Source organism: Mirounga angustirostris, unplaced genomic scaffold (genome assembly GCF_029215605.1).
Source record: "Mirounga angustirostris isolate CCGP_5_RB_7025 unplaced genomic scaffold, mMirAng1.0.hap1 SCAF_10, whole genome shotgun sequence".
NCBI lineage: Eukaryota > Metazoa > Chordata > Mammalia > Carnivora > Phocidae > Mirounga > Mirounga angustirostris.
This window is the reverse complement of record NW_026991718.1, coordinates 20,463,044-20,598,962: the sequence shown is the minus strand read 5'-3', so window position 1 is coordinate 20,598,962 and position 135,919 is coordinate 20,463,044. Positions and strand designations below refer to the sequence as shown.

The window sequence follows — 135,919 nt, the reverse complement described above, 5'->3', positions numbered from 1 at the left end:
GCTGCGGCTGCCGGCCCCTCACAGACCCCTGGTGCCAGCTCTGTGGGGCCCCGCGGGCAGAGCGCGTCGCGCTGGCTCCCTGGACTACTCACGGTTGCTGCAAGGCCAGACCCTAAAACCAAGGCATCTGTGCATTGGGATTTTCAGATAACCAGTACAAAGTAGAGAACAGATCTCACCAGAGCCAGGAACGGGCTTCTAAATGGGGGCTCTGGGAGGGCCTCAGGCGGGCATTTGGTCAGTGCAGGAACTTAAACGTGGGCCCTGGCTGGTGATATGGAGCTTTCCACTCAGCAGCACTAGAAGGTAGGAATTAGGGTGAAACGGTGGTGGGAGCTGGAAGGTTCTTGTAGGGTAGGGACTGAGAAGGGGCTTTCAGAAGGGAACCCAGGAGTGGGCCACAGGCACACCCCATTCCAAAGTCCTCCCCTGCCCGGAGGCCTACACCTTGTACCTGTCGGGGCCCCGGCGCCCTCCAGAGGAAGAGAGCGTCGATGCCCAGAGTCGCACCCCCACTACTGTTGAGTGCTCTAGCATTTATTTCACGAGTCCTTGAGGATTCACAGAGTGATCGGCAAGGAAGCCCAATGCTTTAGCATCACAGTGTGTGTGCTCGACTTCTGACTCCCCCTCCCTGGAGCCGGAGGCGTCTGCTCGGGGCTCGAGCACCAGCATGGCTTCACTACGCTTAAGAGAAAAACGGAGGAAATAAATATCTAGGTAGGCTAGGTAAGGCAGAAGAGAAGGCTGGTCGGTCTGGGGCCTGCCGCCAGTGGCGTGAGGGGAGCTGGTGCGGCTCCGGGCGGACGGGCGGTTGGCCAAGTGGCCAGCCTGCTCCAGGTGCCAGCAGGTCTCCATGCCCACCAGCCAGGCCCCGGAGACCTGACGAGAGGCGACGAACACGCGCAGGAAGCCTGAGCTCCAGGAGCAGGGAGAAAGCCCGTCTTCCCAAACCACGGTGCTTTCTCTTTCCCACCCAACCCACCTGTGCGGTGGCAGAAAACCAGAGAAGGCCAGCATGTGTTTGCCACAGTCCAGTGAAGGGGGCAGGAGACGGGCGGAAGTGGGAGTGAGTGAAGGCCACTTGCCTCCAGAATCCAGCAGCTGACCGCAATCTACCTGCTCTTCCACCGAGTGAGAATCTTCTCAGACCGGACCCCACCCGGCAGGACGGGAGGCAGAAGCCGGGCACTGGCGACGGCAGGGGAACATCTGCCTCCCCAACTAGACGAGCAGGGCAGCAGCAGAGCTGGGCTCCCCCGGAGTCCTCACCCGCCCGTTGGCACCTGGCTCGTCCTTGAGCTGCCCGTGCTTGGGGCCAGGGCCCGAATTCATAGAAGCAGAAAGGAAGGGCCTCCCAGACATACAGGAACGGCCCCGGACTCTGGGGCAGCTAAGGCCAAAAGCCCACAGAGCACAAGAGGAGAGCGGGGGCACTTGGGGAATTTGTGCTTAAATTACGGACCATCTTCTTCCCTGGTCTCTAACCGGAACCTACAAGCTTGAGAAGTGCCAGATATCTGTGAAGCTCTGCATCAGGACAGGGGATGACAAACACCCCCTCCCCCACCGTGGGAATCACAGCAACGTGTCCCCAGGCCCAGGTGCGCACTGTGCCTTCAGCCCCCTCCCCACTCACTCGGCACAAAGGCCAGACGTCCCCACTTCCAAGTGTGTCTCCCCTGGATTCACTCGGAGGGGCTGCCTGGCTGCCTCAGTCTCGGCAGATTGTCCTGGCAGGAGGACCTGCTCGGGCGCGCTGCCCCCCCAACAGACGGGGGCTAACCCCCCGCGGCCTCCGCGCCAGCGTTCCAGCTGTGCGGCTACAAGCTGGGAACCTCAGATCTTGGGCCGCCAGCCTTTGATGAACTGCATGATCTTCTTGACCTGCAGCTTGGTGAGGTGGAAGTCATCTGCCAGGATGTCCTCACTGAGTTGCACAAAGATGCTGCCATCAATGCGTTCTCGGGCAAAGAAGCTCACCACATCCTCTGAGAGCCCGATGAAACGCAGACTTCGAGAGACTTCTTCCAGGGAGAGCGCAGACAGGTCAGCAGGAGGCTGCCAGGAGGAGGCATCCCGGCCTCCCCAGCCTGCAGCCCCCTCCCGGGGACTGGCAGGAGGCCCTTCCAAGCGCCCTTGGGTGAGAAGGAGCCGTCCTCCGCCTGCCTCGGGCCCCTGCAGGGCCACCAGTGACAGCGGGGTGGGGACCTGCCGCAGCACCAAACCTTCGGGTTCAAAGGCCTTGGGGGGTCCAAGTGGCGAGAGGCAGGGTGCCCCCACAGCTCTGGGCTCCTGACAGCGGAGCAGCTCGGGCTCTGGAGAACTGCCCTGGCCCAGCTCAAAGGGATCAAAGGGCTCCAGGGCTGGTTCCTGCCACTCAGAGGAGGAGGAGGAGGAGGTGGGACACGAGGTGGGAGCAGCTGAATAGGCCTGGCCTGGTGAGCCTGGGCCTGGGGGAAAAGCAGGGCTGGAGGTAGCCAGGGGACCCGAGCTGGTGGTGGGCCCAGAAGAGGAGGCCGCTGAAGGGCCGGAGGGGTAGGCAGGCCCCGAAAAGGGGTTGAGAGCTCCGAACGGAGCAAAGCGTTTCTGGGGGTGAGAGGGCTTGAACAGAGGCGGGCAGCTGTGGTAGGCCTTGACAGGGGTGTCCGCTCCCAAGAGGGAGGTGGCTCGACCGCTCAGGGGCTCTGCAAGGGCCCGGGCGGCCTGGCTGGGCTGCGTGGTCGAGGGCAGGGGTCCCGGGGGTGGGCGGCTGGAGGACTCGCCCGCCTTGCAGTCTCCCCAGGTGCATGGGTAGCAATAAAGGGAGTAGGCGTCCGGTGACGGAGAGCCACTGCCACTGCGAGACCCTGTCCTGTGGGCAGACACACACACACACGGAAGGGTCAGCCAGTGCAAGAGGGAAGCGCCACAGGCTCCCACGCAGGACACAGCAAACCGCTCTGCCAGGCCAGAGACGGCCACTGGGACCTCAGCACCACCCGCTCGCACCCCAGCCCCCGAGGCCCGAGACCCCCTGGGACTGCCCTGGTCTGTCTTCCAGCCTCTCCCACCCCAGGAAAAATTAAACTAAACTGCATTACATAAAAATTTTAATAGAGCAAGGAGCAGTCCATCCTGTGGCCGATCCCAGCCTGAGGGGACCCTGAGCAGTGTTCCCACCCAATCGTCAGCACTTAGGAACAAGCTGGAGCAGGAAGGTGGAAAGCAAAGCAGTGGGCCCCAGCCCCCGGCACCCTCGAGAACCTGCCCGCTCTGAACGGCAGGCCTGGACTCTTCCTCTCCCTCAGTACTGGCCCCCCTCTCCCCGCCCTTCCCCTCCTCAATCCCCCGCAGGAGGACCCAGCACCAAGAGCAGGCAGGGGCTCACCCGTCCTGGAGGCCAGACGAGTAGTAGGGGAGGCTGGAGCTAGGTGAGCGGCCGGGCTGCAGCTTGGGGAAGCGTGGGGGCACCGGGGGGCTGCCCGAGAGCCGGCCGCTGCCACTGCCACCCCGGGGAGGCACAGGGGGGGCATTGAGCAGGCGGCACTCCTCCTTCACCTGCAAGCAGAGCGCCATGACTCCACGCCCTGTCCCCAAGCAGTGGACACTCCTTACCTTCCCTTTCCCAAGCAGCTGGGCAAGGAGGGTGTCTGGGCCTGACACTTGGCCTTACCTCCAACTACTCACCCACCCCACCCCTTCTAGTCTCTCCAGCCTGTTTCACTCTGAGAGCCCACACACACCAACTCCCACGGCCCTGGAAATCCATCATGAAGGTAAGAGAATACAGAAGTAGATCCAAAGAGAAAGTCAACCTTTTCCTCCAGGAAAAGGAAAGTGGTGTGACAGGGAGAAGAAAGGGAAGGACAAGTATCTGCCATCTGATTCCCTTCTTTACAGGTCGAATACTCAAAGTGGACTCCCTGGGATATTAAAAGCTAGAGTCTATTTCTGTGGACAAGTATGGTTGGGAAATTCTGTGTTAGGTATAGATAGGGCTCCTTAATGCAGGACTTCTCAGAGCTTTTAATAAACCAAAGTTCTATGGCTCCAAAGTGAGGAGGGGGTGAGCTGGGAATCTTCCACTACATTTTTCTAAACTTATTCCATCATGGGACCTTCTTTTCACTGGACAATTTAAAGGACTCCTGGTTCTGTGGGACCTTCAGGGCTCATCCCAAATTCTCTCAAGCTGGAGACCTGCTAGCATCTTTGTCTCCAAAACTCCTAGCACCACTGTCTCTAGTATCCCTTACTACAAATACGCTCCTGTGTCTTTCCCCTTGTTCTCCCGTTCTTCCGCCCCCTCCTCCCAGGCCCCCCCCCCCGCCCCCCCGTCACACACTCCAGGGGCTGGAGCCCGGGGCTCAGGAGAACTGGCATCTGGCTGGCCACCTCCCTCCCTGGAGGAGAGCGAGCCCCCAGCTCGGCTCCCTGCCTCCCACCCTTCCCACCTCCATCGCAGCCACCCACCGCCTCGGACTTGGGGGGGACAGGAGGCGGCGGGGCCTCGGGCTCCAGGCGGGGCGGCCCAGCGGCCACGAAGGAGATGAGGTCGGGCCCGGGCTGCGGCCGAGCCCGGCCCTCGGCGAGGCCGTCGGCCGCCTGGTGCGTCCACAGCTCCTCGTAGGGGATCTCGGCGGGCGGCGCTGCGGGCTCGGGGGCGCCGGCCCAGTCCGGGCTCACGTACTCCTGGTCGCCGTCGCCGGGCGGGCCGGGGGCGCGGGCGGGGGCGCGCGGGGGCGCGGGCAGGCAGAGGCGCGCGCGGCGCGGGCTGGCGCAGTCGTCGGCCAGCTCGGCGGGGGCCTCGCGCACGGCCGTGGAGTACTCGTCGGGGTCGAAGCGCTCGCGGCAGTAGGAGGCGCTGTCGCGCACCAGGCGCTCCACGCGCGGGTCCCCGGCCAGGAGGCCCTGCGGCAGCGCGAAGCGCGGCGTGTCGGTGAGCAGCAGGAAGTGCAGCGGCGCCGGGCCCTCGCGGCGCAGCGCCAGCCCCAGCACCACGGTCTTGGAGATGATGCTGACCAGCTTGTAGCAGTGGCCCTCCCGCACCGGGTGCAGGTCGTAAGGGTTGCGCGGCGGCCGGCTGGGCACCAGCACGTTCACCGGGAGCCGCACGCGCTCGATGATGGCGCGCACCGTGTGCTCGCCCTCCTGCATCTGCAGCTCCAGCGGGCTGCGCGTGCTGAAGCGGCCCTGGCACTGGAAGGGCAGGCTCAGGCTCTCGTTGGTGCGGTGGTTCATGCAGATGAGGCAGGGCATCTTGCCCTTGATGGGCCTGGCGCCCCCGCCGCTCGCGGCCCCCGCGCCCCCGGGGCCGCCGCCGCCCACCCCGGCCAGCGCCCCGGCCCGGCCCAGCTTGCGCAGCAGCGTGGTGAAGCGCGAGCGCTCCTTGGTGGTCTTGGCGCACAGGATCTCCGCCTGGCCCATGAGAGTGAGCTCGTCGCCCGCGTGCAGCGTGAAGTTGTACACCTCGCTGTCCTCGCTGAATTCGCCCGACACCACCTGCGGAGACCAGGAACACGGCGAGGCCTTAGCCAGAGCCCCAGGGAAAGCCGCCCTTTGAGGCTCCCGGCGGGGGGGTGGGGTGGGGGGGCGCGTTCCCCGGGCTGACACCCGATCAAGACCACTGGACTGGGGGGTCGGGGACCCACCTTCCCTCCTGGAGAGGCCACATGGCAGCTGTGCAACCTTAAATGAGCTGGCTCTGGGGCCTAGTTGCCTCATGTAATAACTCTTAGTTGGAAGAATTGCTGTATGTACAGTGACCTACTTTGAAAATACCCAATAAATGACAATTTTATTATCGTTATCTTTACAATCTGGGCAGGAATAATGCTCCACCCACTCAACAAGGCTACTGTGAAGAGAAATGAATTGATGGATAAGGGTTTGTAAACAGTAAAGAGCGATCTGTACACAAATGGGGCCTATTGGTATTGTGAACCCCAACAACTACCCCTTACCAGTGGACACTAGGACAGGCTGCCCTGAAGGCCTCCAAGTCAGGGCCTGATGCTCCACACTTACTCCTGCCTCACCACCTTTCCAGAAAGGTCTGCAGGCCAGCGGGTCACACACCTAGCTCTTCTGATATGGCCAATCGTGCCAAATGCCGTCGGGGAGCTGCCAGGAGCCACACTGACCTTCTACCTAAGGGCAACCCTCCAACCAGCGATGGGGCATCCTGCCTGGTGTGGCAAGGACTGACCTTGACGCTGAAGGTGATGGCTTCCATCACAAAGATGCGGTCAGGGAAGACGCTGGCCACCTCCTCCACGCTGCTGAAGTACCTCACTGGCTCCCGCACATCCCGGGCCTGCTCCAGGAGCTTGAACTTCCCTACAAAGGAGGAACACAGGCTGCTAGGGCAGGCCTGTCTGCTAGTCCCTACTTCCTGCTACCCTCACCTCAGCCAGCCCCGCTGGAACTCCGGCGGGCAGAAAGGCAGGTTTGCACCCACAGGAGGTGGAAGGGGCTGGTCAGCTGGCTCAAGGGCAAAGGAGAGCACAGACCTAGCATCTGGAACCCCACGGAGAGCTTGTGGGTGGGTGAGGAGGTTAGCAGCTGCCTGCCCAGAGAAATCCGAGTGCAAAGAGGCAGCCGAACACTTGCACGCAGAGCTGGCCTCTAACCAAGCATCAATGTGGCACAGGAGATGCAGGCTCCTAGCTTTGTCCCAGCCCCACTCTGACTTGCTGTGACCCTAGACAAGCCCCTTCCCCTCTCTGGGTGCTCATGTGAGGGTGCTGGAGCAGGGGCTTTGGGGTCCTGTCTAGATCTGGCATCCAACGCGTCGACCTTGGGTGGCTGATCCATAGCGATGCACTGGGCAGGCCGGGGGCTCAGCCCGAGGCCTTGGAGGCCCCAGGAGAGCTGCTCAGACTCCAGCTCTGTTCCCAGACCCTGCCCTGGTCCAACATCCAGCCGCACCGTCCCAGAGACCTCTGACCAGAGCCCAGCAAAATCCCTCAGAGGCGGCCTTCCGAGCCTGCAGTCTAGGGCTGTTTTGGCTGGCTCGGCGGATGCCCCCAGCAGACACGGACTTCCAAAGAAGGAGGCTAATCCATGAAGCTGACACCCTTGTGTAAATGGTCTTACCTCACTGGCCACACACGTGTAATGTGCCCACCTTCAAGAGCACAAAGACAGGCTGCGAAAATCCTGGACATGTGGACGGATACCCTCTTCTCAGGCCTTCCACAGACAGAGGGGAATCTTAGGTGAGGGGACAACAGGCCAAGAGGAGGCAAGGTGGGTCTTTAGCTTCCATAGCCTTCCTGGAGGTGGTTGCTGCAGTCATGGTCCAAGCATTTATTCATTCCCCAGTTATGGAGCAGCCTCTGTGTGCCAGATGTTGGGCTAGACCTGACAGAGGGTGCAAACCCAGGGACTCGGACAGAGTGGGTGTGACAGTGAGCGCCCAGTACCGGCGGGTGGGGACCCGGGACTAGAGAGCCAGAGGACCGCGGAGTGAGTGGGAACCTGCCTGGCGGCCTGAGGGGATCCTGAGAATGAGAAGAGTTTTACGGAACAGACCGTCCCACATGGAAGAACTGGTGCAAACCAGAGTCAGGAGAGCAGACTGCCGGCCCTGGGCCCGACAGGGGAGTGCCTGTGCCCAGGCCTTGAGGAAGGGGACGACAGCCGGGGAAGTAGCATCCGGGTGATGAAAGGCTCTGAATGCCAGACTAAGGCGGAAGGATTCTACGCAGGAAGAAATGAGCTTTCGGCTTTTTAGCTTTTCTCCTAAATTCAATCCCAATGAGATCAAAGTCTTATACCTGAGGTGCACTGGTGGGAAAGCTGGGGCCATGTCTGCTGGGCCTCCAAGATTGGCCCCCTGGGTCTGTCTCCAAATAAGGTGAGTGAGGACATTGCCCGAACCAGTGGTGACTGCAAGGGTCTGAGGTGGACAGTGACGCTGACCATTCAAGACAGGCCCAGATTGAACTGGTACCTTCTGCCCTCTGCTCTGATCATCAAAGCCCTCAATGAACCACCAAGAGACAGAAAGAAGCAGAAAGACCTGAATCACAGTGGAAACATCACTTTTCAGGAGACTGTCAACACTGCCCCACGGAAGTGGCACGCATCATTAGCTAGAGAACTCTCTGGAACCATTCAAGAGATCCTGGGGACTGCCCAGTCTGTAGGCCGCAATGTTGATGGCCGTCACCTTCGTGACCTCATAGATGGCATCAACAGTGGTGCAGCAGAATGTCCCACTAGTTAAGAACCAAAAAGGAAAGTATTTCAATAAAGGGTCATCCGACCCCCCCGCCAAAAAAAAAGAAAGAGAAAATAAAAAGAAATGAAAGCAATTACAGTGTGTTTTGAGCAAGGAAATGCCAAGATCCAAGTTGAGCTCTGTAAAGAAAGTGTGGGCGGCCGGCCGGTCAAGTCAATCAGCCAGGGACTGTTCTGCAGCAGAGCCCAGACGGTGGCTGGGGGAAGAGCGAAATGGAACAAAGGGGTACGTGGAAGGAAGCCTGGGGTGGCAGATGAGGAGTAGGCAGGGGAGGAGAGGACTCGGGCCACCACGCCTAGCAGGAATAGAGCTGGCAAAACAGACTCTTAATGCTAGACAACAGGGCACCTGGGTGGCTCAGTTGGTTAAGCGACTGCCTTCGGCTCAGGTCATGATCCTGGAGTCCCTGGATCGAGTCCCGCATCGGGCTCCCTGCTCGGCAGGGAGTCTGCTTCTCCCTCTGACCCTCCCCCCTCTCATGTGCTCTCTCTCATTCTCTCTCAAATAAATAAATAAAATCTTAAAAAAAAAAATGCTAGACAACAAACTGAGCGTTGCTAGAGAGAGGTGGGCAGGGGGTGGGCCACATGGGTGATGGGGATTAAGGAAGGCACTTGTGATGAGCACCAGGGGGTGTATGTAAGTGATGAATCCCACACCTGAAATCAATATTACACCGTACGTTAACTGGAATTTAAATAAAAACTTGAAACTATGAGAAAGAAAAAAAGGAGACAAAAAAAGAAAGAAAAAATGGAGCTGGCAGAGCTGCTAAGCGAAACTGGGGACCCGGAAGTAACATGCTGTGGGGCTGGAGCCAGTCCTGAGGAGGCCAACTGAGGGGGTGGGAGGCCAGGAAGGGGTGCTCCTGGGGGGGTCGGGGGCAGGGCTTGGGGATGCCTGGTCAGAAGTTCAGACTGAAGGTCACCAGCCCACGGGTGGAGTCTTCCTAGGGCAGGGAAGACAGCTCAAGGAAAGAAGAACAGAAGATCTTAACGCTCTGGGAACCCTCTTCCCAGAAAAATGCCCACAGCGAACTCCTGGCATGAACACAAACACCATTTTGTATACAGTGTGGGGGGTCCTGGATTCCCCAAAACCCAGCCAGAATCCCAGACTGAGGACCCCCCACCGGGCCTCCCCAGTGCTGGGTAGGAAACACGAAGGGCCAAGGACAGACTCCATGAGCATCTAGAAGCAGGAAAGAAGTGAGAGCGGAGAAAGAGAAGAGCAAGTGCCCCGGAGAAAGCTGGGGAGGGAGTCCTGCCCCCACCACTCTGAGACCCTCGAATGAAGACGTGCCTCAGCCCTCGAGGGCAGCAGGGATGCCGGGGGAGGGGCCCAGCAGGGAACAGCCGTCTGGGGGTCGGGTGGCAGGACTTGCACCTCGGCTACCTTCCCACCGGGAGCGCTGCCCCTCCCTCACCCGGTGTCCCCCCCACCCCCCAAGCCCCCCCACCCCAAGCAGCCATGCGGGGCGAAATGCCCGCTGCCTCCTGTGGGGAGAGCCGGAGCCAAGTCAGGGCTGCAGCCGGGGGAGGATGTGGCCCGGGGATCGATGTAACCATGGTAGCCGGCACCACCCCCTCGGCCGCAGCCTGAGCCCGGCACCGGTCATTACTGCAGGAGGAAGGAAGGAAGGGAAGCCTCCCGGGAGTGAGGCGCTAGCCCCTGGAAGCCTTTACTCCCCCCTGCAGCTTCTTCTCCTGCCTTCCCCCGGCCCGAGGCCCCCGCAGGCCCAGGGAGCTGCCCCCCCCCCCGCCCCCCGCCTGCCCCTGCTCCCTGCCCTCCCCTCCTAGAACACATGTGTGCTGCCTGGCGTCCCGTCCAGCCCGAAGCAGCCCTGCTTATCTCCCCTCCTCCCAGCACCCGACCCCGGCAGCCGTTCCCTCAAGAATGATGGGTAAATGTGCACACTTGGGGGTGGACAGACCCGGCTGTAGCCCATCTCTGGCACCAACCAGTTGTGTGACCTTAGGCAACCTATTTACTCTCTGTAGGCTTCAGTTTTCCCATCTGTGAAATGGAAGCATACGGCCTAGCGCCCCGTGTGCCAGCCGCCGCTGACCAGAGCCACCTGGCCCCGCGCTCGGGGCGGTGGGGGCTGCCTCAGAGCAGCCAGGTTCCCCCGGACTCCCCGGGTGCGGGGCTGCACTCCCCACCCCCGCGGCCCTCCGGTCCGCAGCCACTGCCCCCGCCCACCCTATTATTAATTCATTAGGAGGAACTGGGCTGTGCTCTCAGCTTCCTCCTTACCCCGCCCCTCCTACTCCTAAGGGGCCTGGCCTCCCCTCCCCCACCGAGCCACCCACTGGAAAGATGCTGATGGGGATGCTCCTCTCCTACAGGCCAGCTGTCACCTCATGACCACAGGGTCCACATGCACTCAGGGGCACCAAAAGACATAGGGGAAGGGCTAGAAGCCTCCTGCTCTCACTCTTCCCTAGGAGGTTCTGTGCCTTGGTTTCCCGGATTCTTAATCACACAACTGAAATAGGAAAGTAAAGTCACACTTCTGTCAGTGAGGGCTTTTTCCAATTTTTGCTTTTTTATCCCAAGAAGAACTGGGACCTCTGCCTGGACGAACACCAGATAGATACCCAGCCTGGGAAGTTTCTAGCTTCTAAGCAGGCCTTCTCAAGGGCTCAGGGCTCAGGACAGAACCCCAGGTCAGAAAGAACCTGAGAGAGTTTTCTCATCTTTTAAATGCGCTGTGAGGGCTATGGGGGCACCAACTTCGCAGTGTTGTTGTAAAGAGCAGAAGCCTTTGTCTTAGTCCTGTCCCCCCTGGTTGAGGAAGGGCTGGGGGTGGGGGGCAAGCTACTGGAGTTCCTGGAGCCTCACTTTGTGAGTTAAATGGAATTAATAAGACTTTCTCACAGGGTGGCCGTGGGGATAAAATGATGAAATGCTCAGCTCAGTGTCTGGAAGGCAGCCATGGATGGGTTTAACACACAGGAGCTGTGTGGTCGTGGGCTCACATGGGGGCTTCGCTGGGATGGAGCCACCAGATTCCCATCCTTCCCACCCAGGTGACGACAGCCCTGCATTGCTGGTGTGGTGCAAGCAAGCACCAGCCCAGGAGTCAGGTTACTGGGGTTCTAGCCCATGCTCTGCTTCTTACTAGCCGTGTGACCCTGGGCAAGTCCCTTCCCTCTTAAACCCTCTGTTTTATCATGCGTAAAATACAAGGGCTGTATTTTCCCTCTCCAGCAGCAGGATCCTTTCTTCAAACAAAATCTGATGTAGATCAACATCATATGTATAAAAGATAAAAGTAGTTCATTAGCGTAATCTTATTTAAAAGTCTAAAACATTAACATTCACTTATAAAGTCAATCAATGAAAACAACGAATTTAACACAAAAATTGGGAAGAACAGGGCGCCTGGGTGGCTCAGTCGTTAAGCGTCTGCCTTCGGCTCGGGTCATGATCCCAGGGTCCTGGGATGGAGTCCCACATCGGGCTCCCTGCTCTGCGGGAAGCCTGCTTCTCCCTCTCCCACTCCCCCTGCTTGTGTTCCTGCTCTCGCTGTCTCTCTCTCTGTCAAATAAATAAATAAAATCTTTAAAAAAAAAAAAAATTGGGAAGAACAGGATTACAGTGGGCAGGGGCAGCCAGATACTCAGCCCAAGCATCCCTTTGCTTCTGAAGGGCTTTGGTTGCACGCCACTGAGAAGATCCTGGCCGTGTTCTCCTTGAGGGTCTGTACCAAGCAGGCTTAATGAGGCAGCTCACGGAACACAGCCCAGGTCTCTCGCTGGGCTTAAGGTTTGACTCCTAGCAATCTGAGAGTGTGGGTATTTTTTTTAATCAGTTGTTCAAAATCTATTTTAAAATAAAATGTGAATCAAAGGTTTTCAACAAGAAAACCAGGACTTCCCAGAGCAGTATGAAAACCACTGGACCCTAACCCTAACCGCCCCCTGCCCGCCAGGCCCTGGCTCAGCCCTGTGGCTCCGGGGAAAGGGTGGTCACCAACAGCTTCTCCCAAGCCCCACCTCCTACCCTCCTGCCTCCACCCCCCAGCGGCTCTATGTCATCTGTCCCTGGCTGGGCACACCTGGGTACTGCAGGGGGATGTCAATCTTGGGTCCGATGACGTAGTGGCCCTCCTCCAGGGTATGGGCTGTCACTGTTGTCCACTGGCGGCAGGAGTGAATGAGCAGGATGTCTCTCTCACTGACACCCTCGGCATACTCCCCTGGGAGGCGAAGGACGGAAGAGGAGGGAAAGGTAAAGCGAACATCAGGAGGGGCAGAGAGAGTAGGGAGGCTGACTACTCTAAGACCCTGCCTAGGGGCAGCTCCCCATGAGCCTGTCCCGGTCAGCAAGGCTCAGGGGATAAGCAGTTTGCCGGCTGTGGCCTCAGGGCTGTGAGTCATGCCCCGTCTCCCAGGGCCAATTCCCGCCCCTGACAGGGCCCCAGCAACCAGCCCAGCCATAGTCCTGAGTCTTTCACCTGCTGTCCCAGGCCCAGTGCTGCTTGGGGCCCTGGGGCTGGGGGGGGCGGGCGCGGGGAGGAGCACCTCCCAGCAGATTTGCCAGCCCTGTCCTCCAGGAGCACTTAGACCCATGGGGAGGTGGAAGAAATGTGAACGGAGAAAACAGACCACCTTTGACGTTGAGTGGAGGTTGTCTGGGCACTCCCAGAGGGGAGCAGCCAACTAGCCGGGGGTGGGGTGAGCAGCAGACCCTAGAGCTGGCCCGCAGGACCACCAGCGGGGTTCTCAGCCCCCAAGTCAGTGCCTGAGCCAGGCAAGGAGGCCTGTCCCAGCCCTATCTGTGTTGGAGGCACAGACAGGGCTGAGACAGGGCTGTCCGTTGTGAGTCCCAGCTGAGGGCTCCCCCCAGCACCATACATCCCTCGAGTCAGAAGAAGAACAGGGCTTGGAGGAGCTGATTCCTGCCTCTCTCATGGGCAGCCCTTTTACACGCATTGCCCCAGGAAATTCCTACATTCAGGGGATCGCAAAGGAGAGGGAGGAAAGTCTCAGATACCCCCTAGCCCCTCGCAGAGAGGCTGTTTCTTGGCCCGCCCTTTGTCAGCCCTTCACCCTCCCAGTCTCTGGAACACTGTGATGAGGTTGGGGGGGGTGGCTTTCAGGGGGGGCCTAGTTCTGGGGGAAGCTGCACTGGGGCAGAGGTGTTGGGAGGGGCCTGGGCCCAGGAGTTTCCAATCCCAGCAACGGTTTCCAGGGGAGCCGGAGCGGCCTCCTGGCTGCAGCTGGTGGGCAGGGGTGGGGGGGGACGCCTCCTTCCCAGCCCTCTCAGACACAACTGACTAAATTGCTGCCACCCAACCGAATGGGAAGTGGTTTATCCTGATGCCTGAGGGCCCCATGAAGTGTGTGGGGAGGATGTGTTCAGGTGCTTGGGGGAGGGCCTGGCTCCCACTGTGTTGGAGGGGGTCTGAACCTTCCTCCTGGGGCCCTCCCCTCCGGGGGCAGAGAAAGCTCTCCTAAACCCCGGCCCACCCTTCCACAGGGACACGGGTCACGGTCCCAACAGTCGAGGCAGCACAGCCACCTGGCCCAGTGACAGACAGGAGCTGGTCACCCCACTGACACAACTCAGTCCCACAGCCCCACTAAGGGGCCTCTCCCAAACGCAGAGGCATACAAGGACCTTTAAGACTTCAAGACATACTTTGTTCGCATAGCCACGCTCATGGTGACCACAGCCACAGCCCCCACGGTCACAGCTAGACCATCACCAGTTGTCCATGCATTCATCCATTGGGTCAGTAAGTCCATAATCTTTATTAAGCAGGATGTCTCCCTTCAAGGAGGATGCAGCCCAGCGTTAAGACAATAAGCTATTACAATGGGTGCACAGGACTCAAGTCAGGGGTGCCAGAGGGGTCCTGGGAGTCCAAAAGAGGCCTGCCCAGACCGGGGAGCTTAGAAAGGACCCCCAGGAGGGAGAGATGCCCAAGAGGATGTGTGGGGGGAAGTGGCCAGGCAGAACCCAGGGCCCGCTCAGCCCATTCACAGGCAGACACATACAGCCTTGAGGCTGACACGGACGGTCTCGGGATCACACGCCGACGACCCGGAGAACAAGACGCTGCGCGGCTGAGCCCCTCTGTCCGACGGCCCGGGCACGGACGCCGCCACGCAGTGCGCTCGCGAAACGCGCGGAGGCTCACGGTGCCCACTCGTCGCCGCGGTCGGAGGAGGGGCCGCGGGCCCCAAGGAGAGGAGAGGAGCCTGTGGCCGCGGACCCCATTAGCATTCAGGGAAGCGAGTGTGCCAACGCGGGCCAAACCCCTATTCTTCTCACACACAAAACCCCCGGCCTGGCTGCCAGCCCCGGCTCCCGCCCCTCCTCCAGCCGAGCAGCTCCCCTTCCTCCAAACGGTCCCCTCACTCCGTGCAGCCTCCAGGCGTCCCCTTTCGGGCCCCCATGCAGAGTCCCATCGGCAGAGCACCCGCGCCCCTGGGAAGTGGGGCAAGATGTGGGGGAGGGCCGGGGACTTGGGGGCACGCCCGGCGGGAGGGCCAATCATTCGGGTCTCTCCCCGAGGTGGCCTGCCCGCCTGGGGCCGCAGACTGCTCCCCAGGACGCGAAAGGAAGGTGCAAGAAGGGTCCCAAGAGGGGCCAAGCAGGGCTGGGGGGCGGCGGCGGTGGGAAGACAGAGTCGGAGGCCCAAGGGATGCGGGAGGATCGAGGTGAGAGGCGGGAGACAAAGGGACGGAGGGGGCGCGGCCCGGGCGGGGGTCTGAGCGCGGCAGGGAAAGGGATGCACGACGGGGCGGGCGCGGGGCCTCCGCCGCGCTCCGGGTTCTAGCTGGCCCGGAAAACTCTGTCCCGGCCGGGCCTCAGTGCCTGTCCCGGATTTCTGTCCCGGTGCCCGTGCGCAGGGCCCAGGAGGCGGCGGACCCTCGGCTCTCGGGCCCCGGGTCTCCAGGGAAGGCGCACCGGGAGCTGCGCGGGACCGGCGCCGGGAGCGGGAGGGCAGAGGCCACATCCTCACGCCCCCCCATCCCCCAGCACCTGCCCCGAGAGTCCCCGATTTCCCCGCGGACCCCCAGCCGCCCTCCCCCGCACCCCGGTACCTGGCCCGAGGCAGGCGAGCGTGGGCAGGCGGCAGCGGCTGACGATGAGGTCGAGCGGGAAGGCGCCCATGCTCCAGCGCAGGCCGGCCAGCCCGGCCGCCAGCTTCTCCATGGCATGGGCGCCCCCGACGGCCAGCCCCGCGTGGCCCGGGCTCCCGCGCCCGCCGCCACCTCCTGGGGCCGCCGCGGCGCTCCCCGCCTGGCAGCCCGGCCGGGGCTGCGGGCGTCACGTGGCCGGCCTCCCCGCGGGGCGCCGGCCCCCGCCCCCGGCCCTCGCCCCACCCCCCGGCCCGCGCCCGCAGCCGCCGCCAAGTCCCGCCTCCCCGCCCCGCGGGGCGCGCCGGCCCCCCTCCCCGGGCGTGCAGGTGACAGCCCAGGACCGAGGACCCCGGGCGGGCGCCTGGAACGAAAAGGAAGATGCGCGGCGGCATCTCCGGGTCGGGGCAGAGGGCAGCTTCCTCGACCCCGCCGAGTGCGTCTGGAACCCCTTTCTCCGCCGGGAGCGGCGCCTCTCCTCGGCCCCTTGTGCCACCGCCCACCCCGGGTCCGCTCCGCTTCCCGAAGCTCCTGCGCAGAATTCGGCAGCTGCGGTCGCGGCGGCCATGGCATCTATCACCTCCAGCTTCACAAAGCCCGGCGAGGCCGCCTCATTAACCCCATTTTACCGATGAGCAAACTGAGGCTCAGAGAGGTCAAGTGGCAGCTCGGCTTGTGTCCTGGTTTGACTTCAAAACCCTACTGCCTTCCCCGATACTCGCCGCACCCCCCCCCACCCCGAGCCCCCACTAAAGAGCACTTGCCAAGCTCCCAGTGCCCTGGAACCGATTTTCACGGGTCCTGCGGCCGGATAGCTCCAGCACACACACAGCACGCCACGCACAACCGCTCCGACTGAGGCCCAAGCAGGTGACTGGTGGTGGAGTCTCCTCTCTCAGGCGGATTGTCCCGTCTCTCCTTCCCTTAAGTTGCTCTTCCTTTTCTGCTGCCCACACCTCCTCCTTCCAATCCCTTGTGGCTCCAGTGCGGGACCTCCTCTTGGGGAGCCCTTCCAGAAGGTGCGGTGGCTTCGGCGGGGGACGCGCTGCCAAAGGACCCCCGTGGCCCTCGATGTGTCTGCGGTGCCTTCTGCAGGTGAGCAGGGGCGGGTGCAGGCCTGCGGAGGGGCCTGGGCCGCCAAAAGTAGGCCTTAGCCCCAGCTGGTCCTTAAAGGGCTCCATGGACTCTAGTCCTCAGCCTCCCAACCCAGGGAGACCCCCACACAGGTGCATGCAAACCCTCTCTTCGAGGGGACTGACCTCCCACATCGTGTGACCTGAGCCCCATGAGCAGTGGCACCAGAGAAGGTGAACACAACTTCACAGTGGGAAGACATTTCTGATCACTTGTCCCATCTCCATCTTTTGCAGAGGAAGCAAGGGCAACTCCAAGAGCAGGAATGCCTGGCTCCCAAGATAACAGAACAGGAAAGCAGAGGAGGCCGGCCTCCGCCAGTGCTGACTCCATAACCAGGCCCACGGGCCCGCAGCCCAGCGGAGGCCGCCTCCCTCCATGTCCACTGCCCCGAGGCTGAGCGGCTGGCCCTCGGGCTCGCTCTTCCTTCAGCCACCACAGCTGTGACTTGGGCTAACCCGGATGGTCTGTGGGGTGGGGAGGAGCACGCTCCTGGGGAAGTGGGCAAGAAGAAGGTAGAGCAAGGGGAAAATGCAGGCGTCTAAGGCAGGCATGGAGGGTCAGAGGTAGGAGGAGGATGAGGAGGCCAAGAGAAGCAAGTGGGTGAAAGGAGCCTGACTTAGTCACTTTTCTTTCCCTGCCCTGCAGGCTCTCTTGAGTAGGGTGACCACAGCATTTGTCATCCAGACGAGGACACTTCTGAGTGAAGGAGGTGCCAGGTGGAACAATAGGCATTAACCAGACTCTAGGACAGCGGGTGTAAACCAGGACTGGGCCATGTGGTCGGTCACCCTGTCTCTGAAGGATGCCTCTGAGCCGTGCCTACCGCGGCTTCTCACGCTCTGGCAGAGGCTCACCCCGACTCACCCCGGCGCTAGGCCTCAGTTTCCAGCTCTGCACCTCCACCCCGGAAGCAGCATCCACAGGCCTTCCGTTTCAACAATCACGCTTGTGTTTGCTCCTCTTTTACCTTCTATCCCAGCTAAGGAATCACCTTTCACCTGGTGCCCCAACCTGGAAATCTCCTTAACCCTTACTTACATCCACCTGGTCACCAAGTCCTGGTGATTCTGCTTCTAGCATGTGTCCTGTGGAGCCCTTCCTCCTCTCCAGGCCTGCTTGTCCCAGCCTGACTTCTGTTCCTCCCCCAGCCTTCTCTCCCTGAGGCCACCCTTCGTAGTTCATGCCAAAAGCCCTGCATACAGCTCTGAATGGGGACTGAGTCAGGGACTACACACGTGTGAGACATCAGGCAGAACCACGTAACTGGCTGGACCCACTTCCTAACTGTTGTAGAGTTCCAGAACCTCTCCAGGACTTTTTAATGCTTGGCAAAGCTCAGGGACCAGACACACAAGTGCCCCAATACAGAGATCCCTGGATTTGCTTGGGGCTCAGGCGCCGTTTGGGAAGGAACTCAGTGCCACTTAGAGTCCGAACTTCTTAGAGCTTAGGCGGAGGTTTCTGGAAGATGGTTGGCAAGTCGGAGAGCCAGGAAGCGAGGTGAGGTAGGAAGATGGGTCAGTAGAAAAGCCAGTCTGAGCAGCTGGATCTGGAAGTGAGAGAGCCAGGGGGCCTGCGTGGTGTATGAGGCTGTGCCTGAGCTTTCCAGCCCTGGGAGAGTGTGGGTCTGGCTGAGAGGCAGAGGCCTGGGCTGGGTCACTGGGATCCCAGCTGCTCTGCTGACAGGGTTGATGGTGACAGGTAGAAGGTGGCTTCCTACTGGGTGGAGGGGAGGACACGTGAGAGGTCAGTGGAGGGGCCGGGGAGGGGGTCGGAGCCCTGGCAGAGGCCCACTTTTGGCCCAGTGGCCAGGGGTTAGCCGAGCAGCCCGTGAGTGGGGCAGAAGCGTCAGTGGAGTAAAAAGATGGCAAAAGGGGCCAGCCCTGGCCGGGGTTGTGTGTGAAACGGCCCCACCCCACCCCATCTAGGGGACAGGTAGCCTTCTCTGAGTCCATGAACTATAGGAGGCCAGAGAACATTTGGGTCAGCACCTCTGAGAATTCTAGGAAATACTGTATCCAACTTTTTATTCTAGAAAATTCGAAATGTACAGAAAAGTAGAGGTAATAGTCTTATGAATCCTCCATGTGTTTCTGTGCACTTGTTTACTCCTCTTAATTTTTTTTAAAAGTTTATTGAGATATCATTCACATACTATGCAATTCATCCATTTAAAGTTATACAATGTTTTTAGCATATTCACCATATTGTGCCACCATCACCATGATTTTGCCATAAATATTATTTGTATCTGGACCGGGCAGCTGTACCGTCATTAGGCGTTTCTAAGACTACCACACACCCATTAGAAATAATGCTTACAAAAGAATCGTAATGATTGGGGGAAATCCTCATTGTAAAAGGTTAATGTAAAAAAGTCAGGATAGCATTTCATGAATAAATGAACTATAAAAAAAGAAACAAAGGGAACATGCGCTCATTTTTTTTTAAAGATTTTATTTATTTATTTTTGAGAAAGAGAGAGCGACCCTGCCCATGATCGGAGGGGAGGGGCAGACGGAGAAGCTGACTCCCCAGTGAGCAGGGAACCCAATGAGGGCTGGGCTCAGTGAGGGGCTGGATGCAGGGCTCATTTCGGGTCTCGATTCAGGGCTGGAGGCGGGGGCTGGATGCGGGGCTCAATGTGGCCCTTGATCCCAGGGATCATGACCTGAGCTGAAGGCAGATGCTTCACCGACTGAGCCACCCAGGCGCCCTGCTCTAATGTTGAAAGTGTGTCTGGGTCATGGAATAAGTGATACTGTTTCTCTAATTTTAAAATATTATCCAAAGTTTTATATAGTGAAGAGGCATTTATTTGGTAATTAGAAGCCAGTTTAAACTTTACAAATGAGGGTGTAGGACCTGATGGTATCTGAGGCCCTGCCTGCCTCAAAGTTTTTTGTGTTTGAATATTCTCCCCACAGGCATCCCGCTGCCCACCAGAGGGAGGAGCGGGGGGGCCCCCCAGCCAGGCCCCTCCGGGTGGGGGTGGGTGAAGGCCTGCCCGCTGGGAGAGAGGGTTCTGGGCCCAGCAGGTCTTCCACAGCTGGAGACAGCCAGCTTGCCCCCTCATAGGCACCCAGGGAGATCACCATCCTGTGCCTCATTCAACATCAATTTTCTTTGATAAAAGAAATTCTTTCCAAAAAAAAAAAAAAGACATTCTTTCATTACCACTTTATTACAAATTTAGGCATTTATTACTTGCAGTAAACACACATAACTTTTCGACAATTTATTTGGAATTGTCTTTCATTTCATGCACAATCACTAAGTAATTTCCATGGACATATAGTTCCAACATTTTGTTCAACCTCTGCTTACTGTTCTCCTTCAGATTGTCTTTTGCAATATTAAGAATCAGACAACTTATGTGTAAACTAATTAGAATTTAAATAAAAACTTGAAACAAAAAAGCAAAGAATATATGGGGCTCTTGGCTGGCTCGGTTGGTAGGGCACACGGTTCTTGATCTTGGGGTATTGAGTTCGAGCCCCACAATGGGTATAGAGATTACTTAAAAAGAAAAAAAAAATCTTAAAAAAAAATAATAATATAGCTGTCCCGTGAGCAACTTCAACTATGCCATCATAGAGATTCCAAATTGTGACTGTCCTCAGATGTCTGTCAGCTGACAATTTTTCCAATTGTTCATTGCAACTGTATAGAAATACAGTTGATTTATATATATATTGTCCTTCAAACTTCTTAAATTCACTTACCAGTTTTCATATCTATTTTTGTAGATTCCTGGGAATTTTCTATGTCCATGATCGTTTGTCTATAGAAACAAAGACTGTTTTATTTGACTGTCTTCAATCTGTATGCCTTTTATTTTGTACAGTGGTGAGGACCTCCAGTTCTGTGTTGAATCGGAGAGGTGAAAGCAGACATCTTTGCCTTGTTCCTGATTTTCTAGAGGGAAAATCTTTCATCTTTTACCATTGAGTAGGATGTTAATTGTGGGGGTTTTGTCGGTGACTTTTATCAGGATGAGGAAGTTCCTTCCTATTCCTACCATTTTATTGTTTTCTTTTTGTCTTGATTTTTTGTTCCTCTGGTTCTTCCTTTCCTGCCTCTTTTTTTTTTCTTTTTAATCTATTTTATTATTTCTATTGGCTTTTTAGCTATACTTCTTTCCACTGTGCGTGTGTGTGTGGTTGTTCTAGGGATTCCATTATTCACTCATGTTTTCCCAGTACTGCTTCATACTAAATGTAGAAAACTTGCAACATATAAATCCATCTGTCCCCTCTCCAATATACTATAGCGTGAAATGGATTCCATCTACATATATCTTATTAACCCCACAAGACAGTATTGTCACTTTTTTTTAAAGATTTTATTTATTTAGGGCGCCTGGGTGGCTCAGTTGGTTAAGCGACTGCCTTCGGCTCAGGTCGTGATCCTGGAGTCCCGGGATCGAGTCCCGCATCGGGCTCCCTGCTTGGCAGGGAGTCTACTTCTCTCTCTGACCCTCCTCCCTCTCATGCTCTCTGTCTCTCATTCTCTCTCTCTCTCAAATAAATAAATAAAATCTAAAAAAAAAGATTTTATTTATTTATTTGAGAGAGAGAGCGCGCACAAGCAGGGAGAGTGGCAGAGGGAGAGGGAGAAGCAGGCTCCCTGCTGAGCAGGGAGCCCAATGTGGGGCTCAATCCCAGGACCCTGGGATCATGACCTGAGCCAAAGGCAGACACTTAACGACTGAGCCACCAGGGCGCCCCGACAGTGTCGTCACTTTTAAAGAGTCTTAAAAAGAAATAAAAAATAAAAATAAAGAGTCATACATAAAATAATGAAATTAAGAGGAAAATAACAGACCCTTTACATTTACCCACTGATGGTCTTTATTCCTCTCTGAGGACCTAAGTTTCCATCTGGTATTATATCCCTTCAGCCTATAGGACTTTCTTCAGCAATTATTGTAGTGAGAATCTGCTGGTGGTGAATTTTCTTTTATCTGAGAATCCCTATTTTACTTTTATTCTTGAAGGAGGTTTTCAGTGGATATAGAATTCTTAGTTGATACCTTTTTTTTTTCCAGCCTTTAAAGAGATCCTTTTACTTTTTTTTTAAAGATTTTATTTATTTATTTGACAGAGAGAGACACAGTGAGAGAGGGAACACAAGCAGGGGGAGTGGGAGAGGGAGAAGCAGGCTTCCCGCTGAGCAGGAAGCCCAATGCGGGGCTCGATCCCAGGACCCCGGGATCATGACCTGAGCCGAAGGCAGACTCTTAACCAACTGAGCCACCCAGGCGCCCGAGATCCTTTTACTTTTATTTGCTATTTATAGTCCACTCTCTGGGGGCTTCCTTTAGCTGTTTTTATGTGTGTGTGTTAAATCCAGAGGGGTTTTTTTGTTTGTTTTTTTTCTGTGTAAAATTGCTCTGGCAGGATCTTACTCAACTATTACCAGAAGCAGATGTGTCACAACTTTATTTTCCAACTAGGCTTTTTCTTTTGAAAAAAGTGAAACCTATAGGAAAGTTGCAAGAATATTACAACAAACTCCCATATGTCCTTTACCTAGATTCACAATATAATACCTATTATTCTTTTTTTTCTGAACCATTTGAAAGCTAGTTCCAGACATCAAGCCCCTTTGCCCATAAATCCTTCATTGTGTGTTTCCTAAGAACTAGGACATTCTCTTACACAGCTAGAATTCAATTCTTAAATTCAGGAAATTTAATATTAATACTAATATTCAGTTCATATTTAATTTTTATTATCCCAATATTGTCCTTTATAGTTTATAGAGTTGTTGTTGTTGTTTTTTTCTCCAAGATTAATCTAGGATCTAGGATCATGCATTGCGTTTAGTTGTTATGTCTGTGGTCGAATCTCGAACAGTTTCTCAGCCTTTGTTGAACTTTTAAGAAATTGATAGTTTTGAAGATACAGACCATTTGCTCTGTAGAATGATCAGTTCTGGCTGATGCATCACTGTCAGGAAGACTCAACACATCACATCAGGAGACAGGTGATGCCCGTTTGTCCCATTTTTTGTGATGTCAACTTGGATCACTTGGTTAAGGTGGTGTCTGCCAGTGTCCCCACTGTAATGGCACTTTTTTCCCCCTTTGGGATTAAGAAAGAATTGGTGGGAAGATGTTTGGCTGGGTAAGCATCCTGTTCCCAACACACTTGCATCCCAGGATAGCATCCAATTCTGATTCCTGCCTGAGTCAATTATTACTGTGATGGTTGCCAAATAATTTTTCTACCTCTGTCATTTCCACACGTATCAGTCAGCATTCCACTGTAAAGAGGCACTTGCCCTCCCCCTCCCTTTATTGATTAACAATTCGCAAGTTCTTCTAAGTTTTTCATTCATTGTGACACTCACATTGTCCTGTATTTGACCAATGGGAGCACCTTTCAGCTAGTTCCTCTGTTCCATTGTCGGGATTCCATAGTTCTTTGGAAGTTTCTGGAACAATAGGATGTTCCAGGGTCATTCTGCACAGTCCCTGCCCAGCCCAAGAATGGAATCAGCCATTTCTTCAAGGACTACTGTTTCCTTATAGTGTTTTGTCAGCTGTACTCCAGGCAGCTTTATCTGTTGGGTCCAGGGGAGAGATGCTCATTAGAGTTAAGGACAAGTAAGAAGCTCGTGTTGTCATCTGAGGGAAATGTGTCCACAATCCGGTCCACCTGCTGCATATCTCTGTGGATGGAACACCATAGTCACTGCCCTCTCTGCTGGCAGGCTGCATAGACCAAAGAACAGTCTGGAAGTCTTTCTTATTGCTGATAGTTGGAGCGCCATATGGGTCCATGTGTTCTTATAAAAAGAAAAATACAAAAAAAAGAAAAATATAAAAAAAACCCACGTCACCATGTATTCTTATAAAAAGCTGAGCCATGTTGAAGGAGCAGGGGACTCTTGATCTCAGGGTCATGAGTTTGAGCCCCATGTTGGGTATAGAGATTACTTAAATAAATAAAACTTTTTTAAAAAAAATTTTAAAAACTGAGCCGTTCATAATGACATTTAAAAACTGAGTTTAATTTGTTGACTCTTAGCCCTCATTCAAGTCAGGGTGTAACACTGTGGTAGTTTCATTTTTATATGTCCTCTACAGTTAAGAGTAGTTCACTTAAGATTTTCCTTCTTATCTCTGTGGTGTGAATTATGGAATCACTTAGAACGCAGCAAGATGTAAAAGAACCACAATTTGATTGGCTTTTGCAATTTACCGAATGTAGCTTGTTATTGCAAAAGAAAATGTGGAGGGGCACCTGGCTGGCTCAGTTGGTAGAGCATGTGACTCTTGATCCCAGGGTCATGAGTTCAAGCCCCACGGTGGACATAGAGCTCACTAAAAAAATAAATAAATAAAAAGGAAAAAGAAGAGAAAATGTGGAAAGGAGTCTATTCAAGGGAATTTCTTGGCATGTTTCTATTTTATCATAAAAAAGAGAGTACTGTAAGGATAAAGAGGAATGGAGGCCTAATCCTCATCTATAGCTTATTCCTGAAATGCTCCTTCCTAAAAATAAATAACTCATGAAATATTTACTTCAGGAAGCTAGAACTTTAAGTTTTGGTCAACAGCGCTGAACACAGTAAATCAAACTATACCTCTTATAAATTGTGTATTTTTTTTTAAGATTTTATTTATTTATTTGACAGAGAGAGACATAGTGAGAGCAGGAACACAAGCAGGGGGAGTGGGAGAAGCAGGCTTCCCGCGGAGCAGGGAGCCCGATGTGGGGCTCGATGTGGGGCTCGATCCCAGGACCCTGGGATCATGACCTGAGCCGAAGGCAGACGCTTAACGACTGAGCCACCCAGGCGCCCTGTGTATTTTTTTAAAAAAAGATATTATTTATTTATTTGTCGGAGAGAAAGAGTGTGTACAAGCAGGGGAGTGGCAGGCAGAGGGAGAAGCAGGCTCCCCACTGAGCAAGGAGTCCTTAGTGGGACTTGATCCCAGGACCCTGGGATCATGACCTGAGCCGAAGGCAGACACTTAACTAACTGAGCCACCCAGGCGTCCCAAACTGTATATTTTTTAAATGAATATGTTTTATTTTTAACTAAATAATACATGTTTATCCAAAACAAAATGTTTTGACTCTAAATAGTATTTTAAGCTTAAAAAGGTAAAAAATGATCAACATGTTTCATTATTTTCCTTATCCCCTATTTTTTATTTTGTAAAATTTCTTCTAGTTAAGCTTCACCCTCACTAAGACTTTTTCTTCTTTTAAGTAAGCTCTTCACCCAGCATGGGGTTTGAACTCACAACCCTGGGTCCGCCCTCTACCAACTGAGCCAGCCAAGTGCCCCACAGTAAGGCGTTCTTAAATTTGAAGTTGCATTATCCTTTTCATCTCTTGCTTTTAAATGTTTTCACTTTCACAACATGACAAGTTTCAGAATCCTTTAAAAATGACTTTATTCAAATTGCTTTCTAAAAGTGAGATTTTGTATTATTTGTCTTTCATACCATCCAGAACCACATTTGCCTGAATAGACATTTTGGATGGACTCAGTGTCATTTGGGCCCAAGTGACAGCAAATGATGAAGCAAAACTGTAGAAATTGTCCAACATCTTTTGTGTGAATCAAGTTGATGATCTGCTGAGGATCTAACAGCTTTGCCTTTGTCTGCTGAGACAGATTGTCCAATAATTCTACTGAAATTCCCATCTGAGCAATAAGACAACTAGATCGATGGAAGAGAACAGAGAGCCAGAAATAGGCATATACAAATAGAGTCAGCTGATCTTTGACAAAAGAGCAAAGGCAATTCAATGGTGAAAGAAAGAATAGTCTTTGCAACAAATGGTGCTGGAAAACAGGACATCCACATGCAAAAAAAGAAAGGAATCTAGGGGCACCTGGCTGGCTCAGTCAGTAGAGCATGTGACTCTTGATCTTGGGGTTGTAGGTTCGAGCCCCACGTTAGGTATAGAGATTGCTTTAAAAAAATAAAATCTTTTTAAAAAAAGAATCTAGACATAGACCTTACATCCTCACAAAAATTAATTCAAAATGGATTATAAATCTAAATGTAAAATATAAAACTATAGAATTCATAGAAGTTAACATAGGAGAAAACATAAATGACCTTGGGTTGGGTGATGATTTTTAGATACAACACCAAAGGCATCATTCATGAAAGAAAAATCGGACTTCGATAAAATTACAAACTTCTGCTCTACCAATCTGAGTAGCAGACAGAGCCTGGACAATATTCATGGCTACCAGGAAGTGTCAGCTTCCTTCCTTCCTCCCTCCCTCTCTCCCTCCCTTCCTTCCTTTTCCTTCCATCCTTCCTTCCTTTTCCTTCTTTTTCCTTCCTTCCTTCCTTTTCCTTTCTCCATTCCTTTTCCTTCCTTCCTTCCCTCCTTCCCTCCTTCCCTCCTTCCTTCCATTTTGAAGAAGGCAACAAATTCTAGGAGATAATATATTGGCTTATATCTGAATCAGGACAGGAAAAGGAGAGCTTCCCCATTTTTGTAGGAAATGAAATTATTCCCATCACAAAAAGAGCACAACATGGCTGTTGTTTTATAATCAGGAAAGCCAGGGCGCCTGGGTGGCTCAGTTGGTTAAGCAACTGCCTTCGGCTCAGGTCATGATCCTGGAGTCCCTGGATCGAGTCCCGCATCGAGTCCCGCATCGAGTCCCGCATCGGGCTCCCTGCTCGGCAGGGAGTCTGCTTCTCCCTCTGACCCTCCCCCCTCTCACGTGCTCTCTCTCATTCTCTCTTAAATAAATAAATAAAATCTTTAAAAAAAAAATAATAATCAGGAAAGCCAACCACAAATCTACCCTTACCCCTGCTTTGCCCCTGTTTGCACCAGGCTTCTGGTCACCTGGCAGCAGGGAGGGAAGGCAGCAACTGAGAGCCCTGAGCTTACTGATCTAGTCAAGCCAAGAAGTTTCCAGAACTTGTGGGACAGCTCCCACCCAGTCACCTACATAGTGAATGAACAGCCCTCTTGGTAAGTTGAACTGATCCTTTATGTCATGCTCCTGGCCTCACAAGTAGATTCAATGCAGAAACCCAAAACTCACTGTGAAACCATTGGCTGTTACATGGAACATGAGAATTTCGAAGTTTTTAGCAAATTACATATTTCAACTTATTTATAAGTGGACTTCCGAAGAAAGCATTTAATTTACTACTAAACTACTGATAAAATTAAATATGATATAATGCTATCGTTAAAAACTATGGTCACAAAAATTGTAATATATAATTTACCATTTTAAAGACTTTTACCATTTTGTTTTTGGGGCACCTGTGTGGCTCAGTCTATTAAGCATCTGTCTTCAGCTCAGGTCATGATCCCAGGGTCCTGGGATCAGGGTCTGCATCGGGCTCCCTGCTCAGCGGGGAGCCCGCTTCTCCCCCTCCCTCTGCCCCTCACCCCCACCCCCCAGCCCCACTCCCATTCTCACTCCCACTTGTGCTCTCTCTCACTATCTCTTTCTCTCTCAAATAAGTAAATACAATCTTTTAAAAAAAAATTGTTTTTAAGTAATCTCTCTACCCAATGTGGGGCTTAAACTGACAACCCCAAGATCAAGAGTCACACACTCCACTGAGTCAGCCAGGCGCCCCTAAAATTTATCATTTTAAAGTGTGCAATTTGGTAGTATTAGGACATTCACAACATTGTGCAACCATCACCATTATCTAGCTCCAGAACATTTTCATCACCCCAAGAGGAAACTCCACACCCTTTAAGCAGTCACTCCCCAGGCCTTCTAGTCCCCAGCCCTGGCAACGACCAATCTACTTTCTGTCTCTGCGATTTTTCTGTTCTGAACATATCCTATAAATGAATCATACACTATGTGATCTTTTGTGTCTGGCTTCATTCACTTACCACAGTGTTTTCTAGGTTCATCCCTTTTATAGCATGTGTCAACACTTCATTTTTAAGGCTGAACAATATTCCAATGTATAGACATAGCACATTTTGTTTATCTGTTCTTCAGTTGATGGACATGTGGGTTGTTTCTACTTTTTGGCTATTGTGAGCAGGGCTGCTTTGGCCATTCCGGTACACATTTTTTGTTTGAACACCTGTTTTCAATTAGTTTGGTTACATACTTAGGAGTGGATTTGCTGGGTCATATGGTAATTCTGTGTTCAGCAACCACCAAACTGGTTTCCACAGTGGCTGCACCATTTGACATTCCCACCAGCAGTGAACGTGGGTTCCAGTCTCTCCACTTAACCGACACTTGACTTGTGGTGGAGTTTTTTGTGGTTTTTTTGATTGTTTTTGTTAAAATCATTCTAACGCGTGTGAAGTGGTATCTCATTGTAATTTTTAAAAGAGAAGATGCTTTTGATTTTTTTAAGATTTTATTTACTTATTTGAGAGAGGGTGAGCGAGAGAGAGAGTACAAGTGGGGGACGGGGGAGGCAGAGGGAGAAGCAGACTCCCCACTAAGGAGGGATCCCGATGCAGGGCTCGATCCCAGGACCCTGAGATCATGACCTGAGCCAAAGGCAGACCCTTAACCGACTGAGCCACCCAGGCACCCCCAGAAGATGCTTTTTATGATTTCAATCTTTTTAAATTTATTGAGACTTGTTAAATATATATAATGCTGTTTTATAAATAACACGAGTCTATTCTATTTGCTTTTTTATTTGAATACTTATTACACTATTATGGGAAATTAAATATTAATAAAAATCAGTTTTGAAAAAAGGAATTATAAACTAATCAATTGTATAAATTTACCTCTGTGTGATGCAAACTCCCATTTTTATAATATCATAGTATATACACTTCTTATATTATTTCCTAAGGTACTGCTTTATTTTCATTACAAATATCAAGGAGTGAAAATAGCCCTTCATTAGGGCGTGGACATCAGAGGGAGGTAAACACCCGGGTCTGGGAGTCAGACCCACCCGGGATTGAACCAGTTTTTCTCCCTGCTAGCTGTGTGATCAGGGCGAGTTACATAACTTTGCTGAGCTTGCATTTATTCATGTGCCAAATGGGGATGAGAACACGTAAGTCAAGGAGTATGTCTCCTAAGTCAGGATTAGTTGAAGTCAGATAATAAAAAGGTGGGTTGCTGAACAGGGAATTCTGCATTTGGAGGGGGGAGACAAGCATTTTGGGGGGCGCCAATCCCTCCATGACCCTGAGAAAATGCCTCCAGAATGTCTGCTTTGCTTTTCCCTTTCCTGAGAAGTTCCCAGCTGGAAGTAAGGGCAAGAGATGGGATTCATTCATTCAACAGGCACTTACTGAGCCCGCTCTGTGTGCCAGGGGCCACTCTAGGTGCCCGGAGACACAGCAGCAAACAGGAGAGACAGAGCCCCTGTCTACATGGAGCTTCTATCCCAGTGGGAGACAGGCAGTCACCTACTAAACCGGGAGATTTTAATATGGCAGATGGTGGGAAGAACTGGATGAAAAAAGAAAGCAAGGGGAAAGGATAGGGCCTCCAGGGCAGGGGTGGCATGGCTCCTATCCTATGTGGAGCATCCGGGGAGGGCCTGAGTGATCAGGGGACATCTGGGCAGAGACCAGAAGGAAGCAGCAGTGTGAGTGGTTCTGATATAGGGAGGATGCGGATTTCCAACAGAAGGAACAGCGAATGCAAAAGTCCTAAGGCACAGCGTGGGTTGTTAGGGGTCAGAATGGGAAGGGGGGCAATGGGTGACATTTTAAGGACTTCTGAGTGAGGTGGGAAGCCTCTGAAGTGTTTTCGGAAGAACCATGCATGACCCGATCTAAACGTTCTCGGAGGTCGCTCTGTGTGCTGGGTTGAGAAGAGCCCATGGGCAAGGGAGGAAGGGGACCCGTTGGGGCTTTCCCATTCTCGCTTGCTGGGACTAGACAGAGCTGTCCTGGTGAGATGCAGTGGGGTCTGCGGATATTTTGGAGGTAAATTTACTGACATATTGCTGTGAACTCAGAGAGAAAGAGGGACTCAGGGATGCTTAGAGCCACCGTGAGGACGGTGCTACCTATTTTCTCAGGGGAGGGGGGGAGCCTGGTGGAAGCGCCGGGCAAGGGAATCGGTGTGTCTTAGGGCAGTTACCCCGAGGGTGGCTGAGCAGGCAGGGCCTGAGCCTGGAGTTGCGGGGATGCTCCCCTGGGAGCCTTCAGGGCATATGTGGTGTCTAAAGCCAGGCACTTGCAGGACGTTCCCTGGGGCCATGGGTGTAGATGAAGACAAGTGCTCTGAGCACTGAGTTCTGAGCCACTCTGACACTTAGAGGTCAGGAAGATGAAGAGACACCAGCAAGACTGAGGAGGAGGAGAAGGAGGGAGGGAGGGGGCAAGAGGTGTCCTGGACGCCTGGAGAAGGAAGTGTTTCAGGAAGGAAGGAGATGGAGTCAACATCTCAAGAATTAGTGGCCACTCCGACCTTGGCAAGAGCACTCCTGATGGAGGTGGAGGGGATGAGGCCCCGAGGGAATGCTCTAGAAGGGCTGGAGACCAGTACACACAGCTCTTTCAGGGAGTTCTGCATAAACTGGAGCAGGGAGATGGCGCGGAGCTGGAGGGGGGCTGTGGAGCCTGGCATCAAGGGAGAGTGCTTTTATTTTGGCCAAGTATTAGAGAGATTTCGGCATGTTTCAAGTTGTGTCCCTACTCGTGTGTGAAACAGTGTGGCAGGAGAGATCTCCCCTGTGCTAAATGGTTTGGAGACACTTCTCTGGAAAACATTTGCTTTCTGAGTTCTCCAGTCAGTTTTCTCAACACTGAACATTTGCCCCAAGTAACAGCTCCTCCTTTAATTATGGCAGCCAGCTGCAAAAGGGAAACTCCAGGGGCTGGGAATGTTGCCCCTCTGCTTTCTGCCTCTTACCGAGTGTGAGGACTAATCACCACCCTGATGGGAAGGTTTAAGGTCACCACACACGTGCATTTAATTCTGCTAGTTCTCAAGTAAGAGCAGAGGCGCCAGGAGAAAGTGGAAAGGGCCCTGGTGGGGAAGAGACAGCGATCTGCCCCCCACCCTCCCTTCAGTGACCATCAGCTGTGTGACCACAGCATGTCATGGGGCATCTCCGGGCATCTTTAGTGAAAGCACTGCAAGCAGGTCTCTAAGTGACCTATTTGTCCCTCAGACTGTCCTTGCTTTGAGAATTTAGCTATGCATTTACAATTATATTTATCCTCTATTTCTAGGTGTCTGCAGTGGGAAGGGGAGCAGGTCTGCTTTCTTGCCTGGCTAAAGTGGGCATAGATAGAACTCGCAACCCCGGGATAGAACTCGCAACCCCAAGATCAAGAAGCTGGATCAAGTCACTTCCATGCATTCACTCGCTCGCTCATTTAACAGTATTGACTGAGCACCAACCCTGTGCCAGGAACAGGTAGGCCCTGGGGACCCAGGGGTACACGAGGCATATTGTATCCCTGCCCTCAGAGAGCCTGCTGCCTAGCTTCCCTAGGTCTTTCACACGGTCCTTTAGCTGTGTGACACACCCACCACTTAGATTTCTCCCTTGTTCTCTGGGAGACCACATCCTCTGGGTCTGCTGGAGGTTGCTTGCTTCCTGGGCCAGCTGCACAGCCCTCAGGGGCTGGCTTCCTGGGACTCAGGGCTCCCTTTCTTGGGGTACTTTTTCATTTTGCTCAAGAATGTCCTCTAATAGGGACGCCTGGGGGGCTCAGTCGGTTAAGCGTCTGCCTTCGGCTCAGGTCATGATCTCAGGGTCCTGGGATCGAGCCCCACGCCGGGCTCCTGCTCAGCTTGAAGGCTGCTTCTCCCCCTGTTTATGCTCTCTCTCTCTCTCTCTCTGACAAATAAATAAAATCTTCAAAAAAAAAAAAAAAGAAAGAAAGAAAGAAAATGTCCTCTAATAGATTCCTGAGAAGGTGAGCAAGGGAAGAAAAAAATTACCTCTTTGTATATCTGAAGACATCATTTCCTATTTGCCGGAAAGTTGAATAAGTAGAGAACTTTACCTAGAACATCCATTCAAAATTTAGACACTATTGCCCCGTTGTTTCCTAAGTCTCCACATTACTTTAGGAAAATTTCTATCATTCAGGTTCTCAATTCTTTGTGGGTGACCTCTCTCTCACCCTTGGATGCTTTTCCTTTTTTTCTCTTAATCTTTTCTTTTATCCTTGGGGTTCTGAAATGCCATGATAACATTCCTTGGTGCAGTAATTTTTCATTCTTTTGGGCTAGGCCCTTCCGATCTGGAGACTAATAACCCTCAGTTCTGGGCAGTTTTCTTGTCTTCTCTCTCCCGACAATCACCTTCGTTTTCCTCTTTTTTTTTTCCCCAAAGATTTTATTTATTTATTTGAGAGAGAGGGAATACAAGCAGGGGGAGAGGGAGAAGCAGGCCTCCCGCAGAGCAGGGAGCCCGATGAGGGGTTCGATCCCAGGACCCTGGGATCATGACCTGAGCCGAAGGCAGATGCTTAACGACTGAGCCACCCAGGCGCCCCCGTTTTCCTCTTCCTTTTCTTTTTCTGGACCTCCAATTAATCAGATTTTGGCTTTTGGATTGGCCCTCTGAATTCCTTATCATTCCTCTTTTCCATGTCCCTCTCCTTCCCTCTCTCTCTCTGCTGGTTTGTGTGTTTTATTTCTGGGAGATTTCCCTCACTTTCACCTTCTAATTCTTCTCTTGAATCTTTTATTTCAGTTGACTGTTTTTATTTTAATGAATTCTATCTCGTTTTTTTAATAGCATCCTATTTTTTTAATTCTTTTTTAAAAATATTTATTTATTTGAGAGAGAGAGAGCATGAGCTGAGGGAAGGGCAGAAGGAGAGGGATAAGCAGACTCCCCCCTGAGCAGGAGCCTGATGCGGGACTCAATCCCAGGACCCCAGGATCATGACCTGAGCCGAAGGCAGATGCTTAACCGACTGAGCCACCCAGGTGTCCGGCCCCCTTTTATTTAAGTAGCTTCTACACCCACCACCGGGATAGAACTCGCAACCCCAAGATCAAGAGTTGCGTACTCTACTGATGTAGCCAGTCAGCTGCCCCAGCATCCTATTCTTGCTTTATGAATTCAATATCATGTCGTATCCAAGGATATTCATTAAAGTGTGTTTGAGGTTTCTCTTCGGTTTTTGCAGTTTTTTTATTTCCTTTGTTTTTTTATTCTCTTTTATGTCACCATGCAGAACTGAATATCTGATTGAATGCAAATATCTGTTCAGTCTGGGTATCAGGTATGTGGATTTTTATTGTCTATGCTTTTTATATGTTTGAATGATTTCATATATGTTTTAGGTAGATTAGAAACTTTACATATGTTCGTCTGCCTTGGTGACTGGAACGGTTCAGCTCAGCACAATCCGCAGGGAGCTGACCTTTTAGTTGGTGTACCTCCAAGTGACACTATTTGTCAGTCTTTTCTCTTGAGCCAGGTTTTCCAGAGACCTTCCTAATCTGCCTGGGTACCTACGTCTGGCTGCCAAAGCTGGGGGAAAGGAGGGGAGAAGGCAGGAAAGAGTCTGAGAAGCCCATCATTTAAGATGCAGCTGTTGGGGCGCCTGGAGGGCTCAGATGGTTAAGCCTCTGCCTTTGGCTCAGGTCATGATCCCGGGGTCCTGGGATCGAGCCCCGCGTCGGGCTCCCTGCTCAGCAGAGAGCCTGCTTCTCCCTCTGCTTCTGCCTCTCCCCCTGCTCATGCGCTCTCTCTCTCTCTCTATCGCTGTGTCTCAAATGAATAAATAAAATCTTAAAAAAAGAGAGAGATGCAGTTGTTCACTGAACCTGCTGCTTTCGATCCTGTGCCTCATCCCCACCTTTCCCTCCATCCTCCTGGTGCCCTCGAGTCTGGAGCCTCTCTTGTTCCATTTCTGCAGATCATAAACCTTCAGAAGGGGTGGCAGCCACTCCTGGCTGCGAGGGGTGATCAGGGACACCCAGGGCTCCCATTATTTTTTTTTTTTTTAAGATTTTATTTATTTATTTGAGAGAGAGCATGAGAGGGAAGAGGGTCAGAGGAAGAAGCAGACTCCTCGCTGAGCAGGGAGCCCGATGCGGGACTCGATCCCGGGACTCCAGGATCATGACCTGAGCCGAAGGCAGTCGCTTAACCAACTGAGCCACCCAGGCGCCCGCTCCCATTATTTCTTAAAGAGACTTCCTACCGGCCCCATGTTCATCTACTGTCTCATGCCTGACATCTCAGTGGTACCCGGCGCTCCTAAATCCTGGAACTCTTGGATTCAGGGCGAACCTGCTCACTTTTTATCGGCGTTCCTCTCGGAAAACAGGGAGGTTGTAACTTCTTCTCTAGGACACTTAGCTCTAGCTGTTCCCCATCTCCCGTTTTTAAAAGATTTAAGTTCAATATTTGCATAAATAAACCTTTTAATTCTCACAGATTGCTTGCCTTTTAACTTTTTTTTTTAGTATAGTTGACACAAAATGTTACATTAGTTTCAGATGGACAACATGGTGATTGGGTGTTATGTTGTGCTCCCCACAGGTGGGCAGCTACGTCCGGTACCAGGAACGCTGTTACGGCATCTCTGACTATGTTCCCTACGCTGTGTCTTTTATTCCCGTCCATTCCGTAGCTGGAAGCCTGGCTCTCCCACTTAATTTTGTATGGCTATGTTTACCAAACTCCTACAGGATGGGACCTCAGACTGAAGGGCTCTAGGGGAGTTTCTTGTGACACAATGAAGACATGCAGTTCTCAGAAATGGTCACAAGGTGGCTCAGTGACTCTATATTTAATTTAAAGTTACTTTCTCCCGACTCCTGGGCCAACCCACGAGAGTTAAAAGTCTTGAATCTTGGTTAATCCAGCATAGGGTATTTATGCTGGGCGGAGGTTCGGCGTGCTTTCTAGTCCACCTGCTTCTAGAGACAAGGGAATGGAGAGCCATTCGGAGTCACCCAGTCTGTCTTCTATCTGGAGGGGCTCCGTGGGAACAGGCCCTAGGCTTGAATTTTAAAATTCTTTTAAAGTCATATTCAAAGCTGCCTTCAAACTGTAATACTGGGTGAGTGCATGAAGGTGGCAGGGGGCACGAGGAGGCCAGCGCAGCCCCTGCTGCATGAGGAACGCGAAAGAAACAGAAGAGGAGTCCCTGGGTCACTTACCACATGTCCTGAACTCTTGCCTCGTGCCACTAAGCACTGTGAAGACACAAAGGGGTCAAGACAGGGTCCCTGCCCTCCAGAGTTTACAACCTGGTAAGGAGATGAGCCCACAGAAGACACGTGACTGCAACCAAGGAAGTCTGCCATAAATGCCCGGCGGAGGAACCGGAGATCACAAGTGCTCTTCTCGGTGTGGGGATGCGGGAGTCACTCCCCTGCTCCGGAGTGGAATGCCCTTGCTGGGGGATGGGGCTGGCCTTGGAAGAACGGTCTAAGTCAACCCTTCTCAAACTGGAATACGTGCCGTAGGCATCGCCTAGGGCTTTGGTTTAACGGTAGATTCAAATTCAGCAGGACTGTGCATGCGTGCAGAGTCTCACCCGAAACATACTGTGTTAATTGGGCTGGGTGCAACCTCGGCGTTCGGTATTTTTAAAAGCGCTTCCCAGGTGATTCTAACGCACGGGAAGGTTCGAACATCACTGACCTGGGGAACATGCATTACTCCACCCAGCATCTGAACCCCCCAGCTAGAGTGAGAGCCCACCCCACACTATGGAAGCTGCACGCGAGACCCTCTTTCCCCCACTTCCCTAGCGTCTGGGGCTCGAGCATGCACTTCGGGCTTCACCAACCAACTTGACCATCTCAGACTTCGCTCGCAGCAAAAGCTACTGAAAGAAGCTGAAGCTGCTCAGTACCGACCTTAGCAAGGATTTTGGCCTTGGTGGCAGCTCTACTGTTCTCAGAGGCGGCGGTGACCATTCCAGGGGCATGATGCTCAGCCGCAGTCAGGCCTCGGCAGACCAATTCTGCTAAGCCTGACTTTGAGCAGTGGTCTTGGCCGCACAGCCTCTGAAACTGGTCCTATGGTCCTGGAGATTGTGAGCTACCCCAATATATTAAACCCACCCAGAGTCCTTTATGATTAAATATAATACACCCTTTAAAACCCCGTAACACAAATGTGTAGATTAATGAATTGGTTTTTGTTGTTGTTGTTGTTTGTTTGTTTTTTAAGATTTTATTTATTCGACAGAGAGAGACACAGCGAGAGAGGGAACACAAGCAGGGGGAGGGGGAGAGGGAGAAGCAGGCTTCCCGCTGAGCAGGGAGCCCGATGCGGGGCTCGATCCCAGGACCCTGGGATCATGACCTGAGCCGAAGGCAGATGCTTAACGACTGAGCCACCCGGGCGCCCCAGATTAATGAATTGTTATAAGGCAAACACCCTTGTAAACATCCCTGCAAGAAGAGTTTGCTATCCCTGAAATCCTCCATGTGCCCCCTAGCATTTTTTAAAAGATTTATTTATTTATTTTGGGGGCAGGGAAGGGCAGAGAGAGAGGGAGAGACAGAATCTTTTTTTTTTTTTTAAGATTTTATTTATTTGTCAGAGAGCACAAGCTGGGGGAGCGGCAGGCAGAGGGAGAAACAGGCTCCCTGCTGAGCAAGGGCTTGATCCCAGGGCCCTGGGATCATGACTGGAGCCAAAAGCAGATGCTTATCTGACTGAGCCACCCAGGTATCCCAAGAGACAGAATCTTGAAGAGGACTCCGTGCTGAGCCTGGAGCCAGACACAGGCTCTCGACCCCATGACCAGGAGATCGTGACCTGAGCAGAAACCAAGAGACAGACGCCTAACCGACTGAGCCACCCAGGCGTCCCAACCCCTTACCATTTATAACTCCTCCCTCCCTGCTAAGAATATCCCTACCCTGACTTTTAGAGTAATCATTTCCTTCATTTTCTTTATATTACCTCTGTAGTTCCCTAAATACACTATAGTTTTACCTTTTTTTTTTTTCTTTCAGTCTTTGATTCATTTATAAGCTCTCACTCTCCCTCCATTGAAATTTCATTGTTGAAGAGACTGGATCAGTTGTCCTGTAACATTTACCAATCTGGATTTTGTTGATTGATGTAGTTCATTTTGTTCCTCTGTCCTCAGATTTCCTGTAAATTGGTAGTTGGATCTAGACCAAAACTTTGATCTGACTGATGTTTGAGACTTTGTTTGGCATGGCCTCGTCGTAGGAAGTATTGTGTTAGTGGTCAGAGGTACATAGGTGTTTGGCTCTATTTCGTTGGATCTCCCTTTGTGATGTCAGCCTTTGATCATTCCTAGATCCATTAATTCATTAGCAGTTACAAAACAGTTATATTCTATCATTTCTTCTTTCTTCCTCTGGTGGAATACTTCTCCATAGACCCCCTTCACCTTACTATTTATTGGGAAGAAAAACTTTCTCTATCCTCCTAGGTGCAGTGTTTGGAAGCTTGCAAATTAAACTGACAAAAGACAGATTAGTAAGAGAAAAGCAGATTTTTATCCACTATGTATCTGTGCGTTCACAGAAGAATGTGTCTCTTCTAATTTGGGGCTTATATGCCACCTTAATAGGGGGTAGGGAAGGGCAGAGAGGCACTTCTTACACGGGGAGGGGGAGAAAGGGCACTTACGTGACTTTTTGGAGAGATAAACAGACCCTTAGGAGGACGGGAGGTCAAACAGTCCATGTTTGTGACCGTGTTTGGGTGTGTACAAATCTCTCCAAGAGCTTTGAGTTGCTCCTTAGTGACCAGTGGGTTCTTTTGGGAAAAGCTATGCTTTTAAGCAGATAAGGGATTTCAGAAATTTAGAAACCTTCAGTTCAAAATCATTTTTATGCCCCAGTGGCTTATTCTGGCCCCCTTCGCTGTTCAGTCACCCAGTGATATAGTCTGTAGAGGGAAGTCAAGGTAAGTTCTTGATTCTTTTATTTACCAGGGAGGGTGTGGTGGGGAAGAGAGCTGTTTCCCAAGCACCTCCCGAGAGTGACCGGTTAGGGGGGCGTGTGCCTGCATGGGTGTATCCCATCATTGTGGAGCCACAGATTTATAAGTATTTGATGTGTTCAAAGTGCCCTCTCTCTAGCCAGAGCAGGTTGGCTCCCAAGCCCTATTGACACACCCTTAGATTTTCAGTACTTCTCTGTCTGATGTGACAAACATGGACTCTGCTATTTCTTCACGAAGCTCTGGTTTCTTCTAGTGGGAAAAAGGAACTTCTTAGGGCAAGGAACTCGCTTGCCGTTGGAACGCGCAAACCCCTCTGAATATCCGCCGCAGCTCTAATGTTGGCTTGCGGTGTGTTTTCAAGTACTTGCAGGTTATTTTGGAGTTCTTCAGTCCACCAGATGGCCCGTTTCCTCCCTACGCTTTCTTCCTCACAGACACTATTATGCAGTTCCTGTTTCTATCAGAAGTTTGCCCCAACCTGCTTGTGTTTGGGAGTGTGTGGGGGTACCCTGTCAACTGCTTTGGCTGCATACACTGCTCATGGGTTTTCCTATCCTACTTGCTGCGTTTTTATGGAGGGATTTGCGGAAAATGAAAAATCAGGCCACCGCCACCACCTTCATATAAAAATGCAACTTTAGGGGCGCCTGGGTGGCTCAGTCGGTTAAGTGTCTGACTCTTGATTTCGGCTCAGGTCAGGATCTCAGCGTTGTGAGATCGAGCCCCGCACTGGGTTCCACCCTCCGCAGGGAGTCTGCTGGAGATTCTTTCTCTCCTTCGCCCTCTTCTCCTCCTCCCCACCCCCGCTCGCACACACTCTCACTCTAAAAATAAATAAATCTTTTTTAAAAATGCAACTTTGGGCGCCTGGGTGGCTGGGTTGGTTAAGCGACTGCCTTCGGCGCAGGTCGTGATCCTGGAGTCCTGGGATCGAGTCCCGCATCGGGCTCCCTGCTCGGCAGGGAGCCTGCTTCTCCCTCTGACCTTCCCCCCTCTCATGTGCTCTCTGTCTCTCTCATTCTCTCTGTCTCACATAAATAAATAAAATCTTTAAAAAAAATAAAAATAAAAATGCAACTTTAACACCCTTTTACGAAATGTCTTCCACTGTTTAAATGAAGCAAATTTGGTTTTTACTATTTGCCGCTAAGAACTGCACAGAGGGATATTAAGCCAAGGGATGGAAGATGCAATTTTTTGCCCGACCTGTTTTGAGGCCTACAGAGAGCTAAGGAAATTTGTGTAGCACTGTGGGTGGACCATTAAGGCTGTAACGTGGATTGGGGCCTGGAACGTCCTCAACTGTTGGACCAGGTCAACTCACTGTTTTATTTCCCTGGAAGCTTGGATGATGACAAACTATGGTCAAAGCATGACACATCTTTGCTGTAGGCGACAGAGCCACCGTAGATTCTCGAGCAGGACAGTGGGGTGCTCAGAAGACAAACCTTCTGAGTGTGCAAGAGGGACAAGGGGAGTGAGCGGGAGAGCAATACTAGGTGGCGAGTTAGGCAAGTAACGCCTTGGTCTACAAAGAGAGGACGACGTATTGAAACAAGAGCGGTGGGAATGTCAAGGGGAAGACAGGTGACAATGGAGGAAAACTGAACGGTACTAGGTGACCATGAGGGGAAGAGTCATCACTGGGTGAGGTCTCAAAGTTGGGTGACTAGAAACAAGAATAGTAATGTCACCTCCCACATGAGTGACCTAGAGTTGAAACTGGAAAAGTGATCCCTATCCTAGGAATTTATTCTTCACACAATTCTCTTCAAGCATTTATTTCCAAGGTGACACGTAAGTGGCCTGTGTTGATTAAGAGGGGTGGGACGAGTGCCTCGCCCGTGCTCGGGGGTTCTCCCGGCCGCAGGGATGTGGGAGGTGCCCCAGTGAAGGGCACAGCGTAGAGGGACTTCAGAGCCGGCTGGCTCATCCCAGCGTGCTGTCCACTGCAGCATCTGCCTTCAGAACCTGCCAGACCCGTGGCTTCTGTAATTGCCCACGTGACACCGAGGAGGCTTTAAGCACTTCAGAAGGGGCCCAGGTGAACGGCCTCTCCTATGAGTCCGATCATTTCCAAGGCCACATCCACTCTGACCCCTGCACATCTGGTCTAAAGTAAATAGACCTTTTCCACTTACCACTAAAACCCTGCACTTCAAGCACTCACGGGAAAGCTCAATCTTGGACTGACTACACTCAAGCTCCAGTCAAGATGACTGCGATCATTTCAGAATCAAATGAGAATGGTAATTGCCCTTTCTTGAAGAAGCAAATGAACTCTGTCTGTAGCAAGTTATATCACCAGAAAGCTACAAGTCTACACTCATTGCTTCAGCTCCCTGCAGAAATGCCACCACGGGTTTTCAATGTACTTTTCTGTTTTACAGAAATTAGCAAAAATGATAGAGCAAAATGACAAGCAAATTTATGCATTTTATGAACTTGCATTGGAGACATTTTCACTTTGATAGCCAATAAGCCTTAATGGTAGAAATTTCTGAATTTTGTACTGGAGATTTTTTCTTAGCAACCGTTCTAAGGTGCAACAGGATGACACCTCTCTTTATCTTGGTGCTGGAAATCTCAGATCTAAATTGTGTCCCAGAAAAGCTTGAAGTCCTCAATTCCCCTACAGGACCCTTCATCTTGCATCAAGTTATACTGTACTAGTCATTTATTACAACCTATCTCAAACCTAAGAATTTGGCATAAACTATATCCAACTGCCTACTTTCCCCTCTCCTGTATTTTGAGTTTTTTCACCATTACTTGTGGTAGTGATTAATAGACAACACAGGTGCTCCTCGAAGTCTAGCTTTAGAAAGCCAATTAAGAGAAATGTGAAAAGCAACTACCTTACTGTTTACTTTCAGCCAAAAGATGGTTTGGAGTAGGGGCGCCTGGGTGGCTCAGTCGTTAAGCGTCTGCCTTCGGCTCAGGTCATGATCTCAGGGTCCTGGGATTGAGCCCCACATCGGGCTCCCTGCACCGTGGGAAGCCTGCTTCTCCCTCTCCCACTCCCCCTGCTTGTGTTCCCTCTCGCTGTGTCTCTGTCAAATAAGCAAAATCTTAAAAAAAAAAAAAAAAAAAAAGATGGTTTGGAGTAGGAGGAAACAAAATTGTCAGGGTGCGGGGGTGGGGGTGGAATATGGGTTTAAACTAAAACTGTTAACTGGGCTAAGTACTTTCAAGGGCATGACTGTTGGAAGGGGCCAATGTTAAGCTCAATGGTTACATTAACTAGGTAAGACTACATTCTAGAATTCTTTGTTAGCTCTGGCACAGAGCCCATATTACCTCCATTAAAATCATAACCAAACCTTAAGACCTTATCCTGAGAAACCGTGAGATGGTGAAGGTGAAAACAATGAGCACTGGCGTCAGGCTTGGTTTCAAAATCCAACTCCAGCACCAATGGGATGTGCAACCTTAGGCAAAATACTTAATCTGAGACCGTTTTTTTGTAAATAAACGGTATTTTGGATACCATCTCACCAGGTCGTTGGGGACATAAAGAACACAGAACAGTGTCACAAGTAACTAGTAGGATCCCTAGGAGGCAAAAAATATTCTTTCCCGGGGCACCTGGGTGGCTCAGTTGGTTAAGCGACTGCCTTCAGCTCAGGTCATGATCCTGGAGTCCCTGGATGGAGTCCCGCATCGGGCTCCCTGCTCAGCAGGGAGTCTGCTTCTCCCTCTGACCCTCCTCCCTCTCATGCTGTCTCTCATTCTCTCTCAAATAAATAAATCTTTAAAAAATATATATATTCTTTCCCTTACACATATTTGAGCTTAAAACCCTGGGTTGCCCTCTGCCATCATTTTAGCCTGGTCCTATTCAAATTTCAATTAACCTACTAACTTCCTATGTGATCAATCTCCAGAACCTTCCAGCTTCTCCCTCTTCCAACACATCTAGACTTGTTTTTCCTCACACACACACTGCGCTCACCACTCTTGAGGGCTCACCAGGATTCCCCATTGCCTATCGTTGTCCAGCTGGACTTCTGGTTTCTTACATAAGCAAAGCCTGTTTCGAATTTACCTGTGGTCCCTTCTTACCCTCCCCCTTAGCCAATCAGTCTACTTACCTAAGAACCAATTCATGTCCCTATTCCCTCAAAAAGCCAACTATTCCCATCAACTGAACTTGCTCTTAACTATTAATACAGTACTTAAAATCTGAAACACATCTAGTTGGATCTTTTTTAAGAGTAAGCTCTACGCCCAATGCATGGCTTAAACTACTCACCACCCTGAGATCAAGAGTTTGCATGTTCTATTGACTAAGCTAGCCAGGCACCCCTTGTTGGCTCTTATATACACTTAGCTAATGATCGCTTTTGCTTTCTAAACTAGATCTCAAATTTAAGGGCAGAGACCATGTTCTATTTTCCTATACCAGGTCTCAGAAAATCATGGGACTCACCTTAGACACACGAAACAAAAAGTTGGAGAGTGATGGGGAAACCCCTCTGCCAAATCAATCAATCTTTAAAAAAACAAAAAACACTCCAGGTGATTCCTATCAACACTGCAGGACCTTGTCCTTCTACACATTATCCTTCCCGCAGAGATAATCTTGTCAACAAATACTTATTTCTGTTGACTAATAATGCCCTAATAGGGGATTAACCTTTTCTTTATATAAAACAAATTTGTCAGGGCACCTGGGTGGCTCAGTCGGTTAATTATCTGTCTTCGTCGCAGGTCATGATCCTGGGGTCCTGGGATCGAGCCCCGTATCACATAAGCTGCCGCTTATGGTTCACAAAAAAAGTAAGAAATACTTTTTTCAGATAAGAGGATAGTCACTGCTAAAACAAGCATTCACTCTCCAGGCTGGGAGCCTACCTTGGAGCCCCTGGGTAATCAGCTGTGTTCAGCTGCAGTTGGCCTTGGCACATTCTAGTGTTGTTGGCTGGGGAGTGACTGACTGGTGTCTCTTTTGACACCAGGATGATTTTGCTGAGATTTCCATTTTTTATGTAGTTTCTTACCAAAGATAGTTCTTGAAATTGCTTTCTGGTTTCCCTAGGCTGAGAAAGTTATTTCCCTTCTATTTCTGCTCCTCTAATATTCAGTTGGCTATTTTGTATTGTCTTCAGAAGTAATCCTCCATCTTCAACTCCATAAATAAATGAAAACCAAGTCACACAGTTGGAAATCAAGTTTTGTTTTTATATGAACAGAAGTAGACCATCTAGAAATATTTCAGTTTATTTAAATTGTTAAGTAGAATATGAAACCGAATTTGTAGCTAGTACCAGAGAATGGACTTAACTGTTTGGTGTTTAATGAGAACAGCTTCTACACAGGATCCCAAGAGACTTACAGAAAAAGGGGCAAAGCCCTAATATTAAGCAAATAAAACTCATGTTTCAAACAGGTTATACAAAAATTGATTTATACTCCATTTCCCTTTTTTTTTTGATATTTAGAAAGTGCAGATTTAACAAAAGGTAGCCATATCCTTTCTATGTACAATGCCGATTATAATTATGCAAACAAAACTGTCAGTCTTTTACCCAAAAATCCCAGTGTTTAGCTCTCAAACCTTAAGTCACTGAATTGAATAAGGATTAAAGAGGGTTAAAAATAAAAAAGCTATTGCCACATTCCAGATGAAGGAAAGCAACACATACATTAAAATTAATCTAACAATAGTAGGTTTAACCTATAACTTTTCGAGAAGCTTAACATCATTTCATTATTATTTTTAGTGGAAAATTAGGGATTATTTGGCAATGCTGCTTTTACTAGTAAACAATGATAAAGTCAAGTGAAGGAAAAACCTAAGAACAACCAGTGAGGCATATAAAACTGTTTTTAGGGCACTATCTGAAAAATTCATGGATGTTTACAGCAGATACGTCCCTATGCTGTGGACGTGAGCCAAGAGGGCATTAAAATGCTATCCACGACACAAGAGAGACTTTTCAATGGAAGCTGCTGTCCTAAACTCAGCCTCTGCTAGAAATGAATCATGCTATTCACAATTATTTCAACAAAGGTATCATCTTAGGATGCTAGCAGCATAGCAAACTTAACTTACCCTATCCTGATGATAAGCAATGAAGCAAAACTAGAAAAATGACGTGAAAAAAGGACAGGGTTAGAGATAGCTGGAGATCTTATCTGTACATGAAAAGCCTTTTGTTGTCCTTTTCCCAAATCCATGGTAATACACATTTTCCAAAGGGATGTGAAGACAGCACTTAAAATTAATAATATTCTAAAGTATTTCTAATCTTAAGGTAAAGACAACTTAACACTGAAAAAGTGTTCTTCAAAGGCCAAATCTCAGGATATTTGGCAAACATGTTAATCAATTTCACTCCTCCTTCCCACCATTTAAAACAAAACCAAAACCAAAAACAACCAAACCTTTACTGGGCTACCAAACTGCGAGAGGAGTTGCCAGAATGGAGACTCAAACTTCGGTTACAAGATTTATTCTAGGAAAGTGAATAGGCTATACACCTAATTAGAAAGACAAACCACAACACCCTCCAAACACTAGTGCATGCAATTAACTCTTCCATTTCATAAACTCAGTGGATAGAAAGGGAACAAAGAGAGAAGGAGAAGAGGAGCATGAAGTAAGAGAGCGAATGGAGGAATCCGGGGCAGAAGTTTTAGGAGAGAGAAAATGAGGGGGAAGACATTTGATAGTAGTAGGCAGTTAGAATTTATCTTTCAGTTTACTTATCAAGGTAAATCAGTACTTTATGTTAAACTTGAAAAACCTACTAGTTTGCCCCTTTCATTTTTAAATAACTCATACCATTGGGTGGTGGGGGAAGGAGAAGCAAATAAAGCAGCATGCAGGAAGACAGACACAAGGAAAAAGTGGCCAAAGAGAAGAACTGGTGGCAGGAATAGTTTTAAATATCAAGGCCACTTAAAATAAGACTCAGCAAACCAAAGCTATCATTTCTGCATTACCCTTTGTCCTCAATTAACTACTTTGAAAATTACAGCCAAGCAAACCACAAACATTTTAATGGTTTATGTTTGGATGATATGTATGTCTCCTGCACATGCTTCCACCAAAACAAACAAACAAAAGGAAAAACCAAAAAAGTTCCTTTCCACATAAGGCACAGGACAAAATTAATCGCATTTACATATTCAAGGCGAAATGAGTGTTTTCCTGGCTTTTGTTTCTTTTGCTATCACATGTCTATAGATTATAGGGACTCAAGCACATTATCCATGACAGAAAATTCCACTGTTGTACAAAATAAAATTGTTAATTCTAACTTTTATTCTCATACAATTTGCAGAATAGAGTTGAAATGATTGCTATAGGTTTTAATGTTGATAAGAACTGGACTATAATACAACTGAAATGCAGTGGTGAGCTGAGCAAGTACATTTAAAAATGAAGTCACAGACATGATTTTTCTATACATTTTCTTGTTTGAAGAAAATTATAAAGTCAGCAAGCAGTCACGGATGAAAGAACAAATAAAACAGGTGGACTGGATAGTTAAGATGAGGAACAAAAATATCTGTTTAGAGTTAAAAATGGACAGAGTGGTTTATTTTGCAGCAAGAGGAGAAAACAGGGTGGTGGATGGCAACTGACGGAACATGAGGACGCTCAGCAACATTTGCTCTTCCAGCCTGTCACGCCGCCTCCACTGCTGATATCTACATTTTCACTGTTGGGCTCTTTTACAGGGGTCTGGAACAAACACACAAGGAAAGTAACCCATGAAAAACATTGCTATGGAGAAATCACGATTCAACAGAAATATTCTCATAAAGGTAACAAAATGTAACTCAAGTCACACGAGATAAGGATTTCTCTCCCATGCACAGTAAAGATTTGGCAGCTTTGTTTTCGATCTACATTTTACCTGCTTACGCCAAGCTGTGAAATGTCTGGAGGCCTCTAGGCATCCCTTTAATAAAGCTTCCAATATCTTTTCTGCTCTCGTTTGCACAGAGGTTTGCTAATAACTCTTAGCTCCGACCTCTGAGTATCTAGTATTTAAGAAGCATTATTGAGCATCTGTATAAAACCAATGTTGGGTCAAGTCTAACCTCAGAGAAGTGAAACAGCCCTTTCTGTATAGTTACTTGCTTTTTGAGACTGAAGTTTGTAATGCTCTACCATAGATTTAAAAAGGCAAGCTCAACAATGATATGCTAACATTAAGTGGAAGAAAAAGGGTAGGGCAGAATGCCAAGTTGTGTAATTCATGTTAAAAATGGATATAGAAAAAAATCAAAAGGAGAGACACCAAATGTTAACAGTAGAAAACCCTTAGGTGGTGGGTTTATGAGTGATTTTATTTTCTTCTATGAATAATCCTGTATTTCCCCAATAACCTAAATATTACTTTTAAAATCAAAAGAATATATTTTCAATGGATAGCCTATACGGTATGTATGAAAGGAACATTTTTTTTTTTTTGAAATTGCTTACATATAGTAAAGTATACAAATCTTAATTGTGCTTGATGGATTTTTAGTATATAAAGCTATCAGATCAAAACATAGACTATAATACCCCCAGAAGGCTCCCATGTCCCTTTCCAGCCAGTACTATCCTCCTAAAGGTAACCATTACTCTCATTTCTGTCACCAGAAATTAATTTTTTTTCTGTTCTTGACATTCAAATACCTGGAACCACGTTTTATATATTCTTTTATGTATGATACCCTTTACTTAGTATCAGTCTGTGAAATTTATCCAGGCTATTGTGTTAACAGTAGGTCATCACGAATGAAATTTTAAAAGCTAGGATGTAACTGGGAACATATTCTCGCATGGAAACAAGAAAAAGTCACGTAGCCCAAGAGAAGCCCTACTTAACTCATACGGAGGTGAAATTTTGACTTGCACTTTGAGCTCACCTACCTACTCTCCACTGCCTTATGGGATTCTTCTCCTCATTGTATGTTAAAGCTACAAGTTTTGCATTAACAAAATCTTTGCGTTTTCCTGAACAACCAACTTTATTCCTATTGCAGATCTTGAGAAAAATGACAGAAGAAGAGAAAGAGCCCTTCAAGTACCTATCTCACAGCAAAAGAATATGGTTACACAGGAAATATTCTTTCTCTGGTAACTTCCAGGTGGTCAGTTAAAAGTACATGGATGTTTAAAAAAAAAACCCAGGGATGTCACTATATTCATTCACTTTAACACCTCACTCACAGTCTATCCTCTTACAATTTAACTTAGATCCTTGAAAGAGACTCTCTGAGGGCGCCTGGGTGGACTCAGTTGGTTAAGCAACTGCCTTCAGCTCAGGTCATGATCCTGGAGTCCCGGGATCGAGTCCCACATCGGGCTCCCGGCTCAGCTGGGGGTCTGCTTCTCCCTCTGGCCCTCTTCCCTCTCGTGCTCTCTGTCTCTCATTCTCTCTCTCTCAAATAAATAAATAAAATCTTAAAAAAAAAAAGAAAGAAAGAAAGAGACTCTCTGAAAAAAGGAATTATCCCATGCAGAGTAAAACATTTTAAAGCCAGAAGTATTAATTAAGTTTATTAAATACAACTTTAAGCTATTCCTAGCCAAGAATAAGAAAAGGGCCAATAACTAAAAAAGTGAGCAAAGGAGTAAAACAAGTTTACAGAAAAGGAAATATAAAAGTGATTCTTAGACCTATCTTTAAAAATGCCACCATACTCATAAGAGAGCTGCAAATTCAACCTACTTTTTTTTTTTTTTTTAACCTGTCAGGTTGGGAAAGATCTGAAAGTCTTACAATCCATTATGTGGGCCAGAGTGTGAGGAAACAGGCTAGTAGGAGTGGGTACAACCCTCATGCCAGCACGTGGCAACATGTACCAGAATTATAAAAATGTACATATATGCTCTTTGGCCACTTCTAGGAATCTGTCCTTTATATACTTGCACATAATCATATGCTTGCAAAATGATTTAAATATAAGATTATTCACTGCAATACAATTTATGAGATCATAAGGCTGAAAATCACCTGCATGTCCCTCACTGAGAAAACCTGTTTAATTATGACATATCCAAAGGAGTAGCATTCAATTATTTAAAGAGTGGAATTATTTTACTTATTTTAAGTGCCAAACAGAGTACAGCATGTTGCCTTATCTGTTTTAAAAAGGGGGGAGGAATAAAAATATATATTCGTATTTACTCATATATTAATAATTAAGAGGTTAATTACATTGGTTACCTGTGGGGGAGGAATGAGGAGTTGGGAGAATGTGGTGGGAAACTTCTCTGCACTTGCACTCTCCTTATTTTAAATGTTTGAACCATGAGAATGAATTACCTATTCAAATAATTAAGTTAAAAATGTTTTAAATTGCTTTCATTCTGAAGTTAATTTTTCTTTTACTAACTCTGGAGAGAAATCATGGCACAGAGAGCTGCTAGTTAGGAAGCACTCCTGTATTTCCCATACGTCAATGTAAAGTAAGTTTATGTTTGATGTTTTAACTCCTAACTTTACCACATCAAAAAGCATATGTATGTGTATGAGAAAAAAATGGGACCTCACATTGGGGCGTGCCTACATGGGGAAGACTCCAGACTGAGATCTTTATTGGTGTACCCATAATTTTTAACCTTTACTATAACAAGGAAGATCTATCATACTGGGACACAGGTTATAAGACTACATAAGCATTATATTTTTTAAAAAAATGCCAAGATTAGTGAGAAAATCAAGGGATACAGTATGGACAGAAAAAAATCAAAAACAATGGAGAAAACCAAAAAATCCAGAAAGAGAAAGAACACAAGAGACAAGAGTATTTCAACAAGTGTTATGGTAAATTCTGTGGGTAATGAATAATTTTTCACTGTGACCTACGAAACTCTGAAATGCAAAGTATTCCACTAATTAAAAGAGGATTTTTCTATTCCTGTTATTTCCTTCATTTAAAAATATGAACATTTTTCCTTGTCCCTCTAGTACTTTATTTTTCTATTCTTCTATTTTTATTTCTCACAGGAATATTTTCAAATATAAAAATTCCTCAAGGAATTCACGGGGTTTTACCTTTACATACTGTGAAAGAATATTTAAAAAATTTTTAAGTTGTTTTTATAACTTTAAAAAGATACATTAAATTTTCTAAACAAAACTATATAAACGTAAGAGTCATTGTGTAATTCTGTTCTGTGTCTCCTTCCCCTTACCACCGTCACCCACTTGGAATACTCACTATTTAAGTTTGGTATAGACCCTTCCAGATCTTTATTTGCTAAACATAACCAAACATATGTGTGCACATGCATATGCATGTGTTTGGTATCATACATAATTTTTAAAAATAAGATCGTACTACATGTATTATATCCTAACATGCTTTTTATTACTCGATATATTATAGATACCAGGCAGAGGTGGAAGGACACAACTTTTATAGTCACTGTGAATAGCAATATAACTGACCGACTTTTTTCTGGTTTGAACACACAATTATAGTTAACGGATAACATTTCACTATAAAAAATTAAGTTGTTTGATTTCTCCCAAATTTCACTCAATTTATATTTGAGATGCCATCTCTATTACAGCTTATGTTTTATAGATATATATACTTTTTAATTTGGGGATTGGTTTTTGAAAAAATACTGTCATTTCAATCATAAACATAGAAAGGTTACCAGAAGCAATTACATTTTCTCCTATACAATGCCTGCTTCTCCTTTAGGAGTTGTATCAGATTTTTTCTGTTTTTATGTGCATTTAAATGTATCATACAGATTGAACGGACAACTCAGGATTCATAACCAAATCTGCATACTATAGTCATTTGAGGAATCCTATGAGAATCAGATTTCCCAATTTTGCTACAAGTTATTCATTGGTAAGTATGGGGATTCACAAATTAAACCCAGAAAACTAACCCTGAAGTAAAATGAATTCCCTGGGATCATATTTCAGCAATTTTTAAAATACTACAGATTGAAATGACTGGCTAAATGAAATATAGGGATGGATTTATTCACTATATCATATATACACGCTCTTTACTGGCACACCTTAGAAATGACTATATAGTTGGAAGAAAGTGATTCTGTAGCAGTAACTATTACCTTAAATTTTAAAAAACTATCTATGGAAATGCAAAGAATGTGTAAGAGAAGTGAGTCCAAAAGTAAACAGAAGAACCATAAGACCATAGACCAGACAAAAAGCTGAAAAAAGGAGCATGACACTGGGGACTTGAGAGTCAGTGAGGGAGCTCAGAAGAGTGTTACCGTGACCAGACGCTACAGATTTCTAATGGCTCACTGTTCCCCCCAGTTCCTACTTCACTTTAGAGGGTTAGATACTGGTGATAGGTAAACATTTAGGAACAATACCACCAAAATCTAATTTCTGTATGTTAATCCAGTACTTCAAAAAAGAACTGTGACACTGGGCACCTTGGGAAGTAAAAATAGGATCTTACCTTTCGAAGGATATCTTCAGCTAATGTGAGGAAAGCCTTTTCGATGTTTATATTTGCTTTTGCACTAGTCTCAAAAAATCTAATACCATGCTCCCTTGCAATCTAAAATAGAAGCAAAATGTCATCACAAAATTATCAAGCATAGAGTGCCAACTGTTGACTTTAGCACCCTGTAGGAAATAATAATATTCTAAAGGAAGCAGTCCCTACTGGGTTATATAAAGCAGAGTACTTCAATGGGTCACGATTCAAATGGTCAAGTTCTTTCAAAAATAAATAAGTAAACAAAAATAATAATAAAAGAATCCGCTCCTCACTTCATGAGTTTACTTCAAATACTCTGAGGTACTTAAAGTCTTAAGTTAAAAAACTGAGGATCACTGATTTGTATTTTTCCCTCTTTGTAGTTTAAATACAGTTGAAAATACTACTACCAAAGGTTTGATTCTCCCACACCTGTTAGATATACACTGAAAAAATTCATTCAAATGATAAACTGTTTCCCACAGCATTTATAAAACAATGTGAATAGTTCAGCACAGTCCATTACCACTACCAAATGCGATACCATCTTCACAAAGAAAGGGCAGCATATTAGTTTCATTCATAGCTTTTTACCTGTTCTCCTTTTCCTTTAGGTACAACTCTTTTATCATCCATATCACATTTGTTTCCTAGTAACATCCTTTCCACATCTTCATTGGCATGCTACAATGGAATGAAGATTTAATTTACATCATATACCATGACTTATAGCTTAATATTCTCTAAAGATGACTTTATTTTTCTCAATTTTCAGTGTCATTTTAATAATCTGGAAGTTTTAAAGCAATCACCCTGAAATCACCCCATGCTAAAAAGCCTACACAAATTCGTAAATTACTTAGAAAAGGAAACATAATTCCTAAGACATGACGCTGTCAAATATTATTTTACCCCAATAGGAGGCTGTCTAGTTTCTAGATGTATTCTCACCAAAACTGAAGATACAGGCAAAAGATCTGAAATGAAATCTCTTATGCATAATCTCAATCCAAGCTGGATCATGATTTTAGATAATGAGTATTACCCTGTAGAAGCCTTAATTAAAAATTCTACAGAGCTCTTAAAATCTCAAAAAGCTACACTGCTAGGGCACAAGAAGATCCCATGCAGAAAAATCAGTTAAAAACAAATGTTTGCTCTACTGAAATCCTAACAATATCATTTGCACAAATAGAAAAATCCATCCCTGAAATTCATATGCAACCTTGAGGGACTCTGAACAGCCAAAATGATCTTGAAAAAGAAGTACAAAGCTGGAAGATTCATACTTACTCCCTGATTACAAAACTTACTACAAAGCTACAATAATCACGAGTGTGCTACTGGCATAAAGATATGTACATGAATAAACAGGACAGAGAGCCAAGAAATAATCCCTTGCATGCAGGATTTTCAACAAGAGTGCCAAGCCCATTCAATGGAATAGTCTTTTCAAAAAATGGTCTTGGGCATACCAGATCTCAATATGTGGAAGAATGAAGTTGGACCCTTAACTTACACCATATACAAAAATGAACTCAGAGTGGATCAAAGGCCTAAATGTAAGACCTAAAACTATAAAATTCAGGGGACGCCTGGATGGCTCAGTCATTGAGCGTCTGCCTTCGGCCCAGGTCATGGCCCCCGCATCGGGCTCCCTGCTCGGCAGGAAGCCTGCTTCTCCCTCTCCCTCTCCCCCTGCTTATGTTCCCTCTCTCGCTGTGTCTCTCTCTGTCAAATAAATAAATAAAATCTAAAAAAAAAAACAACTATAAAATTCAGAAAGAAAATATAGGAGAAAAATTTTATGACACTGGATTTGGCAATGGTGTCTTGGATATGACACCAAAAGTATAGGCAACAAAAGAAAAAATAGGCAAATTATACTTCATCAAAATTAAAAACTTTGGTGTGTCAAAGGTCACTATCAGAGTGAAAAGACAACCATCCCCTGGAGTAAGAAAAATATTTGCAAATCATCTATCTTTGGCCCAACACTCCTTTCCCTGAATGTATCTACAGTCAAGGTAGTTAAGTTCTCTAGATAACGAAAGTACTTTGAGATTTGTCTTAAATTTGAATCGATCACATTCTTTCCACCAACCCTATCCTTTTCTTTCTTTTTTTTTTTTTTTAAGATTTTATTTATTTATATGACAGAGAGAGACAGCGAGAACAGGAACACAAGCAGGGGGAGTGGGAGAGGGAGAAGCAGGCTTCCCGCCGAGCAGGGAGCCCGATGCGGGGCTCGATCCCAGGACTCTGGGATCACGACCTGAGCCGAAGTCAGACGCTTAACAACTGAGCCACCCAGGCGCCCACCCTATCCTTTTCTGGGTAACTTTTACTCATTTCTTCAGATCTCAGCTTAAATGTCATTCCTCATATCAAAGCCTGTTTGACTATTCTGGGTCCTATGCCTGCACACCATATGAATTTTAAGATCAGCCTGTCAACCCCCCACCCTACCCCCCAAGATAGCAGCTGGGATTTTGATAGGATTACACTGAGTCTGCACATCCCTTTGGCTAGTGCTGCCATCTTAACAGTGTGAAATCTTCCAATTCATAAACATGGGTGTCTTTCCAATTACATGGATCTTTAATTTCTTTTAACATTTTATGGTTATCAGTATGTAAGTTTGTACATCTATGGTTAAATTTTTCCTAACTAGTTTTTCTTCTTTTTGATGCTACTGTAAATGGAATTATATTCTTAATTTCATTTTTGGATTATTCACTGCTAGGGTATAGAAATACAATTGACTTTTGTATACTGATCTTGTATCCTCCAAGCTTACTGAACTTGCTCATCCATTCTAACAGTTTTATTTTTTGGTGTATATTCCTTGGGATTTTTTCTCTTTCTTTCTTTCTTCCTTTCTTTCCCTTCCTTCCTTCCTTTCCTTTTTTTTTTTAAGATCTATTTATTTGATGGGGTGCCTGGATGGCTCAGTCGGTTAAGCATCTGCCTTCGGCTCAGGTCATAATCCCAGGGTCCTCGGATCAAGCCCCACATTGGAGTCCCTGATCAGTAGGGAACCTGCTTCTCCCTCTCTCTCTGCCTGCTACTCCCCCTGCTTATGCTCTGTCTTCAAAAAAAAAAAAGATTTTATTTGAGTGAGAGAGGGAGAGAGGGAGCACACAAGCAGAGGGAGGGATGGGGGGCGGGGGAAAGCCAGATCCCCACGGAGCAGGAAGCCCAATGTGGGGCTCGATCCCAGGACCCTGTGATCATGACCTGAACCATAGGCAGAGGCTTAACTGACTGAGCCACCCAGGCACCCCTCCTTAGGATTTTCTATATACAAAATCTCATTATTTACATATACAGTTTTCCCTCCCAATATGGATTTCCCCCTTTTCTTCTCTCCCTAACTGCCCTGGCTAGAACCTCCACTACAATTCTGAACAGTACTGGCATACTTCTCATTTTCTTGATTGTAAGGACAGGTACGCTGTTAGCTGTGGGATTTTCACAGATGTCCTTTACTAGGCTAAGGATGTTCTATTTCTAGTTTTCTGAGTGTTTTTATCATGAAAGGATGTTGGATTTTGTCAATTTTTTTTCTGTGTCTGTTGGCATAATAATATGGTTTTTGTCTTTTATCAATATGGTGTATTACACGGGGCACTTGGGTGGCTCAGTCGGTTAAGTGTCTGCCTTCAGTTCAGGTCATGATCCCAGGGTTCTGGGATCAAGCCCCGTGTTGGGCTCCCTGCTCAGCGGGGAACCTGCTTCTCTCACCTTCTCTGTCTGCTGCTCTGCCTGCTTGTGCTCGTGCACGCTCTCGGTCAGATAAATAAATAAATAAAATCTTTAATTAAAAAAAAAAAAGATGGTGTATTACAAGGACACCTGGGTGGCTCAGTCAGTTAAGTGTCTGCCTTTGGCTTAGGTTGTGATCTTGGCGTCCTGGGATCGAACCCCAAGTCGGGCTCCCTGCTCAGCAAGGAGTCTGCTTCTCCCTCTCCCTCTGCCCCTCCCCACTGCTCATTCCCTCTCTCTCTCTCTCTCTCAAATAAATAAAATCTTAAAAAATAAAATAAAATAAAAAGACAGTGTATCAGACTGATTTGACTTCTTATATTGAACCACCCTTGCATTCCTAGGTAAATTCCTCTTGACCATGATATATAATCCTTTTAAAATGTTGCTGGATCAATTCAGCTTTTTTTCAGTTAAAGCTTTAATTTCTACAACAAAGTGAAAATTAGGCAACACCAATCTCTTATATGTCAGAAAAACAGATTTTCTTTTTAATGGCTGAGTTTTCTGTATCTTAATTCTCATGTTGGGAAACTGAAGCCATCCGGCCTACGAAGTGCATAAGGCTATAATATAAATAAAAAAACGTATTTGGCCTTGGTGCCCTGGCACAGAACTCCTAATTTCCTGAGTGACAGAGTGTCTTCTGTTGTTCTTAACAGGGCCCTTTCTACCTACCTAAGTTTATGGTAATGAAGAACTAGGGCAGAGGGGTGGCCTACAGAGCTTCACAATGGAAGCTGGTCACTAGAGGAACCAAACATGATTAAAGAATTGGAACTTTCAAGGGGCACCTGGGTGGCTCAGTCTATTAAGGGTCTAAAGGGGTCTGCCTTCAGCTCAGGTCATGATCTCCAGGTCCTAGGATCAAGCCCAGCATCAGGCTCCTTGCTCAGTGGGGAGTCTGCTTCTCCCTCTCCCTGCTCATGCTCTCTCTCTCTCTCCCTCCTCGCAAATAAAAAATAAAAATAAAAAAAAGATTTGGAACTTTCAGCCACTCCCCTACGTCCCATGAGGTGAAGGGGGCTAGAGATTAAGTTTAATCACCAGAGGCCAATGATTTAACTAACCATACCTATGCAGTAAAACCTGAATCAAAATTCTGAAACAATGAAGTGAGGGGACCTCTTCCAGGTTGGTGGTGAACACATCAAAATGCCCAGAGGGTGGCATGTCCAGAGATGGCATGGGCGCTCTCTGTTCCCTAACTCCCACACCTTGCCTGTTCATCTCTTCCATTTAGCTGTTCCTGCACTGTATCCTTTATAATAAAATTATAAATGTAAATAAAAACACTTTCCTGAATTCTAGGAGTCATTCTAGCCAACTATTGAACCCGAAAGTGGGTCCTGGGAACCCCCAAATGTGTAGCCAAGTCAGACAGAAGTATGGGTGGCTGAGGGGACCTAGGACTTAACATTTGAAGGAAGGGTAGTCCTTAAACTTGGGGAATCTGACACTAAGGCTAGGCAGTTAGCGTCAGAATAGGACTGAATTGTAGGATATCCAGTTCACGTCACAGATTCTGGAAAGCTGTTGGAAAAACAATGCACAGTCTCTTTATCAATTGCTCCTACTATACGTGCTACTTGGCTAAATCATAAAATAAAGGCTAAGAAAATCCAAAATGGAGCCTTTTTTGTTTAAAAAATCTGTGTATTGTTGGGGCGCCTGGATGGCTCAGTCATTAAGTGCCTGCCTTCGGCTCAGGTCGTGATCCTGGGGCCCTGGGATCGAGCCCTGCATTAGGATCCCTGCTCAGCGGGAAGCCTGTTTCTCCCTCTCCCACTCCCTCTGCTTGTGTTCCCTCTCTGTGTCTCTAATAAATAAATAAAATCTTAAAAAAAAAAAATCTGTGTATCATTAACTGATTATTAAATACTAACAGGCATCTCTTTGAAGATTTTTTTTAAAAGATTTTATTTATTTGACAGAGAGAGGGAGTAAAAGCAGGCAGAGCGAGAGGGAGAAGCAGGCTTCCCACTGAGCAGGGAGCCCGATGCGGGGCTCGGTCCCAGGACCCTGGGATCATGACCTGAGCCGAAGGCAGACACTTAACCAACTGAGCCACCCAGGCACGCCTCTCTTTGAAGATTTATTGCAGCGATGGAAAAGTTAGTAATGAGTTGTCAGGATTGCTACCAATGAGATATCATTATCATGAGTCTAATACTGGCTTAACACTTGGTCTTCTAGCCAAAAGTGCTTTAAGGTGTTAGCCTTAAGGAAATCCAAAGCCCAGCAGGCTGCAATAAGACATGAAAAATAATTTCAACAAGAAGCTACCTATATTGCAGAACAGAAACAAACTGGCTTTGACACATATTTTACCTTATAAAAACTGACATCTTCACATGCAATATGGCACTATTTTCTTGGTTAGGTTTTTACCGCATTACTACTCTGTATCTTTCAAAATGTCTAGAAATGATCTGACGTTTCTGTTGTTTTAAATTACTACTGAAAAATTTAGTTAATTCATTCATTCAATAAAAATTCACTGAGAAAGAATTCATTTAGGGGCGCCTGGGTGGCTCAGTCGTTAAGTGTCTGCCTTCGGCTCAGGTCATGATCCCAGGGTCCTGGGATCAAGTCCCACATCGGGCCCTTGCTCCGTGGGAAGTCTGCTTCTTCCTCTCCCACTCCCCCTGCTTGTGTTTAGAGAGAGGTGTGTAAAACCACTGGTAGCTTCTACATGGGACCATCTTATAAGATGGCTGTATATAAAGTTTTTTGGGTAAGTTAGTAATTGCCTTGGATGGGGTTCTAGATAGACTTACCCAAATATTTAAGGGAAAGGTAGATAAAATATAACATTAACCTTTAAGAAGTAGAAATAACTCAATAATAATAACAGTACATTATATCCTAAACATCATTTAGAATTATTCTTAACTAAACACAAAAAATGGTCTTTATAAAGGGTTTATACAATTTCTAGGTCTTACCTCATCTATGTTTCTAAGCCATTTGCTGATGTTTTCAAAACTTTTACCATTGGTGATGTCATATACTAGCATGATACCCATTGCCCCTCTGTAGTAGGAGGTTGTGATGGTGTGAAATCGTTCCTGGCCTGCCGTATCCCTGAAATAAACAGCAATAATCTGTATTGAGCATTTTGATATTATGACATTCGAGATAAAGGGCAAAACAGTAGAATGGTTTGGTAAGATTAACATTAAATCCACTATATGCTACAAAGCAAAACAGTACCACCACTCACTTAATTCTTAAATGGAAAATAATTATGGTTTATTCATACAAATATATATATGTGTGTGTGTGTGTGTGTGTGTGTGTAACTTTTTTTAGTCAAAGGAAATTCATGACCTACCTATAGTGGATGAAAATCTGGGAGGGAAACCCACAGAAAAATGACACATAAAACTCTTTTAAGTTATTTTAAAATGAACACCAGCAAGTGTGATAAAAACTCCTGAAATTCCATTTTATTCAGTGATCTAGTTCCATAACATAACACAAAAGCACGTGGAATGTTTAGAACATTAAAGCGTTAAACCATAGCACAGCCACATTTACCTTTAGTATCATTTACAAAATGCTGTAAAGATAACCTCATTTTTAAGTAACAAGATGGAAATATGTAAATAGTATTTTTCAATTCCTTCATGCCAAAGATCCGAGACATGTATTTTGCTCCTGTAATTTCCCCCTCTTGTTTGCATCACCAATTTCTTCCTTTTATGGATCATTCTCATCAGCATACATACATGTTTCAGTATCCCCTTTTCTAAAAAAGCAAAATTAAAACAAAAAACCCCACTCTCAGCCCTATACCCCTCCAACTAACATCACATTTCTCTGTTCCCCTCCCCAGCAAACTTTTTTTTTAACTTTTATTTTAAAATAATTATAGTCTCACAGGAAGTTACAAAAATAGGACAAAGAAGTCTTGCGTATCCTTTACCCAGTTCTCCCCAATGGTAATATCTTACACCATAGTACAAAAGCAAAACGAGGAAATTTACATTGGTACAATCAAAAGACCTTATTTAAAGTCTACTTTTCTTTTTTAACATACACTCGTATGTGTGTGTGGGCACACATGCATGCATGTATGTAGTTCTCTGCAATTTTATCAGATGTATAGATTTGTGTTGTCACCACCACAAACACTGACAGAAAACTGCTGCATCACCCCTCTATCTCCTTTAGTCCCTACATCCTAGCCAATAATGTGTTGTCCATATCTATGATTTTGTCATTTCCAGAATGCTATATAAATGGAATCATGCTATATACAACCTTTCGAAATGGTCATCTTCCACTTTTTTCACCATGATCTCCTTGAGATCCATCCAAGTTGTTGCATGTAACACTAGTCTGTTCCATTTTACTGCTGAATAGTATTCCATTGTATGGACATACCACAATTTGTTTAATTACTCACCCGTGGAAGGACATTGGGTTGTTTCCAGTCTTTGGCCCATTACAAATAAAGCTGCTATGAATAATTATGTACAAGTTCCTGTGTGTACATAAGTTTTCATTTCTTTGGGATGAATACCCAGGAATGTTACTGCTAAGTCATATGATATGTTTACATTTATAAGAAACTACGAAACTTTTCTAGAATGGCTGTACCACCTTACATTCCAACTAGCAAGGTAACAGATCCAGTTTCCCCGCATCCATTAGCATTTGGTGTTGTCACTATTTTTTATTTTAATCTAATAAATAAGGCATGTAGTGATATCATCATTTAAATTTGTATTTCTCTATGGCTAATGATGGTGAACATTTTTTCATGTAATTATTTGCCATCCATATATCCTCTCTGGTGAAATGGCTGTTCTTTTCTGTCCATTTTCTAATTGGATTGTTTGCCGTCTTTTTTTTGGTTTTTTTTTTAAACACTGCTACATGTTGAGAGTTTTGTACCTAGTTTTTTAATTTCTTGACAGGGTCTTCTGGGAGTGAAAGTTTTAAATACTGAAATCCAAATTACTGATTTTTAAAAAATCTTTTATGGATCATGGTTTTAGTGTTATACCTAAGAACTCTTCACCTAGTCTTAGGTCCCAAAGATTTTCTATGTTTTCTTCTAAAAGTCTATGGTTTTATATTTTATATTTAAACTGATGATACAGGGGCACCTGGGTGGCTCAGTCGGTTAAACATCTGCCTTCGGCTCAGGTCATGATCCCAGGGTCTTGGGATCGAGCCCCACGTCGGGCGCCCTGCTCAGTGCGAAGCCCGCTTCTCCCTCTCCCTCTGCCCGCCGCTCCCCCTGCTTGTGCTTTCTCTGTCTGTCTAGATAGATAGATAGATAGATAGATAGATAGATAGATGATACATTTTGAGTTAATTTTTGTACATGTGTGAATTTTAAGTAGAGGTTCATGTTTTTACTTATGGATGTCCAACTACTCTAGCACCATTTGTTCAAAATGTTGAGGAAATAGCCTTTCTTCATTGAATTGCTTTTGCACCTGTGACAAAAAATCAATCAACCATAACCCAGTCTATTTCTGGGTTTTTCTTTTTGTTCCAATGACCTATGTGTCTATGCGGCCCCAAATGCCATACTGTCTTGATTACTGTAGCTAAATAAAGTCTTAAAACCAGATAGATTCCTCCCACTTATTTTTGCCAGAGTTGTTTTAGCTGATCTAGCATTTGCATATAAGTTGTTGTTGTTTTTATGTGGGCTCCATGCCTGGTGTGCAGCCCAGTGTGAGGCTTGAACTCACAATCCTCATATCAAGACCCAGCTGAGATCAAGAGTCAGATGCCTAACTGAGACACCCAGGCAACCCTCCATATAAATTTTAAAACCAGTTTGTCTATATCTACAAAAAAATCTCCCCAACAAACTTCTTTAAAGAGTTCTCTAATTTCTGTCTTCCCAAGTTCATTTCTCAACCAATTCTAATATGACTACTGCTACTACTACTCTACCAAACTGCTCTTCTTCAAAGGGTCTCCAAAAACCTCTGCTAGCTAAATCCAGGATTTAGTTCCTTTTTATATATTTTATTTTATTTTATTTTTTTAAAGATTTTATTTATTTATTTGAGAGAGCGAGAATGAGAGAGAGTACATGAGAGGGGGGAGGGTCAGAGGGAGAAGCAGGCTCCCCGCCGAGCAGGGAGCCCGATGCGGGACTCAATCCCGAGACTCCAGGATCATGACCTGAGCCGAAGGCAGTCGCTCAACCAACTGAGCCACCCAGGCACCCTCCTTTTTATATATTTTAATCATTCATCAGGATGCCATAAAATTGACCACATTCTCTTCTCGAAACATTTTATTCTCATGCTTTTCTGACACCACATGTTTCTGCTCTTAGTTCTACGGCACTAACTGCTCATTCTCAGTAGCTTTTGCTGGCATTCTAACATTCAGAGATATAGGGGCTGACATTCTCTATATAGTAGCCAGAGTGATCTTCTTTAAATATGTGTCTGAGCATACCATTTTTGCTTAAAACTTCCAATAGCTTCAATGAGGAAAGAGTTAGCTTTTCAACAAATGGTGCTAAAACAACTGGTTATCTCCATGCAAAAGAATGAAGTTGGACCCCTACCTCATACCATATATAAAAATTAATTCGGGGCACCTGGGTGGCTCGGTTGTTAAGCATATGCCTTCGGCTCAGGTCATGAAGGATCGAGCCCCACACCGGGCTCCCTGCTCAGTGGGAAGCCTGCTTCTCACTTTCCCATTCCCCCTGTTTGTGTTCCCTCTCTCACTGAGTCTCTCTCTGTCAAAGAAATAAATAAAATCTTAAAAATTCATTCAAAACAGATCTAAGACCCGAATATAAGAGCTAAAACTATAAAACTCTTAGAAGAAAATATGAGAAGGATGTTCAACATCATTAGTCATTAGGGAACTGTTAATCAAAATCACTTCATACACCCTAGGATGGCTATAATCAAAAAAGCAAACAATAAAGGATATAGAGAAATTGGAACCCTCATACCTTGTTGGTATAAATGTAAACTGATGCTGCCACTGTGGAAAATAGTCTGGCAGTTCCTCAAAATGTTAAACATACAGCTACCATATGATCCTGCAATTCTACTTCTTGGTATATAACCAAGAGAAATGAAAACATATGCCCACACAAAGACTCACATATGAATGTTCATAACAACATTATTCATAATAGCCAAAAAGTATAAACAACCTAAATGTCCATCAACTGATGAATGGATAAATAAAATGTGGTATAGTCATATAATGGAATATTATTCAGTGATAAAACGGACTGAAGTACTGATATCTGCTACAACATGGGTGAGCCTTGATAACATTAAGTGAGAGAAATCAGACAGAAAAGATCAAATAATGTATGATTCCATTTATATGAAATGTCCAGAATAGGAAAATCTACATAGGCAGAAAGTATATTAGTGGCTGCCCTGGCTAAGGGGTTCGGTCAGGATGGGGAGCGGCTGCTAAAGAGGACAGTTTCAAAAAAAGAGTATGGAGTTTCTTTTGGGGAATATAAGCATGTTCTAAAATTGTGATAATGGTGAATATATATACCTTGTAAATACACTAAAAAATTAGTTTTATACTTAAATGGGTGAATTATGGTATATGAGTTATGTCTCATCTCAATAAAGTCATCACAAAACAAACACCAAGGATTACTAGGCTTAAAAAACACAATTTCCGGGGAGGAGGATGGGGGCATGGGTTAGCCTGGTGATGGGTATTAAAGAGGGCATGTTCTGCATGGAGCACTGGGTGTTATGCACAAACAATGAATCATGGAACACTACATCAAAAACCAATGATGTAATGTATGGTGATTAACATAACATAAAAAAAAATTTCCAATTCATTATAACCAGAACCAATTCCAAAATCCTTATGTTGAGGTTTACAAGTGTTACAGGACTTGTTCTTTTCTCCAGCCCCCCAAATTTTGAGGCATTCCTTTCCCTGACAACTAGAGTCATGTGTTGTTGTTGTTGTTGTTTTTTTAAAGATTTTATTTATTTATTTGAGACAGAGAGAATGAGAGAGAGAAAGAGAAAGAGAGCACATGAGAGGGGGGAGGGTCAGAGGCAGAAGCAGGCTCCCCGCCGAGTGGGGAGCCCGATGCGGGACTCAATCCAGGGACCCCAGGATCATGACCTGAGCTGAAGGCAGTCGCTTAACCAACTGAGCCACCCAGGCGCCCCTGTTGTTGTTTTTTTAATGTCCCCAAATTCACAAGCTTGTTTTCACTTGACAGCCTCTACACCAGCTGTTCCTACAGTCTGCCTATACATGATTGGCTCCTCATGTTCACATTTTAACCATCACCTTAACACTGAAGCCTTCTCTGACCACCCAATTTAAATAGTCATCCAGTCTCTCTTCATTCTATATCCCTGCTTAACTTCTCTGTATAACACTTATTACAGATTTATTTACTGTTTGTCTCCCACGCTCTCTAAAATTAAAGTTCCATCAGAGATCTGTCTTATTCATTGCAGAATCCATTCTATCTACAAGACGAATAAGCATTCAAATGTTAATGAGTCAGTATTTCAGAATATTACCTTGCAGATTCTGTATTATTTTACATATCAATCTGCCCCAATTCAGTTACATGACCCTTAAAAATGTATTTTAAAAATAATGCTTATATGCCTAAAAATATATGTAGCCAGAAATAAGAGAACTACCAGTACATCAATATTCCTTACATTCAATCCTGGTGTACAATTACCATGTTCATACATCTGCCCTCTATCCATCTAACCATCAATTCAAATAGTGTGCTAGGCATATACAAGAACACACACAGAACATGGGTTTGGAGTCAGATCCAAGTTTATCCTCAGATTCCAATCCTTCCAGGTGGGTGACCTTAAAGGTATGTAATCTCTCTGAATCTTTGTTTTTTCATTCACAGCTAGAAGAAATAACTAAAGTAAAATTCCATAATTTATTTGTGTGTGTTATAAATAAGCCAAAAGCAATCTGTAGTATAAAAATATGCAAAGATGCAATAACGTCATTTTGAGATTCAAAATTTGTTTTCAATTTGTCCTAAGTCAAAACCATCTCTGCAGATGCTCTTTCAAGTTGGTACCTGTCTGTGTTTAAGCTGTACTCAAAGCTGCTGTTTCACAAGGAAATCCCTGGCTTTGCCTAAAGCCTATTTCAGAATAAATGTAAAATAAAATGATTTTTTATTTAGCCAAGATGATCTGGCTGGATTTTTCAACTTTTGTAAGAGAATTTCAGCCCTGTCACTTGCCCATCTCATCTCAAAGTATATGGATCTGCCCTTTAAAATAATGTAAAATCCCATTTATTCATTCTGCAAGTATTTACTGAACAAATAGTACATGCCAGACACTATTCTAGGCACCGGAGAGAAAGCTGTAAACAGAAAAAAACTCCTGCCTTAATCAAGTTTTATATCCTACTGGGGGTAGACGACAACCAAATAAATCATAATTTCTAAACTATACACCTTCAGAGGGTGAAAAGTACCAAGAACACAAGAAGTTAAAGAAACTAGGGGCTGATGTTGGGGATGGTGCAAGCAAGGAAAATTTTAAACAGGGAGGTGAGGGAAGGCCTCAATGAGAAGAGAAAGGGAGTAAGGAAGTATCTGGGGGTAACAATGTTCCAAGAATAGGGACGTATAAAGTATAAAAGTATAAAGTATAAAAACAAGTATAAAGGTCCTGACCCATGGTTGAGGAATAATAAGGTGGTCAGTAGGATTTCAGCTTTTCCTCTGAGTGAAATGAGAAGTCTGTTGCAGGGTTTTACAAAAAGAAGTAACTTAGCCTGGGTTTAAAAAGCATCATTCTATTTACTGTGTTGAAAATGGGTGTGTGTGGAGAAGCAGTTAGGAGGTAATGCAATACCAAAAACTGCCAACAGAACTGTCATTTAAGAAAAACCATCAAAAAGGGCGCCTGGGTGGCTCAGTTGGTTAAGCATCTGCCTTCGGCTCAGGTCATGATCCCAGGGACCTAGGATCGAGTCCCAAATCGGACTCCCTGCTCAGCAGGAGTCTGCTTCTCCCTCTGACCCTCCCCCCCTTCTCAAGCTCTCTCTTAAAATAAATAAATCTTTAAAAAAAAAAACAAAAAAAAAACCGTGTAAGAGACAGGCTATCAGTTCTTCCAGATTGTATCCTTAAATCAAGTTAGATCAGTAAAGGCTACACACACAGGCACACATACATATTTCTATCTGTATATTTATTTACATTCTTAGACCACAATTTTTATATCATTACCTTTAGTATGTTAATTTATTAAAAATCACAAGGAGGAGCTTTATGAAAATGTATTCTGTATTTGTGATGATCTGTTTTCTCCCCCATTCTTTACATTATTTTTGAAAAGAGTAATGTAATCTACTGTGCGTAGCCCTCCTTCTTGGTTCTTTTTTACCTTGGCCCCCAAAGAAATTTCTAGGTAAGTTTTACAAATTAAGCATAGCAAATAAGTTGTCCTTCAGAAATAGTGTATTTACATCTTCCATTTTCCTCAATTCCAAATTCTTGTTCTATCTTGTATTAATCTTCTCTATTTAGTCACAAGGTACCTATAATTACATGTAATTTATGATTTCATGAAAGAACAACAAAAATTTTGTCTCATCACAGTTGAAATAGTTTAGTTCTTTTTTTTTTTTTTTAAAGATTTTATTTATTTATTTGAGAGAGAGAGAATGAGAGAGAGCACATGAGAGGGGGGAGGGTCAGAGGGAGAAGCAGACTCCCCGCCGAGCAGGGAGCCCGATGTGGGACTCAATCCAGGGACTCCAGGATCATGACCTGAGCCGAAGGCAGTAGCTTAACCAAATGCGCCACCCAGGCACCCTAGTTTAGTTCTTTTCTAAATAGGTAAAAAGTATAAATCAACTAATAATTCTATACCCTTAGAGAGGGGTTAAAGTTTCCTAGCTAAAATCCAGGATGGAAATGTACTTACTCAGGACAGAGTATATAGCACCTGGGCTTCCAGAAGTGCCTACTGGTTAGAGTGCAGGAGGCATAAAACTTGTACTTTATTTTTTGTCATTAGTAAAAACAATTTAAAGAGATCTTCCACAGCACTTACCTATGAACAACCACCCCCAACACTGTCTAGCTATGATATGCTTTCTTCTTTCCCATTCATTCACATTACAAAATTAGCAAATTATATGCCCATTTCGATGTCAAATCTATGACTAAATTCTCTACCAACAAAGAATACACTGCAAAAGAAACTACTTAGTTAAATCTAAATCAACAGCACTTAGGAGGTTTTATAATACTGGTTATATATGAAATGTCAATATAAAAGATACTGAACTATTAAGGGCCCCTCTGAAAGGAAAGTAATCACTATTTAGTTAAGTTTCTGTTTTGATTCATGACATTCTACTCCATCTTTTAGTCTCTTCCACTTCCAAAATCTCTTACACCCAACTACCTTCCTTCTTCTTATATGCTTTCCCTGCTAAGTTTTTTAAAGGCTTTCTACATCCCATTTTCATTTACACATGTCATACATTTATACCTTCCAACATGACTGTATCCACCCCACAAGATGATCTGGCTCCTTGACTCCTTGATCTCAAATTACCCTTTTCCTGAGTCCTGTGTAGATACTTAAATCAGCCCCTACCAATTGTTTTTTTTTTTTTAAAGATAGTTTTGTTTTTTTCTTTTTTAAAGATTTTTATTTATTTATTCATGAGAGACAGAGAGAGAGAGGCAGAGGGAGAAGCAGGCTCCCAAGGAGCAGAGAGCCCGATGCGGGACTCGATCCCAGGACCCTGGGATCATGACCTGAGCCGAAGGCAGACGCTTAACCATCTGAGCCACCCAGGCGCCCAGCCCCTACCAATTGTTAAGGCAATCAACCATTTATTTCGAACCAGAAACAGAGTTCTTGCTCAATACCTCTAAGCTAATTGATGATCCTTTGCCCAGGGCTAAAAATAGCCACAGCTGCTTATTCATTGCCCAAATTATTTTTAGGTTTGCATGCACATATATACCCAAGATTAAAGACAGTGGGTTGACCCCAATAAGCAAACCAGGTATTAAATATTTGAAGAGCAATTAAACACTGTATGTACTCACAATATATTTCTATGTACCATAATACAGGTTTTAAGCCTGTTTCAAAATCACTCAACTTGGTTTTCCTTTCTTACAATTTTTTTCTTCTCAGCCTATGTTTAAGGTTTCTGAAATTACAACCCAGTGAACAGAACTTTCCTTACATAAAGTAATAGACACACAGCTAAGAGAATGTTGTGAAATCCTATTTTTTTCCCCACTGACATATTATAAAAGGAGTGATATGTTCCTAGGAACTAAAATAGCTTATTTCCTTACTTGTTAGTCCCACATGCAGGGTCAAGGAAGCTGTGTGCCCTGGCTGCTATTATGACAGCTATTTTTAGTCTGGGCACTGACAGCACCAGAACAGTTAAGAGACAACATCAATCTGCTCTACAAAGCAGAGACCCCAAATTTCGTAACTCTGTGTTTTTGGTAACATAATGAAGTTATTTCTTACTTTATAAATTAGGATGTCAAATTTTGCCCTGAGGTGGGTTTTTTTTTTTTAAGATTTTATTTTATTTTTTTTTTTTTTTTTAAGATTTTATTTATTTATTTGACAGAGAGATAGTGAGAGCAGGAACACAAGCAGGGGGAGTGGGAGAGGGAGAAGCAGGCTTCCTGCCGAGCAAGGAGCCCGATGTGGGACTCGATCCCAGGACCCTGGGATCATGACCTGAGCCGAAGGCAGACGCTTAACGACTGAGCCACTCAGGCGCCCTTTATTTTTTTTTTTTAAAGATTTTATTTATTTATTTGAGAGAGAGAGAATGAGAGAGAACACATGAGAGGGAGGAGGGTCAGAGGGAGAAGCAGACTCCCTGCCGAGTAGGGAGCCCGATGTGGGACTCGATCCAGGGACTCCAGGATCATGACCTGAGCCAAAGGCAGTCGCTTAACCAACTGAGCCACCCAGGCGCCCTTAAGATTTTATTTTTAAGTAATCTCTACACCCAACGTGGGGCTCGAACTTATAACATGGAGATCAAGAGTTACACACTCCACTGAACTGAGCCAGTCAGGGGCCCCACACTGAGTTTTATTTTATTTTTATTTTTTTTAACAGTTGTAGCTCTATGGTTTTTTGCTTTGTTTTGTTTTTATTTTATTATGTTAATCACCATACATTACATCATTAGTTTTTGATGCAGTGTTCCATGCTTTATTGTTTGCATATAACACCCAGTGCTCCATTCAGTACGTGCCCTCTTTAATACCCATGACCAGGCTAACCCATCCCCCTCCCCCCTCCCCTCTAGAACCCTCAGTTTGTTTCTCAGAGTCCATAGTCTCTCATGGTTTGTCTCCCCCTCCAATTCCCCCCCTTCATTTTTCCCTTCCTGCTATCTTTTTTTTTTTAAACATATAATGTATTACTTGTTTCGGAGGTACAGGTCTGTGATTCAACAGTCTCACACAATTCACAGCGCTCACCACAGCACATACCCTCCCCAATGTCTATCACCCAGCCACCCCATCCCTCCCACCCCCCACCACTCCAGCAGCCCTCAGTTTGTTTCCTGAGATTAAGAATTCCTCATCAGGGGCGCCTGAGTGGCTCAGATGGTTAAGCGTCTGCCTTCGGCTCAGGTCATGATCCCGGGGTCCTGGGATCGAGCCCCGCATTGAGCTCCCTGCTTGGTGGGGAGCCTGCTTCTCCCTCTCCCTCTACTGTTCCCCCTGCTTGTGCTCTATCACTCTATCAAATAAGTAAATAAAATCTTTAAAAAAAAAAAAAGAATTCTTCATCAGTGAACTGAGTTTTATTTTAACAAGACCTTGATTTCCTCATAGATATGCAATTTCGCTACTTCAAAATATCATTTAACTCCGCTTATCTTAAAAAAAAGAAAAAAGGCAGTCTGAAACCCACTCTTGCAAAGCTTATACTCCAGTGGGGAAAGGAACAAGCAAATAAATAAATAAATATATAATCCCAAACTGTGTAACAGGATGGAGTGATGAAGAATGGGGTAAGGGGAAGGAAAAACATAATCTAGATAGGATGATCAGGGAGGTCCCTGATACTTTTGGTGAGAAGTATAAACAGAAATCAAACAAGGTCATTTAGGCAACAAATATTTACTGAGCATCTGTATTTGCCAAGTTCTGTTCTAGGTGGTCATTATAATAACCACATATCAGACAGATAGGATCCCCAGCCTAGGAAGGGGAGGAATAATGGACACTTTTAAAAAAATATGGTAACTTTATTTTTTTTAAGTGTATTTATTTAATAGAGATAGAAAGAGCACATGTGTGAACAGGGGGAGGGGCAGAGGGAGAGACAAGGGAGCCTGATGTGGGGCTCAATCCCTCAACCCTGAGATCACAACCTGAGCAGAAATCAAGAGTCGGACACTCAACCAACTGAGCCACCCAGGAGCCCCCAAAATATGGTAACTTTAGATACAAAAAAAATATTATGATAAAGATCAACTAGAATAAATGTGACAGTGCCTGAAGGACTGGGCTGCTTTAGCTTGAAATCATGCAAGGCCTCCCTCAGAGGATAATGTGGAATTAAGATCTGAATGAAAAGGCAGCAGGACAAAGATGTGATGAGAAGCATTCCAAGCAGAGTAACAGTTGAAGTACAAAGGCCCTGAGATAGGAACATGCTTGGCATGCTCAAGGGAGAGAAAATGGTCACAACAACTGGAGCAAAACTGGTGAGAGAGGAGGTCAGAAGGGGCAGTAGCCACAACCTGACATTTTCAAATTTTATTTCTGATGAAATGGGAAGCTTCTGGAATGAAGTGGTACTTCAGAATGTTCAGTCTAGCCACAGTTGGGGTTGAGGGGAATGGGGGTGCCTGAGGAAGGTCTATGGAGCACGTACAGAGGTCCCAAATTGGAAAAGAGCTTGCCATGTTCATGTTCATCAGCTGCACGAGACCACAAAATGAGGTTGAGGCCACTCTGTTAACTGGGGTAAGGAATTTGGATGTGAAATTTGGACTTTCATTTGAAATGCAATGGAACTCAAATGGTTATAAATGGGGAAGGAATGACAACATGATCTATACTTGATTTATATTTGAAAAAAGATTACTCTGTTATGTGGGAAAAGGCAGAAAGGAAGAAGGCAAAGGGAAAATAAGGACCTGTTAGGATATTAAGAGCCTACCTACTGGCTCAAAGAAGCAGTACTGGTGGCTTGGACTGGGGGGGTAACAAAGGAGACGGCAAATTGTATATGGATTCTCGAAATATAAGACTGAATCAACAGGGCTTACCAAAGAGGATGTTGGGATTAAGGGAATGGGAAGAATCAAAGATGACTCCCCAAGAATCTGGCACCTTATGTAGATAAATGGTTAATTCCTCTACAATGTGACACTATTGATTCCTGGTTGACTGTGCTGATGTTAAATTTGCTGCTGGCTGAGGCACTTGGGTAGCACAGTTGGTTAAGCGGCTGTCTTTGGCTCAGGCAGGTCATGAGCCCAGGGTCCTGGGATCTAGCCCCATGTCAGGCTCCCTGCTCAGTGGGGAGTCTCCTCCTCCTGCTGCTTGTGCTCTCTTGCTCATGCTCTCTCTCTAATAAATAAATAAAATCTCAAAAAAAAAAAATTGCTGCTGGTACAAGATACAGATGCCAACAGTAACAAACATTTCTGACCACCATCCCTTAAAAAAAAAACAAAAAACAAGAAAAGGCAAACTTGAAGTAACTCACTATGGCTTTTTTCCTGGCAGGACCCACAACACTATAGAAAATGTAGATAGATACTGTGATGGAAACTTCTAGAGATCTGGGATTTAAAAAGCCACAGCTGCTTCTCTATCAGCCAAACAAGCTAATTTTAGGCCTACACACATTTGCCTTGGCCAGGGTGAGACCCATTGCCACCCTTATGCAACAGATAGCCTACAAGACCCCTGGAAAAAAGATAAGAAGTGAAGATCATTCAAGTAAAGAAAAATGACACAAATCTTTAGCACAGACTTTAGAAAAGTTTCCCAAACCAATATGCAATCACAGAACAGAGTTTTTCATGCTGAAACAGGAATCTGAATATATTCATTCAAACTAGAGACAGATAAAAAAAAAAAATCACTGTGCTTTTTTTAGTAGCAATTGGAAGCAAAACAATGTTGAGTAAGGATAGCATTTTGAATTTATGAGTAACGGGTTTTTCATGCTAAAAGCCTTCTTCAATTATTGTGGCATATTCCAGATCTCTTAACTTGGATCTGCATGGTTTCCTTCTCCCTGGATTGTTAGCATGCGAACCTTCAAAAGCGAAGAAAGAAAATCAGCTAGCACAATGCTAACCTCTTAAAAACTATCAATCACAAATTTTTACCACTCATTCCTAACAACCTTTATAGGAAAATGGATATTTCAAATTAAAAGCAGTTTTATATATGAAAACCTACACTAAAAAATTTCTTTCTAAAGAGTTTTTACCCAAAAGAGGTAAAAATCAAACAATTCTAAATTAGAGATGTTACCATTTCTATGCTATACTTGAGATTTAGAAGTACAGTAGAAATCTTTTCTATTAATCTTGAAGGCCACACTGGAGGACTTACTGTTACAAAAGAACATCTTTTGGGAAGGCTCTCTTTTTCAAAAACAAGTGTTAGTTGTTACTGTTTACTTCTAGAAGCTACAGAAACTAAAGTGAGAGGGAGAAAAAAATACTTAAAGCCATAGGACAAGAAACAAAAGGGGAAGTTTGCGGGGCGCCTGGGTGGCTCAGTGGGTTAAGTGTCCGACTCTTGATTTTGGCTCAGGTCATGATCTCAGGATTGTGAGATCAGGTCCCAGGTCCAGCTCACGTACTGGGCATGGAGCCTGCTTAAGATTTTCTCTCTCCCTCTCCCTCTGTCCCTCTACCCATCTCTAAAAAAAAAAAAAAGGTGGGGGAAGTCTGTGGAAGAACAGGACAAATTTAGTAGGGCAAAGGTTTTATGTGTCATATAAATAAAAATATGTCTTAAAGTTTTTTGCACTTTTGTTTCTGTTGTATACACTCACATATAAATGTACGTATATATTGAGTCACAGAGTTACAATGTAGAATGTGACTCTCACCATCAAAAAAGCTTGAACATTGCTAGTGTAAAGTGCGCACAGAGGGGATGCAGTTGAGAGGAAAGAATCAGTGTGGCAGAGCCTAAGAGAGACTTGGAACACAGACTAACCGGTAGGGCCAACGCTGGGATAAGGCGTGGGGCTAAAAAAGGGCAGAGGGGAGAGCTGGCTGAAGTTCAGAATAAAGAGTTGACGTCCATTCCCTTGAGATCAGCTTTAATTATAATGAAACAGAATTTAGGCACAGGTCACTTGCTGAGTTCTCTCCCAGTTAAAGCAAGGAAAACTCAATGGTCATCGAGTGGACTGTGCTTCAAGAGGAATCATTAAATTTAGGAAATACTTTAAAATGTCTACATTTCAAGTGTGTATTGCATTTTAAAGATGTTACAAAGATTATACCTCTCGTTACATGGTCAGGTAATGACACTCTGGTTAAACATACCCTACTCTTCCAATTACTAGCTCCCTTTGGCCCCTGGGTGGCTCAGTCAGTGAAGCGCCCAACTCTTAGCTTCAGCTCAGTCATGATCTCAGGGTTGTGAGACTGAGCCCCAATCTGGGCACAGAGCCTGCTTCAGATTCCCTCTCTCGGAGCGCCTGGGGGGCTCAGTCGGTTAAGCGTCTGCCTTCGGCTCAGGTCATGATCCCGGGGTGCTGGAGATCAGGTGGGGAGTCTGCATCTCCCTCTCCCTCTGACCCTCCTTCCTGCTTATGCTCGCTCTCTCAAGTAAATAAATAAAATCTTTTTTTTAAGATTTTTTTTTTTTAATTTGACAGAGAGAGACACAGCGAGAGAAGAACACAAGCAGGGGGAGTGGGAGAAGGAGAAGCAGGCTCCCCGCAGAGCAGGGAGCCCAATGTGGGGCTCGATCCCAGGACCCCAGGACCATGACCTGAGCCGAAGGCAGACGCTTAATGACTGAGCCACCCAGGCGCCCATAAATAAATAAAATCTTAAAAAAAATTATCTCTCCCTCTGCCCCTCCCCAACCCCCTGCTCACTTGCATTCTCTCTAATAATATAAATATTAAATAGTATAAATAATAATAATTATTATTATTATTTGCAGCTCTCTTTCAAAGGGAATACCTAACTTTTTGAAACTGTCTTTGGATTCTGGGACACTGTTCTCCCCTAATTCTCTAAATCTCCTCTGCAATCTCCTTTGCTAACTTCCGCCTCTGCTCATATCCTAAAATAAAATGTTCTTATTCTTAGGGTTCTAGCCTCTTAATGGGAGATAGCCAAATAATAATAGCTATGATTTATTAAACATTAATTACGTATCAGACACTGCTCTTAGTGCTTTACATGTACAACTCATTCTCATAACCATTCTATGACAGGTCCTTTTATAGTGAAACCCAAGGTAACAATGAATTCAAAATCAGCACAATTACTGATTGGTAATAAAGAAATGACAGCACTGGAAAGAGCAGGAAAATCAACTATCAAACTGCACTATTTATAGGAAGCAGTAGAGTAATGAACAGTTTTACTCTCAACTCTACAATCTGAGCATGTAATGCATCCCTGCTCTACCACTTACATGCCAAAGACCTTAGTTATTTCAAAATGCATCCATTTCATTATCTATAAAACAGGGATAATCCAAGAGAAAGGAAAGTATATACCTACACAAAGATTTATAGCAGCTTTATGGTGAAAAACCAAGTTGTGATGTATCTTAACAATAGAATACTACTCAGCAATAAAAAGTAATGAACTTATTGATACACACAAAAAGCAGTGATAATTTTCAAAATAATTACACTGAAAGAAGCCAGACCCTGCCCCCCAAAAAAGACCAAAAAAAAAAAAGAAGACACTATATGATTGTATTTATATACAGTACTAGAAAATGGAAACTAGTCTACAGTGACAGAAAGCAGAAGAATGGTTGCTTGGGGACCAGGAATAGGAAGGAGGGAAGGAAGGAGAGATTACAAAGAGGCTTCAAGGATGAATACGTTCATTATCTTGACTGTGGTGATGGTTTCACAGGTTTATATATGTGTGTAAACTCACCAAATTGTATACTTTAAATACATACAGTTATTGTATGTCAGTTATACCTCAACAAGGCTGTTAACATATCCCATGGGGTCATTTTGAGTATTTAATAGGTTAATATATATATATATGTAAAACAGTATTTACTATAAAATACTGCTATTCTAATTTTAAAGTCTATGATTCATACTTGAATACAAATTTAAAGAATTTCATTTTACTTCTATGTGGCAAATCCTATACACACTAATAAAAATAATGCCTATAAAAAGTTATAAACACATTAAAGGAAACAAGTATTTTAGCTTAAGACTCTCAAAGCAATGAACTTTTTATACTGAGTGTTTGTAAAGTATGGTGCTAACGGTTCTACATAGATTATCTCAGGTAATCCTTAGAACGATCTTTTGAGATAAGTGGTATTATCTCTATTTTACATATGAAGATACAGCCTCACAGTGTTACGCAGCTTGCTCAAGTTCATAGAGTAAGTAGAAAAGGTAAAACACTCAGCCAGATCTCATGGACTGAAAATAAATAAAGCCCATGTCAATATTTATTTATTTATTTTTAAAGTAATCTCTCCACCCAACATGGGGCTTGAGCTCACAACCCCGAGACCAAGAGTCACATGTTCTACCAACTGAACCATCAGGTGCTCTATGTCCATAATTTTTTCTTCACTGTAAGAAGGTGACTTGACTGCTGGCTTTACAAAGGAAAGTCTCACAGAATCTAAACTTGTGACAAGGAAGGATTTCACTGCCAAATCTTCAAGAGCTTGGCAATCTACTATATAAAGTAGGTAAATCAGCATCACTTACCATATCTGTAGTTTGATCTTCTTCCCTTGCAATTCAACTGTTTTGATCTTAAAGTCTATTCCTACAACACAGAAAAAAAAAAAAAAAAAAGGTAAATTGTATCTATGGCTCTGAACTTAGCTCTCCTAAAATTAACTGGAGTAAAAATAAAAACACCCTTTTAAAATCTGTGTTTGTTTGGCTCGACAGTCACTAGGTATGCAAATTCCGAGCAAATTATTCAATTTTAAACTCAAGTAATAGATCCAACATGGCAGAAGAAACAGCTATATAGAAAGAGTTTTTACAATTAGGAAACGAAAAGGTAAACTTTAAAATGTCTAAATTTTTTTTAAAGTAAGCTCCACACCCAATGTGGAGCTTGAACTCATGAACCCAAGATCAGGAGTCGCATGCTCTACCAACTGAGCCAGCGAGGTGCCCCTAAAATATCTAATATTTTAATGCAGAAGAATAAAAATGTTTCCTAGTAGGAAAAAAATATAGCCTTTACTAGCTTGCAAAGTAAAAAGACTCCAGGGATAAAGAGGGTTATTTCTTTTTTTTTTTTTAAGATTTTATTTATTTGAGATCGAGAGCGAGAGAGCAAGAGAGCAAGAGAGAGCCTGCACGCACGCACTCGCAAGGCGGGGGAGGAGGAGAGGGAGAAGCAAACTCCCTGCTGAGCAGGGAGCTCAACACGGAACTAGATCCCAGGACCTGAGCCGAAGACAGATGTTTAATGACTGAGCCACCCAGGCGCCCAAGAGGGTCACTTCATAATGATAAAAGGGTGAATTAAGAAGGCATAAAAATACTAAATGTTTATTCATCTAATAACACAGAGCTTCGAAAGACATGAAGTGAAAGTACTGTAACCAACCAAAATCTTCAGCTTGGGTTGAGTTTCCCATACCCAAATAAAAAGAAGAAAAAGGCGATGTGCCTGGCATTTATAAACCTCAGACTACCCACAGCCCATATTTTTGTTTCTCTAGGAATTACTGAGAAAATCATCCTACAGTGACTTAGCTGTCAAGACCAATTCTGAACAAGACTAACAATTCCAATTAGGCATACAATTTGTTAATTAATCTTAATGACAAACCTGACAACCAATACTATTTCAGAAAACTTCCCTGAAGGGAGGTGAAATTAGGACACGGTCTGAAAGTTCCATACCTTTTGAGATAGAAACCAGGTACAAATGGAAAATAAGATTTTAGGCTGTTTTAAGCTAACTACCACCATCCCAGACTCCTTGAGTTTCTCTCTCAATCAATGTTGTCTATCCTCAAACTAATTAGCAGTGGTTAAAGCAGTTCTTCATTCTTTTCTGCACAAAAACTCTCCTTGTCTACCTCGGCCATTCATTCTTCAACCTTCATTACTGGTTTCTCCTTATCTCTCTGAACTTTTCCAAAGCTTGGAGTGAACTTTTCTAACTTCACTCATTCCCTTGGTGATTTTCCCTAATTTCATGGCTTTAAATTCCACAAACACACTGATAACTCTCAAATTTATATCAAAGCCCAGACCACTCTCTTGAACTCCAAACTTGAGATAACCATTTATTGTCTATCTACAAATCCCATGTTTCACAAAGACAGAAGCAAAAGTTCTTAAAATGGTTCATAAGGCCCTACCCATTCTGCCCACCTCCCCATTTTCCACCCTGTCCTCATAATTCTCTGTATCTTTTTCTGATCTAGCTAAGTGTATCAGCCTGTTTACTATTCCACACACAGGTCAGGAAGATTCCCACCTCAAGGCCTTTGCATATAACTGTTCTCCCAACTTGGAATATCTCTTCTCCATCCATTATGGCTCCCTCCCCTCACTATCCTTTCCTAAGTAACAACATTTCCCCATGTCCCCCACCCCATGTCCATTTTCTGTTAATAATCCCTACCCCTCTTCCTTACTCTTCATCTTTAACATCCCTCAAATATACTGTATACATTTACTTGTTCCTGTTATTGTCTGTCTCCCTAAGCCAAAATATAAGGTCCAAGGGAAGGAATTTTTATCTTTTTAATTCAGTTAAATTCCCAGCACCTAGAGCTATGCCTGACATAAAAGCAGACATTCAAAAAGTATTTGAATAAACAGATAAATGATGTTTTCTAGAGAAAGTGAAATGGTACCTAAGAAAAGATATATAGATATTTCACCCTTAGGGTGAATATCACCACTTGACAAGCTCCACACTTGTCCACGCAGCATCCACAATCATATTTTTAGAGCCTCAGGCCAAAATATGAACAACAAAAGTTCCAATGAGATACCAGAACCAAAACAAACCAAAAAAGAGAACCTGAAGGAAAAAGGGGCAATGCAGAGAAAGAGAAAAGACAGCTCCTTTTATCTTCTAAAAACAAGATGGGGAAAAAAAGAGAGAGAGAAAGGAAGGAAAATCAACCTGAACCAGAAAACTCTTGGAAATTAAAAAAGGGGGGGGGATTAATATATTCAACAGAAAGACTAAGAGAAAATTGAGATCTCCCAGAAAATATAACAAAATGACAAAGAATGGAATTTATGTGATATTTGACACATCAGAAGATCAACCTGGGAAGTCCGACATCTAACTAACAGAAGTTAAAGAAAGAACAGAAAAAACGACATGTAGAAAATAATAATTTATAAACTGTACAAGAAATCTGCACAGCAAGGGAAACAATCAATAAGGAAACCTACAGAAAAGGAGACGATATTTGCAAATGACATATCTGATAAAGGGTTAGTATCCTAAATAAAGAACTTATAAAATTCAACCCCCCAAAAACTAATAATCCCATTAAAAGATGGGCAGAAGACATGAATACACATTTTTCCAAAGAAGAAATACAGATGGCCAACAGACACATGAAAAGATGCTCAACATCACCTATCATCAGGGAAACACAAATCAAAACTACAATGAGATTATCACCGTACACATGTCAGAATGGCTAAAATCAACAACACAAGAAACAACAGGTGTTGGCTAGGATGTGGAGAAGGGGGAACCCTCTTGCACTGCAGGTGGGAATATAAACTGGTGCACCCACTCTGGAAAACAATTTGGAGGTTCCTCAAAAAGTTACAGAACTACCCTACGATCTAGCAATTGCACTACTAGGTATTTACCCAAAAATACAAAAATACTAATTTACAGGGATACTGCACCCCGATGTTTATAGCAGCATTATCTACAATAGCCAAATTATGGAAACAGCCCAAGTGCCCACTGATTCATGAATGGATAAAGACGATAAGGGAGCCTGAGTGGCTCAGTCGGTTAAGCGTCTGCCTTTGGCTCAGGTCATGATCCCAGGGTCCTGGGATCGAGCCCCACATAGGGCTCCCTGCTCAGCCACAAGCCAGCTTTTCCCTCTCCCACTCCCCCTGCTTGTGTTCCCTCTCTCTCTATCAAATAAATAAGATCTTTGGGGAAAAAAAAAAAAAGAAGAAGATGATAAAGACAGTGCCTGGATGGCTCAGTCAGTTAAACGTCTGCCTTCGGCTCAGGTCCTGATCCCCCAGTCCCAGGATCGAGCCCCATGCTCCCTCTCCCTCTGACCTTCAACCCCACTCACACTCTTGCACTCTCTTATAAATAAATAAAATCTAAAAAAAAAGAAGACACCCACACACTGGAATATTTCTCAGCCATAAAAAAGAATGAAATCTTGCAACAACACAGATGGAGTTAGAGAGTATTATTAAGTGAAAGAAGTTGGTCAAAGATAAATACCATACGATTTCACTCATATGTGGAATTTAAGAAACAAAGCAAATGAGCAAAGGGGGAAAAAATTAAAGGAGAGAGAGAGGCAAACCAAGAAACAAAGCTCTTAACTATAGAGAACAAACCAATGGTTACCAGAATGGAGGTGGGTGGGGAGGGATGGGTTAAATAGGTGATGGGGATTAAAGAGTGCACTTGCTGTGATGAGCACCTGGGGTATGAAGTGTTGAATCACTATATTGTACACCTGAAACTAGTATTATGCCGTATGTTAACCGGAATTTAAATTAAAACTTTAAAAAAATTGTGCAAGAAAACAGAACCAAAGGAATCTATTTTAGACTGACTCACCAAATGCCTAGCATAATGAATAAAATAAGGTCTATACATTATAGTAGTAGCACCATGAAATTTCAAGACAGCAGGAATAAAGATATTACAAAAGCTTGCAGAAACAAACTAGGCTCCATATTAAAAATCAAAAGTGACCACTCTGAACTTGTACTTTTCAACAGCAAAACTAGAATACAGTAAGATAATGTTTTGGGTTTTTTTTTTTTTTTTAAGATTTTATTTATTTGACAGACAGCTCGAAAGAGCACAAGCAGGGGAAGCGGGGGGGGGGGGGGGGAGACAGGGCTGACACAGGGCTCGATCCCAGGACTCTGGGATCATGACCCAAGCTGAAGGCAGACACTTAACTGATTGAGCCACCCAGGTGCCCCAATAAGATAATGTCTTTAAAAAATACTTTCAACCTGGGGCACCTGGCTGGCTCAGCCAGTAGAGAGCATGCAACTCAATCTCACGGACATGAGTTTAAGCCCCACATTGAGTGTAGTGTGCTTACTTTAAAAATATATATATTTTCAACCCATATCCAGCCCCAAATCAAATGAAGGTAAAATAAATGCATTTCTAGACATGAAAAAATCTCAAAATAGTTAGTTCCCATGCATCTTTTCTAAGACAACTACCAGGAGGTTGCTTTGCCAAAAACAAGAAGAAATCGAGCCAAGAGTGAGGTAAATGGCAGCTCAAACTGGCTAGAGAGCAACCAGTTCAGAAGCGAATGAGGACAGAAAAGGACAGAACAAAATGAGAGGAAAGTTCCAAGAAGTATGCCTACTAAGAGAGGGAGGGGAAGAAATGGTATTAATGTAATCTGTATAAAAAACAGAAATTCAGGGGCGCCTGGGTGGCTCAGTCAGTTAAGTATCTGCCTTTGGCTCAGGTCACGATCCCAGGATCCTGGGATGGAGTCCCGCATCGGGGTCCTAGGATGGAGTCCCGCATCGGGCTCCCTGCCTGCTTCTCCCTCTGCCTGCCTCTCATGAATAAACAAAATCTTAAAAAAAAAAAAAGAAAAGAAAAACAGAAATTCAGAGAATTTGGCAATTCTGTTGCAGAGTTTGGGATAAAGTATGAATAGTGTCTTGAAATCTAAGGGAATGTAACAATGAAGGAACTGTAAATTACAATAAAAAGAGAAAGTCATCCAAGAAAAGAAAAGTGATTATAGTATACTACTTGGTTTAACAGCTAATAAAAACGTGTTATAACTATTTGAGAAGATGAAGAGAAAGGCACCAGGAGTGTCCAGTGTTATCAGAGTAATCGATTCTTATTTCCCATAACAACAAGAGAGAATTTCTAAAGTTAAGTTTTTGGGGTTTATTTTAAGTTAAAAGCTATGACTAAGGAATATGGTGTTGAGGAACAGAGAAAAAGGCCAAAAAGTGTTTGGCAAAGGAAACACACAGGTAGGCACAGGGCAAAGATTTGTTGTTGCTGCTGTCCTCACAGGCCTTGAAATACTACGTGACTTCTGAAATTCTGGTCTATTTCATTAACAGAAATAAAAATCGGTTAACAAAGGAAGAGTTATGTTTACAAATATGTTCTCTCCACTATTTAAAGACTTCAATTTGATCATATTTTAGCATGGCCCTAAGCCACCCCTGCAGTCTCATTCCCCCTCCAGTCTTCCTCTTGTAACTTCAAACACAACTTCTGTAGCTGTGTGCTTTTTCCAAGTAAATACCTTTGTCACTCCAGCATGTACTTTCTACATTCCCCAAAACACCTAAGTATGGGAAAACTTATACTTAGGATACAGTAGAAAAGGGGTGGGGGGATGGGTTAGCCTGGTGGTGGGTATTAAAGAGGGCACGTATTGAATGGAGCACTGGGTTATATGCAAACAATGAATCATGGAACACTACAGCAAAAACTAATGATGTAATGTATGGCGATTAACATAATAAAATAAAATTTAAAAAAAGAGTAGAAAAGCTTTTGATAAAATTTAGGAATTAGAGCAAAATCAATAGCTCAACTGCCAAGAGAAGCTAGGAAAATCTATCACCCTTTAAGATTCTGCCAGGAGAAATAATGAGATTCTCCTGCAACACTATCATTTCCTAAATTACCACAGACTACAGCAATCATAGGGTTTGCTCCAACCAGTGATTCTCTTTTAGGTTTTGCTTATTTAAAAACACTCTAAAGGAAATCTCTGTTTTTTTACAGATTCCTGGGACTCAGCTCACATGAATATTTCAATTTACTGCAATCTAACTTTTACCAATTTTCAGCTGCTCAGGAAAGTAAGAAACAGTATCAGCCAAAATACCTGCCTTAATAATACTGCAGAAGCACCACCCAGCGGCAAGAGGAGTAACTGCAACTTCTAGCCACTATAAATATCAGTTTAGCTTCTGATGACACAACACATAGGCAGAAATATAATAAACTCCAGACAGCCAAAGTTTAACAACTCATAGGTAAATAATACCTGCGATTTTTAACAAGTGAAAATAAAGTATTTTTACTACATCAGGAAAGGAAATAAAAATCCTATACCCACAATCCTTTGACTGCAGCTTTGTCTGGAATTTAAGAAACATTCTAATCCTAGCTCTAGCTCTGTCATAATAGCACAAATTTTGAAAAGACCACTTTTCAATACAGACATTCAGTTTCTTTATCTAGATGCAGATGTGAAAATGCAGAATGCAAAAGCTTCCTGTGAAGATTCTTTCATGCACAATGTGCTTGGCACTGTTTTAAGCAGATTAATGCATTAAATCCTCAGAACAATCCTAACCCATACTTTTATTTCCATTCTACAAATGAAAAATAAAAACCAATAGCAGGAGGAAAAAAAAAGCAGTAACACCAATAATATTTACTGGATAACTACTAAGTGTTCTAAGCATTCCACATATACTATCTCATTTAATATCCAAAAATATCCTCCGCAAAAGTACTAATATGCCTATTTACAGAAGAGGAAATTTTATTTTTTTTAACTTAAATTTTAGTTACCATACAGTGCAATATTGGTTTCAGGAGTAGAATTCGGTGGTTCATCACTTACATACAACACCCAGTGATCATCACAAGTGCCCTCTTTAATACCCATCACCCATCTGGCCGATCCCCCACCTCCCTCCCTGCATCGACTCTCAGTTTGTTCTCTCTTATGGTTTGTTTCTCTCTCCTTTTCTTCTTTTCCCCCTTCTCATACGTTCATCTGTTTTCTTTCTTAAATTCCCCATGAGTGAGATCATATGGTATTTGTCTTTCTCTGACTTATTTCACTTAGCATAATACATTCTAGCTCTATCTACATGGTTGCAAATGGCAAGATTTCATTCTTTTTGATGGCTGAGTAATATCCCACTGTGTGTGTGTGTGTGTGTGTATACACACATACCACATCTTCTTTATCCATTCATCAGTTGATGGACATTTGGACTCTCTCCATAGTTTGGCTATTGTTAATAATGCTGCTATAAACACTGGAGTGCAGGTACCCCTTCAAATCTGTATTTTTGTATCCTTTGGGTAAATACCTAGTAATGCAAATGCTGGATCATAGTGTAGTTCTATTTTTAATGTTCTGAGAAACCTCCATACTGTTCTACAGAGTGGCTGCGCCAGTTTGCATTCCCACCAACAGGGCAAGAGGGTTCCCCTTTCCAGAAGAGGAAACTTTAATTTACCCAAGGTCAGAGAACTAACAGGTAGCAGAACCAGAAATCAATTCCATGTGTTTTTTCAGACCATACAAGCTCTTAACTTACATTAAGTTCCCAACTCCATTTTTAAAATTTATTTTTATTATTTTTGAGAGAGAGAACACATAGGCGTGCAGGGGTGGGGCGAGGGGAGAAGGAGAGAGATAATCTTAAATTAAGCAGGCTCCACATCCAGCGTGGAGCCCAATGCGAGGCTCGATCTCACAACCCAGAGATCACGACCTAGGCCAAAATCAAGAGTTGGACGCTTAACTGAGTCACCCAGGTGCCCCCATAACTCCATTTTTTTATTTACCTATTTTCTATTGAGGTAAAATTCACATAAGATGCACCATTTTAAGGGCGCCTGGGTGGCTCAGTTGGTTAAGCGACTGCCTTCGGCTCAGGTCATGATCCTGGAGTCCCGGGATCGAGTCCCGCATCGGGCTCCCTGCTCGGCAGGGAGTCTGCTTCTCCCTCTGACCCTCCCCCCTCTCATGTACTCACTCTCTCTCATTCTCTCTCTCTCAAATAAATAAATAAAATCTTTAAAAAAAAAAAAAGATGCACCATTTTAAAATGAACAATTTAGTACATTCAAATGTTGTGCTACCAGCACCTCTATCTAGTTCCAAAATGTTTTCATCACCTCAAAAGGAAATTCCATACCCACGAAGCGGCTGCTTTCCATTATCTCCTCCCATGACTCCCTGGAAACCATGTCTGCATTCTGTCTCTATAGATTTACCTATTCTGGATATTTTATATAAATAGAAGCACACAACATGTGACCTTTTGTCTCTAGCTTCTTTTACTTAGCATAATGTTTTCAAGGCCTATCCACATTGTAGCATTTATCATACTTCATTCTTTTATGAATGAAAATTCCCTTATATGTATATACACCATAACTTGTTTATCCACTTATTTTTTTAAGATTTTATTTATTTTCACGCATGAGAGAGAGAGAACAAGCAGGAGTGGGGTGGGGAGCAGCAGAGGAAGAAGCAGACTCCCCGATGAACAGGGAGCCCCATGCAGCACTCGATCCCAGGACCCTGGAGTCATGACCTGGCTAAAGGAAGCTGCCCAACCGACTGAGCAACCCAGGCGCCCCATTCACTTCTTTCTTGATGAAAATCTGGGAGGTTTCCAACTTTTGGCTTTTGTGAATAGCACTGCTATGAACACACACATACATGTATTTACGTGAGCACGTGTTTTTCAATTCTTTGGGGAATACGAAGAATAGAATTGCTGGGTCATATGGTCAAATTAAACATAATTTTATGTTTAACTGCTTGAGGAACCACTGTTTTCCACATCAGCTACACCATTTTACATTCCCACTAGCAACATATGAGGGTTCAATTTTCTACATCCTTGCCAATGTTTATTATTTTCCTTTTTAAATTTTAAGTCATCCTAGTGGTTGCATATGAAGTAGTACCTCATTGTGGTTTGTTGTTTTTTTTTTAAGATTTTATTTATTTATTTGACAGAGAGAGACACAGCAAGAGAGGGAACACAAGCAGGGGGAGTGGGAGAGGGAGAAGCAGGCTTCCCGCGGAGCAGGGAGCCCGATGCGGGGCTCGATCCCAGGACCCTGAGATCATGACCTGAGCCGAAGGCAGACGTTTAATGACTGAGCCACCCAGGCGCCCCACTCATTGTGGTTTTGATTTGTGTTTCCCAAAGGACTAATGATGTTGAGCATCAATTCATCTGCTTCTTGGCCATCTGTATATCTTCTTTGAAGAAATGTGTATTCAAGTCCTTTGCCTATTTTTTAATCAAGGTTTTGTTGTTGAGTTGTAGGATTCTTTTTACATTTTGGGTACCAGACCCTTATCAGATATATGATTTGCAAATATTTCCTACATTCTGTAGGCTGTCTTTTCACTTTAATTTCCACTGACACTATAAAAGCTTTTAATTTTAATGAAGTCCAATTAAATTATCTATTTTTTTATTTTGTTGCATGCTATATAACTTCATTGATTTTAATTTTTGAAATGCATGAGATAGGAGAAGTTCCTGGGAATTAAAAAATTACTGATGGGGCGCCTGGGGGGCTCAGCCGTTAAGCATCTATCTGTCTTCAGCTCAGGTCATGATCCCAGAGTCCTGGGATCAAGCCCCGCATCGGGCTCCTTGCTCGGCGGGAGGTCTGCTTCTCCCTCTCCCGCTCCCCCGGCTTGTGTTCCCTCTCTTACGGTCTCTGTCAAATAAATAAATAAAATCTTAAAAAAAAAAAAATTACTGACAGGAAATTTACAGTCCAGAGAGAGGAAACAGTAAAATTTTAAAAATTGTTTTCAAGATTTATTTATTTGTGGGGCTCCTGGGTGGCTCAGTTGGTGGCTCAGTTGGCTCAGCAGGGAGCCTGCTTCTCCCTCTCCCACTCCCCCTGCTTGTGTTTCCTCTCTCACTGTCTCTGTCAAAAAAAAAAAAAAAAAAGATTTTATTTATTTATTTGGCAGAGAGAGATAGAGGGAGAGAGCACAAGCAGGGGGAGCTGCAAGCAGAAGGAGAGGGAGAGAAGCAGGTTCCCCTAGGAGCAGGGAGCCGGATGTGGGGCTCGATCCCAGGACCCCCCCGGATCATGACCTGAGCCCAAGGCAGCCGCTTCACCGACTGAGCTACCAACGTGCCCCTCAAATAAATAAAATCTTTAAAAAAAATTTTTTTTAAAGATTTATTTGAGAGAGAGCGTGCGCACACAAGGTGGGGAGAGGGAGAGAAGGAGAGTCTTAAGCAGACCCTGCACTGAGCACACAGCCCGACCTGGGCCTTGATCTCAAGACCCTGAGAGATCACGACCTGAGCCAAAACCAAGAGCCAGATGCTTAACTGACCATGCCACCCAGGCACCACAATGAAACAAGATTTTTAATGTTAGTAATCACAAATGCTATGAACAGGAATGGGGAGAGAGCTATTTTATACAAGAAAATCAGGGAATGCTTTACTGAAAGACCTTTGAGCAAAGACCTCAAGGAGGTCTGGAAACAAAGCCATGTGAATATCTAAGGAGAGTGTTGCAGGCAGAAACACTAAGAGCAAAGGATCTGAAGTAAAAATATGCCTGGCGTGTTCAAGAAACATAGACAGGGGTTTGAATATAGTGATATAAGCCTTCTAAACCATGAACACGGTAAAGTTCTCCATTTATTTGGATCTTCTTTAAGTTCTCTCAACAGTATTTTGTAGTCTTCAGTGCCTATGTCTTACACTTATTTTGTTAGTTATTCCTATTTCCTTTTTAGGATGCTATTATCAATAATACTTTTAAAGGTTTCATTTTCCAATTGTTTGTTGCTAAATGCAGAATACAACTTATTTTTGTATATGGACCTTATCCTGCAACTTTACTACAGTCACTTCTTAATTCTAGCTGCTCTTTTTTGGGGGGTGGTGCTTAGGGTTTTCTAAGAATGTAATCATAATCAGATAGTCTACAAAAAGGCACTTTTTTATCATCTTCCTTTTGAACCTCTGATTTCTTTCTCTTGCCTTATTGTTGCCAGCTAGGACCTCTAATAAAATGTTGTTTTGTACTTGATCCTTAAGAGAAAGCTTAGACTGAAAGCTTCACCATTAAAGTATCATGTTAACTGTACATCATTTAGTAGGTTGAAGAAATGTCCTTCTACTCCTAGTTTGCTCTGGTATCATGTGCAAATAAGGCTGCATTTTGTCAAATGCTTTTTCTATACCTATTAAAATGATCATGACTTCTCTTCTTTATCCCATCAAGTCAGCTAATTAAAATTGATTTTAAATGTGAAATCAACATTGGATTCTGGAAATAAAGCCTACTTGGTCACGATGTATTATTCTTTTTGTAAGTTCCCAGAATTGCTTTGCAATTATTTAGATAAGGATTCTTATGTACATGTTCATGAAGGACATGTCAATGTTCATTAGAGATATCTTTGGTTTTAGTATCTAGGATAAGGCTGGTCAAATAAATGATTTGAAAAGTGTGCCCTCCTCTGCCATCTACTAAAATAAAATTTTCTTCCTTAAATTAAATCTGATAAAACTCACCAGTGAAGCCATCTGGGCCTTAAAGTTTCTTTCAGAAAAACTTAAATTAAGATTCTATTTCTTGGGGCGCCTGGGTGGCTCAGTTGGTTAAGCGACTGCCTTCAGCTCAGGTCATGATCCTGGAGTCCCAGGTTTGAGTCCCGCATCGGGCTCCCGCCTCGGCAGGGAGTCTGCTTCTCCCTCTGACCCTCCTCCCTCTCATGCTCTCGGTCTCTCATTCTCTGTCTCAAATAAATAAATAAAATCTTTAAAAAAAAAAAAAAGATTCTATTTCTTTAATATAGGTCTCTTTACTCTATCAATCACTACAGAGGAATGGTGAATATACAATTATAAGTGTATATTTCTATTTCTCCTTCCAATTCTGTTGATTTTTGCTTCAAGTATTTTGAAACCTTGTTATTAGGCATACAAATATGATAAACTGACACCTTTATCATTACAAAAAAAAAATTCTCTTTATTCCTGGAAGGATATTTGCTCTGAAATCTACTTTGTCTAATGTTAATATAGCTACCTGAGCTTTTTTTTTTATACTTAGTAGCTTATTAGATAGTCGTAATATATTTTTAGTGGTTGCACTAGAGTTTATAATATACGTTCTTAACTAAGCACAATTCACCTGCAAACAGCATTATACCATTTCTCCTATTAATACCTTATAGCAGTAAACTCCCACTTTCTTCCTCCCATTATTGGACTATTATTTTTTTCACTTTTTACTTCTACTTGTACTTCTGAATTTTACTTGTAAATTGTCTTTGAAATAAATTTAAATCTGAGAAAAAAGTATTTTATATTTCCCCACATTTCTTATCTTCTCCATTCCTCTGTGTATATCTGGGTTTCCACCTAGAATGACTTTCTTCAGCCTCAAAAACTTCCTTTAGCATTTTTAATAGTGCAAGATGGTCGACAAGAAATTCTCTCAGCTTTTGTCTGGAAAATGTCTTTATTTTGCCTTCATTTTTGAAAGTTGTTTTTTTTTTTTTAAGATTTTATTTATTTGACAGAGAGAGAGAAAGAGAGGAGTACAAGCAGGCAGAGTGAGAGGGAGAAGCAGGCTCCCCGCTGTGCAGGGAGCCCAATGTGGGGCTCAATCCCAGAACCCTGGGATCTTGACCTGAGCCGAAGGCAGACGTTTAACTGACTGAGCCACCCAGGCGCCCCTGAAAGTTATTTTTGTTAGGATTAAATTCTAACTTGATAGTATTCTGCCTTCGAACTGTTTTTTAATATTTTATTTTTAAATAATCTCTACAACCAAAGTGAGGCTTGAACTTACAACCCTGAGATCAATAGTCGCATGCCCTACTGACTGAGCCAGCTAGGCGCCCCTCCCTTCAGAACTTTAAAAGTGTTACTCCATTGTCTTCTGGCTTGCACTGCCTCACACACACCCCTTTTGGTAGAAATGTGTATTTAAGAAATTTATTATTATTACATGATATTAAAGAAAAGTTGCAAAAACAGAGTCCACATATACCTCTCATTCAGCTTCTTCTAATGTTAACACTTACATAACCATTTATCAGAAACAAGAAAGTAACAATGGTACAATGTGATTAACTATAGATGTAATCTACCAGTTTTTTCACTAATGTCTTTTTCTGTTTCAGGATCCAATCTAATTCCCACACTGCATTTAGTTGACAAGCCTCCTGAAATCTGTAACAGTTACTCAGTATGTTCTTGTCTTGCATGACCTTGATAATTCTGAAGAATACTAGTCAGGTATTTTGTAGAATCTCCCTCCATTTGGGTTTGTCTGAGGTCTTCTCATAATTAGAGCAAAGCTTCACATTTTTTGGTAAGAACACCACAGATACAGTATTTTGCCTTTCTTAGCTCATTATCAGGGAGTATATATTGCAAATATCTTACTGCTGTGATATTAACCTTGATAACTTGGTTATGGTGGTATCTACTATATACATACATATATATATATTATCTCCACTATAAATTCACTGTTTTTCCCTTTGTAACTAGTAAGATTTTTGGAGAAAATACTCTAAGACTATGCAAATATCATGCTTCTCATCATACCTTCACCCACTGATTTTACCTTCCATCATTAATTTGTTCCTGTGACAACTGTTACTGTAAAATTTGCCTAATGGTGATGTTATGTTTCAGTCACTGCTTTACACTTAATAACTGGAATTCCATTATTTATTATTGCCAATACGGACTCATAGAAATCTTATTCTACTGCTTATAATGCAATACTATAATTATTTGATTCCAGCTTTGGTCATTAGAAGCTCTTTCAGGTTGGCTCCTATGTCCTTTTGATATGTCCCACCCTTTTCTAGCACTTCTTTGTTTTCTGGCACCAAAGATGTCCCAGGATCATCTTCTACTGCCCCTATCCCAGCTTTTTGCTCAAAGAGCACTGGTTCCTCTTATTGAAGAATTGTAGAGTCCAAGATCTGGGCACAAGGTATGCTCATTGCTACTGGGATGTAACTGCTTGTAGACGTTCCCAAAGGACAGAGTGAGGAAATACATTTATGTAAAATAACCCATGCATATACATATATCTATATTTCTTTAACTACCTATCTGTATGTATAAGATATATAAAACCGTAAGTTAATATTGAGACCTCTGACACCTCCAATTCAACACCAGAAAGTTCATTCTAGTCTTTTTCCTTTCCTTACTTGTAACCTCTTCATTTAACAATTAGATACCTGGCTGTCATTACCTAAAATATATTTACTTATATATTCAATCCCAGTATATACATAAAGTAGTTTATACACAAAGCAGTTTCAGACTTACTAACCCATATCCTTATAAGAAAGAGTAGATTTACTAACTAGAATACTTGTATATAGTTCTTTTTATCTTTAGTCTTACAGTATATCTAGTCAACATACTGTGGTTTTTTTGTTTTGTTTTGAGAGACAGAGCAGGGGAGAGGGGTACAGGAAGAGGGGGAGAGAGAGAATCTTAAGCAGGCTCCACACTGAGCGCAGAGGCCGAGGAGCTCTATCTCACAACCCTGAGATAACGACCTGAGCCAAAATCAAGAGCTGGACAAAACCGACTAAGCCACCCAGACACACCACAAAATACTGTTTTCTAAAGTTACTCTGATTATCCTCTTCGTCCCCCTCAGTGTGGTTATGTTATTCAATTGTAATAAAGTGAGGTTCATTTGTTGGCTTACATTATTTTCCTGAAAAGTCAACAGCTGTTACCCTGTGTATATATAATGTGGTCTGTCTTTCCTCTAGCTTCTCTTAAGACTTCTCTTTATAACTGGTTTTCAGAAACTGGATTAGGCTGTGCCTTGGTGTGACTCTTTTTATCCTATCTGGTTTCATTAAGTCTAAGGGATTATAGCTTTCATCATATGTGGAAATTTTTCAGCTATTATTTCTTCAAATACTTGGGCAACTGCAGCCCCTCCCCTGAATTCCAAATGCAAATGTATTACACTATCTGATAATGTCCCATACATCACTGAGGCTCTTTTTTTTCCCCCAGCCTTTTTTCCCTTGTGCTTCATTTTGGACAGTTTCTATTACCCATGATATTTTCTTCCATATATCTAATCTGTTGTTAAGCCCCATCGACTGGATTTATCATTTCAGATACTGTATTTTTCAGTTCTAGAAGTTCCAGTGGGTCTTTTTTACATCTTATATTTCTTTCATCTTCATGCTTTCCTTTAACTGCTTCAATATATCTCTGTTTTCTAAAACTATCATCTCTGTCATTTCCGGGTCTGTTTCCATCAACTGATTTTTCTCCTGGTTAAGGATTACATTTTCTTATTTCTTCATATGTCTAATAATTTCAGATTAGGTGCATCTTACGTATTTTTATTATATATCTTATATAATCTTATATATTTTGTTATATATATTTTGCATCTTATCTATTTTGTTAATGTATAGATTTTTTTTTTTTAATATTTATTTGTCAGAGAAAGAGGGAGCACAAGCAGGGGGAGCAGCAAGCAGGAGAAGCAGGCTCCCCGCTGAGCAGGGCTCAATCCCAGGACCCTGGGATCATGACCTGAGCCGAAGGCAGACGCTTTACTGACTGAGCCACCCAGGCATCCCTAATGAATAGATTTTTTAAATATTGAGTTTTGTTCAGATGAGCAGCTAAATTAGTTGAAAATCAGCTTAATCCTTTAGAGATGTTTTTGAGCAGGTTTTTTTTTTTTTTTTTAAGATTTTATTTATTTGAGTGTGAGAGAGAGAGCATGCACACAAGTAGGGGGAAGGGCAGAGGGAGAAGCCGACTCACCGCTGAGCAAGGAGTTGGATGTGGAACTCGATCCCAGGTCTCCAGGATCATGACTTGAGCTGAAGGAAGACGCTTAACCAACTGAGCCACCCAGGCGCCCATTTCAGCACAGTTTTAAGGTAGGGTGAGAGCGGCCTTTTGTCCAGAATTACTTTAGCCCTACTCCTAATGAGTACCATTTCTGGGGTCTCCCCCAAATGGCCCTGATTGTCAGTGAGTTCTCTCTATTCAGGGTGGTCAGAACTAGAATGTATCCCAACCCATTTTAAGTCTCAATACTTCTACCAGCTATCTGGTAGTTGTTCTTCCCCTAATAGTTGTTTTCTGCCCAGCCGTGGAGTCCCACACATCTTACTATACAGGCAAAGATTCAAAGGGACTCCTTTCTGGATCTGTCTATAGAACCCCATCTTCTTTATTATTATTATTTTTTTTTTACAAGAAAAGTTTTAAAATAGGCTCCACGCCCAAAGTGGGGCTTGAACTCATAACCCTGAGATCAAGAGTCGCATGCTCTACCAACTGAGCCAGCCAGGCGCCCCCATAACTCCATCGTCTATGATAAACAATCCTGCAAATTCCAGCCTCCCTGGTCTCTCTCTACTCTGATTTCTATCACCTTGGCCCAACAAGATTGCCTTGCCCTGCTTAGATCCTGCACTGGAATCCAGTTTCAGACAGAAAGCCAGGGTGATCAGGTTGGGTTCAATTTCTTTGTTTTCCTTCTCTCAAGGATTGCATTTCTGCCCCAGCTGTTACCAAATATTTAAAAACAGTTGTTTCATGTTTTGTCCGGTTTTCTAGCAGTTTATAGCCAGAAGGCTATTCTGGTACCTGTTACTCTGTAATGTCCAGAAGTTCTCAACAAGCTTTATTGTCTTTTAAAGATTAAGTAATCCTTGATCTTTGTTGGAATATGTTTCAAATCATTTGAGAACCTAATGAAAATCATGGATCCTTTGCCCATACCCTTACACCAAACTGCACATATACAAAATTTGGAGTACAATTTCAAGGAGTTTATAGCCTCTCCCAAGTCCCCCACCTTCTATTGTACCAGAGGGTTGTGGTCTACAGTATTAGCGCACTATCATTCCTTCAAAGCTTTAGAGGCAATTTTTATTCACTGAAAACTTGCTGGGCTACAATTTAAGTATTTGAATGACAGAAGTTTGTTGTTTTTTTTTTTAATCAAAGAAGACACTTTAAAACAAGTATAATTCAAAGTTCAGAAATAATACAGCTATTATTGTTTCTTCATGTGTGACAGATAGTATTTCTCACATATCTTCATGATGATACACTGGCAGTTTGATATTACAGACTGAAGAAACAAAGCTGAAGTAACCTGGATTTTGTACCTAATTAGCTTTCTTTTGTTATATAATTATTAAAAAGCAAATTATTTTTTTACTATGCTGATCCAGCCACCAACAAGAGTAACACTGATACTGAATTATAAATATATGCACTTCATATACATATTCATTCTTCATTAACTGCTATTAAAAACTGGATTCTCTTAGGTTACTAGTCCTACAGTAGCACAAGCCAGCTCTGTCAGGCCAGATGGATGTGAATAAATAACATCTCAGAATTCACCCTAATCCTTTATGTTCAGCAATAAAGACTTGTTGATTTAAGTAATGGAAGGAAGTTGAGAAAGTAAAGACAGAAAGGTAAATGAAAGGATAGCATATAAGAATGCTTAATATTTAATTATCAAAACTCAGTTGATCAGAATGTAAGGGTTTATTTCTGGACTCTCAATTCTATTCCACTGATCTGTAATGTTTATCTTTACGCTAGAACCACACGGTCTTCATTACTGTAGCTTTGCTTTAACTTTTGAAATCAGGTAGTGTGTCTCCCAACATTGTGCTTTGTTTTCAAGATTATTTTGGCTATTCTGGATCCTCTGCATTTCTCTATTAATCTTAGCCACCTGTCAATTTCTGCAAACAAGACTGCTAGTATTTTGACAGGAAATGCATTGAATCTGTAGACCAATTTGGTTAGTACTGCCACCTTACTATTGTCTTCTGATCCATGAACAATGGGTATCTTTCCATTTATTTAGATCTTTAGTCTCTTTCAACAGTTTTCATGTACAAGTCCTGTACTTCTTTTGTTAAATTTGTTCCTAAATGATTCTTTTTGATGACAGTATAAATAAAATGAATGTCTTAATTTCATTTTTAGATGTTTCATTACCACAGAGATACATTCAATTTCTGTATATTGATCTTGTATTCTATTTAGACTTTTAAAAAGCAAAGTAGCTATTTTAAAGTACCTGTACATTATATTACATTAAAATTATATTACAGGGGCGCCTGGGTGGCTCAGATGGTTAAGCATCTGCCTTCGGCTCAGGTCGTGATCCCAGGGTCCTGGGATCAAGCCCCGCATCGGGCTCCCTGCTTGGCAGGGAGCCTGCTTCTCCCCCTCCCTGTGCTGTTCCCCCTGCTTGTGCTCTCTCGCTCTGTCAAATAAATAAAATCTTTAAAAATAAAATATATTACAAATAACAAAAGTCATTCTAACAAAAAATAACTTCATCCAACAAAAGCAGCTGATGTTACAAAGTAGTATATAATAAGGCCCAAGAACTGGGCACCTGGGTGGCTCGGTCGTTAAGCGTCTGCCTTCGGCTCAGGTCATGATCCTGGGGTCCTGGGATGGAGTCCCACATTGGCTCCCTGCTGAGCTGGGAAGCCTGCTTCTCCCTCTCCCACTCCCCCTGCTTCTGTTCTTGCTCTCACTATCTCTGTCTCTGTCAAATAAATAAGTAAAATCTTAAAAAAAAAAAAGCCCAAGAATTGCCAAGTCTATAGGTGTTAACTCAGGATGAAGAAAGTCTTATTTGTTATGCACTAATTTTAGAGACACTCCCCTAGTTCATTAAGATTCTCAGAAGTAATATAGTTAAGAAAAGACAACTGGGAAATCTAATAAATTCCATAATACCAGTTAATAGAGCATAAAATAAAAGAGAAGCAACACCTCAAAAACAGAAAATTAACATATTTGTCTATGCACAAAAGATGTATTATCTTTATTCACTCTGCTAGAATAAGTTACATTTTCTTATTTGAAAATTTAAAATATAATATATATATACACATATACACACACACACACACACATATATATGTATTTTTTTTTAAAGATTTTATTTTTAAGTAATCTCTACACCCAATGTGGGGCTCAACCTCACAACCCGGAGATCAAGAGTCACATGGTCTACTGAGAGCCAGTCAGACACCCCTAATACCTATTTTGTAATACCCATGTAGCATTTTAAGTATTATCTGGCATTTTGCCTTTTACCACCTACCCAATTTGGCAAAAATGAAAAACAATAACCAATTTACACTTGTACCTTAACAAGATTTCTGAAAAATCAAAAGCTCTGAAAAAGTAAAACACAACCACACTTACTGTTTCTTAATTATTTTGAATTCAAAATTAGTATAGCAGAAGTTAATGAGCTTTCTGCTTTCACATAATCCATAAGATTTATTTCACTGGAGTCATATATTTCTAAAAGTAGTTTTAAATTTGGCATGTGTAGTTAATTCCTCAAGTCCCTAATGAATTTCCTTCATTTCCTTTATTCCTAAGCTCTTTATAAGCTCCTTTGACACTTTTCTAAAAAAGGAAGGAGAGACTTTTTCATGTCAAAGAACTGAGCAAGTAAATTCTGTGATGAAACACTATTTTGCTGCTTTTGCTGTCACTTCCACTACCCAAAACTTTGGAGGCACCTTCCAGAAGTTGTTCTCCAGAACATGGCAGTATCTTATTTTCTTATACAGGTACCACAGCATCAAGAGTAACGCTGCCTCAAAAATCTATCTTGATCCTTATACAAAGCTACTCCAATCATATTTTTATGATCTATTAGGTTATAAACTACACCTCAACAAGCAAATACAAGTATGGTGTTGACAGTGAATTAAGAAAGGCTGTATGTAGCATAATGATTAAGAGTATGCAGATAAACATGGTCTCCTGGCTCTGCCACATATTAGCTATGTCGCATTGGGTGAAACTTTAACCTTTCTAGACCTTTTCTTGTTGCCTCTCCATCTACAGTAGGAATTATAATTTCCATCTCCAAGATGTTGAAAGGATTAGATAAGATCATGTGCAGAAAGTCTAGGAGGGTACATAACAAGCTTTCAGTTAAGCTATTCTTAAGGCGGTCCTGACTATTCTAACTACTTAATTTCAGGCTTCTCCCAGTCTAATGTTTTGCCACTTGTGAGTCGAACTGTCTATCCTCTTTTTGGCCTGCCCTTATCTTACTCTTCTGACACAGCTCCTTGATCCAGCCCCAACTGTATCCCATGCAGCAGCATAACTGTTAGGTTAGTAACTCTTCTCAACTTCCCCAGCACTTGCTCACTTATCTCCTAACCCTTTGCTTAAATTTCTACCTTCAATCCTTTTCTGTGGCTCTTTAAAACTTTTCACATATGAAAGGTTTTCTTAGATCATTATGAGTTCATATATGATCTCCAAAGGCCACCAAATCTTCAGAATCTAGGACTTAATTAACTGTTTCAAATTTATTAATGAATAATGCTGATCTCCACATAGTATGACAACTTGTCATTTGGCCATTATACTCTCACATCAGAATAATACTTTGCAATGCCATTTGTTTATTCTGTATTAGATAAAACATTACCACTTTAAAAGATTTTATTTATCTATTTGACAGAGACAGAGATAGCGACAGCAGGAACACAAGCAGGGGGAGTGGGAGAGGGAGAAGCAGGCTTCCCGCGAAGCAGGGAGCCTGATGCGGGGCTCGATCCCAGGACCCTGGGATCATGACCTGAGCCGAAGGCAGACGCTTAACGACTGAGCCACCCAGGCGCCCCTAAACATTACCACTTTAAATTCCTAATTTACTTGACTCCTCCTCTCTTCCCCTCTTACTTTCAGCTCAGGTTTTAATGTTTTCTTTTTTTTTGGTCTTAAAAAAGAAAGAAGAAAAAAAAAACCTGAGGTGCCTGGATGGCACAATAGGTTAGGCATCCGACTGTTTCGGGTAAGGTCAAGATCTCAGGGTCAAGAGATCGAGCCCCGTGTCAGGCTCTGTGCTCAGTGGGAAGTCTGTTTAAGTTTCTCTCTCTCCTTCTTCCTCTGCCCCTCCCCCGCCCACACTCCCACACATGTGTGCGTGCACTGTCTCTCTCTCTCAAATAAACAAATCTTTAAAAAAAAAAGCCTTTTAAAAGCCTCTTCCCAAGCTTATTTATGAGAGAGACAAAACATCTGCTTAAACAAGTTAAATCTGCACTGATCCATTTAGGACACCAGCCAAAGCACAAAACCATTCTATTCCATAGAGAAGTGGGAGGAGGTGATGGGGAGGATCTTCAAATGGGATCAGGCAATAAATGACTTAATGGAGGAAATGAGGACCATTTTCCCTACTGGAAAACGAAGGACAGTTCTTTTGGCACTAAAGAATTTAGAAGGCACTGGCTTGTTAAGAATGTTTGATGTGGGAGGAAAAAAGGAGATACTAATAAAATTTGAGCATAATATTCTCTAATTTCTTACCAATATTCCAATCTTCAATTATTTCATCTCGACATTTTCTTCAATTCTCCAGGAAGACTGTACTCTCATACTGTTTAAACTAGCTGCTCTAAAATTGAGAACCAGGCGGCTCTCCTCAAGACCTCCAAATTAAGTTCAGTCTCTACTCTCAACAAATGAAAAAAGAACACCACTTCCTTTTCCCCCAAACTTCTTATCCCTCTCTGAGGTCCCTGGCTTTTGTTACTGTTTTTGTTTTAACAAACATTTATATAGTGCTTACTATGTGCCGGACATGTTCCAAGCATTTTACAAACATTAACCAGGGTTTTGGGGATGAGAAAATCAAAGGCACATGGAGGATAAGTAATTTACCCAAAGGTACATGGCTACTAAGTGGCAGGACTGGCATTTCAACTCCATCAGTTTGACTCCAAAGTCCATGGCTCTTAACTATGAATGCTATCTTTTCTAAGCTTAAAAAAAAAAACCCGTAACTTACAAAATGTCCGTGTAAGAAATCAGAGCAAGCAAGAGTTCTCCCTTCCTTTATAATCCAAGCTTAGGTTTTATCCACAGATGCCGGATGAGAAAGAAAAAGGTGGAAAGATTTAAAGGAAGAGGCAAGGAGTCCTCAGGACCCAAAATAACACTACCAATGTTACCACAGTAGTATGTTATTTTGCACATCATTTAAGTCACTTTTCTTCCAAATGTCTCAATGTAATGTTGCTTCATTTTCTGCCAAAGGCCTTACTGCTGGTACACTGCTATTTCCCCATACATAGGAAACCATCTCTTCAACTGTGCTAGTAACTACAAATACAATCCATATAAACCACTTAGTACAGTTCCTGGCATATAGTTAGCCTAAGAGTTAGATCATATTACTTTTATTATAAACAGAAAACTAAGGCCAAGAGATGAAATCATTTGCCTATTTAAAAAAAATTATTGTTGACAAAGCTAGTTTTCGGTCTCCAATAAAAGGTTCCATCTACTACCTACACTACCAAAAGATTACTACAGAACAGAACAAAGAAAGTATTCCAGTATTCCAGTTTATAGCCTCTGGAACTTGTTTAAAAATCCAATGATTCGGGGTATCTGGGTGGCTAAATCTGTTAAGTGTCTGACTTTGGCTCAGGTCATGATCTCAGGATCAGCAGGGAGTCTGCTTCTCCCTCTCCCTCTGCTCCTCCCCCTGTTCATGCTCGCTAGCACGCTCTCCCTCTCTAAAATAAAATCTTAAAAAAAAAAAAAAAAAACACTAAAATTCCAGTGATTCATTCAATTATTCAATGCTCAATCTCCCACCCATAACTTTCACCAAGTGCTCTTCTTCTACTCTGTGCTACAAAATGATGACGGAAGGCACAAATCTAAGAAGTTCAAACCCATTTCTAACTCCCATTGGTTTACATCAACCTCCCATTAGGGGTGCCTGGCTGGCTCAGTCAGTAGAGCATACAACTCTTGATCTCCGGGTTGTAAGTTTGAGCCCCGCGGTGGATTTAGAGATAACCTTTTTTTTTTTTAAAGATTTTATTTATTTATTTGACAGAGAGAGATAGCTAAAGCAGGAACACAAGCAGGGGGAGTGGGAGAGGGAGAAGCAGGCTTCCTGCCGAGCAGGGAGCCCAATGTGGGACTCGATCCCAGGACCCTGGGATCATGACCTGAGCCGACGGCAGATGCTTAACAACTGAGCCACCCAGGCGCCCTAGAGATTACTTAAAAATAAAATCTTGGGGTGCCTGGGTGGCTCAGTTAGTTAAACGGCTGCCTTCGGTTCAGGTCCTGTCCTGGGATCCAGCCCTGCATCCGGCTCCTTGCTCAGCAGAGAGCCTGCTTCTCCCTCTCCCTCTGCCTGCCTGCCGCTCCCTCTGCCTGCCTGCCGCTCCCTCTGCTTGTGCTCTCTCTCTCACTCTCTCTCTCTGTCAAATAAATAAAATCTTTAAAAAAAAATAGATAAAAATAAAATAAAATCTTAAAACAAAACAAAACCTCCCATTAACTGGTTATGCACATTATCTTTCCACTGCAAACCTAGAACAAATAAAGAATTGTTTTTCCAGTTGAGGGGTCCTAGACTGCTAAAAACAAAGCATTCTACTTATAAACGTTTAAAATTAATTCTATTCCTAAATCAAAGAGAAATTAAAAATTGCTTTAGCGATATAGAAAGCATTAATTCCAGATAGCCTCAAAGGGTATTTGCCCTTTATAGTTCCTGAAACACCCCATCTGCAATCTACACAACCTGCTGCACTAAATGCTTCTACTTAGTGATTCCACAGCCCCCCTACAGAAGTCTTCCTTATCTATACTCCCAAGTCACAAGTTTGCAAAAAAAGTAGAAGTTATAACAACATGAAAATACTAATAAACAGACACCAGCATCTATCCCTCACCTGTCACATGGACATTGTTAGAATGTCTCTTACCAGACGGTCCAATAACACAGTGTAAAACTTAATTACAAAGAGACTGTGAATGCAGTGAAAAATGTTAGACTAGAACTGTTAAGCCATTGACAAATGAGGAACAGAGTTAACAGATGAACAGAAATAGTTAAGGATGACAGCACAAGTGGGTTTAAAATTTAAATTATATGAAAAGGACTAAAAGAGTCACTTAAGGAAACAGGTAAGACTTTTAAATATATTTTTAATAACTTTTATGTTCATAATATAAAAGTCAAAAGATTAAAGATGTTACCTACACAATTCTGTCCGAAAAGGTATGCCAATCCTTCCAACATAACAACTTTTATGTTCATAATATAAAAGTCAAAAGTAAGATTAAAAATCTTACCTACACAATTTGTCCGAAAAGGTATGCGAACCCCCCTCTCAGCAGTAAATAGTAACCAATAATTAAAATTATAATCCAATTTTGCCAAATACAAGATAAAACAAACTTGCTTTCATAAGTTTTAATTTCATTTCTGAAGTTCCCAATATTTTTGTTTTCCATTATTTGCTAGGAAAATTTGTTTACTGTTTTGAATGGACTCCTTTTGAAGTAACTTTTCTCAGTACCATTGTTTCATACATTATTTTATCATTTCACTTTTCATTTTATGTCAGTTTCCTGTATTAGATTATAAACAGAATTAGGAGGGACTGTAGAAGCAATGAAAGAGGTACACCACCAGTTCTCAAACTTTTTGTTCTGAGGACTCGTTTATGCTCCTAAAATTACTGAGGATCCCAAAAGTCTTTAGTTTATGTAGGTTATGTCAATTTATATTTACCATACTAGAAATTAAAACTAAGAAAACTTTTAACTATTAATGTATTTTTTTTTTTTAATTTGAGAGAGAGAGCATGAGAGGGGGGAGGGTCAGAGGAAGAAGCAGACTCCCTGCCGAGCAGGGAGCCCGATGCGGGACTCGATCCCGGGACTCCAGGATCATGACCTGAGCCGAAGGCAGTCGCTTAACCAACTGAGCCACCCACGCGCCCACTATTAATGTATTTTAAAATAATAAACCCAGGGACGCCTGGGTGGCCCAGTCAGTTAAATGTCTGCCTTTGGCTCGGGTCATGATCCTGGAGTCCTGGGATCAAGTATCGAGTCAGGCTCCTTGCTCAGCGGGGAGCCTGCTTCTCTCTCTCCCTCTGCCTGCTGCTCCCCTGCTTGTGCTCTCTCGCTCTCTCTCTCTGGCAAATAAATAAGTAAAATCTTTAAAAAATAATAATAAACCCATAAATAAAATTTTTATGAAAATAACTATTTTCTAAAAACGAAAGTAAACTTGGTGAGAAGAGTGGCATGATTTTATAGTTTTGTAACTGTAACGTCCAGCTTAATAGACAGCAAATGGATTTTCAATCTGCTTCTGCATTCAATCTGTTATAATATGCTGTTAGGCTTTCATATGAAGACTATGAAGTATATGAAGTCTAGTTGCATACAAATATACAGCTGAAAAAGGAATGTGTATTTTAAGAACATATTCAGATAATTCTAAATATTCTTCTTTGACGCTACATAACTCAACAAGTGGTACTTTCTCAAAAATTTGTTGCAATGTGGAATCTGAAACCATATGAACGAACTGTTCATATTCAACTGCATTAAATCCGTTACTTTTATATTTTTAGTGGATTTTTTTATACATGCATGATTTTATAACATCACATATGGGGTCATTTGGAAAATTCGGGTTCACTAAGCTACACAGTTCTTCCAGATGTTTGACACATCTCAGCACACAATATGAAAAAAAAAAATCATGTTTGTTAACATCACCGTGGACCTCAGCAGGACAATCTCTAAGTACTGGAAAACTGTCAAGCTCATTAAGGGAGACACAAGTTTTCCAAAATTCTAATTTTCAGGGGTGCCTGGGTGGCTCAGTCAGTTAAGCATCTGTCTTCGGCTTAGATCATGATCCCACGGTCCTGGGATGGAGCCCCACATGGAGCCTGCTTCTCTCTCTCTCTCTCTGTTGCTCCCCTTGCTTGTATTCTCTCTGTCAAAAAAATAAAATCTTTTTAAAAAATAAATAAATAGGGGCGCCTGGGTGGCTCAGTTGGTTAAGCGACTGCCTTCGGCTCAGGTCATGATCCTGGAGTCCCGGGATCGAGTCCCACATCGGGCTACCTGCTCAGCAGGGAGTCTGCTTCTCCCTCTCCCGCTCCCCCCTCTTGTGCTCTCTCTCTCTCTCTCACTCTCTCTAATAAATAAAATCTTTAAAAAAAAAATAAAAAATAAAAAATAAATAAATAAACAAATAAATAAAACTGCCACAATGGTCTGCTGATTCCATCTAGAAAAATTACAGGTGTAATCATAAAAAAAAAAAAACCACAAAATTCTAATTTTCATTTAAAAGCATGAATTTTATCATCGGCAACAAATACTATCATTTCATTGAGAGAGCGTCTGCCAAATACTCAAGGTGGAATAACCATAGTGTGCCAGTTATTCTTTCAAGGATAAACGGTGTTCCATGAAAAAGGTGGCTAATTTGAACAATTTCACTGGTGCTTTTCCTTGAGACAACCATCACTGCTTCAGAATAAGGCAGAAGTATTTTACAGTTACTTCCCATTTTGTCACACAGAAAAAAAGATGGGTGCTGAGGGTCAAGTTTTAGTAAAAATAAAAATTACTTCTGCTTCTTCGAGGAAATTAAGCTTTGTTTTTCTCCTGTTGAGTCCTTGGTGGTGAAGAAAACAATGACTAATTAGTCCAGCTTGATGCCACTGTCTTGGTTAATGGTAAGGCCAGCAATTTTACACACAACTGCTTCTGAACAGTTTAAGCATCAACATGGTGAAAAATGGGAAACATCTTAGAATATGAAATAGTTTTGACCTTCTGGTCATAAAAGATCCCCATGTGGGATCTGTGGAGATTCAAATTTTGGGGATCTGTGGAGATCCAAATTTTGAAAATCCCAGAGGTAACACTACCATTTGTTGAGAATTTACATGTCATACCATGTATTAGATGCTTCCATTATGTATTTCATCTGCTCCTTCCAACAATCTTGAAAGAGTTTTTTTTAAACAGAGGAGGAAATTCCAGTGGAGTCAAAAAACAAATCCAACTGTTTCTAATCCCAAAGCTTTCCATCACCATATTTAAGACCAGACTCTGATATATTTGACATATTATCAAAGGCAGGTCATTAAATTCTGCTTCCTCGTTTGTGAAATGATAATAACTACCTACTTTGCCCTCTTCACAGCATTGTGCAAGACTCATAAGAAGGAAAGTAGTACTCTAAAATTCTTCCTAAACTATATTAAGTATTATGAAACAAACAAAAGTCAATTCCAAGAAGGGGAAAAAAAAATCTTTGAGATTCAAAAAGATGTAGTCACTTTATTAAGTGATTGTAAAAACTTACATACCTGTTTTCAAACAGGTAAAAACAAAATATGTCACCATTGACATATCTCAAGAAATCTACATCACCATCATCGATGCCCCAGGTCACCGTGACTTCATTGAGAACATGATCACAGGTACCTCACAGGCTGACTGAGCTGCACTGACTGTGGCAAGTGGTGTAGGTGAGTTTGAGTCTATTTTGCTCCCATCACAACTTCTTGATATAATCTACTCTTTCCCATCATTTCCTATTGAGCTCTCCAGACTATCCCTCTGAACAAGATCTAATTTCTGAATTTCCCAGAAGAACCAAAAGTAAGCCCTCTACTCTCTGTGGAAAAGCCAGGAAACCAAAAACACAAAAAGAGAAATAAGACGCCAAGAAAACAAACTCCCATGAGAAAGCCAAGGATGCTAAACTTCAAATCCAAGGAGCTTGATCCTTAAAACCAAGGAGCTCAAGTAGAATACTTACAGCTGTACACCCATTACAGCTCAATATAACAGTGCAGAATAAAGATAAATCTAAGGGGATGCCTGGGTGGCTCAGTTGGTTAAGCAGCTGATCCCAGGGTCCTGGGATCAAGTCCCACATCGGGCTCCCTGCTCAGCAGGAAGCCTGCTTCTCCCTCTGCCTGCCACTCCTGCTTGTGCTCTCTCTCTCTCTCTCTCTCTGAAAAATAAATAAAATGTTCAAAAAAAAAAAAAAAAAGATAGATCTAAGACTGACACACACAGAATTACACTGCCCCAAAACCAAAACTGTTACCGTAAAACTATCTGAGCGGTTGGAAGTTTTTTAAATGCTTTGCTATTTAAAAAGCATTAATATTGGGTGCCTGGGTGGCTCAGTTGGTTAAGTGACTGCCTTCGGCTCAGGTCATGATCCTGGAGTCCCGGGATCGAGTCCTGCATCGGGCTCCCTGCTCAGCGAGGAGCCTGCTTCTCCCTCTGACCCTCCCCCCTCTCATGTGCTCTCTCTCTCTCATTCTCTCTGTCTCAAATAAATAAATAAATAAATCTTTAAAAAGCATTAATATCTTCAAGATATGCCTCAAAAAGTTTAAATTGTGCGGGCACCTGGGGGGCTCAGTCGGTTAAGGGTCTGCCTTCGGCTCAAGTTATGATCCCAGGGTCCTGGTATGGAGCCCCGCATCGGGCTCCCTGCTCAGTTGGGGGAGCCCGCTTCTCCCCCTCCCTCTTCCCTGCTCATGCTCGCAATCTCTCTAATAAGTAAATAAAATCTTTTATTTTATTTTATTTATTTGAGAGAGAGAGAGAAAGAGAGAGAGCAAGAGCACGAGAGAGCAGAGGAAGAGGGAGAAGGAGGCTCCCCGCTGAGCAGGACCCTGGGATCATGAGCTGAGCTGAAGGCAGACACTTAACTGACTGATCCACCCAGGCTCCCCAACAGATAAAATCTTTAAAAAAAAAAAAAGTCTAAATTGTGGGAAAACATAAATCTATAAATCCTGAGGAACACTGCAATCTAGCATTATTCTTGGGACAGTTGAAATTTTTAAAGAATATATGAAATTACAGGGGCACCTGGATGGCTCAGTCGGGTAAGCATCCAACTCTTAATTTCAGTCCAGGTCATGATCTCAGGGTCGTGAGATCAAGACCCATGTCGGGCTCTGCACTGGGCATGGAGCCTGCTTAAGACTTTCTCTCTCTTTAAAAAAAAAAAAAAATTAGAATAGGGGCTCCTGGTTGGCACAGTGGTTGAGCATCCGATTCTTGGTTCCCGCCCAGGTTGTGATCTCAAAGTCACTAGACTGAGCCCCACATGGGGCTCCACGCTCAGCATGGAGTATGCTTGACTACAGAAGCATAAGGAATTTAAAAATTCTTAAATTCAAACTGCCACTAAAACACAACAAAGTCTATCAGTCTTGTCCCCTAGCTCCCGTGTACCATATTCTCACTCCTAAATGAAAAATCTGCATGAATCCACTAACTGCTCTGCAAAAAACTTTTATTTAAAAAACAATAAACAGGGGCGCCTGGGTGGCTCAGTCGGTTAAACATCTGCCTTCGGCTCAGGTCATGATCCCAGGGTCCTGGGATCGAGCCCCGCATCGGGCTCCCTGCTCAGCGGGAAGCCTGCTTCTCTCTCTCCCACTCCCCCTGCTTGTGTTCCCTCTCTTGCTGTCTCTCTCTCTCTGTCAAATAAATAAAATCTTAAAAAAAATAAAATTAAAGGGCGCCTGGGTGGCTCAGTTGGTTGGGCGGCTGCCTTTGGCTCAGGTCATGATCCTGGAGTCCCAGGATTGAGTCCCGCATCGGGCTCCCCGCTCAGCGGGGAGTCTGCTTCTCCCTCTGACCCTCCCCTGTCTCATGCTCTCTCTCTCTATCTCATTCTCTCTCTCAAATAAATAAACAAATCTTTAAAAAAAAATAAAAAATTTTTAAAAAGTAAATAAAATTTAAAAAATAAAAAATAAATAAAACATCCATAAAACAACAACTTCTTTCCTCTGACTTCTACACAACAGATATGAGATGTCATGAAGTTGGCTAAGCTGACTTTAATTAAGCCTTGCCCACATAGTCTAAGAAAATGACTCAGCAAGACTAAGCCCATATGTTAACTACAGTTAAGCGATTAACACAATTAAGTTAAACACCTATTTCTCTAACATGCCCAATTTACAAATAAGAAAAGAGGCTCAGAGATTAGATGACTCGCTCAAACTCACAAAGCAAATTGATGATTAGAACGTTGTTCCCTGGCTCAATATTCTAATACATTTGGCACTAAAAGGATAATTTCCAAAAATCAGATCATTCCAAAAAAAGAAATATTCTTTGTGTCATATCTAGATATCTTTATTAGTCATGTCCCTTGTATTCCTCTTAAGAATGTGGGCGTTTTTTTAGTATGGCTGTATTTTTTAATAGAGTTTTCTATAGTCCCCTAAGTTGTATTTAAAGATTGATGTATTGAAAATTGTTGACACTTTCATTTGGCATTTGCCTGTATGCAATATTTTATTTTCAATAACTGCAATTTGCCAAAAACTTCAAAACCTGAACTTTTTGGCATTTCAATTCATTGATTAAAAAAATGCAACCAAGAGGTGCCTGGCTGGCTCAGTGGAGCATGTGACTCTTGATCTCAGGGTGGGGAGTTCAAGCCCCACGTTGGGCACAGAGCCTACCTTATATATATACATAAATACATAAATAAATGCAACCAAAATTTCTAAGACTCATTTATAAAAAATTATTCAGTGCCACTGTAGCACACTCAGGTAGATTTATGAAGTAGTTCTTTAAAAGTTCAAACACAGGGCACTAAGTCATTAAGCGTCTGCCTTCAGCTCAGGTCATGATCCCAGGGTCCTAGGATCGAGCCCCGGGCTCCCTGCTCTGCGGGAAGCCTGCTTCTCCCTCTCCCACTCCCCCTGCTTGTGTTCCCTCTCTCGATGTGTCTCTCTTTGTCAAATTAATTAATTAATTTAAAAGTTCAAACATTTCCAAAATATGATGACATGTAACAGAGAGAAATCACATGTCGCCATTAATGTGTATGTATACAGAAATCAGCACAACAGCTTGATCACAAATTGTATACTTCAGTCATTGTGTGTTTCTAAATTTTAACATCTAAACTGGGGTGCCTGGGTGGCTCAGTCCGTTAAGCATCTGCCTTTTCAGCTCAGGTCATGATCTCCGGGTCCTGGGATCCTGGTATTGAGCCCCATATCAGGCTTCCTGCTAAGCAGGGAGTCTGCTTCTCTCTCTCTCTCCCCCTCTGCTCCTCCCCACTGCTCATTCTCTCTCAAATAAATTTTAAAAACCTAATATATATATATATATATATATAATGAGAGATATATATATATATATATAATGTTATCTTTCAAATGGTAGAATATTGTAGCCTTCCCACTCTCCCCCTTTCTACTTATTTTTGTGAGTATAACTGACATACCATGTGACATCAGTTTCAGGTATACAACATAAATTCAACAATTCTATACCTTATGCTATGCTCACCATAGTAGAGCTACCATCTGTCACCAAATGATGCTATTACAATACCATTGCCTATATTCCCTATCTTGTAGATCGTTTGTTTATTTATTTATTTATTTATTTATTTATTTATTTATTTACGACTGAGCCACCCAGGCGCCCCTCTTGTATATCTTTTATTCCCATGAATTATTCATTACATAACTGGAAGTCTGCTATCGCCCACTCCCCTTAACCCATTGTGCTCACCTTCAAATCCCCAATTGTCGCCTTTTTGTATGCAGTTAGAACAATGTGTATTCCAGTCATTCCAAGTATATTTTTTTGTTCTATAGTACTTTTTAGTTTAATAGGAACATTTCTGCAATAACACTTTTACTCCACCCAAATTTGTATTCTTACCATCACTAACAGAAAAACCTTTCGGGTGCCTGGGTGGCTCAGATGGTTAAGCATCTGCCTTCGGCTCAGGTCATGATCACAGGGTCCTGGGATCGAGCCTGCATCAGGCTCCCTACTCAGTGGGGAGCCTGCTTCTCCCTCTCCCTCTGCCATTCCCTCCACTGTGCTCTCTGGCTCTATCTCTCTGTCAAATAAACAAATAAAATCTTAAAAAAAAAAAAAAAAAAAAAAACCTTTCCAATAGGGTTTATATAGATTGATAGAGACCTCACAAAAATGAACTCACAAATAAGATGGAATGAGATTCCCCATCCTCCTCCTGCATCTGTCACCTACCACTATTTCACTTAAAGATAGTTATCAGTTAGGGGTGCCTCAGTGGCACAGTGGGTTGAGCGTCTGACGGTTTTGGCTCAGGTCATAATCTCGGGGTCATGAGATTGAGCCCTGCATCAGAGTCTGTGCTCAGCAGCAGAGTTCACTTGAGATTCTCTCTCCCTCTCCCTTTGCCCCACCCCCCACTCTCTCTCTCCAAAAAAAAAAAAAAAGAATTAAGAGACATACATGGCAAATAAAAGACCCAGCTACATCTCTAAAACAGAATATTCACCTCTTATAAGACAAATCAGCAGCATGGATTCTGGAGCCAGTATGTCTGGGCTGAAACTCTCATATTCCACAAAAGGAAATCAACAGATAATGTCTAAAACTGATAAACAGCAATATAATATTATTTAGAAATATGATGGTAAATACAGGAGAATTAGCGAAAAGTCAAGATGGTTGTCATAGGGAAAAAGGACTCAGTGGAAACAGTATTACAGGGAACTCCTATCTTTCACAGTAAGTCATACAGTACTGTTTTTTTTTTTTTAAAGATTTATTTATTTATTTGAGATAGATAGTGAGAGAGCAGCAGGAGGGGAGCAGAGGGAGAGGGAGAAGCAGGCTCCCCGCTGAGCAGGGAGCCTGACGTGGGGCTCAATCCCAAGACCCTGCGATCATGACCTGAGCTGAAGGCAGACGCTTTACCAACTTAGCCACCCAGGCGCCCCCTGTTTAATTTTTTTTAAACTACAAATCATTATTACTTTGATTAAAGTTTTTTGAAATTTGTTTAAAGAAAAAAAGGCTGGAAAGACTAGATCAAGGAACTCTATTATGGCTGTGTATGGAGTTGGTTTTTGGTTTTTTTTTTAAAGTCAGGATAATGCTCATTTAATTATGTACATGTTAACACAGTTCTGGCTAATGAAAAGTGAAAGTAAGCTGACCAAAGGACTCTGGTCAGAGTTTCTATGCTCTGAAAAGAAGATAAAAAGGAATGAGAGAAAGATAAGTAATTTTTTTTGAAACCCCAAATGTAATCACTGATTCATTCATGGATCAAACCAGTGGGTAAAATGTTATTAGAGAATACAATAGTCACACAGCCTCAAAGCATCATCGTATCTAAAAATTACAAATGGGAAAGATACCTTAGCAATTTGGCAGATTATATCTTACACAAGGGCTCAAATTTATTATCTCCAATAATAGAAAAAATGACATTATGCACACTTCCTGATGTGATGAATTGAAAAAGACAGATACCTAGGTAATATATTTGCCAAAAATAGTTTAATTTGAATCTGTCATGAAGAAACAAATCCAAAATGTGGGGCATTCTATTAACAAAATATACTCATTCAAGAATGTCAATGTCATGGGGTGCCTGCGTGGCTCAGTCATTAAGTGTCTGCCTTCAGCTCAGGTCATGATCCCAGGGTCCTCGGATCGAGCCCCGCACTGGGCTCCGTGCATCGGGCTCCCTGCTCTGCAGGAAGCCTGCTTCTCCCTCCCCCACTCCCCCTGCTTGTGTTCCCTCTCTCTCTGTGTCTCTCTCTGTCAAATAAATAAAATTAAAAACAAAAAACCTAATCTTTAAAAAAAAAAAAGTCAATGTAATGATCAGTTTTGTTCTCAATTAAGGAAAGTAAAGAGACATGACAACTAAATTCAATGCAATATCCTGAACTGGACTCTGGACACTACCCTCCAAAAAAAAGTCAAAGGAGTTGAGAAAGTTTAAATAAGGACTATAAAACATATAACTGACTAATATTAAATTTCTTGAGTGTAATTATAATATTGTAGTTATATAAGTTATATAAGAGAACATTCTTGTTTTGAGCTGATATATACTGGAGTATTTGGGGATAAAGTGTCATATCTGCAGCTTACTTTCAAATTTTCAAATGGCCTAGAGCAAATAAAATACAAACACAAAGTGTGTGAGTGCACAAACACAGCAAAATGTTATTAGAAAACCCACATGAAGGGTATATATGTGAATAGTGGTACTATTCCTCCAAATTTTCAGTAGGTTTGAAAGTTTCCAAATTAAAAAGCCAGAAGGGAAAAGAGAGACACAAGGAAGAAATGGTCCTTTTTCTTCAGGATGATGTTATGTCTCAGTATGTCTGGAGCCTAAAACTGCTGCAGCTATCTCCACACGATGACAAAAGCTAGCTAGGGAAACACTACGGACTGAGTGGCAGGATGGAAAATAACTTGGGCTCTTGTTGAAATTGCTAAGCCACTTAGTAAATGGACCCTTGAAATGGCACAGCTTCAAGCTTCTTATTGTTTAAGCCAGTCTGTGGGATTTCTTGGGAGGCAAGGGGCTGTCACTTCCTCATACACAAATGTATTGAAAAGAAGTACTGCCACCAAAAAGACATTGAGGCTGTAGAGCCAAGGACAGGCAGCAAGGAAGAAAGGTACCACAATACTTATCTGTTCTGTGTTACACATTTTAATACTGTATTTTTAAAATAATAGGCATTACTTTTTAAAATTAAATTTTCAATGAATATAATTCAAATAAAAACAAATGCACCTATTACTGGAAATCACTTTCCTGACCCAGGGGTAAGGACACTGACTACAGTAATTTACCACAGAATAAAAATATTCTAAACCAAAGAAAATGTCACATATAGAAACTCCAACTCCACCCTTTTTCTGAAAGCTCCTAGAACTATAAGCTGTTGGTGGTTAGAGCTTTAGCAGTTTCAGTGGGTTCCATTTAAAGAGGTATGATGTTTATGTGAAGAAAGATGGCTGCTTAAAATTATCAATAGAAGAGATCAATGATAAAAAAAAATTTTTTCAGCTAAATATCAGCTTTTTCAACGTAAAAATATGAATAGCACAAATTATCTATAAACTATATCTAATCTGTTTATAACCATCCCCAAATTACATATCCAAAGAAATCACTCATGTAAAAGATTATTTTTTTTTTGGGCGCCTGGGTGGCTCAGTTGGTTAAGCGACTGCCTTCAGCTCAGGTCATGATCCTGGAGTCCCGGGATCGAGTCCCGCATCGGGCTCCCTGCTTGGCAAGGGAGTCTGCTTCTCCCTCTGACCCTCCTCCCTCTCATGCTCTCTGTCTCTCATTCTCTGTCTCAAATAAATAAATAAAATCTTTAAAAAAAAAAAAAAAGTTTTTTTTTTTATTTTTTATTTTACAGAGAGAGAGAGCGTGCGCAAGCGGGTATAGGGGCAGAGGGAGAGGAAGAGAATCTCAAGCGGCCTAGTCTACGCTGAGCGCAGAGCCAGAGGCAGGGCTCAATCCCAGGACCAGAGTTGAAACCAAGAGTCAAACGCTCAACCGAATGAGCCACCCTGGTGCCCCTAAAAGATATTTTTCAATAAAGTCTTTTTAAGTCACAAAATGGTCCCACCCTGTACTGTCTTATCATTCCATTTAATCCAATCAGGTTTACAAGGTAGGCATTATTAGCCCCTGTCTAAAAAGAGTCCAAAAGATTTTAAAACCTGCCTGAAATTAAACAGTGGCAACAAAGATATTAATTAATCCATGTTCTTTTCATTACACGATCCCTCCCTTACCACTCTAGCCACTACTTCTTCATTCCTTGCTGGATTCCTATCCTGTCTACACTCGAATGTTGGTATGCCTTGCAGTTTCTAGAGGTCTTCTCTTCTTACTCCACCATGACTTCAACTGCTTTTATTTCTCCGGACCAGATTCCACTCCTTACTTCCCAGACATGATATACAAAATATCTACTGTCTACTGGATACCCTATAGGCACATAACCCAACTTAAAAACTTATCATGCCTCCGACCTGCTCTTTCTCACATATTTCCTGTTAATGATACCAATTCACCCAACCAGTGGCAGCATCAGAAATACGTGGTACAGGGCATCTGGGTGGCTCAGTTGATTAAGCATCCAACTCCTAATTTTGGCTCAGGTCATGATCTCAGGGTCACAACGGGCTCTGAGCTGCGCATAGAGCCTGGTTAAGATTCTCTCTCCCTCTCCCCACTGTGTACTCTATTTTTTTTTTTTTTTTTAAAGATTTTATTTATTTTTTGACAGAGAGAGACAGTTAGAGAGGGAACACAAGCAGGGGGAGTGGGAGAGGGAGAAGCAGGCCTCCCGCGGAGCAGGGAGCCAGACGCGGGGCTTGATCCCAGCACCCCAGGACCACGACCTGAGCCAAAGGCAGACACCTAACGACTGAGCCACCCAGGCGCCCCTCTCTCTCTCTTAAAAAAAAAAAAAAAAAAAAAAAAAAAGTGGCACGGGGGCATCTGGCTGGCTCAGCCTGTGGAGCATGCAACTCTTGATCTCAGGGTTGTGGGTTTGAGACCCACGTTGGGTTTAGAAATTACTTAAAAATTAAAAAAAATAAATAAATACGTGGCTTGGCTTTAACCCTGCCACTCACTACCCCATCTACAGGGTGAAGTATAAGTTCACTGCCAGATCATACAAAGCCCCTTCACAGCTGGCACCACATGTTTCTAAACACCTGACACCCCAGACCCAAGATGCCAATAAATACAGGACGGACGGGCTGAATGTGATACATCTAATGGAACACTATGCAGCAGTTTAAAAAATGAAGAAACTAACAATGATGAGGAATGATCTCCAAGATACAGTACAGGAGAAGGGGGGGAAATACAACTATTTCTGAGATGTATTTATTTAATAATACAGTTGACCCCTGAACAACATGGGTTTGAACTGCACTGGTCCAATTACATGCAGATTTTTTTTTTTTTTTAATAAACACACGCTGCAAGTGTATTTTCTCTTCCTTAGAATTTTCTCAATAACATTTTCTTTCCTCTAGCTTTCCTTACTGTAAGAATATAGTATGTAACATATAACATAAAATTATGTGTTAATTAACTGTTTATATTATTGGTAAGGCTTCTAGTCAACAGTAGGCTATTAGCAGTTGAGTTTGGGGGGAGTCAAAAGTTATACACAGATTTTCGACAGCACAGGGAGGTTGGCACCCCTGACCCCCACATTGTTCAAGGGTCAACTGTACAACCTTGGTTCTCAAACTTTAGGCTGTATCCAATCATCTGAGGTGGAACATGAGAACTTGCATTTCCAGCAAGTTTCCTGGTGATGCTGGTGCTGCTGTTAAGGGAACCACACTTTGGAACCACAGCCTTTACAGACACTGCACATTTCAAAAAAAAAAAATCCATTTTTATAATCTTTAAAGAAAATCAACCCATCACAGACTGTCCAAATTTTACAATGGTAAAGGAAGGCCAAATATTGCCTAAAAGCAAATCATCCAATGAAGCAGATTCATGGCAATTATAGGAGAAAATTTAACTGACAAATAGCAAAAAAGATGAGTCAAGCTATAATACTATTCCACAGTGCATGTCAAAATCTACAAACAACATACAATCATGCAATACCAAGCAAGCACACACAAGCACCACTGCTTTCAGGAAGATGAGTTTCAGAGTAAAAGAGTCAAGGACAAATTAACAAAAAATTTATTTACTCTTGAAATTGTTAGCTATAATGTGTTCTTTAAAATTAACGTTTAAGACTTCCAATTCTTGATGCGCCTGGGTGGCTCAGTCAGTTAAGCATCTGCCTTTGGCTCAGGTCATGATCCCAGCGTCCTGGGATCAAGCCCGGCACTGGGCTCTGTGCTCAGCAGGGAGCCTGCTTCTCCCTCTCCCTCTGCCTGCCTGCCTGGGTACTTGTGATCTCTCTCTCTCTCTGTCAAATAAATAAATAAAATCTTTGAAAAAAGAAAAGACTTCCAATTCTTTCGTTGTAACCACTCGTTCCCATCAATCAACAAACTCACTTAACAGATAATAAAACAAACTGTATTTGAGAATACAGTTCCCTAAAAAATTCTCATTCAACTGAGCAGTTTTAAACTCAGTAATTTACTAAAATTCATTAAGATACCAGGAAAAAATGTTAGAAGAACCCCTTCAGCAGGAACGTTTTTACGGAGCTAAAGTATTCCAAGGGTAGACCATGTCCAATGTCAAGCATGGAGATGTTCCCCAAGACTGAAGAAAATGTTGAAAGAGCAAACTGTGCCTAACTAGATCACTACTGGAGTTGGAAATCATCATTAAATAGGAAGTTCATAACCCAGGGAAAAGGGAAGAGTATTCATATAAATATATTGCCTTGTCACCAACAACCCAATAAACAATGCCTGTAACATAGCATAACCTAAAAAATAGTGGAAATCAGCTCAAGAAAATATATGTTGGGCGCTAAAGAAAGTTTAAAATGTCCTGTGTTAAAAAGAAAAAAAGTCCTGGGGCGCCTGGGTGGCTTAGTCGGTTAAGCGGCTGCCTTCAGCTCAGGTCATGATCCCAGCGTCCTGGGATCGAGCCCCGCATTGGGCTCCCTGCTCGACGGAGAGCCTGCTTCTCCCTCTCCCTCTGTCTGCCGCTCTGCCTACTTGTGCTCTCTCTCTCTCTGTTAAATAAATAAATACATAAATAAATACATACATAAATAGATAGATAAATAGGTAGAAAAAGAAAAAAAGTCCTGTTGATAGATAGATAGACAGACAGATAGACAGAAAAAGAAAAAAGTCCTGTTAAGTTGTGGCACCTAAACATAAAAACATCTTAATAAGGAAAAATTTTCGGGGCGCCAGGGTGGCTCAGTCGTTAAGCGTCTGCCTTTGACTCGGATCATGATCCCAGGGTCCTGGGATCGAGCCCCACATCGGGCTCCCTGCTCAGTGGGAAGCCTGCTTCTCCCTCTCCCACTCCCCCTGCTTGTGTTCCCTCTCTCACTGTCTCTCTCTCTCTCTGTCAAAATAAATAAATATTTAAAAATAAATAAATAAGGAAAATTTTTCAGAAGATAAAGTGAGGGGGCACCTGGGTGGCTCAGTCATTAAGTGTCTGCCTTCAGCTCAGGTCATGATCCCAGGGTCCTGGGATCGAGCCCCGCATCGGGCTCCCCGCTCAGCGGGAAGCCTGCTTCTCCCTCTCCTACTCTCCCTGCTTGTGTTCCCTCTCTCGCTGTGTCTCTCTCTGTCAAATAAATAAATAAAATCTTAACAAAAAAAAAAGAGAGAGGATAAAGTGAGGGGAAGTCATAGTGTAAAACTTAGTTACACTGGAGTTTATCAGGTTAATACTGAATTTATTTTTATTCCCTTAAGTATGCATTAACTAATAGTAACAACCTCAAAGTACAGTCCATATATTGCTTAATTTATAGTCACCTGTGTTATATAAGATATTACTATTTTAATACTTTTATTAGAATATTTTATTGTACAGAGAAATACAAACTATCAAATCCTCTCCAACTTACGATCCACAAGTCCACTATTCTTGAGGGAGGCATATAAAGATAAGAACATGGCTGACCTCCTAGAAATCGATCTTAAAGGTTAGGTATAAGCTGGTTGTTTTTTTTTTTTTTAAAGATTTTATTTATTTATTTGACAGAGAGAGACACAGCGAGAGAGGGAACATAAGCAGGGGGAGTGGGAGATGGAGAAGCAGGCTTCCCACTGAGCAGGGAGCCCAATGTGGGGCTCGATCCCAGAACCCTGGGATCATGACCAGAGCCGAGGGCAGACACTCAACGACTGAGCCACCCAGGCGCCCCAGATATAAGCTAGTTTCACTAAGATGCTATTTATGCCTCTGACATTCATTCACACATCTGTGCAGACCCTCTTTGAGTCCATTTAAAACAGAGAAATTATTTCTCTTAATGTATCATTCAATATGCCAAAAAATCCTTATATTTACCCCCCAAACTGCTTCACTCACATGTCAAAGGATAATCTTCCAACAAATCCTAGAACTTGAGAAGTAGTAAATAAATACTAAGTTTACCTTAGCCAGGCTCATAATTTTCTCTTTGAATTAAATGCACCCTCAGGCCTCACTTTTCCAATGATCATCCCAATTTTTTTTAATCTTTTTGAATGTAAGAAATGTTTTATTATGTTTTGATAAATAATTTATTCAGCATCTTGTAGAAAAAATAGTCCACAAAAGTTAAACTCTGATTATTATGTAACAAGGTACCAAAACTTAATCATTTTATGTCTGCAAAATATACCAAACTTTCTACCTTGACAGAAACTACTAAAGAATTTCTTCTCACTAATAATCATCAGTTCACAAATCTGTAACTGTATGGTATAGTAATACAACCTTTAATCTTCATTTTAGTTTTCAGGTTTCCTCCCTACATGTCTACTTGGTCTCATTTTTTCTGGCTAGACATGTTACCTGCATAACAGCAAAAGTCTGCTGCTTCTTGGGGCGCCTACGTGGCTCAGTCGTTAAGCATCTGCCTTCAGCTCAGGTCATGGTCCCAGGGTCCTGGGATCGAGTTCCGCATCGGGCTCCCTGCTCCGCGGGAAGCCTGCCTCTCCCTCTCCCACTCGCCCTGCTTGTGTTCCCTCTCTCGCTGTCTCTGTCAAATAAATAAATAAAATCTTAAAAAAAAAAAAAAGTCTGCTGCTTCTTAATTGCTTTGGGCTTAATAAAATGGGGTTAAAAATCAAAGTCAGTAAGACACTGAGAAAACACCAAGTACTGCGGTGCTGGAAGACTAATCCCTAGATAAATGCAGTGTTACTAGTTGATTGTTAAAATTCTCCATCTTAAAAGAACTCTACATCTTTCTAAAAGCAACTATAATTATGTAAAAAAATAAAATAGAAAAATAAAGTATCTTAAAAGGCATAAAGTTTATATTTCTCAAAACACAAAATGTCTTAGAAGAAGAGCCAAGAAAAAAAATAGCAAAGGTACTGTGAATCAGATTCTAACTTCAGGTGCTGAGAAAGTAGTAGTTATTTTGGTACTTTTCAACCACTCCCTCCCCCGTAAAGCTGAAACTCCACAAGAGCAGTCACCAAGTCTTTACCACTCACCACTACATCCCTGATACTCATACAAGATGCCTAACACATTTTGTAAAATCTCTATTTTTTTTTAATAAACAGTAACTGTAAAGGCTTATAGCTTAATTTCTTAGTTTATTATTTTTTTTTAAATGACTATGGGGGCGCCTGGGTGGCTCAGTTGGTTAAACGTCTGTCTTCAGCGGGGGTCATGATCCCAGGGTCCTGGGATCGAGCCCCACATCATCACATCATCGGGCTCCTTGCTCCGTGGGGAGCCTGCTTCTCTGTCTCCCTCTGCCTGCTGCTCTCCCTGCTTGTGTTCTCACCTTCTGTCAAATAAATCTTTTAAAAAAAATTTTTAAATAAATATGTTCCCCTTGAAATATGTATCTTTAAACTATTTTAAATCAGACACTATATCATACACAAAATAAACTCTCTTTAGAGACGTAAAAGGAAATGTAGCAAAATACCGGCTATTGGCAAATCGGGGGTTCACTGTATAAGTATTTTAACTTTTCTGTAGGTTTTAAATTTTTCAAAAGGAAAAAAGTTTGGGGGCGCCTGTGTGGCTCAGTCAGTTAAGCGTCTGCCTTCCGCTCAGGTCATGATCCCAGGGTCCTGGGATCGAGCCCCATGTCAGGATCTCTGCTCAACGGGAGCCTGCTTCTCCCTCTCCCTGTCACCCCCCTGCTTGTGCTGTCAAATAAATAAATAAAATCTTAAAAAAAAAAAGTTTTTAAAACTCTTACTCACTTAGGCAAAGAGCTAATGTTTGAACAATTATTTTGATATTATATTTACCTTCTATAACACTCTTGCCCCTTTACTATGCTGAGAATATATCCCCACAAATACATGCAAAAAGATACTACTGGATTTTTTTTTTTAATTCTTATTTATCTGCTAACTTCTGATTTAAGGAAGGCAAAGGTATTTTTTAATAAGACTAAGAATATATAAAGAGGTAGAATAACTTAATAATTATACTTGGTAAGGATAAATGTTTACTAGGAGGTCTCAAACCAGCAAAATCATGAGTGAGATACTTTATCTCATTCAATGCCAAGTGCTGTAATATATGGGACACACTGCAATCTTCTAACAGATTACGAATTTGCTGAATCATCTGTTGTTCAGTATTTTATAAAATAGTATACATCAAAAGCAGAAGACTGAAATTATAGACTCAGTCATACTTTGTTCAAAAAGCAGAAATACTCTTTTTCCCCCAAGTAAATCAACCAAGAATTATATATCTAAACTAAAACTGTTTCCTCTAAATAACACTTTCTGAACAGAACTAGTCTGATTCTCCACCACATTCATCTGATTATCCTAAGTAACAAAAACAAAAATATTTTGAGGATGGGCTGGATATTTAAAAAACAGTAGCAAAATATTATTCATCCTAACTCTACTGGATGTTCTGAGTTAAAAAGTAGAGTCAATATCATTTTGATTCAAAAATTACTTCAAATTCCAGGGGTGCCTGGCTGGCTCAGTTGGAAGAGCATGCAACTCTTGATCTCAGGGTCATGAGTTTGAGCCCCACATCGGGGGGTAGAGATTACTTAAATAAATAAATTTTTTTTTAATTACTTCAAGTTCCAGCTAAGGTAGTATAGAAAGATCTTTCTGACCCATTCTCTCCAAAATCACACCAAAACAGCAAGGAAAACAAGAAATATTAAATAAATAAATAGACAAACATCATAACTCTAATCTCAACACATAAGACAAAATCTTATGACCACAGGGTCCACTGAAGACACTGAGGAGGAGCAAGCCAATTCATGTCTCTGAACCCTGGAAAGGTTTTGCAACAGAAGGTACCAGGCACCAGGCAGAAAAGGAAGGCCTGATTAAAGGTTTACATAAGGACACCCCCAAGACCAAGGCTCCATCTCACCTAACCAGATTTTACCACTCAAGGCTAAAGCAGGAATCTAACGATTTATTCTCTAGAAAATATAAAACAGATACACTTCGAATTCAAGAACAAGAGACTCAATGCAGTGTGGAAAGGACACAAAAAAGGGAGATTAAAAAGCCCCACCCATGCTTACAGAGCTTGCAAACATTTTTAATGATCCATTCTTCATTCTTAATTATGAACATACACCCTGAAATTACCAATCATTTGAGAAAGGCCTCTAAATACAGAATAAATTGGGGCGCCTGGGTGGCTCAGTCATTAAGCGTCTGCCTTCAGCTCAGGTCATGATCCCAGGGTCCTGGGATCGAGCCCCCTGCTTGGCAGGAAGCCTGCTTCTCCCTCTCCCACTCCCCCTGCTTGTGTTCCCTCTCTTGCTGTGTGTGTCTCTCTCTCAAATAAATAAAATCTTAAAATAAAATAAAATAAAATTTTAAGATTTTATTTATTTGAGAGACAGAGCAGGGGCAAGATAAGGGGCAGAGGGAGAGGAAGCAGACTCCCTGCTGAGCAAGAGGCTCAATCCCAGGACCCTGAGATCATGACCTGAGCTCAAGTCAGGTGCTTAACCAACTGAGCCACCCAGGAGCCCCCAAAATAAAATCTTTGAAAAGAAAAAAGTTTGGGGCGCCTGGGTGGCTCAGTCATTAAGCGTCTGCCTTCGGCTCAGGTCATGATCCCATGGTCCTGGGATCGAGCCCCGCATCGGGCTCCCTGCTTCCTGCTTCGCGGGAAGCCTGCTTCTCCCTCTCCCACTTGCCCTGCTTGTGTTCCCTCTCTCGCTGTCTCTCTCTGTCAAATAAATAAAATAAAATCTTAAATAAATAAATAAATACAGAATAAATCTTGTGATCTCCTTATTTGTTGCAAATACAAAATAAATAAAAAATAAAAAAATAAGGGCACCTGGGTGGCTCAGTTGGTTTAAGCATCTGCCTTCGGCTCAGGGCATAATCCCGAGGTTCTGGGATCAAACCCCACATCAGGCTCCCTGCTCCTCCCTCTCCCTCTGACACTCCCCCTGCCTGTGCGCACATGTTCTCTTTATCCAATAAATAAAATTTTTTAAAAATTAAATAAAAAAAATAAAATGCAGAATAAAACAAATGTGGGGAGAACACAGAAAACTTGAAGGAAAAAAACAGCCAGGTAGTAGAGGAAAATGTCAAAGCTATCTTCCAAGAAAAAAAAACCGTATTTATGAAAAGAACACTTTAAAAGACAAATTTCAAGGGTAAACAAGAAAAAACTACTAGAAATTTTAAAATATGACAGCTGAAATAAAACCTTCAATAAAAAAGTTAGAAGATAAAATCGAGGAAATCTTCCAGAAATTAAAACAAATGAACAAAGCTGGAAAATAGGAAACTACACAATCAATCCAGGAAGTCCAAAAACCAATTAAAACAGAAAAAAGGGAAGAAAATTATAGGGGGTAAAAATGCAAGAAAAACCTGGAAAGATCCACCAAATATTTAGAAAAATGGGTCCATTAAGAAAAGATCCCACCCACTAAGATACATCACTGTGAAATTTGTCACCAGGAATTCAAAAATTTTTTAAACCTAAAAACTTCCAGAGACAAACTAGGCCACAAATAATGGATAAAGTATCAGAGTGGTACTGGACTTGCTAGCAACATCAAAAGCAACAAAACCATAGACTACTACTTTCAAAATCAAGAAAAATTATTTTCAACCTAGAATCTGAATCCCTGTCAACCTTTGTTGAGTGAAAAGAATTAAGACATTGTCAAATGTGTAAAGTCTCAAAAAACTTCCTTTGCCATGCACCCTTTTTTCAAGAAGCTACTAAACCATGAAACGATCCAAGGTCATAAACCAAAAAGAAAAAAAACAAAAAACAGTATCGCACAGAAGAGGCGGCTAAGGGAATTCCCAAGGCAATAGCTGTACAACAGGCCTAGTTAATGACCAATCCATTATTGAAGCAGGAAGGAGAAAAGATCTAGAAGAGATGTGTCCAGGAAGAAAAAAAAAATGACTGATGATGTGACTGTATAGATAATCATTCTGAGAGATTGTTGGAGAAGGTAAGAAGACAATGGGGTAAAAGGAAATTAATCAAATAGAAACTTTTAACTTCAGAGGAAAGGAGAGTCAAAAACTATTTGGCTTGACAAGGTGTATTTACAAGGACATATTAATGGAACCACTAGAAACCAATTTAACAAAAAGGAGAAACAGTGGGATGAGATTATAAGATGTTAAAATTCTCATTTAATATTAATGACTCAAGAGATGACTATATAGGCCTATCATTCAAAAAGAGGTAGGTAGGGGCGCCTGACTGGCTCAGTCAGTAGAGTATGAGACTCTTGATCTTGGGGTCATGAGTCTGAGCCCCACATTGGGCGTAGAGCTTACATAATAATAATAATAATAATAATAATAATAATAATAATAATAATAAATATGAAAAAAAGAAAATAGAAGTAGGTAACAGAAGAGCCAGAGGATGCCTCTCAAGAGCAGGACCAGGGATGGAGAGGGATGGGACAAGAGATTCCTTTTTTTTGTTACTATAAATCTTTTATTTTTTTAATCTTTTTTTTAAAGATTTTATTTATTTGAGAGAGAGAAAGAGAGCATGCACACACACGAATGCATCTGTGCACAAGTGGGGTGGGAGGAGGGCAGAGGAGGGAGAAGCAGGCTCCCTGTGGACAGGCACCTCAGTTACTATAAATCTTTTAGCAGTGTTTTATTTCAAATACTATGTATCACTGATAAAAATTTTAAAAACCTTTCAGAAAGCACAGTATAAACTGCTATTATAAAAGAGTCAATCAGGCACCTGGGTGGCTCAGTTGGTTAAGCATCTGACTTTGGCTCAGGTCATGATCTCAGGGTCCTGGGACTGAGGCCCAGATTGGGCTCCTCGCTCAGTGGGGAGCCTGCTTCTCCCTCTGCCTCTCCCCCTGCTCACGCAGGTGCTCCTCCCTCTCTCTAAAATAAATAAAATCTTTTTAAAAAATGGAAGAAAATCTTCAGGACCTAGGACTAACGAAGTTCTTAGACACCAAAAGCATGATCCATTAAAAGAAAAATTAGACTTCAGCAAAATTAAAACTGTTTGCTCTTAAGTGTCCACATGAAGAAGAGACAAGCTACAGACTAGGAGATATTTGCAAAGCACATGTCCAACAAAGGACTAGCATCTAAAATATATAAGAACTCTCAAAACTCAACAGTAAAAACAATCCAAGAAAATGGGCAACTGACATGAACAGACATTTCATCAGAAGATATACAGATGGTAAATAAGGACATAAAAAGATTTTTCAACACCTCTGGCCAGCAGGGAAATGCAAATTAAAACCACAATGAGAGTATCACTACACATATACCAGAATAGCAAAATACAAAATAGTAACACCATCAAATGCTGGTAAGGATGCAGAGAAACTAGATCACTCACACAGTGCTGGTAGGAATGTAAAACAGAACAGCCTCTCTGGAAACGTGAAATTATCATATGACTCACTAATTATACTATTGGGCATTTATCCCAGAGAAATGAAAACTTATGATCATATAAAAACCTATACACAAATATTCATATCAGCTTTATTTATAACAGCCAAAAACTGGAATCAGCCATGATATTCCTCAACAGGTGAATGGTTAAACAGTGGTGAATGCATACCATGTAATACTACACAATAAAAAAGAACTACTGATAGGGCGCCTGGGTGGCTCAGTCGTTAAGTGTCTGCCTTCGGCTCAGGTCATGATCCTGGAGTCCCAGGATCGAGTCCCGCATCAGGCTCCCTGCTCGGCAGGGAGTCTGCTTCTCCCTCTGACCCTCCCCGCTCTCATGCTCTCTCTCTCATTGTCTCTCTCAAATAAATAAATAAAATCTTTAAAAAAAAAAAAAATGGGGCGCCTGGGTGGCTCAGTCGTTAAGCGTCTGCCTTCGGCTCAGGTCATGATCTCAGAGTCCTGGGATAGAGCCCGGCATTGGGCTCCCTGCTTCGGGGGAAGCCTGCTGCTCCCTCTCCCACTCCCCCTGCTTGTGTTCCCTCTCTCGCTGTGTCTATCTCTGTCAAATGAATAAATAAAATCTTTTAAAAAAAAGAACTACTGATATACACAACTTGGATGAATCTCCAGAGAATTACGCTAAGTGAATAAAAGCCAATCCCAAAGGTTACATCCAATATAATTCCATTTATATAATATTTATGAAATGACAAAACTTTATAAATGAAAAACAAATTTCTGGAGGAGATAAATGGGGGTAGGAGTATAGTTAAAATAATACTAGGGATCCCTACACCTTGGAACGGTTCATCATCTTGATAGTGGTGGTGACTACATTAACCTACACAAGTGATAAAAACTGGAGAGAATTTAATACATATACACACAAATGAAAATAAAACTGGGAAATGTAAATAAGATTGGTGTACCATGCCAGATGTCAATATCCTGGTTGTGATATACTATAGTATCAAAAAATGTTTTCATAGGGAGAAACTGGGTAAAGTGTACAAGGGATCCCTCTGTAACTGCATGTGAATCTACAACTGCCTTAATAAAAACCTCCATTAAAAAAAGTTTACATAAGCATTTCTATTGATATGAAAGAAACAAATCAACACAGTCCTTCTGTTCTGATTTTGATACGTTGTACTTTTTGGGTCTCCAGAATACTGGTTTTTCCATTTTCTAATGATTTACAACCTTGGATGCTCTGTTTCTGGGTCATACTGGAAACTCAGTGTTCCATCACCAGTTGCTGTTTACCTCAAAAAACAAATTTTTCATTTCTGGAAAGAAGGATAAACATCAAGTAATCATTTTTGCTTATAATCCAAAACACTGTTTTCAAAGAAATTTTTTTCTCATTTCAGATTTCCCTTCAGGTGAGTTTTCTTCACCAAAATTTTATTCTAACCATCTTTTCAAATTCTTTATCTTATAATTCAGATTTTAAAAACTTATTCCAGGGGTACCTGGCTCAGTAGGTAGAGCATGCAATTTTTTTTTTTTTTAAGATTTTTTATTTATTTGACAGAGAGAGAGAGCATAAGCAGGCAGAGTAGCAGGTAGAGAGAAAGGGAGAAGCAGGCTCCCCGCTGAGCAAGGAGCCCAAACCGGGGCTCGATTCCAGGATCCTGGGATCATGACCTGAGCCAAAGGCAGTCACTTAAACAACTGAGCCACCCAGGCGCCACTGAGCATGCGACTCTTGATTTCAGGATTGAAAATTCAAGCAATTGGGTGTAGGGATTACCTAAAAATAGTATCTTAAAAAAAATTTTTTTTCTATTAACCCCCAATATTCATCATTTGAAGGAAGTAAATCTATGACCTTTACAAGACTTTTATCAGTCTTTCGGGTTCAGAAAATGTTCTATTAACATGCTCTGTAGCTTTAAACTGTTCATTTAGGGCGCCTGGGTGGCTCAGTTGGTTAAGCGACTGCCTTTGGCTCAGGCCATGATCCTGGAGTCCCTGGATCGAGTCCCGCATCGGGCTCCCTGCTCGGCAGGGAGTCTGCTTCTCTCTCTGACCCTCCCCCATCTCATGCTCTCTCTCTCTCTCTATCTCATTCTCTCTCTCAAATAAATAAATAAAATCTTTAAAAAAAAAATTAAAAAAAAAAAAAATAAACTGTTCATTTATGACCGAACCATCTCCATAAGCAATTTTCGCATGCAGATCTCTAGTCACACAATTTATATTTTATGCTAAATAGCAGCTTCTAATTTGTAAATCAACACTCAAGCAGCTCTTACACTTTTCTATTAATCACAGCTCCTACCACAGCACTGACTGGGGAAACTAGTACTGTTAAAACTTGACAGATTACCAGTACTTCTCCTATCGTTCTTTCTTTTTTACAAACCAAACAGGAGTATCACTATTTCCTTTGCCACATCTCATACGCCATGATTCTGGAAATGAAAGTAATTATCCCTAACATTATCCGCTTAGCTCTGCTCTGGTATGCTCTAAGTTTGCAAAGGACAAGTAACCTGAACAAACTTTTTGATATTTGGTGCTGATACTTGTTACTTTTCCTCACTTCTTCCAAAACAAAAACAAAAACAAAGCAGAAAACCACTGCAACTCCACTTTTCAAATAGAAATTGATGAGTAGGAAGAATTATCCATCATTAATTTTTTTTTCAAACAAAACAATGAAATTCTCTGAATGAGAAACATGGCCATGACAGAATATAGACAGAACTGGATCTAGATTCTAGTCAAAACTTTCAGGGCATGGGGGTGTCAGTCAGTTAAGTGTCTGACTCTTGGTTTTGGCTCATGTCATGATCTTGTGGTGGTGAAATAGAGCCCTGCCTTGGGTGCCACACTCAGGGGTGAGTCTGCTTGTCCCTCTCCCTCTGCTCCTCCCCCCAAGCCTTGCACATTCGTGCGGCTCTCTCTCTTAAAATAAATATAATCTTTAAAAAAAAAAAAAAACAGGGCGCCTGGGTGGCTCAGTTGGTTAAGCGACTGCCTTTGGCTCGGGTCATGATCCTGGAGTCCTGGGATCGAGGCCCGCATCGGGCTCCCTGCTCAGCAGGGAGTCTGCTTCTCCCTCTGACCCTCCCCCCTCTCATGCTCTCTATCTCATTCTCTCTCTCAAATAAATAAATAAAATCTTTAAAAAATAAAAATAATTAATTAATTAATTAATTAAAAAAAAAACTCTTTCACTAATCAGCCATACAACCTATTGGAACTTCCTTCACCTCACCAGTCTGTTTCCTGACTCTTTAATATTAATTGGAGGGTTCTTTCCTGCATTAATATTTCATGATTCTAACATTCCAAGGAGTTCTACGTAGATACACACAACAAAAAGACAAACCTGTCTTCAGTATCTAAAAGTACAGACCAATGACACTCAAGTGTGGTAAGATACCATAAAGGATCGATCCTCTTGACTGAATGACCACTGGTTAATAGTAGCTATCACATGGAACAGTGAGGGGCTGTCTGTGATCAAATGCCCTTACAGGGAACTGGGTCAAGTGTTGGGTAGTTCTGCTTGTTTTTTGGATTCTTAGTAAAATATACATAACATAAAATTTACCTTTTTAAATTATGGTAAAAATACACTTAAGACTTACCACGTTAACAAGTTTTAAGTGCAAAATGCAGTAGCATTAAATATATTCACACTGTTCTGCAACAGATCTCCAGTACTTTTTCATCTTACAAAACTGAAACTCTATACCCATTAAACAACTCCCTATTTCCCTCCTTCCCCCACTCCCTGGGGGACTATCACTTACCTTTCACCATTCTACTTTCTGTTTCTATGAATCTGAATTTAGATACCTCATGTAAGTACAATCATACAGTGAATATTTGCCTTTTTGTGCATTTTAACCATTTTTAAGCATACAATTCAGTGGCATTTTATTCTAATTGTTATACAAGCACCACCACTATCCATCTCCCCAAGCTGAAACTCTGTACCCATTAAGCAATAATTCCCCCATTAACTGAAAATCTGTACACATTAAGCAATAATTCCCCATTACCCAGTCCCCAGGCCCTGGTAACCACTATTCTACTTTCTCTATGAATCTGCCTATTCTAGGTACCTCATATAAATGATTTCACACAATATTTGTCCCTTTTTTTTTTTGGTCTGGCTTGTTTCACTTAGCAGTGTTTTCAAGGTCCAGCCATGTTGTAGCATATATCAGAATTTCATTCCTTTTTAAGGCTGAGTGATATTCCACTCTATGTATACAATACTACATTTTGTGTGGCCATTCATGTGGACATTTGGGTTGTTTCCACCATTTGGCTATTACAAATAATGCCGCTAAATAGGTAAGTGTTGGTGAAGATGTGGAGAAACTGGAACACTGGTGCAGTGATAGTGGGAATGTAAAACAGTGCAGCCACTGTGGAAAATATGGTAGTTTCTCAAAAACTTAAAAATAGAATTACCACATGATCCAGTAATTCCACTTCTGGGTCTACACCCAAAGGAACTGAAAGAACTTAAAACAGGTAATGATGTAACAAAGTGCATTTGTGAGAAGTCAGTCATCCGAATGGGTGTGAGGTAACATCTCATAGTGGTTGTGACTAGCATTTCCCTAACGATTAGTGAGGTTGAACATCTTTTCAGGTGCTAACTGGCCATTTGTAGATCTTCCTTGGGAAAAATGTCTGGATAGTTTTTAATCAATCCTAAAAATACCGTGTTCAAACGAATGATCCATTAGGCATTCTGGAATTCCTGTAGCATGAGCTGCTGAATGAAAATCACAGCAAAGTCCAGCCACATTTAATATGTCAGAGGTTTTTTTCATTTCTCTAAAAAGCAGCCTCCCCATATAAATGGGCTCAATTCAACTTCATCAACCAATTCTTAAATGCAGGCTAGTGGAACCATCCTCCTCTTCCAAAGCTTAGCAAAATCACTCAGAAAGACAACAAAAGGGTGCATTCATAATACCTCTCCCAGGGGCAAGAGTCTTTACCAATTTAACTTCTTGCATGGAGCCCAGATGCTCCATTTCCCAATGAAAGAAATTCCCTATGGAAAAGGTAATAATAAGTCTAGGCGTGGAGGGAGGATTAACAACACCAAAAAGTGGGGTGCCTGAGTGGCTCAGTCGGTTAAGCGTCTGCCTTCGGCTCAGGTCATGATCCCAGGGTCCTGGGATCGAGCCCCACATCGGGCTCCCTGCTCTGCGGGAAGCCTGCTTCTCTCTCTCCCACTCCCCTTGCTTGTGTTCCCTCTCTCATTGTGTCTCTCTCTATCAAAAAAATAAATAAAATCTTTATAAAAAAAAAAAAAAAAAAACAACAACACCAAAAAGTAGCACATTCAGTAAGACAGTCCACTAAAAATTCCTGCCTTGGGACAAGTACATGTAACTACTGTATCACTAAAGGGTAATGTTTTCCTGACCTCATACTGCCAAGAGGGTTATAACCAAATCAACCACTAAAATTTGCTCTTCCAAAACCAGTCACTCTCTTCTAGCAAATACTTCTCAAACAATCTTTGAATTTCCAAGGCCAGTTTCACCCTAAAATTACTCTATTAGCCAAACAGCTAATATCTTTAGGCAAAGATCCCAATCTATTTGACATATATAATGCTCAGAAAGGAGGTAGAAAGGAAAATACTAAAACAAAACTGGTCCCTATTCTATATTAGAGGATCCTGACTCTGTACTACTTGTCTGTCTGCCTCTCTTCATTCATTCATTATTTATCATGCACCCATTAAATGAAGAGACTCTTCTAGGTGCTTAGCATCTATCAGCAAAAACAAAAACAAAAACAAACAACCCACCTCTGCCCTTGTGTAGCTGATAGTCTAGTGCCCTTGGATTCTCTTTGATAATGTTGTGTGAAACATACCAGTAATTTATTTTGGCAACTCTATCTGCAATAAATTTGACCATAAATATCATACATAATTTCTGATGTAAATATGTGGGAATTAAAAGGACACAGAAAAATTTAAATACAGTAGTCTTTGAGTGTACTATAAGCACAATAAGCCTGTAAAAATTCTTCCAAGAATCAATGCCCAATGAACAACTAAAATGATTCTGACTGAAATAATGAGGGCCTGCCTAATATTGACAGTTTGGCCCTTCTGAATACCTACTTCTATTTATTTCTGAATACTCACCTAGCAATAGCAAGATAACTACCTATCCAAACCTCAGGAGGTTTTAACTATCAAGTAACAACTCAAATTTCACTATCATTATAATTAGAGAATGCTCCACATTTTTTAAAAACTCAAAGAGAAAAAAAACAACCCTAGTCTACTGATAAAATTTAAAATTTTTTAAAAGTAGTATACATCCAAAGTCATTTCTAGTCATCTGCACATTAGCCAACTAGCTAGTTCAGACTGTTTAGACATGCACGGTCCAATATGGTAGCCACCAGCGCGACTATTGAGCACTTGAAATGTGTCCAATCTAAACTGAAATTAGCTGTAAGTATAACATACACACTGGAAAAAAAATATAAAATATATCAACATTTTCTTAATTTTGATAACATAATAAAATGATAACATTTGGGATAAAAACGAGTTAAAATTTATCATTAAATTCTTCTTTGGGGTGCCTAGGTGGCTCAGTTGGTTAAGTGTCTGACTCCTGACTTTAGCTCAGGGCATGATCTCAAGTCTGTGGATAGAGCCCCTGCTTGAGATTCTCTCTCTCTCTCTCTCTTTCTCTCTCTGCCCCTCCCCCTCCCCCCACACACACACTCTAAAATAAATAAATCTTTTAAAAAATAAAAATAAAAAATAGGGGCGCCTGGGTGGCTCAGTCGTTAAGCGTCTGCCTTCTGCTCAGGTCATGATCCCAGGATCCTGGGATCAAGTCCTGCATCGGGCTCCCTGCTCAGCAGAAAGCCTGCTTCTCCCTCTACCACTCCCCCTGCTTGTGTTCCCTCTCGTCTCTCTCTCTGTCAAATAAGTAAATAAAATCTTTTTAAATAAATAAATAAATAAATAAATCTTCTTTTATTTTTTTTTAAGATTTATTTTCTCTGGGGCGCCTGGGTGGTTCAGTCAGTTGGGTGTCTGCCTTCTGCTCAGGTCATGATCTCAGGGCCTGGGATCAAGCCCCAAATAAGGCTTCCTGCTCAGCAAGGAGTCAGCTTCTTCCTCTCCCTCTGCCCCTCCCCCTACCTGTGCTCCCGCTCTCCCGCTCTCTCCCTCCCTCAAATAAATAAATAAAATCTAAAAAAAAAAGATTTATTTTTTCTTAAAGATTTTATTTATTTTGGGCACCTGGGTGGCTCAGTCAGTTAAGCATCTGCCTTCGGCTCAGGTCATGATCCCAGGGTCCTGGGATCAAGCCCTGCATCAGGCTCCCTGCTCAGCAGGGAGTCTGCTTCTCCTTTTGCCCCCTCCCCTCCCACCCCCATCCTCACCCCCACTTATTCTCTACCCCCCTCACAAAAATAAATAAAATCTTAAAAAAGAAAAAAAAGATTTGATTTATTTTGAGAGAGCACAAACACAAGAGCACAGGGGAAGGAACAGAGGGAGAGAGAGAATCTCAAAATATATTCCATGCTGAGCCCAGAGCCCAACACGGCCCAATCTCACAACCGACCTGAGCCAAAACCAAGAGTTAAACGCTTAAACAACTGAACCATCCAGGAACCCTAAGTTTTATTTATTTATTTAGAGAGAGCACGCACATGCGCGCGCGCGCACACACACACACACACAGGGGAATGGGGGCATAGGGAGAGGATCTCAAGTTGACTCCCCGCTAAGCACATAATCCAAAGCAGGGCTCAATCTCACAACCCCAAGATCATGACCTGAGCCAAAATCAAGAGTCAGATGCTCAACCAACTGAGCCACCCAGGCGCCTCATTTTTTTACTTCTTTTAATATAAAATATATTTTTTACGTTTTTTTTTTTTAAAGATTTTATTTATTTATTTGACAGAGAGATAGACAGAAGAGCACAAGCAGAGGGAGTGGCAGAGGGAGAGGGAGAAGCAGGCTCTGCACTGAGCAGGGAACCCGATGCGGGACTCCATCCCAGGACCCTGAGATCATGACCTGAGCCGAAGGCAGACGCTTAACCATCTGAGCCACCCAGGTGCCCTATTTTTTACGTTTTTTAATACCAAAAAATATCCACGTGGCTGGCTCACATTATATATATATATTTTTTTAAGATTTTATTCATTTATTTGACAGAAACACAGGGAGAGCAGGAACACAAGCAGGGGGAGTGAGAGAGGGAGAAGCAGGCTTTCTGCTGAGCAGGGAGCCCAATGCGGGGCTCGATCCCAGGATCCTGGGACCATGACCTCAGCCAAAGGCAGATGCTTAACTGACTGAGCCACCCAGGCGCCCCACATTATATTTGTTTTAAACAGCACTGGTTTAAGACAACACACTTCTAAACCTGCACACAGAGTAACACATGCAATATACATTGGAGCTATGTTCAAAATTTTACACTTATGTATTTATTCATTTCTCAGTTCACACTCTTCAACCTATTTTCTTTATCAAAATGCCAACATCGAGGGGCGCCTGGGTGGCTCAGCCGGTTAAGCGGCTGCCTTCGGCTCAGGTCATGATCCCAGGGTCCTGGGATCGAGCCCCGCATCCGGCTCCCTGCTCAGCGGGGAGCCTGCTTCTCCCTCTCCCTCTGCCTGCCTATCTGCCTACTTGCTTGTTCTCTCTCTCTGTCAAATAAATAAAAATCTAAAAAAAAAAAAAAAAAAAAGCCAACATCAGATATTTTTATATCAAAATATGAAAGTTTCAGAGTCTAATGTGAAATTGGTCAGCAGAGCACTAACAAATATTTGAGTGACCACTGTACACAGGGTATTCAATCCATAACGTAACTTGTTCTGCTGCACTTCAACAGCCAAAGGGACACACATTCTGTATCTAGCTAATATGCACTCTGCTCCTACGGTGTGCCTGGTATCATGCTAGATGCTTTACTCTCACTGACCCATAAAACCCTCACAACTGCCCTACGTAGCAGGTCCTATTTAAAGAAAAAACTTGGGGGCGCCTGGGTGGCTCAGTTGGTTAAGCGGCTGCCTTCACTTCAGATCATGGTCCCAGGGTCCTGGGATCGAGCCCCGCATCGGGCTCCCTGCTTCGCGGGAAGCCTGCTTCTCCCTCTCCCACGCCCCCTGCTTGCGTTCCCTCTCTTGCTGTGTCTCTCTGTCAAATAAATAAATAAAATCTTTAAAAAATAAAAAGAAATAAAAAGAAAAAACTGAAGCACACAGAGGTTAAGTAACCTGCCAAAGCCCACAGCCTGTGTAAGTAGGATTCCAATCCAGCAGGCTCAAACCAAAACCACCGCACATTTTCCCTAATAAAAGGACTACACAAGGGGTACCTGGCTGGTTCAACTGGAAGAGCATGAGACTCCTGATCTCAGGATTTTGAGTTCAAGCCCCATGATGGGTATAAAGATTACTAAAAAAATAAATAAAACTTTTTAAAAAAAAGGACTATACAAGATTGTGTCATTATCTTACAGGATTGAGTTCTAGTTGTGGGTTATGTACCCATTACAAAAAAACTGGAATAGATGGGGTGTAATGCACTGCTTCCTACTCTCCACCACCCTTCTCAATGGCAGGTTAAAGCTGCCCACACGAATTAAATCCCTGATCTTACTACAAGTTTATACTGTGCTCCCTTTTCCAGAATTTCTAGATCCTATGCCATCCCTCTGGTCCAATTCCTATGTCCTTCAGGCTTCATTTCAGACATCATCTCCATGCAAGCCTACTCAAGACTCCCCATGATTTAGGCTAGTCACCCCTCCTCCCTGCGCTCATCCCTATTGTAGCACTTCCCACACTCTGATTGTCCTCACTAGGCTGCTCGAGGGGTCTACTGTGTTCACCACTCACCACTTACAGTACCTAAAACCGTGCCTAACATTAGGTGCTCAATAAATATTTGCTGAACTATCTAACCACCCGACCCACCCAGCTACAGTTAAAAGTGGAGTATTAAAAGCAAACAGTGGTAGAAGGTGCTAATCCACAAGCAGAGAACAAGTTCTAAATTTCATGAAATTTATGACAGGTGAAAAGAATAATATCGTATACAGGAAATCATGATTGCAAGGACTCCTACCCACCCCAAAAAAAGGAAGAGTAAAATTAAAATCTATTTTAAATGATCACTTGCCCAATTTAGTTTCAGCATAATTTGTAAGAATGAATTAAGTAGCTGACAAAAATTCTGTCATGAGAAATCCAAATCAACCATTCCATTCCATCGCTTCTCGGCCTTTTGGCTAAGATCAAGTGCAAATCAACCATTCCAGTAATGCTATAAACTGAAATCAGCTTAATTCGGACAATTTTCAGAGTTCCGAAAAGACTGCAGTTGCTTTTTAAAATCGTCTCAAACATAAAACTAGTTACACTTATAATTGGGTTTCACTCCCCAACGCTCAGTGCTGGGATCCAAATGACAGGAGCAACTATGTATTCTTTAAGATACTTATGGGGGGCAGGGGGACGGTTTTCACATACAATTCATTTAACAAAAGTCGTGTTAATTCCACTAAATTTTCTAACCAGAGTCCGAAGGGACTTTCCTAGAGCCTTCCCCTTTCTTTTCCAAAATGGGAAACCGACTAAAAAGGTCAATCTTTAGTTCTTACTTCCACACTAAGTAATTCTGAAACATGAGGTGAAAGTACATGAGAAGTTCTAGGGCTAGGACTGGCCAAATGTTTTCCTGTAAACTGCAGCGTAAAGTCAAATAGGAGAGAACTTCATTCTTTCGGATTTGAGGACAGAAACTGATCATCTCTTTTAGATTACTGCTTCTGTTGATGTCTGCAAAAGCACTGTGAGGCAAACATGCCGAGTCCCACCCCAAGCACGAAGAGCCTCCGATTGTTTGACACATCAGTGGATTAGTCAACGCGGGGGAACTCACTTTTCCCCTCTAATTTGCTTTAATTATTCCTCACACAAACCCTCAAGTTCACTCTAAGTTATGACCATATGGAATCTTCTCTTTGCCCTGAAGTATAAATTCAGGCCTTTACCAAATGACTACTACGGCTTCGATCCAAACCACTAAAATAAATCCCTTACAAGTACCGTACATCTACTAACGCCACACAAATATGGAAAAAGCCAGTCCAGTCGCTTAAAGAAACACCATTCTGGGACGTGGTTAATGCTGCCTATTTTGCAACAGAGGCAATGAACAGAGTAGGAGACTTGAAAGCAAAAGACCAGATGGAAAGCATGGGAAGACCCCGCCCCAGTAAGCTCGATGTCGATTCAAACAGTAACTTGGATCTGTCGCTTGGAATCGGAATCACTGAAACAAAGGCGTTTATTACGGGAAGCAAGATGTCTGGAGTAAAAGAAACGGTTTGCAGCTACCCAGACCGTACACCATCTTCCCACAGGTCTTACCTATGGTGGAAATAAAGGTGGTATTGAAGGCATCATCCGAAAAGCGAAAAAGGACGCAGGTCTTCCCTACTCCCGAGTCTCCGATCAGGAGCAGCTTGAAAAGCAGGTCGTACGTCTTCTTCGCCATTGGGAGGAGCGGCTCAGGCTCTCGCCGCCGGGGGTCCCAAGGGATCGGTCCCTCTCACTACGGCCAACTCCTCACTTGGGCGTTCTCAGGCCGGAGTACCGGGGAAGCGTGGGAAAAAGCGAGGAGAAGCGAGGGCTCGAGAGGGCGCGGGCGACCTACGAACGGCCTCGTCGAGGAAGCCCCGACGGTGGCGGCGTCCGGTGCCTCCGAGGGCGGCGACCGCGGCTCCACAGCCTCTCCCAGCCGCTCCGCCCGGTTCCGGGGAGTCGGTCGGGACAAAATGGCCTCCCCTCCCCCCTCAGGGCTGCTCGGCCGGGACGCTCCCACGGACGAGCGAGCAAGCTCTGCCGTCGAGGAAGCGCGACGGACGTGAAGACGGTCTCTCTCCCGAGCAGAAACTCCGCGCCAGGACGCGGCGGTGGCAGCGAGGAAGGACCCCGAGCCAACGAGCTCAGCTACATAGCCACAGGAAGCCGAGCCGCCCCGGCCAGAGCCACCTTTTCCCCGTGCCCTCTCACGCCGGCGTGCGCGCTGCCTGAGACGCACGCAAGGACGTACGCCCGCCCTTCCCTCGCGCCCTCGCCCTGCGGATCGCCTCTGCGCACGCGCGCCGGAGGGTGCAGGGGCATGCGGGGGCGGAGAGGGGCGCGCCGGGTCTCCGAGCCCCAGTCTAAGGCCCCGCGGAGAGGAGGGAGGGGAGGGGCGAGAGAGGGCGAGGCCGCGGGCGCGCTCCCTGCGGCCGTCTGATAGGGTGCGCAGCGTTACGAGCACGCCCCGCGGGGAGGCGCTGCCTGGTGACTGCGCAGGCGCCGCACGCTGGAGTAGCCCCTTGAACCCCCCCCCCCTTCGTCCTGGGGTCGCCCTCCCAGCTACGCTGAGGATGCTCTCGGTCGTGTTTGTGGCGTGTGTCGAGCTGAAGGTCTTGGCGCAGTGACTGGCTTGGATGGCCGTGTGTTCCTGTGTAGCTGCAGTTCGTAAACGCGAGAAAAAGTGGCGCCCTGGGTCATTAATAGGTTCTTTGCTAAAATGAGACGCATCCTGGAGTGCCCTCCCTCGTGGCTAATCGTGACAGGAGAAACACTAGAGCTCCATCCTGGTTTTACTTAAGGAGCGAGAGTTGACGTTCCAGAGAGCAGGAGTCTGACACGGAAAAACTGGCCGGGCTGCTCAGATTGGGATGATGTAATCCGCCTTTCAGGGCGAGGAGAGGAGGGTTGAGGAACACCTGGGCGCAGGGAGAACCTCCCGGCAAAGTGGGAGCTTCGGTGCTGTGCTCTACGGCGAGAACCCACTACAGGCCTTGCGGTCCTTTTGGAATACGGGAGAGCCCAGAGCTCCATACAGAAGAAGCAGGGCCCCTCCCTGCCGCCAAAATCGAACCACCGGTGTCCAAAATTGAAGGATGGTGAAGCCAACCCCAACCCTACGCTGCCTCTTCCTTGCACTTTCTTTTCATATGCCTTACACCCTTCTGTCTCTCCCCATCAGCCTTTATGCTCCCCTCTTCCTCTTCTTCTCTGTAGTTTAGTCATCCTCCTGCCCTGCCATTCTCAGTTTGTTTCACCAGGCAAAGCACACCTAGGATGTCATGGCTGGATAGTTGAACCTGGTAGGCTGGTTAAACCTAATACTGGAGAAAACCCTGATCCATCTGGAAACAGGGATTAAGAGAGAAGTAAAAACTGCATTTTTATACCCTGCCACCACCCCCAAAATGTTTGTGTATATAATATGTGATTAAAATAGGTCTTTGAGGGGCGCCTGGGTGGCTCAGATGGTTAAGCGTCTGCCTTCGGCTCAGGTCATGATCCCAGGGTCCTGGGATAGAGCCCCATATGGGGCTCCTGGCTCAGCAGGGAGCCTGCTTCTCCCTCTCCCTCTGCCTCTACCTCTGCTCATGCTCGCTCTCTCTCTCTCTCTCTCTATCTCTGTGTCTCAAATGAATAAAAAAATTTTAAAAATAAAATAAAATAGGTCTTTGAGGCAGTTAGGGTCATCATATTTCAGTCTCTCATTTTTTAGAGGCGTGGCTTGCATTTTTCCTCCCCAACCACCCCTAAAGCTTCCCTACTGAAAATGCTTGTCTTCTCTAATACACCTCGCCCTTCAGTTTGTTTCTATGATTGTTCTTGTCACTTAAACCTTATCCTCTAGTTGGGAGTGTCTTAAGATAATACCAACAATTTTAATATAGGCTAGCTATGCAAATCAAAATGAGCTATGGTAAGTGCTACACAGGTTTGTCATCAATTGCATTACATTGAGCTCCTCAGGGAATCTTCAGTGTTAGCGTGATTCTCCCTTTCAAAATAAGTTTGATTATGGGGTACCTGGGTGGCTCAGTCTTTAAGGGTCTACCTTCAGCTCAGGTCATGATCCCAGAGTCCTGGGATCAAGCTACCATGGCTGCTTCTCCCTCTGCCCCTGCCCCTGCCCCTGCCCCTGCTTGTGCTCTCTTGCTCACTCTCTCAAATAAATAAAAATTTTGGGGACACCTCGGTGGCTCAATGGGTTAAGCGTCTGCCTTCGGCTCAGGTCATGATCCCAGGGTCCTGGGATCGAGTCCCGCATCGGGCTCCCTGCTCAGCGGGGAGCCTGCTTCTCCCTCTGTCTGTTGCTCCCTCTGCTTGTGTTCTCTCTGACAAATAAATAAATAATATCTTAAATCAAATAAATAAAATTTTTTTAAATAACAAAAAAATAAGTTTGATTAACTCAAGCCCCAATATTGTAAAGCATTTTCAAATGTTATGATTTTTATTTTTATTTTTTTAAAGATTTTTATTTATTTATTTGACAGAGAGAGACACACAGTGAGAGAGAGAACACAAGCAGGGGGAGTGGGAGAGGGAGGAGCAGGCCTCCTGCTGAGCAGGGAGCCCGATGCAGGGGCCCCATCCCAGGATCCTAGGATTATGACCTGAGCCGAAGGCAGATGACGCCCAACGACTGAGCCACCCAGGCACCCCTCAAATGTTATGATTTTTAAATGTAAAAAGCCTAATTAATTCCACTACATAAATTTTGGGAATTGGGGCGCCTGGGTGGCTCAGTTGGTTAAGCGACTGCCTTCGGCTCAGGTCATGATCCTGGAGTCCCTGGATCGAGTCGGGCTCCCTGCTCAGCAGGGAGTCTGCTTCTCCCTCTGACCCTCCCCCCTCTCATGTGCTCTCTCTCATTCTCTCTCTCACAAATAAATAAATAAAATCTTTAAAAAAAAAATTGGGGGAATTAGGGTAGCTAAATATGGAAAATAAATGTTAAAACTATGCTTTATCCCAGTTATTTCGAGCAGTTCCATCAATTAGAGCCTTTCCTCCATGGGCTCCATATTCTGAAAACTTAGGAGTTAATTACACTTATTAACAAATTTTATTTATTATTGGGTCAAAATCATAGAATTTTAGAGCTTTATATCTTTTTTTTTTTTGAAGATTTACTTATTTGAGAGAGAGAAAGAGAGCACGTGGCAGGCTGGGAATCCCAAGCAGACTCTGTGCTGAGCTCAGAGCACAGCCCGACGAGGGGCTCTATCCCACAACCCTGAGATCATGACCTGACCCAAAACCAAGAGTCAGATGCCCAGCCAGCTGTGCCACCCAGGTGCCCCAAGGTTTCATATCTTTAAATCATAATTCAACTCCTGCACGTAATTTACAGATAAGTCTAAGGCTTAGAGACGTTAGGGACTTGCCAGAGGTCACACTGTTAGTAGCAGAGCTAGCACTATGTGCAAGGGAAAAGGGAAGAAAACCTCGACAGGACATCACACTGCATGGAGGTGGGAATTGGGAGGCTCAGCCAGTACTTAATGTTTGGCTTCCCTAAAGTTAAAAGTTTTGCTGGAGTGGGCACCTGGGTGGCTCAGTTGGTTAAGTGACTGCCTTCGGCTCAGGTCATGATCCTGGAGTCCCGGGATCGAGTCCCGCATCGGGCTCCCTGCTCGGTGGGGAGCCTGCTTCTCCCTCTGACCCTCCCCCCTCTCATGTGCTCTCTCTCATTCTCTCTCTTTAAAAAAATAAAATAAATAAAATCTTTAAAAAAAAAAAAAGTTTTGCTGGAGTAAGACATAAGCATCAAGCTGTATCTACCACTGAAGGTGGCGGGAATGATCAAAGCATGAAAGGTCTCTGACCCTAGAAAAAAAAAGAATAAAATGGGGGTCTATGTAGGCTTAAAGGTAAACCCAGCATCATGAAATAATATTTGATAAATGCTAAAACTTAGTGAAAGAAAATGCCAATTTAATACTAGCTTAGGATTTATGCCTTTTAAAACATTGCTCTGTAAAGACTCTAGTTCACATATTTGCAAAGCCAAGAAAGAAAATAGGTATATTTATATATTCATATTATTAGTTAAGGAATTATTTGTATATTTTTCTAGAGAACACACAGC

General features: G+C 43.1%; 2 protein-coding genes and 1 long non-coding RNA gene across 3 annotated transcripts; 1 reads left to right on the top strand and 2 right to left on the bottom strand.

Moving 5' to 3' along the window:
* Nucleotides 1–334: 334 nt before the first annotated feature.
* GAREM2 (GRB2 associated regulator of MAPK1 subtype 2) lies at nt 335–15,522 on the bottom strand. Its single transcript, XM_045884233.3, has 6 exons — nt 15,292–15,522; nt 12,294–12,434; nt 6,191–6,321; nt 4,456–5,484; nt 3,371–3,540; nt 335–2,854 (listed from the first exon to the last, which is right to left on the bottom strand). Exons 1-6 carry the CDS (start codon nt 15,401–15,403, stop codon nt 1,840–1,842), a joined length of 2,598 nt encoding a protein of 865 aa, XP_045740189.2. The 5' UTR covers nt 15,404–15,522; the 3' UTR covers nt 335–1,839.
* A 2,279-nt stretch (nt 15,523–17,801) lies between these two features.
* On the top strand, nt 17,802–34,016 carry LOC135361720 (uncharacterized). The gene is made up of 4 exons (XR_010405473.1): nt 17,802–17,964; nt 30,612–30,799; nt 32,580–32,627; nt 33,896–34,016. It is a non-coding gene; the product is annotated as an uncharacterized LOC135361720 (long non-coding RNA).
* Nucleotides 34,017–42,507: 8,491 nt separating this feature from the next.
* Nucleotides 42,508–132,144, bottom strand: RAB10 (RAB10, member RAS oncogene family). Its single transcript, XM_045884226.2, has 6 exons — nt 131,395–132,144; nt 73,450–73,510; nt 56,452–56,590; nt 50,330–50,419; nt 49,712–49,813; nt 42,508–44,996 (listed from the first exon to the last, which is right to left on the bottom strand). Exons 1-6 carry the CDS (start codon nt 131,519–131,521, stop codon nt 44,913–44,915), a joined length of 603 nt encoding a protein of 200 aa, XP_045740182.1. The 5' UTR covers nt 131,522–132,144; the 3' UTR covers nt 42,508–44,912.
* Nucleotides 132,145–135,919: the final 3,775 nt, after the last annotated feature.

What these genes read in the sequence shown, in the direction of transcription:
- RAB10 (XM_045884226.2), bottom strand. Translation starts at nt 131,521, where the DNA reads ATGGCGAAGAAGACGTACGACCTGCTTTTCAAGCTGCTCCTGATCGGA. An exon ending in AAGATCAAACTACAGATATG is followed by an intron (nt 56,591 to 73,449) that starts GTAAGTGATGCT and finishes TGTTTATTTCAG; the next exon opens with GGATACGGCAGGCCAGGAAC. An exon ending in GGCTTAGAAACATAGATGAG is followed by an intron (nt 50,420 to 56,451) that starts GTAAGACCTAGA and finishes ATTCCATTGTAG; the next exon opens with CATGCCAATGAAGATGTGGA.
- GAREM2 (XM_045884233.3), bottom strand. Translation starts at nt 15,403, where the DNA reads ATGGAGAAGCTGGCGGCCGGGCTGGCCGGCCTGCGCTGGAGCATGGGC. An exon ending in CCATCACCTTCAGCGTCAAG is followed by an intron (nt 5,485 to 6,190) that starts GTCAGTCCTTGC and finishes TGGTCTCCGCAG; the next exon opens with GTGGTGTCGGGCGAATTCAG. An exon ending in TCGTCTGGCCTCCAGGACGG is followed by an intron (nt 2,855 to 3,370) that starts GTGAGCCCCTGC and finishes GTCTGCCCACAG; the next exon opens with GACAGGGTCTCGCAGTGGCA.